At 41.0% G+C, this 144179-nt stretch overlaps 1 protein-coding gene across 3 annotated transcripts; it reads left to right on the top strand.

Moving 5' to 3' along the window:
- The first annotated feature begins 68375 nt into the window (after positions 1-68375).
- On the top strand, positions 68376-140513 carry LOC148021493 (glutaredoxin-like). 3 transcript variants are annotated; one of them, XM_087696903.1, is made up of 6 exons: positions 68376-68838; positions 70207-70280; positions 119476-119547; positions 139440-139466; positions 139566-139639; positions 139773-140513. In XM_087696903.1, the coding sequence occupies exons 1-5, from the start codon at positions 68549-68551 to the stop codon at positions 139634-139636; spliced, it is 534 nt and encodes a 177-aa protein (XP_087553029.1). In that variant the 5' UTR covers positions 68376-68548; the 3' UTR covers positions 139637-139639; positions 139773-140513. The 3 variants fall into 3 exon arrangements, with proteins under 3 accessions (XP_087553029.1, XP_087553028.1, XP_087553027.1); XM_087696902.1 differs by having other exon boundaries at positions 139715-140510; XM_087696901.1 differs by having other exon boundaries at positions 68379-68838; positions 139724-140505.
- Positions 140514-144179: the final 3666 nt, after the last annotated feature.

Below are 144179 nucleotides of genomic sequence, written 5' to 3'. Positions count from 1 at the left end.
TCTGCACAATAGGATGTGCAGTATCATCAGCAGTCTCCACAAATCTTGGTTTTTCCATTTTCCTTGCATCCTCCATCCATTCTGCATGACCTATCATGTGGTTTGATGCACCTGAGTCAACATACCATACATCGTTGCTTTCTTCTGCACTTGTCACAGAATTATTCATGTGCTACACCATAATCAAATGCTCATTTCTATCATCACTCTGTCTACTAGAAGATGCATAATTCCCTTGTTGCAATTTTCCATTCATGATGTCATTCTGCTTTTTATAGCAGTCTTTAGCCATATGACCCATTTTACCACAGTAGTAGCATTCAACATTGCTATTTGCATTTTGGCCTCTTTGCCATCCACCACGACCTCTTTGGCTCCCCCTGCCTCTAGAGTTACCACGTCCTCCTCCATAGGACTGAGCTTGGCTTGCTTTCTTGAGCTCCTTACCACGAACAAGGCTCTGATACTATGTCAAGATTGTGGGAGAGAAGGAAGGAGTCTCACTTGTAGCTTTCTTGCTTGCACAATGGGGGAATACACACAAGGGTGGAGGCTAAAAAACAGTTTTCCTCTTCTTAGTTGTGTAAGCCAAAAAGAAGTCTATAGAGTACATAGAAATAGAAGAACCCTATATATGGGTCTCAAACCAAACTCAACTAACTAAGGTGGCATACTAACTGAGCCATGAACTAGAGTAGATAAGGATAGCTATCATCTAGCTATTATTCATGGGCGGTGTACCAACCGCATCTGCAACTGACAAGTCGGTGACATAAATGCACAACGGTCACCCTAGCATATCACGAGTGGAGCTCGATATCTCAACACCGACCAGTATCGGTGATGGTGCTAGGTAGAGGAAGAAGTAGAGGCTTTGGAGGACCAAGCCAATCTCATGTTGGACTTGCGGTCATCCATGCCATATTTCATCACGCTGCCCAAAAAGGGAACAAGCAAACAAGGACAAAGTTGACCTTCGATGCACCGAGTGTGGAATCACACACCTATTTTTTGACTGTCCTAGACAGAAGTCATCAACTAGTTCTGCCAACGTGCCCTCAGTACCCTTGGGGTTGTTCGGTGTGGAGACCTTTGACAGTGAGGATACGCCCATCCCACTACATGCCATGACGCGAGCACAGACAAAATAGGCAGGCATCCCATTGCCTAGGCCAAGTAACCTAGATGCAGCCTTGTTGAGAAAGAAAAGTTGGAGGAGAAGGAAAAAGAGAACAGACGCAAAGATTACCCTTAAGAATGAGGAAGCTACAATGCTAGTGATAGGAAAGAGGGTCACTGATGCAGAGGCAGAGATCTCAGCTCTTAAGACAGCAGAACTAGGGAGTGCCAAGGTAGGGGAATACCCCCATCCCAAACGGCAACTTGAGGCTATAGCCAAAGTCAAGGAGTGGGTCAAGGATGCCCAGGAACACCTTAAGGACATAGAGCCCATAATAGAAGACCAAATTGAAGACCTCTCTAGTGTGGGTACACTCGTTTCACCATCGCGACCTCAATCGGGGAACGTACCCACACCACATGAGATGCCACAGAGGCAAGACCAGGAAGAAGTATGTCAACAAGCTAACCAAGACATATGGCCAAAGAGTGCTGACCAAGGAGGAAGGCAACCATCCAGCAACCTCCTCACCACTTTAGTAACCATGCCAGTAACCTTGAGCCTAGGAGATCTGCTTTGGCAGTATCCTTCCTTATGGCAAGAATTAAAGCATTGGGTGGAGGGAAAAGAGGAGCACACTGTTGCTGACTTGCAAGAGTAGGAGGCAGTCACGCAGATTCCAAGCCTAATGCTACACTCAGTTCCAAGGTCACTACATGTCAATGCTTTCTGGGAAGGCACTGAGATGCATGCAGTCTTATCTATCTTAGCCTTGGGGGATGTAACACGAAAATGAATCATAGACATAGGTGCCGGTGTCAATGTCTTGAGCCAAGCAATTTAAAGGCCTGGGGAAACCCACCCATGGAAACGGCTAGGTTCAATGCCACATTGGCCAACGGAATGAAGGTCAAACCATTCGGAGTCCTAAAGAACTGGCCAGTGAAGGTCAAGGGGTGTAGTTTTTTGTGAACTTCATTGTCATGAAGGGAGTGGACTATGACATACTGCTAGGCCGACCCATGAGGAACGCACGAGTTATTGAAGATTGGGGTAACAATCTCATCTTCTTAGGGAATAGAACAGAAGTGGTAAGGGTTGAGATGGATACTTGGAAGACTACCCCAGCCAACCTTGATGCTATCTCAACCATGCTAAAAGGTGATGCACATGCAAGCAAATACTATGGGTCATTGACCAAGTACATCCCTTGCCCTGAGGATGAGCGGGATTGGATGCATGTCTTGGCAACCATTGACCTACCATTCTCAGATGAGGAATAGCTATATAGGCAAGCTGCTAACTCCCCAAGCATGCCAGCAAGGGAGCTCATCGTGCCACTTTGCATGGTGGCAGGAAGCTCATGTAACCCAGGGAAACCTGTCTTGTTCCATATCCCCACCAACAAGCTCGAGCTTCAGGAAATTATAGAGTACCTCACTGATAAACTAAAGGGCAATATGGCTGCCAATCTAAAACCCCTAAGCGATCTTTTGACTAGGCCTGAGTGGAAATGGACCAAAATTCACAATCTGAACCTATTATACAATTGGGCTTTAGTCACTGATGAAAAGGAGATTGGAGAGGAAAGCCTGGGGGATGACGAGCAGTTAGAGGGGCAAGACTCTGATGATGAGGAGTACGAGGACTGCCGCTCTATTGGAGATGAGAGTGAAGAAGAGTTAGACACGATAGAATATGACATTGAAGGGAGAACGATCGAACAGATCAAGGCAGACTCTAGGCCTAGAAGGGAAAGGGCAGACTGGAATGAAAGGGGAGTCATGCGGATGGAGTGTGATAGATCCTGGTTGGAGCACATAGGAGCCATGGATTATGAGCAAGCAGGAGTGGCACAACCATTGGTAGTTCCAGTGCTTAAGATGGATACACCTATTGAATTATGACCCCCTGGTGAAACTCCTTCCTCAAGCGAGGGATGTGAGTTTAACTCAAAATTAGAAGTCAGTACGGATAGTGATCCTGAAATACCCCAACCCTCTAAGGTTAGATGCATCAAAGGGGACTTGCCAGTCCACCTAAGGCACAGACGACTAAAGGAGGAGGCCAGGAAGCGAACTAAGGACTCAGAAGCAGAGAGGCAAAAGAAGCTGCAGGATCTCCCTAAACACTTCACAAAGTTTGAGAAGGGTGATAGAGTGGTGATTCTGCTAGGAGCAAAGAGACAAGGGCAAACCAATGAGACAATTGAGGGACCTACCAAGGTCAAGGAAGTCAACTTGGCAAGGGAAGGCGAGAAGCCTCGACCAATGTTCATTTGCTGACGACTTGACCAAGGATGAGGAGGCTAAACTTGTTGCTCTCCTACAAGAGTATGTCGACGTGTTTGCCTGGTCTTTGGATGAACTTAAAGGAGTCGATCCTAGGGTTGTGACCCATAATATCCCAATGGTTCAAGATGCGGTGCCAACAAAGCAACAACCTTACCCTATGAATCCCAAGCACGCCTATGCAGTGAAGGAGGAAATAGATAAGCTCCTGAAGGTGGGATTTATATATGAGATTGAGCACACGGATTGCGTATCGCCTATAGTGATCGTTATGAAAAAGAATGGTAAAATTTGAGTGTGTGTGAATTACAAGAAAGTTAATGCCGCTACGAAGAGGGAAAACTACCCCTTACTGTATACCGAGCACATGCTGGAGAGGGTAGTAGGCAAAGAAGCCTACAGCTTCCTGGATGGCTTCTCTAGCTATAATCAAGTGCAAGTGCACCCTGACGACAAGCACAAGACTGTGCCTTCGCCATGGAGTGGGATCGCCTACATCCTTATGCCCTTTGGGCTAATGAATACGCCTGTGACCTTCCAACGATTAATGTGCACCATCTTGAAGGATATGCTTAGACACGAGCTAGAGGTGTTCGCAGACGACTTATGCGTACACTCTAGTTGGGCCGAACACTTAGAAAAATTGAGAGCTGTCTTTGAACGGTGTCGGTTATACAACCTCTCATTGAACCCCTTAAAGTGCTAGTTCTGGGTGAAGCACGGATGTATCCTAGGGCACGTAGTGTCAAGGCATGTCATTGCCACCGACTTCTCAAAAGTCATGGTCATTGTCAACCTAGCACCACCCATTAACTACAAGGGCGTTCAGTGTTTCTTAGGCCATACGGGATACTATTGACACTTTGTACTAAATTACGCAGTGATTGCTAGACCATTGTACAAGCTGCTAATCGTATTCGAGTGGACTGAGGAATGCCAGCGTGCATATGAAGAGTTGAAGAAGGCTCTCACTACTGCACCAATCTTACAAGCCCCAGACTGGAGCATAATGTTTCATGTACACATAGATGCCTCTAAGTTTACTATTGGAGCTGTTCTATGCCAGCCTGGTGAGTATAACCTAGATTACCCCGTGAGTTTTGCCAGCAAAAAAACAGCTCACTGAAACGGAGATAAACTATTCCATTACAGAAAGGGAAGGGTTAGCCATGTTGTTTGCTGTAAAGAAATTTAGGCATTATCTACTAGCCACCCCCTTTATCTTTTTCGTTGACCATAAAGCCTTGCTTTATCTCATGAACAAGCCGTGCACTACAAGTCACATAGCTAGATGGTTACTTCTCTTATTGGAATTTGATTTCTCTGTGGTTGTACATAAGGGAAAGTAGCACTACATGGCTGATCACATATCCCACATATCCATAGGAGAAGCTGCTAGACAAGGCATACCTGATGACCTACCGAACGCTCATCTCTTTGGCCTGTCTAGCGAAAGAGACTTGTTTAGAGCCAATCTGATGCCATATTGGGCCAATGATGTAGTTCAAGTGCTAGAGAATGGTCTATCTAAGAGAGCTATTGAGAAAGCTAGGCTAAGGAGACTTATCTTAAAGATCCAACCATACCAATTGATCGCCGGCCAACTCTATAGGCTAGGACAGGACAGTTTGTTGTGTAGATGTGTGTGTGAGTACGAGATGCACGATGTATTGAGAGAAGCACATGGTGGAATAGCTGGAGGATACTTTAGTGGGGATACAATAGCCCGTAAGGTGCTACAATCCCAACTATGGTGGCCCACCCTATTCCATGATGCAACTAAATTTGTGAAACACTGCGATGAGTGCCAGAGGACTAAGGTGCCTATACACAAGGATAAGATGGAGTTGACCCCCGTAATAGCATGACAGCACTTCGAAAAATGGGGCATTGACTTCATTGGACCTATCAGTCCTACGGCACAGTACTCCCAAGCACGCTACATCATTGTGGCAACTGATTACCTGATGAAGTGGGCAGAGGTAAGAGCCACTAGGAAGAACGATGCTAGAACCAATGCGAAGTTCTTATGGGAGCAGGTCCTTTCACATTTTGGTTGTCCAATTGAACTAGTAAGTGATCAGGGCATGCACTTCATTAATGAAGTGATATCCCACCTACTCTCAACCTTCCTAATCATTCATAGAAGGTCCTCGCCCTACTACCCTCAAGCAAATGGCCAAGCAGAAACCATGAATAAAATCCTAGTCAACGTGCTTACGAAAATAGTATCCACATCACGAAGTGACTGGGATAACAAATTAATGGCGGCCTTGTGGGCCTATCGTACAGCTTATAAGACGGCTGTAGGGCAGACGCCCTTTAGGATAACTTATGGAACGGAGGCCATTCTACCTTTAGAGTTCTTTGTCCCTAGCTTAAGGATAGCAACCCATGAGCATTGGGAGGGAAGAGAGGCTTCGACCAACCGCTTGGTGGAGTTAGAGCATCTCATGGAGACTCAACTCTTAGCCACCCATGCTCTGATTTGTGAGAAGGCACGAAGAAAGATGTGGTTTGACAACATGTCAAACAACGCAACTTTGATCAGGGGGACCTCGTTCTACTATACTCTGTGAAGGGTCACAAACAGAAAATGAAATTTCGAGGACTAGGACCTTTTCGAGTACGTACAATTAGTAGAACAGGCAATATTGAATTGGAGACGCTCGAAGGTGAAGGAATAGGCTTCTTCAATGGCAGTCGCATGAAAAAGTACTATCCTCCTTCCCATCCGTTGCACGAGCCACCTATGCTTGAAGCCCCTGTCAGCGTCTGTGTGGCCACTATTACCAGAACTGACAGATCAAGATGAAGAAGCAGTGGCACCCACCTACCTACGAATCACGATCACTGCAGAATGGATGTATTCTTTTGATGCCTTGGTCGATGAAGGTGCCGACTATAATATCTTGACACATGACCATTGGACACGCATTGGCCAACCTAAATTACAGCCTACAAACACTGAACTCAACCCATTTGGGAGCAACACTTACTCACTCTTAGGAAAATGCAAAGTGGCTGTCTCTATCAAGTTTGGAAGTATACCAGTCTTCTTTTATGTGTTGCCAAACACTAAAGGGGCTAGTAATAAGTCACTACTAGGTCGCACTTTTAAAAAGCAGACAAACTGCAATGTGGACTATAACCTAGATCGCATCCATCTTGCTATAGGCAATGTGCTCATAGTGACTACTTTTAGCAAGGGTTATCTTGATCCTTCTACAATTGCAAAGCCATCGATAGAGACTCCTACGACCACGTCTATGACCAAGCCTAGGGAGAAGGGCTGCGATATCTCACCCCACACTCAAACTGCTAGAACCAAGCCCACCAAGGCCATTCACAAGGCCAAAGAGTCCATGCTCATATGGGTGCCAAAACGACAAGGGCTACCTCCTTGTAAACCGTAGAAACATGCTTCTAAACGCAAAAACTATTAGTCATAGCCTATGAGGCAGCTCAGACGCTATCGACATAGGCGCACTACCATGCCGTGATGGATCCCCAAAGATCTCTTGCGAGCACAAGGATACTATGAGGGCAACCCCTGGATATGGGTGCCTAAGAGTGGACATTCAAGAGGCTCAACTCTAAGCAACCTCACTCCAGCTAGAGAGGCTTGCACATACGGAGCCCAGGTTGCCAAGCAAGCTGGACCAGCACCGGTTGTGATTAATGAATCCTAAGCCTATAGGCTTCGCTTGAATGATAAAGGTAGAATGTGGCTCATAGGGCTAGATGCTAATGTGAAAACTCGTTTCTCTAACCTCAAGGGGTTGTTTATCATATGGTTCATAGAAGTTAGATATGGGGTATTGTACAGCTCATGAACTTGCAACAAGAAGAAGAAAATATATGCAAGAATATATCTCCAAGGTCCATAGCCTATATAAGCAAATCCATCTTGCAAAGAGGCTTAATGCCAAGGCCATCACAAAAGTCAAAATTTGTGACACTTTGAAGCACCAAATTGAACTAGCTAAAATTAGTAATGCTTTGAAGCAACCATGGTTGTATTCACAAAATGTTCAAAGCATGTACTCTAGTAGTGACAACCTCCCATCCAAGTATTCAAGTCCTTCTCAAGTTTGTACAACTATGGACGTACTATAATGGAGTAGCCTACTATCAAGCTCCTAGACACTTGCCCTACATGAACCCATTTGCAACAATGCACACCTATAAAATAGGGCATGATACTACCCTAGGCCTCCCTACTTAGCCATGTTAGCTCTTGCTAAATAAAAACTAGCTACATAGAGAGTAGAAATCAATACATTAGGCATACCTATTACTAATCTCCTGGCACTTCTTCCAATTATCCTACTTCACTTAGGGCATGGCAAGGGTAGGGCATACCATGGGAGCTCAATTCACCTATGAGCAGATGTGTCTCCCTAGGTCATTTGTACTTCTCATTCACCATAGTGCTATCATCTCGACAATGAAAGAAATGTGAAAAGGCACTTGAGAAAGAAACCAACTTCTCCAACTACTATAAGCAATTGCAATCACTAGAGATCTTATCCTTCGAAAGAACTCAACTTGGATACAATATCTTTGTTGGGGGTAAAGGCGCCTCTGCCTAGCCGCCCATGTATTACTACACTGACAGTCACCGCTCACTGCACACTACAGGTGGTGGGTGCCCGTCACTGTCACTTTATTCTTTATTCTTTTAGCGATAGTTTGAATAAAGGAAGGCCCGGTCACACATTGTGACTATTGGAGTTCCCATTTCTAGTCTCTCCCTTTCTTGCTCTTGCTCTCCCACCATAGCTCTCGAGTCCAACCTTCGATCCATCACTCCCTTTCAACTGGTATCAAAGCTTTGCTTTTTGACTCTTGAGCTTGGTTCGTGGCATTCTCAGCATCCCATCGACTCCCTACTTGCATTGGGTCTCCTTCCCGGCAACCATATCCGACTCCTTCGAGCTCCCGTCACTCCCCGGCTTCTCGAGCACCTTCCCGGCATTGTTGGGCACCTTCAGGGCATTACATCAGAGGTATTTGATCATTTTCTTCAGGGTTTACTTCAGTTCTCAGGCCTCACAGGTTGTAAACAAGTTGTGGGCAGCCATAGCTCACACCTCTTGGAGCTTCCTTCACCTGGATCTTGCTTTCAGCCTATCAAGGCTTGCTGAGGCTTGGTGTAGGCCTTCTTTGGACCTCATTTGTGCCCCGTTTGGGCCCCATTGTTGACACGTGGGATAGTAGACCCCCCCCAGCCAGTTCACGTTTTTTTTGCGCTTGTTTCAAAATCTAGCCCAAAAATCACTCTTTTTGTCATATCTTGGGCATTCGGAACCCAATTCAGGCAAGGTAAGAGTCTAAGTTGGGGTTTTGGCACACTCCGGACACGATGGTGATGTCAGATTTGCCAAATTCTAATGACAAAATCTTTTGCAACAGATTTCAGGTCTGAGATAGCATGTATTTGTATGCCTATGCTTGTTTGGGCATGACTACATAACCGGTTTGATGCCTATTGCATCCCAATTGATTGGGGGATTGAAGCTACATGTAATGCTATGATTTTGGCCTGATTTTGGGGCTAGAAATACACAGTTTATAAGAGTAAATGCATGCTAAATACTCTTGGACTGAAGCTATCTTTCATGCTTTGATATATGCCTATTGGTTCCGGATGTATGTCTTGGGTTATGCTATGATGTATTGATCATCGAGGGATGACTTTGAGCTTGTCACTGAATCTAGATGCTTTTTGGAAGCTTGAGCTTATTTTAGCCTGCACTTATTGATATTGGTATATGCTTTGACAGTGATACTTCTTGGGTTTATGCATACCTATTGCCTATGGCTTGATGCTCATGACACAATTGATTACCCTATGCATACGTTGAGCTTGAGTGCTCATTGAAGCTCCACTTTGGATGCATTTTGGATTATCTGGAGTAGTCTTAGATGTTACTTGGCTTGTCAGAGTTTGGATTAGGATGTATTTGATGTCTTATATACTTACAGATGCTACATACGGATGCTCTACTGCCTACATATTCGAGATGTACTATTGATGTATTGTCTTGGACTTATGTCATTGGCACTATGTCTTGCCTTGGCTTGAGCTCTTGAGCTCATACATATGACTTTTGTGCCAGTGGGAGCATTCTTGAATGCTTATCAGACATTAAGCATATGATACTTTTATGCATTGAGCAGTTATAGATACTTGAGACTTTGTGACTTCTTACCTTTTGGGATGATACATCATATGTCTTGGTTCACTATATGCTTATGAGGCAAGTCTCATTTTTGGATCCGTATCTTTGTGAACTGACACCTACTTGTGTCAAGTTTTGGTAGTGGCAGGAACACTTTGCCCCATTGCCTCGGGGGTGTGCCTACTCACTGGCAAATGTTTGTATGACATAATTGGGTGTTGGATTCATGCTTATCGACCATCATATGCTTATTTTATGCCCACATGATGCTGGCTTTGGTCTTGGCAATATCTGATTGCCTTGGGATCCGATTTTGGCACTATTAGCTCTCTTTTACTGAAATCTAAAATTTATTACAGCAAGCATATATGTATGGACTGACATGGATTTTTCATGCTGAAACACTCTGGAATGATGTACTTTCACTAGTACTTGGTGGGCAGCAGCTTTGGTTCCACTTTCCTTGCCATTTTCCCTCGATTTTGGTGAATTTTTTGTCATTTTATGCAGTAAACAGCAAGCAGTTCGTCCACTGATCATGCTATTTTCAACATCACTAAGCTTGATGGTATGAATTACTCTTATTGGAAGAGCCAGATTTGGCAAGTATTGGTGCAGAAATCGCAGATCAAACCTTTGAGGTTAAGCGGGCATCGGCCTACAACTATGCCAGATGAGGAATGGCTTGAGCTTGAAGAGTTATGCAAGTCCACCATTCTTTTGTCTCTCATAGAACAGGTTCACTATAATGTCTTTGAGGAAGAACAGAGTGCATGGCAGTTGTGGGAAAACATCAAAAATCTCTATGAAAAGAAAAGTCTAGCAAGTCAGATGTATTGACTGAAGCAGCTTATGGATCTGCGCCGCATGAAGGAGAATGTGACTATGTCTGCTCACTTGAGCCAATTCCATGCTATAGTCAAGAACTTGACTTCACAGGACATCACTTTTGCAGAGGATATCACTCCTCTTTTCTTGCTTGGTACTCTTAATGAGTCATGGGATGTATTCCACGCCGCATTATGTGTCTCTACTGCTACCTTGAAATTATCTGATGTTGAGAGTGCTCTTCTGCAGGAAGGGGTTAACCATAAGAATTTGGATGCCTCTTGTGTGTCTCATGCTAGACAGTTAGAGACAGGAATGATGGATATGGAAAGCATGGCAGTGGTAGTGGCCGTGGATGGGATTCTTAGAAATCTCAGTCCAAGTCTCGTGGGCAGTCACGTAGCAAATCCCGTGGCAAGAATGCAGATGTTACTTGTCACCATTGTGGGAAAAAGGGCCATATTAGGCCACAATGCCATGAATTGCACAATGAAAGGTGCAAAGATAAGGGGAAAGACAAAGTGCAGGATAAGTCTTCTGATTGCAGCATAGTACCTGCAAAGTCCAGTGTTAAAATTGAAGAGATCAATGTTATGTAGCCTGAGAATGTTGATGATGATGATTATATCCTAGCAGCTTCTTCTAGTGCTTTGTAGATGACAAAGATACACTCTATGTATGCACAGTGTTGGCTCTTGGACTCAGGTGGTGCGTCCTTTCATGTGACACCTTGTTGAGAGTGGTTTCATTCATACTGTACTGTTTCGGGTTCTGTGCGCTTGGGTGATGACAACTCTCTTGATATTGTGGGCATTGGTGATGTTAGGCTGCAGTTTCCTTCTGGTAGCAGTTTTGTTATGCAGGATGTACGTCATGTACCTGCTTTGGCATGCAGTCTCATGTCAGCTGGACAACTTGATGACACAGGTTATCATGTATCTTTTGGAGATTCTACATGGAAGATCACTCGTGGCAGACTTGTGATTGCGACAGGTGCCAAGGCCGGCAACCTCTACCCCTTGATTGTATCAGCTTCTTCCCTTGATCATGTTTTGTCTGTGGGTTCTATCCCACATGTATCTCTTTGGCATTCCCATTTGGGCCATATGTCTTTGAAGGGAATGAAAATGCTTTCTGGTTTGTAGTACTTACCGCCCCTTGATTATGCATGTTTTGATTCATGTGAGCATTGTCTTTATGGTAGGCAGACTAGGTCTACGCATAAAAAGTTTGGTAGGCCACGCATGAGTGAGCCCTTGGCATTGGTACATAGATGATTTTTGTTACGTTCATAGATGATTTTTCACAGAAAGTTTGGGCTTATCCCATTAAGCTGAAATCCAATGTCTTGGCTGTGTTTCAGAGATGGCTTGCATTGGTTGAGAACCAGTCTGGGTATAGGCTAAAATGCCTAAGGATAGATAATGGGGGTGAGTATATCTCACGTGCTTTTGAGCAGTTATGTGATTAGAGGGGTATTAAGCATCAGTTGACCGCCCCCTACACCCCCCAAGAATGGTTTGGCTAAGTGGATTAATAGAACCATCCAGGAGCGTATACGCAGTATGCTTAGCCATGCAGGCCTACCACAGAGCTTTTGGGTTGAGGCAATTAGTACAGTTGTGCATGTCATAAACAGATCACCCTCTAGTGGTTTGGATTTCCAGGTTGTAGAGGAGGTATGGACTGGAAAACCCCCCTCTTATGCGCATCTTCGTGTCTTTGGATATGAGGCATTTTGCCATGTGCCCCGGGACAAGAGAAATAAGCTAGATCCCAAGAGTGTCAAATGCATTTTCCTTGGTTATGGGGATGCAAAAGAGATGGGTTACCATCTCTGGGATCCACATGCACGGAAAGTCATCCGTAGTCATGATGTAGTCTTCCATAAAGACAAGATGCATAGGCAGCTTGAGAGAGTTGTTGAGATCCGCAAGGTCATATTTCAGGAGGAGCCAAGAGCTCCTGCACAACCAGTTGGACATCCTATAGCTGCAGTAGATGCTCATGGTCAGGGCATTGGACAGGCAGTTGGGTAGGCAGTAGAGCCTGCCATACGGTCTACTAGAGACAGACATTCACCAGATAGATTTCAACCCTCGATGCATTATGTCTTGGTTACAGATGGAGGAGAGCCTTTCACTTATGATGATGCTATGCGCAGAGGTGACAGTCACTCCTGGGAGAGGGCTATGCAGTCTGAGATAGACTCCCTGCATAAGAATGACACTTGGGATTTGGTTTCCTTGCCTATGAGCAAGAAGGCTTTGCTATGCAAGTGGGTGTACAAGCTAAAAAGTACCCCTGGATTCCCCAAGCCGGCATACAAGGCTAGATTGGTAGCAAAGGATTTTAAGCAGGAGCATGGTGTGGACTTTGACGATGTCTTTTCTCATGTGGTTAAGATGACCACCCTGCGCTTAGTCTTGGCTTTGGTTGCTCAGCTTGACTTGGATTTATACCAGATGGATGTCAAGACAGCTTTCCTACATGGGGACTTGCATGATGAGATTTATATGGAGCAGCCTAAGGGCTTTGCAGAACCTAGCAGGGAGCACCTAGTGTGCAAATTGAAGAAAAGTCTTTATGGCTTGAACCAAGCACCTAGGGAGTGGTATCATAAGTTTGATGCCTTTATGCAGTCATAGGGCTACAGTCGGAGTGCTATGGATCCGTGTCTTTACACTAAGAGAGCTCGTGATGGTTCTTTATTGATTTTGGTACTCTATGTGGATGATATGTTGATAGCAGGGAAAGCTCATGATGAGCTAGATGCTCTTAAGGCTCATCTTAAGAAGAGCTTTGAGATGAAAGATCTGGGATAGGCCACTCACATACTTGGTATGCGCATTACACGCGACAGGCATCAAAGACTCCTCTACTTGTCACAGAGAGAGTACATTCATAATGTCCTTGAGTGCTTCTGCATGCAGGAAGTAAAGCCTATTGGTTGTCCATTGCCTTCTTATGTGAAGGTATCACAGGCTAATTGTCCGCAGATAGAAGAGTAGAAGGCCGAGATGGCCAAGATTCCCTATGCATCCGTAGTGGGCAGTCTTATGTATGCCATGATAGCCACTCGTCCAGATATTGCCTTTGCAGTTAGTGTTGTGGCACGCTATATGGCTACACATGGCAAGAAGCATTCGGATGCTATGAAGGGTATCATGAGGTATCTGAGGGGCACTGCAGATATGCGTATATGCTATGGCAACTAGGATACAAGAGTCGTGGGGTACACTGACTCTGATTATGCAGGACATGCAGATAGTACGAAGTCCACTTCTGGCTATGTATTCACCTATGCTGGAGGTGCTGTTTCTTGGATGTCCAAGGTGCAGAAATGCATGGCCCTCTCTACTACAGAGGCCAAGTATGTTACAGCCCACTGAGGCTTGTAAGAAGGCCATTTGGTTGGGTCGTTTAGTTACTGACTGTGGTATTGATGCTATCCCTACATTGCATTCGGATTCTATGAGTGCTATTCAATTAGCCAAGAATATGGTCTTCCATGCGAAGATGAAACACATTGAGGTGAGGTATCACTTCATACGTGGGGTTGTTGAGGACAAGTTTGTTGATCTTGTCAAGATCTCGACTGACCAGAATCCTGTAGATCTGCTCATGAAAAGCCTCTCTATAAAGCGCTTTGCCTTCCTCAGGAGGTTGATGGGCGTGGGATGAGATGACGTCTTTCCTCATCCTGTTGTACATGTGTACATGTTGTACTGTCTTTTTTCTTTTTCTTTTCACTCCTCACTGGGGTAGATTCGCCTTTAAGTGGAAGATTGTTGGGGGTAAAGGTGCCTCTGCCTAGCCACCCGTGTATTACTACACTGACAGTCACCGCCACTACACACTGCAGGTGGCGGGCACCCATCACCCTCACTTTATTCTTTATTTTTTTAGTGATAGTTTGAATAAAGGAAGGCCCGGTCACACATTGTGACCGTTGGAGTTCCCATTTCTAGTCTCTCCCTTTCTTGCTCTTGCTCTTCCGCCATAGCCCTCGAGTCCAACCTTTGATCCATCGCTCCCTTTTAATCTTGACCCTAAGCAATCCCTTTAATCTTCTCCAAGTAACCTTTTCCTCCATATTTACAATGCTTTCCATCATCCACCATCGAGACCCCTTGCTTCATCGACTATTTTACCACAAAGAGCTAATGGATTTGTCTTATAACTAAGTAGTACCTAAGTACACACATGCACTCACATAATATTTTCAGAACAACCTATACATGGTTTGGGTCCTCAAGTTTAGTACAACACTTTAGGTTTTTGATTCATCTCCCAAAATACCAATCATACATGTCTTACATACAAAGGAAGAAGTCTAGCACATTCCCCTTGAAAGGGAATATATGTGAGGTTTTACTTTGCATGTGCTATAGTTCATGGAGACCCATGTACTATCACAGTCCCATCATCTATAACCTTGGCTCATCTTCCATGGCTATTCAAGTTTTATCCACTAGAAGAACCAACTATCAAGAGTCATTGCATCAATATTACCATCTTGTATATATTTTGCTGCTTAAAACAACATCAGCCACCATCTACCAAAGATCCCATAGTCAAGCTCATGATCTTCTTCATCATCAATAATAACTTCATCAATAGTAGTAATGTCCCCATTACTTAGTATATTTTAATAAACAATGTGTGTATACATTCCAAAGAAAATTGATTTATGTTGCACATCCGCGCATGGAAAAAACTGCAAAATCTCTACATGATTTATAGGAAGCATGATTAGTTTACTAGAATAGTCTAAAATCTCTAGTATCATGTTTAGATGACTTAATTTCCACTTTAGATGGATCCAAATATATACTGTGACTTATTTTGGTACTGGATGTTTTTGTAATCCCCAAGAGCCGCCACATTATGTTGTTTGCCATGTACATGAGAATCCCCCAAGATATGAGAATATAGACCCTAATACTTTTCATGAGGAAAGGATCCATGAGATGATGTATTGGTAGATCATAGTATGATCAAATACATCTTTGTAAGTACTTTTCATAAATATAAAGTCTCATTATTGTTTTTGAAGAGCATGATTTATGAGCTTATGAGCTTATGATGATAATTGAGCTATTTTGACAAGTTAATGATGAAGTATGCCTTATGCGAGTATTTTTGAGATCATGTACTCCACTGCTTGTGTGCCAGTCAAACATGTTGGAATTAAGAGAAATCGTAATGGCTATCTTAGAGAAGACTCGTCTATGGAATTGCTTAAGCTTATGAAAGGGCTAAAATTGGAGCTCAAATCTGGGGAAGGGACGACCCTTACCTATACTCTATGGGAAGACGTGAAAGTCCATCTCAAGTTGTTGAAATGACTTGAAAAACTAAAACTAGTCCAATGTTTCTTATTTGAAAAACATAGGGTTAATGATACTGTGACAATTAATGGGGAGCCAATAACCCTACATCGTTGGGTGTATGACCAATATATAAAGGTTATTTCTCCCGATAGGATAACCCTTATCCAAGAGTGTAAAGTCAAAAATTTATGAGCTTCTAGAGTATCCCAATCTCCCAAAGTCTTATTGATTCCTAAAGACACCTCGTTTTGTAACAAAGAAGTTATGGAGATAATCAGAATCATCAAACTAGTGTGAATTGATGAAACATACAAGGAAATCTAAGAGAAGAAGTTTCTTCTCAAGAAAACACCAACACCTAGGTTTAGTGATGAAGGACCCAAGGTGGAGTAAGATGCAGAAGCATGGATTGAGGCTTTGGACGACTATTTCCTAGCCGCTGAAACTACTATTGCAAATCAATCCATGACTGCTCGTCTTCGTCTTACTGGCAAAGCTAAGCTTTGGTGGAAACAGTTTTGCCGAGATAAAGAAGTAACAGAAGCTTCCCAAACATTGGAGGAGATCAAAGAAGCCGTGAAAGGACATTATCTTCCCCCATCTTTTGAATCAATCAAGATGAATGAATTCTATAACTTATGACAATTAAGACTAACCTTGGAAGGATACTATTCCAAGTTTGTGAGTCTGCGCAAATATGCACCCCCAATGACAACATCTCAACAGATTGCAAGGTTCTGCCAAGGACTAAATCCACCTTTGGACAATCGCCTTGAATCAATGAGACAAGCGACTCTCTTGAAGATGCTCAACATGACCAATGCCAAAGAAAATGGTAGAGCTAATGCAATCACCCAAGGACCAAATGGGATAGGAATCAAGCAATGCTACCAGTGCGAAAGGACTGGACGCCTAAGGGCTAATTGTCCTAACCATCCTCAAAATCATAGCCCAAACCAAGTTAGTGGAAGAGGCCAAGGGAATGGCAACAACAACCCAGGCCATGGACATGGAAGAACAATTGATGCCTGGGTAAATACCATGATTGGACAGCCCGAGGAATGCACATGATGTAAAGAATTTGAAAGAGGATCCATTCATACTGTTGTAGAAAAGAAAGGAGCGGACCACCAATGTTCAGTAATTCAATCTACAGCTATTTACAAGCGTACATCGTTTATGATCTTAATTGATTGTGGTAGCACGCATTCCTTTCTTGCACCCAAGTTAGTTAAAATATTGCATCTAGAATCCAAGGGGACAAGGAAAATGATAGTAGAATTGGCTAGTGGGAAGGAAATTGCCTCAACCGAAACCGTAGGAAAACTTCAATTTGAGCTAGACAGCCATATAATTGAAACAGAATTTTGAATCCTACCACTAAGATGCTACAATTGCATTATGGGAATGGATTGGCTCAAGAATAACAAAGCCCAGATTCTATATGCTGAAGAGGAAATAATATTTCAAGACTTGGAAGGGGAAACCGTAAAGGCATATGGGAAAGTTAGAAGAACTAGAGTCCAACTAGCCAAGGCAAGTCGAATCAGCAACAAGGGAGTGAAGAAAGGTCAACCAATCTACATGATCTGGTTGAATAAGGTCTAAAAGGCTAATGAAGGTACTCTACCTTGGTGAATCAATGACTTCGAGGATGTCTTCCCAAAAGAATTGACTCAACTGCCTCCAAAGCGTGAGGTTGATCATGAAATAAAGTTGATTCCTGGAGCTGAGCCAGTGTCAAAATGACCATACAAAATGTCTATTCCTGAAGCTATTGAGCTTAAGGAACAATTGAGAAAACTGATAGAGCAAGGATTTATCCGCCCTAGTAATTCACCTTGGGGAGCACATGTCCTCTTCCAAAAAAAGAAGGATGGAACACTTGACTCTACATTGACTTCAGAGGACTAAACCAGGTTACGATAAAAAACAAGTACCCCATACCCAGGATAGACAAACTTTTAGACCACCTACATGGAGCCAATGTTTTTTCCAAGATTGATCTAAGGTCCAGATGCTACCAAATTCGAATCAAGGAACAAGATATCCCAAAGATTGCCTTCAGCACTTGGTATGGTAATTATGAATTTTTAGTCATGCCATTCGGATTGACTAATGCCCTAGCTACATTCAATCATCTAATGCAAGTCATCTTTTGACCATATCTAGATGATTTTGTGCTAGTATTTTTTGATGATATACTAGTATACTCTAAATCAATAGAGGAACATGAAGGTCACTTAAAGATTTCCCTAGTAACACTTCGTGAAAATCAACTCTATGCCAAGATGAGTAAATGCGTATTTCTCGCTGACAGGATTGAATATCTTGGATACATTGTTTCTGTTAATGGAATCTTTGTAGACCCTACCAAAGTAAAAGATATCCTAGAATGGCCAATACCTAAGACAGTAAAAGAAATCCAAGGATTTTTGGGACTGACAAGATGGTACTGAATCTTCATCAAGGAGTATTCCCTCATTGTTGCACCCTTGACAAATCTTTTGAAGAAAAATACAGAAATCCTTTGGACTATTTAGCATCAAGGAAGCTTTGATAAGCTTAAAGAAGCTGTAACCACTGCACCTGTATTAAAACTCCCTGACTTCAATCAACCATTTGAAGTGATCACTGATGCAAGTGGACTCGCAATCGGTGGGGTGCTAGTACAAGAAGGAAGACCAGTGGCCTATACTTCCAAAAATTGAAACCCTACGAATCCAACTATGCTACTCATGACCTTGAGTTACTCGCAGTAATCCATACCTTGAAACTGTGGAGGCACTATCTATTTGGAAGGGAATTCACTTTAGTGACAGATCATAAAAGTCTTAAGTGGATCTTCACCCAAGCTAAACTAAACATGAGACAAAGAAGACGGATGGAGATACTTCAAGAATTCAATTTTAAAATCAAATATCATCCAGGGAAGGACAATGTTGTTGCAGATGCATTAAGCCGAAAAGCCTTTCTTAATAGTGTTGTAGAAGTTCGAAGCTTAAGAACCGTATGCATACCTAATAACCCTGTACTTGAGCTTGTACGCCAAGCTATTTCTCAGGATAAAGAATATGAAGGACTCATGGCTAAGGTACTTCAAGGGGGAAGCTCTGACAAAGAAAGGTCTAAGATTAAGGATTATCATGCTAGTAAGGGTTGTCTATATTACCATGACCGCCTTTGTATCCCAAAAAGACCAAAAGTGAAGGCCAAGATCTTATGGGAAGCCCATGACAGCCCCATTGCAAGACATCTAGGGTATGCCAACACACTCAACGTAGTTCGTAAGAGCTATCACTGGCCAGGATTAAAAAGGGATGTATTAAAGTATATAGCTCAGTGCTTGACTTGTTAAAGAGTCAAGGTAGAAAGGATAAAGATGCCTGGAGAGCTACAACCCTTGGACATTCCACAAATGAAATGGGAGTCATTAAGTATGGACTTTCTTGTGGGATTACCTACTACTACTGGTGGATATGATTCCATCATGGTAGTGGTTGATAGATTGAAAAAAGTTGCACACTTGATCCCAGTCAAAACAACCTATAAGTCATCTGACATTGCTCAAGTCTTTATCAAAGAAGTATTTAGGTTACATGGATTGTCAAAGAGCATAGTCAGTGATCGAGACTCCAGGTTCACCTCTAAGTTTTGGACTTGCCTATTTCAAGCAATTGGAACGTAGCTATGCTTCAATACTGCTTATCATCCTCAAACTAATGGCCAAACTGAGAGGGTGAACCAAACCATTGAAGATATTCTAAGGTCTTATTGTGGTAAAGAACCGAAACGGTGGATTAAACATTTACCTTTGGTGGAGTTTGCTTATAACATTGCCTTTCAACAAACAATCAAGATGTCACCATTCCAAGCCTTGTATGGGCAAGAATGTCATACACCTCTAAACTTCTCAAATCCCACTCTCAAAGTAGAGGCTTTTAAGGCTATGCTTGAAGAGATGGATGAACTAATCAAATTGATCCAACACGACATCCAAGTTGCTCAAGATCGACAAAGATCCTATGCAAATCTTGAAAGATCCATAAGAACATTCAAGGAAGGTGACATGGTGTTTCTAAGGGTAAGACTTGAAAAGAGCTCATCATCCTTGGGGAAATACAAAAAGCTTAGTCCAAGGTACTGTGGACCATATGAAGTAATCAAAGTAATGGGAAGGCAAGCCTACAAGCTTCACAATGTATTTTATGTAAGCCTACTAAAACCTTATGTATCAAACCCCAATCATGTGCTTAATGACAAACAAATAGTCATGCCTGCCCAAGGGATTCTAGAAATGCAACCCGAGAAGATTCTAGATACAAGGGAAAAACCTCTAAGAAGTCAAATTCTAAGAGAATACCTAGTACAATGAAAGGATTATCCTGAAGAAGATGCCACGTAGGTCAATGAGGCAACCCTTATGAAAGAATATCCCCAGTTTCTCTCGAGATGAGGACATATCGATTTTTCTAAGGAGGGGAGAATGTAATGTCCCCATTACTTAGTTTATTTTAATAAACAATGTGCGTATACATTCCAAAGAAAATTGATTTATGTTACACATCCACACATGGAAAAAACTGCACAATCTCTACAGGATTTATAGGAAGCGGGATTGGTTTACTAGAATAGTCTGAAATCTCTAGTATCATGTTTAGATGACTTAATTTCCACTTTAGATAGATATCCAAATATATACTATGACTTATTTTAAAGGGGAAAATTCGTCCAAGACAAAATATCGATAAAAATAATGGGATTTACAAAAACCATTATTTTTACCTATTTTTGATGGATTTTTGAAATTTTGCTTGTCGACTAGATGCATTCCAATCGTTTTAAGTACCCGAACGTCTATATTTGGAATTCATACAATGAAGTTATGATCCAAACAAGTTGCAAGGCAGAAATAAACGAAAATCTTTGTCATCAATGATGTCATCAAAAACGCCAAAAAGCAGGCGCCCTCTCTTTACCCCCCCCTCTCACTACTATATAAACAGGGGTAAAGCATTATGTAAAGGACACACAACGACCCATGCAGAAGTCTCTTTGTTGCTATTGATGCGACAAAGCTCTATTGCAATCAGCCGAGTCTCTCTTCTCTCTCTCTCTCCAACCCTACGCGGAAGCACTGCCCGAAACCATCAACTTCTTCCATGGCTCCCAAGAGACGTCGAGATGCTAAGCAGGATCACGCTCAGAGAACTCCCCAACACGAGAAAATGGCCGCTGCTATACTGAAGAAATTCAACATGATGCTAGAGCGCAAGTGGAGGTTAACCCCGAACCCATCCAAACCGAAGAACCAGCCATCCCACAACAAATTGAGGTTGGGGCCATAAATCATAATCACAATGGATGGCTGAACGGAGATAATCAAGTTTAGTACATTAAAAAAACATTGCTTTTTTAAGTTATTAATTCTATAATTTCCTAATAAAATATAATTTCCTATGTTACATAGATTATGATCAGTTAGAAGGTACTTAAACTTACAAAAGAAACATGGTGGTATTATCAAATGATTCTTAGGAATGAACAAGGAAATTGATGGAGGGGATAGATTCTATGCATCGCATTGAGAACCATGTTAAAATGTATCATGGTTATGACTACTTTTGGATTTGTGAATGATGAATTATGGCTCTTATGATTCCGAGCTTGCACAGTCTGAACGAATTGTGGATTGTGGTGATTTGGGACATCGGGGTCCCCAACCCAATGCTCCCTTACACTCTGCGAAGTGTGAAAAAACTCACCTGCGGGTGGGGGTCCTATGCTCCCAAGGGAGGTAGGTGTTTTTGATTTTGATCACTCGAGCACCTGAGAGGGCAAGGGGCGGAGTGGTAAGTGCCCATGTTATGTAGGACGACTCCTGAGGCTCAGCGAAGCTTAGAGGGGCTCTAAGCCAATAAATTTCCCTGTTGACCACGAATGGAGTGCGATCATATACAACCCAATCTCGAGGGATTGGAAGGTCCTATCCTAGGCTAGATGGTGTCTTTCTGCGGAAAGACAGTTTTGTAACACTCTGCGGAGTGATGGCTCTGGATGTTATCATGAAATAATGTATCTTATTTTCTGAATTTTTTGTTATGTACTAAAGGTTGAGTTTAATGAACTAGTCTAACGGAGTAATAAAAGGAAGCTGATTTTGTATGTCTAAACAATGTGGTAATATGCTTTGCTAATTAGAAAACTAAGCAAACCCATCAAGGAAAGTGGGAGGCTTCAATCCTGACAATTGGATGCCTATGGGCTGGGTGGACCCGATAATTCGGGTAACTTTCCAACATTAGATAGAGCTGATTAAATCGTGACCCTCCCAATATCGGTAGGATTAGTTATCACGTTTAACACCGTTTTAGGGGACCAAAGCTGATATTTTACCTTATGGGTAGGGGGATCGAGTTACACTCTTCCCCATCTCTCACTCTCTTTGAACCAAGTGTGGTGTTAACCTCACTCCTACCTTTGATTGATTACAAAGTGGTCTTTCTTAGGTGGGCATTAGATTGATGTTAAGGGTGACTTGTCCACGCTTCCCCTATGAAGTAAAACTAAGATTCCCATGTTCAACTAAGTTCAAGGTTTCCCATGGGGACACAGGATGGTGATGTGCATGGATATGAATTTCAGTCGACTACTAGAGGACTCCTCCGGGTTTGTTGGAGGAGGAACCTCACAATAGCCTACATTACTCCTTTGTCAAAACTTCTTCTATGACTATCCCAACATTCTACATCCTCGATGCAAGCTAAAGTATCCCACCTATGATGGTGAGTGCCATGGGACTAGTACTCATCTATAGGAGACAGGGGTAATGTTTATGATCTAGGCTCATGGAAAATTAAAAATATTTTTTACAATAATAGCATACAATTAAAATGAATGGGAAGCCAAAATACTTGGATTTTTGCTAATGTAAACCATATATTATGTATTTTTTTGTTGATGTAGGCCATCAAGTAGGTAGAAGATAGGAGACCAAACAAAAAGAAATTGACAAGCATATGAGGTTAGTGTTGTGGAAGGGGAGTGCAGATCATATGCATGGGTTGCCTTTATTTCATGTGCCAAGATTCTAGCAAAGAGTTAATAGAGCAAATTGTCTACAAAAAATGCAACAAAAGAAGCTCCATGCCATTGATGCATGCACCACATGATAGTTGTATATCTCCGCAAAGTCCTTTTCATAACACTTCTCTCCTCCTTGTGACCACTTCTCTTACCTAAGCTATGTATCACAAAGGCCTAGCTTCTAATCCTCCCCCTTTTTTTCGGAGCATGTGTTGCACTAGCCTATTATCACAACATATGAAACACTAATCACACTTATCTATATATCTACATATGCGTCTAACAAAATCACCCCATTTTGCCACCATGGCTATTAGCTCTACAATGCTAGATCCTCTTTAATGGCAATGTATCTTTCTACCTTTTTATGGCAATACATATGTGTAATTGCTAGTGTCTATAGTGTTTGAACCAGAGTATTCAATTGAACATGCAAGCAACATATCAAGGTTGCTTTCTGAGTGAGATATGTTCACTTGAAATTTTCTTCATTTTCTCTTCAAATACTCTATTGGTTTGAATTAACTACACTTGCTTGCTTTTGAGTACTTTCGCCTTGCCACTTTGACTGCCTACAACTTACCATCTTCAATGCTTTGATCTACATTTGAATAGGATCCTAAAAAAGTAGAACATGCTGCTAAAACATTGCAGTTACCTTATAGAGTTTAATGTTGCAACATGCTTTACTTGCAATGATTTGGAATACAAGTTTATCAAAATCCCTTATATATTCATGTGGAATAGAGATTTGAAAAGGCTTTCCAATAGATTGTGAATTTACTATGCAATGTTTACTACTATATGTGCTTAGATCTGGATCTCAAAGATGAAGTAAATATCATCATACATGCATCAAGCATCTCAAAGATTCGAGCATACCTCATACAATAGGATGAAAGTAAGATTATTATGCAATCTGACTCTGTTCACATTAGACCACCTCAATCAAGACCTATCCAAAAGAACATCACACTTCTTTATACTTCCACTCCACTTCTTAGCTTCTCACACCAACACTTCTAGAATTTTCCACTTTTAACTTTGGTAAGAGCAATGAAAAACACCCTATCAAAAGAGCACAAGTATACCCACAATCTTTGTGAAGAAGGCAATGCAAACCACCACCATAAAGCACTTTGCCCACCTATGCATGGAAAAGACCATGGATTATTGACCTATAAAAGATTATGCATTAAAGCACACCCTCATTGAAAATTTGACTTGAAGAGCTCCACCCGATAAATCTATGTTTTGGAAGGGAAAATTAAGGTTGCTTTTATTACAAAAAACAAAAAATAATAATTACTTGTTGTGTAGATGAGGAAAGGAAACTTTGCAAAGTAGAAGGGAAATTCGAATATAAGAATATGCACATAATCAATATTCTAAGCAAAATTTTTCTTTTTAGGTTTAATCCCTAGGAGTATCCCGTTTTTTGTTTGGTTACACTTGATTCCTTTGTCAAGTTTATGTGGAAACAAGGAATGGAGTCATTATGCCACTACCACATGTAGATGAAATGGGTTGACTTAATGTGGATGAAGTGGATAGGTATGGATAATTGGAGCACTGCCCTAACGTAGTGACAGAATGTGGAGGAAATTGGCCCTGCTAACTACATGGTTTAAAAAGATGTAGAAGATGGATGTGTCTTTAGAGGAAGCGATGAAATGGAGAGGTGGCGTATAGGCTGATTTGTGTTTAGTGGGGCAAGGGGAGGAGTGAAAGAGGAGGTGCTAAGGTGAGAAGAAGGAAAGCTAGTGGTGGACAAGGCATGGAGATGAGGGGAGGGATGTAGGTTAAAGGGGTTGTATAAGGGATGGGGGGTGTTAGAAGAAGCATGGAGATGACAAAGGTTGAGGTGGGTGGGAGGAACAATAGAGGTTGAGGGGTCACATGTCAAAGAGGGCCATGTTTTTGTTGCCTTGACTATGATCTCCATGCGTATTACACTCGATCACAAAATATGTATTTGTCTTGCAAGCCAACATCGTGAAAAGCTAGATAGCAATTCAAAGCTTCACCAATTTCATGGTTGAGATCTCCCTCTTAATCTATTCCATCAACTTGTCTTGAATATTTGCTCCTTGTCAATGGGCTCCATCTATAGAGGTGGGGGAGGCAAGGTCTCCTTGGATACCTCTATCAATGAAATTTTTCTCTCCACTATCATTTTCTTCTTTACCACTTACCAATTTGCAACCTTTTGAAAATGGATCCCTTTCTTTTCATTGGACCCATGAATGTGTGACTTGCCTTAACAATTATTCTAGCAAGGCTCAAGAGAATCCATGAATCACCTTTTGGTAGATTCACCAAAATGATCCTTCCAATGATAGAACCCAATCTACAAGGAAAGCACGCCTCATGATGGCATTGATAATGCCACCATGCAACCAAAAACCTGCAAGAAGAAGCTCTCTCTCACCAATACATATTTTCTCATACCACACAAAATATAGCACACAAGAGATATTGTCATCATCCATCCTCAATCTCTCCCTCTTTCCATGGATGAAATAAGAAAGCACAAAAGAGCAAAGAGAGCAAGATTAGACCAATGTAAAAGAGAGAATAAGATACATGCACAAGAGATATGTTCATCATCCATCCTCACTTTCTCCCTCTTCCATGGATGAAATAAGATATCACAAGAGAGGAAAGAGAGCAAGATTACACCAATGCAAAAGAGAGAAGAAGATACATGCAAAAGGTAGATAAAGGAGAAAAAATGAAGTTGCAACTCCCTCTACCATCTTTTCCACCAAATTACACAAGTCCTCATTCCCACCTAAAGAGTTTGTTTTCTATGAGTCTTTTTAGATCTTACAAGAGAGGTCTTTAAAAAATTAAAATTGGAACCTTCTACAATGTTTTAACATTTGAAAAAAAAAACACACACACACACACAAAGATTTTTAATGCTCATGTCTTTATAGTGCACACCCAATAAATAGCCAAGGCAAACTACAAAGAATTTTTACAATGATAGCATAAAATTAAAATAATTGAAAAGCTAAGATTTGTGCTAAGCTCATCCTCTCCCTTTTCTTCTTCTATTTTCTCTAGCTTCCTATTGCTCGAAAGGGCAGCTCGAGACAAGGAAGAATTCAATGCATTGTTCAAAAACATTTTGGAAATGGTTGCGGCCAGAGACTACACCATTTAGGTCGTGGCCGACATCTTCCCTGCCCAACCTCATAGGAGCCCCTCACCAACAGAGCCTCAGTCGCCTTGTGTGTTGAGGGGGGGGGGGGGGGGGGGGGAGGGGTGGTGTGGTGTGGTGTGGTGTGTGTTGAGGGGGGGGGGGTGGGGTGGTGTGTGTTGAGGGGGGGGGGGGGAAGGGTGGGGAGGTGTGTATTGAGGGGGGGGGGGGGGGGGGGGGGGGGCGAATTTTTGGGGGGGGTTTTAGGGTTATCACAACTATCTAGGTTCAATATTTCATGTTCATTGTACACACCTCAATGCATTAATCATCTAGTGATCCAAGGTTTGCTATTTTCAATTAGCGTTTTGAACCCTTATATTTTTCATACAAACTTTATGAGTCTAGAAGCCAATTTATGGCAATATCTAAATGAAAAAGAGAGAAAATAAACAAAAAATGAGAGAGGGAAAACTGTAGAAAAAAGATACACTCACAAACATGTCACTTAGGTGTCCTCAAGTTAGGTGCATTTGGTGATCCTACTCATGAGAGCAAGTGTGGAAACTTTAACAGTTACAAGATGTGACATGTCTTCTCTTTGTTATTCTATCATAGTAAAGAATAAGAAATAACAATGACAGTGATGGGCGATCACAACCTGCAATGTATAAATATGTGGGCATTGAGTACAATGTAAATAAAAGTGGCTAGGAATATGCAACCTTTAACCCCCAACAACTTCCTAGTTAAAGAAGAATGTGTCTAGCAACCTCCCACTTGAAGAAGAATGTGCCTGTAGTGAGGAGAAAAGTACAGTATGTACATATGAGAAAAGACATCATCTCATCCTACACCCATTAACTTCCTCTAAGGAAGGCATAATGTTACACTAGGAGACTTTTAGTGAGCAGATCAATAGGATTCTTGCCTATAAGGTCTTGACAAGCTCTATGTGCTTGTCCTCAATCACCTCTTTGATGAAGTGATAGCACACCTCTATAGGCTTGGCCTTTGCATGAAAGACTGGATTACATGCCAATTGGATGGCACTCATAGAATTTGAATGCAAGGGTAGGAGTCATAGAAGTAATACAAAGGTTTGCAACAATTAAATGGCCTAACTATAGGACCTCCTTGTAAGCTTCGATAGCTACAATATACTTGGCTTTGCTCTAGTAGACAAGAAATGCATTTCTCTACCCTAAATATCCAAGAAATAACACCTCTAGCAAAGGTAAAGACATAGGCAGAGGTGGACTTGCTACTATCTGCATGTCCTACATAATCTAGGTCAATGTAATCCATGACTTAAGTATCCTAGCCACAATAGCAAAGGCATAAGTCTATAATGCCCTTGAGGTATCACATGATATCCTTTGCAGTACCCCAATGTCTCTGACCAAGTGTCGCCATTGAGCCACAACTCTCACTACGAATGTTATATGAAGTCTAGTGACTATCGTGGCATAAATCAAGCTACCACTATGGATGCATACAAAATCTTGGCTATCTCAACCTTCTCAGCAAATGACAAGGGATAATCTACTTGACTGATCTTCACATGAGAAGGTAAAGGGGTGCTAATAGATTTTCCGCTTTGCATATGGAACCACTCAAGTATCTTGTGAATGTACTCCTTTTGCGACAAGTAGGAGTCCCTTAAAGTGATTGTGCATAATACAAATACCAAGTATATGAGAAGCACATCCCATCTCCTTCATCTAAAAGATCCTCTTGAGTTGTCTTCAAAGCATCCAACTCATCATAAGCATTCCCAACAATCAACATATCAACAATATAGAGTTTTAGAATAATAAGGCTCTACCATCACCAACCTTCTTCATGTAGAGACACAAATCCATAGCACAATGAGAATAAGACTGAATGCATGAAGGTATCAAACTTATGATACTATTCCCTAGGTTCTTGCTTAAGTCCATAGAGACTCTTCCTCAATGTGCACACTAAGTGTTCCCTACCATTTTCCACAAAGCCCTTAGGTTGTTACACATAAATGACCTCACACAAGTTCCCATGTGGAAAATCTATCTTATCATCCATTTGATATAAGTCCATATGATCTAAATGTGCAACCAAGGCCAAAACTAGGTGAAGGGTATTCATTTTGACCATAGGAGAGAAGACCTCATTAAAGTCAACTCTTAGGGTGACCAAGGACGCTCTTCAGCTTATACATATTTGGAGTAAAGACACGTGTGCCTACATTGCTCGTGTATTCACTACACTAATAGTACTCACACACTTGTACACTACAAGTGACAGGTGCCTATCACTATCACTTCATTATTTATTCTTTTAGCAATGACTAATAGAATAAGGGAGATCGGTCACACATTGTGGCTATTGGAGCTCCCATATCTTGAGTCTCTCTCTTTCTTGATGTCTTGCTCCATCCACCATAGGTCACACTTCCATTGCTCCTGCTTGTGTATGCTCTTACTCAGGCTTCTTCCTTCAACCGTGTGATGTATGTTATGTAGACACATTGCTTGGCTATATATTGAGCTTTGTTACCCTTGCTCAATCAGTCATGCATTTGGTAGTTCTCTTTTATTCTTCCTAAGACCTACTACATGCATGATGTCTATTCCTATTAGATGTATGGTTCACTGACACATTGAGATGCAACAAATCTTGGTACCAATTGTATGCATCTTCATTGCTATTTGGTTCTATATATCTCAATTGTTTCCCTAAATATTCTTGGCAGTGAAGCTTGGTCTTTTGCTTGGTTTGCACTGTTATGATTGCAAATTTTCAGCATTATTTATGAGAGCAAACACTTTTTCTTGATAGTTCATTGGTTACAGTTAGTGAATAGCTCACTATTTTGGCAATTTTTCTTGCTTCCCCTTGTGTTGGCTATAATTTTAGGGCTAATCTAGAGTAAATTCACAGCAGCCCATCTTCGTATATTGTGCTTCCATTTGCTAGCATGATGGTTGATGGATCAAATGGCAGTGCTAACATTGAAAATTTGGATGGCGCAAATTACAGCTATTGAAAGGCATAGATATGGCAAGTTTTGTGTAAAATTTGCAAAGACACGAGCTTTGATGTAGAGGTTTGGACTGAATTGGATGAGTTATGTAAATCTATAATCATTTTGTCATTCTCTAAGCAAGCATTCTATAATACAGTATAGGTAGCCCCAAATAGTGTTGCATTAGCAATTGATGTGTATGCTTGCTTGGTAGTAGCTATTGATGCCATTTGGTACTTGAATCATACCCGGATGTTATGGAAAGCTATGAATATGATATGCCATTGATCTGGTGCTGATTTTGGCATTGTTTATGCTCAATTTGATAGTGAATTTTATGTTGTAATAGAGCAGGGCTGAAGCTATTTAACTTAGGTTATGTTATGCCTATTGGTCTCGAGTGCTTCTCAGATGCTCGTTATGACTATTTGGATGCAAAATAGCAGTTGGCAAATGTCTTGGATGGTTTCGGAATGTATTTTGAGCCTTGTTTGAGCTCCGTATTGGTTGGCACTTACTTGACATTGGTCTACACTGGCATGCTTTGTGACAGAGGCTATACCTATGGTCTAAGCGACCCATTGGTACATGCTTTGAAGCATATATCAATGATGCATGCTACCTACATTGTTTGAGCTTCTTTGCCAGTTGGAGCTTCAGTTGGACTTGTACTTGGATACTTTGGAACCTCTTTTGGATGTTTCTTGGCTTGTCAAAGATTGACTTGGGTTTGTACATTGGATGCTTATGAGCCGATTTGATCCGTCTTCATTGAGCATACACTAACCTTTGTCAAGTCTTGCCAGTGGTGTGTACATCTTGCTTATTACTCAGGGGATGTATCAGTTGTACTCTCTTGACACATTTGGGTGTTTGGCTCATGTTCATTGGTTGTCATAGTGCCTCTGTTATGCCCGCTTGATGTAGGATTGGACTTGGCAGTCACTATTGTCACTTATTATAGCAAGCTATTTTATGCAGACTCAAATGTATTTACTATGCTCAGTCATGTCCTTTTGATGTACTTTTGGTACTATTTGGTGGACAGTTGGTCATTCTAGCAGTCTCTCTTATTTTCAACTTGTTTTGGCAATGGTTTTGGCATGTTTATTGCTAATTATAGCAGGCTGTTTTCTGCATAGTTTGCCTCTGTTTGACTTATTATGGCTGGTCATCTCAAAGACACGGCTTTGTTTAACATTGCCAAGTTGGATGGCACTAACTATGGCTACTAGAAATCTCAAATATGGTAGGTTTTGGTATAGAAATTGCAGATTAAGCCACTAAGAAACAAAGATATTAAACCCAAGAATATGGATGATGATGACTGGACTGATTTTGATGCACTTTGCAAGTCCAGTATCATATATCACTCTTTGAAGAGGTCCATAATAATGTTGTCAAAGATGAAGATCAGAGTGTATAGAATCTATGGGAAAAGATTCGAGAACTTTATGCAAAGCAGAGCCCTGCTTCACAGATGTATTAGCTTAAATAGTTAATGGACCTCTCCATGAAGGAGGGGACCCAATTGTCTACTTACTTTAGCCAGTTTCATTCTATCATGAAGAATCAACTTCAACAGGGTATTGAAATTTAGGATAGTCTGCATACTTTGTTTTTGCTTGGCACTTTACCTAAGTCTTGGGATGTATTTCGCACTATGATTTGTACCAAAAAACTTGATGGGCTGAAATTGTAAGATGTAGAGAGTGCTCTTTTGACTGAAGAAATTAACATGAAAAACATTGACACTTCCTATAGTTCACATGCTTTATCCGTTAAAGGTGGCAGAAGTGGCAAGAAAGATAATGATCATCATGTGAAGGACTCTCAAAAGTCATTGTCTAAGTCACTAGATGTGGCAAGTCCCGTGGACACAAGTCTAATCTTACATGCCATTATTGTGGGAAAGCAAGACACATATGGCCACAGTGCCATAATATGCACGATGACAAGTGCAAAGAAAAGGGAAAAGAAAAGTGAAAGAGAAATCCAATGCTCGTAGCATTATACCTGTAAAGTCCAGCATAAAGATTGAGGAGATAAATATCATGCTGCTTGAGGAGTCCAATGGTGACTACATCTTAGCATCCTCTTCATGTGATGCCTCTCAGCAAAGCTCATTGAGACTCAGTTTATTCATGCACAGTGTTGGCTCTTGGATTCGGGTGCATCTTTTCATATGACCCCCTACCGTGAGTGGTTTCATACCTATTGTTGGCATTGGTTATGTCACTCTATAGTTTCCCTCTAGTAGCACTTTTATTCTACATAATATACGTCATGTACCCGCGCTGACTAAAAGCCTTATAGTCTGATGGGCAGCTTGATGATGTAGGTTATCGTATATGCTTTGGTGATTCTGTATGGAAGATAACTCGTGGCAAGCTTGTCCTTGCAAGAGGTGCCAAGTTTGGCAACTGTTGGGGTAAAAGGCCTTTGGACCTACCCATGTACACTGTGATCACCCATTCTTTATTCATATATAATATGAAAGTGCAATAAGGCTATCATAACATTATTGACAGCACCTACATTGTGTGTGCTCTTCTCTCCCGCGTCTCCTGCATCCCTTTCAATTGGTATCAAAGCCACTCCTTTGCGAGCTCTTTTCCCAGCATCTACACAAGGTATGAGATCTTGTTCTCTCTCATTCATTTCAGTCCACATAGGTACAACATGGTTTACAGGTTGGGGCAGCCATTGATGAGCTTCCCCCTTGAAGCTTGAAGCTTCTCGCCTTGCATTGATTTGTGGGCTGATTTGCTTTAGTCCAGGACTGTTCACAGACAATTTATAGTAGTGCTACATTAGCACTTTATGTTTGGGTCACATTGGCATTGACATTGGTCGCCCGGTTGGTCCCGAATGCTCCTCGAATGATGTGGAAATGTATGCCTATCATGTGAGATGGTTTTGCAGCTGATCTTGCTCAACCATTGATTATTTTACATAGTCCATAGGCAGCCCAAAACATGGCAGCCCCCTGTCATTGCATTTTATGCACATGCTACATGGTCATTTGATGCCCGATTGGTGCCTACATGTCTGGGAATGTATGCCTGTGAGTTGGCACTTGATTTGAGCTTGGTTTGAGCATTATTTTACTCAGTTTTGGACTGTTATTTGTTGCTGGAAACTTCAGGGCTGAAGCTATTTATGCTATAGTTGGGCTATGCCTATTGGTCACGGGGTGCTTTCGGCTACTCGGTATGATGTCATGATGTATTTGGACTATGCCACGTCTTGTTTATGCTCCAGAATGCTTTTGAGCTGAGATTAGAGCTCGATTTGGGTTTGACTATCACTTCTTTGCAGCTAGCATTTCATCTATGACATGGTTTATGCCTAGGCTACCCAGTACGGGTTATGATGTCTTGGTGAATGCTTTATGCTTTGGTTGTGGATGGCAATTGTTTGAGCTCGTCTTGACATTCATTTGAGTATTCCCTTGAGCAGTTGGACATTGACTTGGATTTTTCCGTTACGACCTTGGATGCTATATGGGATTTGATGCTCTGACTATGGATCTTGGCTATTACTTGGATGCACTTACAGGTATTGAGCAGTGAATTGCTCCCTTGTTTTGGCAGTTGCCAATTGAGCTGTGATTGCTCATTTGCATTTGATATGCGGGATACTTACTAATCAGTGGACTTGGATAGTGCTTGGGATTTACAGTTATGGCTGTCTTGCTTCTCTATTGTATGGCATTTATGCTATTTGGGCTGCTATTGCCCGTGTATGTCAAGAATCAGTTGATCTTTATGGCCACCTATGCATACACATGGTCTGCTGCTATGTATTTTACAGAGCCTCTTACCTGGATGCTTTTACACAGATATTTGGGCTTTTATTGGAGCTTGATTCTTGCAAGTTTATTTGCCACCTATCGTTCTTGGCTGGACATGTATGTCAGTACATGGTATGAGACACTGCAAAGTTATGTATACTCCTATGTTTCGGGGATGCTTATGCATTTATGGCTCCGAGGCATGCTTATGCTTTTATGGCTACGGGCTACAGTGGTTGGATATGTCATGCTTTTGTTTGTTAGGTTTGTCCGTGTGGGAGCTTTTGCATCCGTGGTTGATGCCTTTGTGTTCTCCCCTTCTAGTTTGGATGAGTCCCCTTTGTAGTATGCTATGATGACTTCCAGCTCTTCTAGTCATGCAGACAATCCTCTTGATGAGCCTATTCTCTCTTGTGAGAGTTCCCCTGATTCTTTAAGCTCCTTGGATGTATTGGGGAGCCCTACTCATGCTATTACAGAGCAATTGTCCTCTTCTACAGGTTTTATAGGTTCTGCTTGCTTTCATTGTGGAAAGACAGGGCATGTGAAGCGTAAATGCTTCAAGTGGATTAGAGAGCAGAAAAGATTGCGACGCACTAGACATGAGAATAGAGTTAGCGATATTGTAGGTGAGACCACTGTTGATAGTGGTATGGTGCATGTAGTTACCCATGATGATGCAGCTGAGCCTAGACTCCTGGCATTGTGTTACCCTATAGATTACTTGCTCAATGATACGGCCTATACCTTTGATTGGCTTTTAGACAGTATGGCATCTTGTCATGTTACTCTACATAGAGCTTGGTTCTCTTCTTACAGGGAGGTTGACGGATGTATTTCTTTGGGCCTTGAGCAGGATTGTCATGTTATTGGTATAGGGGATATATACTTGGCTTTGCCAAATGGGTCTTCTCTTATGCTCCGTGATGTCTTGCATATACCTACGTTCAATAAGAGCCTGATCTCTGTCAGTTAGTTGTATGGTGCAAGATATTATGTCTCTCTTGGGGATACTTCATGGAAAATCCATTGTGGTTGCTTGGTATTGGCCAGAGGTGCTAGATATGGCAGTGATTATGTAGTGCATGTCTCTCATGTGGGAGATTCTATGGTTGCAGTTGCACAGATACCACATGAGTTGTTATAGCATTATCGCCTAGGCCATGTACGACACACTGAGATAGATGCTTTATGTGATTTGGGCTTATTGCCTGCTCTTCCCCATGCTACTTACCCTCATTGTACTCATGGTCCGTGTAGAGCCTCTTTGGCTTATGGCGATCGTGTAAGGCATGCTCCTCTAGATCTAGTCCATGTTGCAATATATGGACCTATGCCTTCCCAGTCACTTGGTGGAGCGTCGTATTTTGTGACCTTCATGGATCATGCTACCCACCATGTTTGGGCTTACCCTTTGGTACGGATTGAGAATGCTGTTACTATGCTTGACAGGTTTATGGATTCTACTTAGTAGCAAGCCTAGATGCTTGCAGATGGATTATAAGAGTCATGCTATCTCTCCTAGCTTACGGATCTCTTGTCATATAGCATTGATTTCTTATGCCCACGGTATTATGGGATTGCTCATGGCATGTGCCTGACTTTACAGGCAAAGACTACTTATATGCTTACCACAACTAGGTTGTCTTATGGCTTTTGGACTAAGGCCCTTATGACGGCAGTCTACTTGGTTAATTGGACATCGTGTTTCTCTTTGGATGTTATAACTCTACATGAGGCATGGAGTGGCATGAGACCCTCCTATGATCACTTGAGGATGTTTGGCTGCTAGGCATCTGTCAATATGCCACATGAGCCTATGTCATGCAAATGCATACTCTTTGGTTATGGAGATGGTGACTTTACGGCTTACAAGTTTTGGAATTTAGATGCCAAGTAGATTCTACACAGCCATCATGCTGTCTTTTATGAGACACAGACACCTCTTAGGCCTCTTAATGCGCGTTCGGTGCGCTTTATGGCTTATTCTACAACCGTATGTCAATCTTCCACTTTGTTGAGGCCACATACTGTCTTGAGACCCCGTTTGACTTGTGTCCAGGATGTTGGCCCTCTTTCGATGATTGACCTTGGAGAGCCTGTATGCTCTCCGCTGTCTTTTATGCACTGCGCTGATGCTATGCGCCACTCTGATGATTTACAACCATGCACTTATGAGTTGTGTTGCTTGCTTCATGGGAAGTAGTCATGGATTGCTCTATTGTCTACAGCTATGGAATCGCTTATCTCCTAGATGTCATGGACTCAGGGATGCTTGACTCTTCTTGTGAGGAGGTTCCCACCACTTATTGTATAGCTCCCTTTTCGATTGGGCGTTGGGTGAGATATCATGATTCCTCACCCTATCTCTTTTCTTTTCTTTTCTTTGTTTTCACTCCCCAGCCACATTGGCCTTTTAGTGGGAGGGTGTTAGGGTAAAAGGCCTCTGGGCCTGCCCATGTACACTGTGACCGCCCATTATTTATTTATATATAATGTGAAAGTGCAATAAGGCTATCATAACATTGTTGATAGCACCTACATTATGTGTGCTCTTCTCTCCCTACATCCCTTTCAGCAGCCTCTGCCCCTTGGTTGTATATGGTACTATTTACCATGTTTTGTCAGTGGGTTATATCCCACATGTATCTCTCTAGCATGCTTGTCTCGAGTATATGTCACTTACGAGAATGAAAATGCTTAGTGCTTTGCAATATCTTCTGCCTTTTGACTACTCGCATTTTGAGTCATATGATCATTGTTTATATGGCATGCAGACTAGAAATTCGCATAAAAAGTCCGGTATTCCACACATGGGTTAGCCTTTGGCTCTTGTGCATTTAGATGTATGCAAACCCATGACCTGTTAGTCATTAGGGGGTGCAGAGTACTTTACCCCACATTTATTCACAATTATTCACGTAAGGTTTGGGCATATCCCATAAAGCAGAAATTTGATGTCTTGGCCGTCTTTCAGCATTGGCTTGCTTTAGTAGAGAATCAGTCTAGGCATAGGCTAGAATGCCTAAGGACCAATAATGGGGGTGAGTACATCTTGCATGCCTTTGAGCAGTTTTGTGACGAGCGGGGTATTAAGCATCAGTTGACCGCCCCTTACACCCCTCCCTAGAATGGTATGGCTAAGCATATGAATAGGACTATCCAGGAGAGGGTCCATAATATGCTTAGCCAAGTAGGCTTAGCACATCATTTTTGGGCTAAGGCAATCTCTACTACTGTGCATCTCATTAATAGGTCACCTTGCATTGGTATTGACTTCCAAGTTGCAAAGGAGGTATGGATAGGAAAGCCTCCCCATATGCTCATTTGTGTGTCTTTGGATGTGAGGCCTCTTGCCATGTACCCAAGGATAAACGCAGTAAGCTGGATCCTAAAAGTGTGAAATGCATTTTCCTTGGCTATGGAGACGCAAGTGAGATGGGATATCATCTTTGGGAATCTGCAGGCGCAGAAAGTGATCTACATCCATGATGTTGTGTTCCATGAGGACAAAATGCATATGCAGTGTGAGAAAGTTGTTAATATACGCAATGTTATCTTTCAAGAAGATCCCCATGCTCTCGCATAGCTAGCTAGATTGCCTGCACCAGCTGATCCTCATGGCCAGGATGTTACACAAGATGTTAGACAGGATATTGGACACGCAGCATAGCGTGCATTGAGGCGTTGTACTAGAGATAGACGACCACTTGACCGCTATGAGCCTTCCATAAATTATGTCTTGGTTACAAATGCAAGGGAGCCTCTCACCTATGATGAGGCTATGTGTAGGGATGAAAATTACTCTTCAGAAAGGGCTATGTAGTCTAAGATTGACTCATTGCATAAGAGTCATATGTGGAATTGGGTTTCCTTGCCTAATGGCAAGGGGGCTTTGCTTTGCGAGTAGGTGTATGAGTTTAAAAAGTACCCCTGGACACCCAAGCTGGCATACAAGGCCAGTTTGGTAGCAAAGGGTTTTAAGCAAGAGCATGGTATTGACTTTAATGAGGTCTTCTCTCCTGTGGTTAAGATGACCACCCTATGCTTAATCTTGGCTTTGGCTATACAGCTTGACTTGGACTTGTATCAGTTGGATATCAAGACGGCTTTCTTACATGGGGACTTGCGTGATGAGATTTACATGGAGAGAGCAACCTATGGGCTTTGTAGAGCCTGGCAGGGAACACCTAATGTGCAGATTGAGGAAAAGTCTTTATGGCTTGAAGTAGGCACCTAGAGAATGGTATCATAATTTCGATGCATTTATGCAGTCATAGGGCTACAGCCGTAGTGCTATGGATCCGTGCTTGTACACGAAGAAAGCCCATGCTAGATCTTTATTGATTTTGGTACTCTATGTGGATGGCATGCTTTCGGCAAGAAAAGCTCAAGCTAGATGTTCTTAAGGCTCAACTCAAGAAGAGCTTTGAGATGAAAGATCTAGGACATGTCTCTCATTTTCTTGGTATGCACATCACGTGTGATAGGCATCAAGGAATTCTCTATCTATCACAGAGAGAGTACATTCATAAAGTCCTTAAGAACTTTCGTATGCAGGATGTAAAGCCTAATGGCTGTCCATTGCCTTCTCATGTAAAGGTAACACTGGCTGATTGTCTACAAACAGATGAGTAGAGGGCCGAGATAGCCAAGATTCTCTATGCATCCGTAGTGGGTAGTCTTATGTATGCCATGATAGCCACCCGTCCAGATATTGCCTTTTCAATTAGTGTTGTGGCATGTTATATGGCTACACCTGGCAAGAGGCATTGGGATGCCGTGAAGGGTATCATGAGATACCTGAAGGGCACTACTGATATGTACATATGTTATGGCAGCTAGAATACAAGAATCGTGGGATACAGTGACTCTAACTATGCAGGACATGCAAATAGTAGAAAGTCTACCTCTAGCTATGTGTTCACTTGTGTTGGAGGTGATGTTTCATGGATGTCCAAGGTACAGAAATGCACAGCCCTTTCTACTACAGAGGCCAAGTATGTTGTAGCCACTGAGGCTTGCAAGGAAGCCATTTGGTTGGGTCGTTTGGTTGTTGACCTTGGTATTGCAGATGTTATCCCTACACTACATTCGGATTCTATGAGTGCTATCCTGTTAGCTAAGAATCCGGCCTTCCATGCGAAGACAAAATAGATTGAGGTGAGGTATAACTTCATTCGTGGGGTCGTTGAGGACAAGCTTGTTGACCTTGTTAAGATCTCAACTGACCAAAATCCTGCAGACTTGCTCACAAAAAGCCTCTCTACAAAGCACTTTGCCTTCCTTAGGAAATTGATGGGCTTTGGATGAGAGGACGTATTTCCTCATCCTCTTGTATTTAAGTACATGTTGTACTATCTTTTTTCTTTTTTCTTCTCACTCCTCACTACTACTGATTCACCTTTAAGTGGGAGGTTGTTGGGGGTAAAGGCACCTCTATCTAGTCGCCCGTGTATTACTACACTGATAGTTGGGGGTAAAGGAGCCTCTGCCTAGCCGCCTGTGTATTACTACACTTACAGTATCCACACCTGCACATTGCATGCGGTGGACACCCATCACTGTCACTTTATGGGGGATTTAAGGCAAGTCCCCAATTTGAAGTTTTTTCACAAAATTTTCCAAAACTTGGAGTTTTTCAATGTATTTGCCAAAACTTGGAGTTTTTTCACAAAATTTGTAACTTTATGAGGGATAATCTTGTTACCCATATTGAAAATTTGTATTAAACAAGCTATTCAAGGGACCATTTTTTTCAAACTCTCAAAATATACCGAAGAGAGAAAAATGAACAAAATTGGGTTTCTACCACACATCTCAAAAAGTACCCTTATCAATCAGACTAATCTCTAAAATTATGAGTCAATCTAAACAAAGCACAAAAAGAACTCAATATAGGAAAATTAGGCAAATTATGAAAGACACTTATATATAACTATTATATAGTATCGATATGTGGACTTGATAGCAACAAATGTCAATATCTTCCTCATCTTTTTTACTAATCACTCCAAAGCTTCTCATATATGCAATGGTTGTAGGGAGCTTTAACTCTAACATATCTACAAGGGATATATCATTTTCATCCCCTTGTTGAAAATTTTGGCCAAGTATTTGTTCAACCTTTCCAATGGCAAAGGTTGCATCATTTATTGACCACTTCTCATCATAGTTTGTAGATTTTGACAACGAATCTGGTTTACCATTTGCGGTTCTGAAGGTCTTTCTCATGTCTAGCTCCTCCTGTGTAGGTTTAGGCATGATTTGACTCATGTAGAATTTAAAGAAAACCTTGTGCTAAAAATAAAAATTAGTAGAATTGACTATGGAAAGTGGAAGGAAGAGCAATATGCAAAAGAGAAGCAAAAAGTAGAGTTGTTGCATAAGGATGGGAAGCAACCATATCATGGTTTGGTTCAACATCAAACTTGCCCATGGTTTATATCAATAGTAGACTTGCCAAAGATGAAACATGGTTTAGATAAAAAATACCCAATTAACAAATGAAAATTAGAAATTAGAACATGGTTTAGATAAAAAACACCTTGATAACGTGATAAGGGGAAGCAAACAATTGAGAAGGTGTAACATGGGAAGGAGAAGCAACCATAATATATATTAGAAATGTGACTAGAGAAGATGATACTTGATTAGATTCTATGTAACCATGCTTTCCATAATAGGAGTAAATGACAAAGATCAAGATTACCTTAAGAAAAAAGTATCACAATCAACAAAAACGAACTTGGAACATCAATACCAAGAAAAATGAAAATGCTTTGCACACAAAACAAGAATGATTTATAAAGAGATATTTCACATATAAATAGACAATCCTATGAGGGGAATTAAAACGAAGTGGTCGAAAAGCTTTATGAAACAAAATCGAGATTACCTTGAGAAAAAAATTGTCACAACTAGCAAAAATAAACTTGGAGCATTAAAATTAAGAAAAATGAAATTTCTTTGCACACAAAATAAGCATGATTTATTATGAGATCCATCACCTACAAATAGGTATCACCCTCAATGAATACCAAGCTTTATGGATATATTCATCATAGCAAAAGGCAAACAATAAACTTGCATACTTTTCATAATAGGAGAAGAGGAGCAAGATCTAGATTACCTTGAAAAAAATTGGAGCATCAAATCAGGAAAAATGAAATTACTTTACATACTAAATAAGCATAATTTATAAAGAGATCCCTAACCTATACATAGATGGCCCCCTCAATGAATCAAAAAATCATGATCAATAATTCCACTTTTAGATCCTCGTCCAATCATGTCCACAAATGGATAACTGGTCCATGATTAATAATGTCTATTTTTACTAGAGTTTTCATTATGCTCAAAAAAGAAAAATACCAAATATGTGGTCCCTTCACATCATGTATCCAAAATGAACGTCCACCTCCACTTCTTCATATGCCCTTTAAATCTTTCATTCAGTACTGCATGGTCCCCATCTCATTGAACAATAGCCAACATAAAACTCTCAAGTCTTTGATTTGCATTTTATGCGTCGCGGAAGGGCAAGCATAAAATTTAAATCAGTTTGCTCAAGGGAAGGTTGATGCATCATCATATGTTGATTTTTGTCCATCCCAAGCACACGAATGTAGACATAATACATGTGCTTGCAGGCCAGGAAGGGTTTACTTTCCAACTCTCTCTTTTGAAAGTTAGGACACGTGCAGAAGGGCTCAGGATTGACATGCACCTCATACAAATGCTCTGACATAACATAAAATATGACTTTCTCATTTGGCACCACTACTTTCTCTTCCATGAAAACTACATCCAATGCCTCATCCAATGCAATTTTTCTTTCTGCATCCTTAGAAATACCATGTCTCCATTTTTTTCTTCACTTGTCACTTGAAGAGGTAAGTGGTTCTGTCCCATGGGTCATAGTATTTTTGGGGGTAGGTGGAATGCCATCATGCTTGAATACAAAACCTCATTTTATAAGAATTGAAATCTCCTCTGCAGAAGCATTGGTGCCCTTGTCAATAGACCAAATCCTTGGTTGCAAGGGCACATGCTTAACTTGTTTATCAACATCCCATGTATGCTCCACATCATGACTGCAAAACCAGAACCATTGTGCAATAGGCTTACCTTGAAATTCCCTCTCTGACCAAAACGAAGGGCATAGTAACCCAGGTGATCTACTTTCTATCACGTTACAGTACTTCTTTCTATTTATAATACCAAAACATTTTCGTTTGCAATGAACAAGCATTCTCCGGATGGCCCACAAACTTCTATGCATTTCCTCCTCTGAGACAATATTAGTTGGGAGATCCATTTCAATCAGCACTGCATGCACCTCATGGTCCAAGCCCACTTCTGTAGGTTGGTCATTTCTATTTTGAAAATTTATCTTGTGTGGTTGTCCTTTTTGTTTTCTATCCCTTGACTCCATTACATAGCCAGGTTTATGAGAGCTACAACCATCTAGAGTTCTTCTTTTCCTTTGAACTGTTTCTTTGTTTCCAGAAATGAAAGGCTCTCCGTACATGGGGGTGCCAAGAACTGCTCCTTGAACTATTTGAGCTATGAATGCAGGTGAAGGGGTATTTCTTGCAACCACCCTATTAATAAGAGCATCCATGTCAGGACCACTTCCAGAGTATCTTCCAATTGTGAAGGCCAGTTGCCTTGAACATTGAATATATGAGTTGATCAAGTCAGTGACGCATGCATCATACAAACTAATTTTCTTCTTTCCATCCTCCCATGCCAACCAGCTTGCATGCATGCTCTCAGAAAGATTTGTGTTGGGAATACAAGCCCTCTCCCAAGGACTCAAGGAAGCCTGCAACCCAATAAAAAACTCAGCAATTCCTCTTACATGTCTATTTTGTTCTCATACTTGGGTATTCCCACCCCAATGATATTAGTACATGTGTATGTAACAAATAGAAATAAAAAAAAACATTTACACGTGTAGGACTACCCCAATGGTCTATCCTATTCTCCCACCATTTGATCCATCTCTTCAATGGTGCAATACTATCTCGAGGTAGTCCTACTTGCTGCCACCAATTTTGTATAGCTGTGGCATTCCTCTTGCCCTCTTCAATGGATTTTGAAAGGCGCCACCTCTCACATAAATTCAAGTGATGCTTCCGAAGGTTTGACACGTATTTTGTTGTGTGCTTTTGTAAGCTTTGTTCCTAGTGAAACAAACATGATCGCTCTCTTCCTTCCAAAACATTGTCAAGTCCCGCATTGAAAACAGTGTGGATCACCATCCAATTTGCACCGGCTTCATCCGCCATAAAACCTGCAAAGTCTGCAGGAGGGTGTCCACACTCGAGCATCACATTATTAAGGCATCTCCAAAAAAGAATTTGTGCTTCTGTATCCTCTTCCTTTGTATCACAAATAGCAATCACCATGATCCCCTTCAAGCTGCAATAAGAAATACAGTGATTAGTAACTAGAATATGTCAACGAAAATTGATAACAAGTAAGGTTCCCGAACAAACCATGGATCGTACACAGAACAAGACATTGTTGCCCAATCATCTATTCTGTGTGTAAAGTCAAAGTGAACCCAAGACATGCAAAGGTCTCCATTTCCTAAGTGTCGCATTCGATTAACCAATTCCACTCCAGAGCCGAGTCCTTTAGTAGACATCTTGAAAATGTAACTTTTTTCACCCACCCCTCCTTGCCCTGGAAATCTACTGCCATGAAAAAAAGGAAACATACATCTTTTTTTCAACTCCAAAATGTTATCAAAGCCATCTCCAACAACACATGTTTCTTTTTTTTTCTGACATGTCACGATACTATTGAACCTGCAACCTCAACAAACGAAAGTTTGTTAAACTAATAACAATGCTACAAACCATAATTTGCAAACTTGAATAACCGAAACTAACCTCTGATTTTGAACCAATGGCATCAACTCCTCCAAAAAGTTTGTAAGCTCTTGTTCTCCCTCCACCATTAAACCATTAGTTGTCAAAGATTCAGTGATAATTTGTTTTGCTACAATCATTTGAATCTTCCTAGCACCACAGTGTCGATTCACTTGCAAAACTGGTGCGCAGATCGGACGCTGTATGCTCGCGTAGTGAATGCCGAAAGGTCCCCAAGAACAATGAACTCTACTTTTTGCACAAGTTACAAGGTAAAAAGCATGAATGACAAGAGCAAGAGACCAATTGGGTGCAATCTCCCCCCATGCCTTGTGTGAGCACTTCACAAAGCATGTATTTTTTGTATATTTCATCTTCATGCTCAATAATAGCCCAATTTACAAAAATATATCAAGCTTTTAGCTTTTGAGTTTGCTTTTACAAAAAATAGGAATAAAGCTAATGGACGGTGCCCATAGAGTCTGGCACGCCCAATACAATGTCCAAATAGAAATAACATAACCGTGCGCATGGGCACATACAAAATAATAATAAATAATCAATGCCTCAATAAATAAGCATGACAAAATATAGGCATGGCGCCTATCAAAATATAATCCATAGATCAAATGCTCGCTATCCTTCAATGCTTTCCTCCGCCCACTGCTGCTATCTCTACACATCAACTGAAGCATTCACAATCGTTAGTAAAATAATACAATTAAACCGATAAAAGTGAATACCTAGCAGTCTTCAGCTACATAAATAAATCAACTGGTTAGAAATAAATCATAACCTTAATTTATCACGAGTGCGCACTCAAAACTCATAAACGTTTATTAATTTAATATGCATTTTGCGAAATCACCCGCTATGGAATCACCCATGTACACACTAAATTAATGAAACACCCGAAAAGCACAGGCGTCCCCATCAACTTCTCGCACAAAGAATCCACTTTGTGTATGAGCCTCGGTCATCAAAGTTTACGGAATCCACTGTAAAACCTCACGGAATCCACCGTGGCACGGAATCCACCGTGAAATATGCCTCCTGGCATCATACCCCCGGGGTGGGATAGCAATTGACCTCAATTGCTATTAGCTCAATGTAGAGCTAACAGAGTGGGGAAAGCATTTAAGTCCCTAGCATGCATCCATTGTGCTTTCTCTACATGATGGTTCTTAAATTTAACTAGATATCTAGAATACCTTTGGCCAGTTCTAGTGGTCATAAAGTCAGTGTCTATGATAGCTTCTGGTTCAAGTATTTTAGTGTCTTCCTCTAATAAAGGTGGGCTTTCATAAACAAGGTGTATAGATAATTGGCCTCTAAATGGTCTCAATAAACTAATGTGAAATGTGTTGTGTATTTTCCAATGAGGGGGTAATTCTAACTTGAATGCATTATCATTAATTTTATGAATGATCCTAAATGGTCCATAGAATTTAGGGGCTAATTTGACAACTGGATGTCTATCTACACTTTGCAGTCTACGTTTTTCTATTCTCAGCCAAACATAATCATCAACTTTGAAATTCATTGCTTGTCTTTCCTTGTTGGCTTGTTTGGTATATGATTGCTGGGCTTTAGCAATCATATCTTTAACCTCATTAAAAATACTATTATGCATACTAGCAATATCATCAGCACTCTGAATTCTATTAGACAAAGATGCAACAGGTGTAGATAATCTATATCCATAAATGACTTCAAACGGTGCTTTCTTTGTAGATGTGTGTGGTGTATTGTTATATGCAAACTGTAATAAATGCAAATGTGTGTCCCATGTCTGAGGTTTAGAGATAGTATATGCATGTAAAAGATCTAGAATTGTGTTGTTAGTGGCTTCTGTTTGTCCATTAGTTTCTGGATGAAATGCAGATGAGAAATCAATCTTTGTGCCTAGGTTAGCAAATAGAGTAATCCAAAAATTGTTACAAAATCGAGAATCACGATCTGAAATAATAACTTTTGGCAATCCATGGTTAGTAAAAATAGTTTTCAAAAATAACTGTGATGCTGTTAAAGTTTTCTTACATGGAATGAAATATGCTTGTTTACTAAATCTATCTACGACTGTCCAAATCATATCATGGTTAGATTTAGTATCAGGTAAACCAGTAATGAAATCCATAGAAATTTGTTCCCAAGGTTTAGATAGAATAGACAAAGGCATAAGTAATCCATACTGTTTACCATGATGTCTCTTAACTCTTTGACAAATCAAACATTCAGAAACAAAGTTGGATACATCAGCATCCATATGCGGCCAATAAAAATCTTCAGTTAACATACGTAAGGTAGATATGATACCTCTATGACCTTGATATGGAGGACAATGAATTTCATTCAAAACAAAAGATTGGAATGGAATTGTAACACAATCTCTTTTCATAAAACATAAATCCATCATTGTATGACAATGAATCAATAGGAATAAAATTATTTTGAACTAATTTATTCCAATCAGCATGAAAAGTAATATCCTGATGATATGTATCTTTCATAGCAATCAAAGAATCAAAAGATATAACATAAATATTATGAATGGCAGGTCTTCTACTCAATGCATCAGCCACTACATTTTCTTTTTCGGGTTGGTATTGAATGATAGGATGAAAACTTTGAATAAAGGAGGACCCATTTGATATGTCAGTCAGAGATTTGAGGTTGGCTAAGTAAATGTCTAATACTTTGCTGATCGGTCTTAATTATAAATTCTGAACCCATTAAGTAGTGTTTCCACTCTCTTAATGCTTGTACAACTGCTAATAGTTCTTTGTCATATGTAGAATATTTCAACTCATAGGGTTTCAACTTACAACTAGAATAGGCTATAGGATGATTGTCTTGCATAAGTACAGCTCCTATTCCTGGTCCACTAGCATTGGTCACACTACTAGAAAGAATGGTCTATTAAAGTCAGGCAACTGTAGAACAGGGGCATGGGTTAATGCATGTTTCAGTAAGTTAAAGGATTTCTGTTGATTTTCGGTCCAATGATAAACAATTCCTTTCTTCAGAAGTTTGGTTAATGGTAAAGCAAGTAATGAAAAATTACGTACAAACTTCCTATAGAAACTAGCAAGACCAAGGAATGAGCGTAACTCGTGCACGTTTTTAGGTACAGGCCAATTCAATATTGCATCAATTTTCTTAGAAACAACTTTAATTCCATCAGATGATACAATATGACCTAAATACTCAATTTCTGTTTTAAAGAATTCACTCTTTTCAGGATTTGCATACAGTTGATTTTCTTTCAATAACTGAAAAACCAATGACAAATGCTCATAATGTTCTTTCTCATTTTGACTAAACACCAAAATATCATCAAAGAAGACAATTACACAATACTGATATTTTAGAAATATACGGTTCATCATTCTACTAAACGTAGCAAGTGCATTAGTCAATCCAAATGGCATGACTAAAAATTCATAATGACCAAACTGTGTTCTAAATGCAGTCTTGAATATGTCAGACTTATCTAGTCTCACCTAATGATAACCAGACTTAAGGTCGATTTTACTAAATATAGCAGATCCTTGCAGTTTGTCCATAAGGTCATCAACTCTAGGAATAGGATACCTATTCTTTACAGTGATTTTATTTAAAGCTCGATAGCCAATGCACATACGATAGGTATTATTCTTTTTCTTGACTAACAGAACAGGTGCACTGAATGGAGAACTACTAGGTCGAATCAATCCTCTATTTAGTAATTCCTCAACTTGACTCTAGATTTCTTTTTGCTTTATCTGGTTATGCCTATATGGTGCTTTGCAAGGTGGTTGTGTGCCAGGGATCAAATCTATCTTATGGTCTTCTAGACGTGAAGGAGGTAAACCAAGTGGTAGGTCTTCTACAAAACAGTCCTTAAAATATGCAAGAAATTCTTTATGCCTAGGGTGCATATGACTTTCTTTGACTTGCAGTTCATTCACCCAAATGAGATAAGATTTACTACTCTTGCATAATGCACGTTTAGCTTGAGTATGCGAAAGCAGTGGAAAAACATTAGATGCATGCATACCATATAATATAATAGATTTTCCTTGAAAATTAATATTCATTGTGTATGTGGAATAATCTATATCTGGGTTATGCTGGTGATGCCAAGGCATACCTAAAATAATGTCACTCGACTGTAATGGAACAACTAAGAAATTTCTTCTTTCAGTGTATGGACCAATTTGAATCTCTAAGTCTTGCACTTCATGTGTACCATTATACCTAGTGCCTAAGAATGCAGCTTTTATGCGATAATGCATAGGTACAGTGTGTAATTTCAGTTCTTTTACCAATTTTGCTAAAATAAAATCATGACTACTACCGTTGTCATGCAAAATAGTCTTTTCCTTTCCATGTACCAAACATTTTGTAGTCAATAATGAATGTGGAGTAGGCATACCTGGTAAAGTATCGAAAGTAGTAGTAATGTCGTCCTCATCTTCAGTGAAGTCAGGCATATCTTCATGTTCGTCTTCGTCCATTGCTCCAAGGTAGTTGATATGAGCTGGTGGCTTCTTTGAATGACAATTTGCTGCTAGATATCCAGGCTGGTGGCATTTATAGCATACTATTGGCTTGGCTTTGGTTACATTGTTTGCAATGGCGGGAAGTCTAGGTACATTTGGATTTGGCTGTGGAATAGGCTTAGGGTTTTGATTGACATTGGATGGTAATGCAGGTGGTTTTGCCCAATTTTTGCGGAAAGATGATGAAGAGAAACGACCTTGATTAAATCTTCTAAAATTGGAATTGAATTGTTTAGATCCATAGTTACCATTGGCTTGGAATTGCTGTGGTCATCTGTCTCTACCTCGTAGCTTATCTTCAGTGTCGTGAGCTAGTGAAATGGCGTCTTCAAGAGTAGCAGGCTTGAACATGTTAACTTCAGCGTAGTAATGCCCAAGAAGTCCAGACATATACTTGCGCTTGTGTGTCGCTTCTGGTACGTCTTCAAGCATGCGTAGCTGGAGTAGTGCATTCCAAAAACGCTCTGTATATTGAGGTATAGGCTCACGATCCCGTTGTTGAAGAAGATCCCATTGCTTAATAGCTTTCTCATGAAATTGTGGTGGAAGGAAATTCTGCATGAACTTCTTCTTGAAATCTTCCCAAGTAGCAGGACAATCTATGCTCTTGGGTACTACAGTCCACCAAAGAGATGCTCTGTCTACTAAATGATTAGTAACACACTTGATTTTATCTTTTTCTGCATAGGTTTCCTCATGGAAATAGTCGTCAAACTGACTAATGAATGCTAGAACAGTTTTTCCTTCTCGTATGCCATTGAAAGTACGAAATTTGAAACTTCTTTTACTTATCTTTGATTTCTTGCGAATGGTTTGAGCTTCAAGAGTTGCGTCGATGGTACGTCGAATAAGATCTTCAGCTTGAGGTTCTTCTTTGTTGGTAGACGCTCTTTGTAAATTTGCCAGTTGCGCTTGCAATGCTTGCCTAGCCCTTCATTCTTCTTCCAATTGCATCATGATTAAGTCTAGCTTTTGCTCCATCGTAGGCTCAGGTAGGTCGCCTTCAGCCATAAGATCATCCATATGTGGTTCCGTCATCCTGCAAAACTAAAAAGACATTTCTCACTCAAAATCAGGTTAGCGGAATGAGCGTAGCTCAAGTTCGGGGTTACAAGACTTATGTGTTTTTGGGTATAGCTTTCTCAATCTTCTGAAAATCTGCGATTTATCCTTCTTCGTATGCTGAAAATGCTTCAGCAAACCTGCATAGGGGTAGAGTACCTTCCAACGAACAACTTTGCAGTTTGGAGTTTCTGCGCAGGAAAAGTCCTTCTAGGAGTTTTGAGCACAAGTCAGTTGTGACTCCGGTTGACTAGTCTGACTTGCAGAGTTGCAGACTTATGTGACTTGCAGAGTTGCAGACTTGTAGAACTTATTCAATTTACGGAACTTGCAGAACTTGATCAGAAAATACTTGCAGAACTTGACTTTGTTGGTGTGACCTGGAGTTTATGACTTGCAGGGTTGATAACTTAGGTAAGCTTAATGGATTAAGCTTAAGGCTTAATAAGAATGAAAACGACGCAGATCGTGGTTGGGGGGGGGGGGGGGGGGGGGGGGCGGTTTTTAGCCGTCGCGCAAATCTCGGAGGTCTTCCGATACCTTGTGATTAAATTCTGAAGCTTAAAGCTTCTTCTAAAGTCTCTAAGCTTTAAAGCTTAAAACTTGAAAGATGGGAAATTGATGACTTATCTCTGGTTGTCCACGACTTGATGAAGAAGATGAAGGAGTGGTCCTCCGCCTCTGTAGCCCGGTCCTTCGCGATCTAATGACAGAAACAAGGGTTCTTGATTGCCAAAAGTCTGCCTGTATCGACGGTTCACAACGAGATTGACCGTAGAGCCCGATCGTTCCAGGAGCTCCGCCTTCGCACGAGATGGGTAGCGATTGGAAGCTCTTGATCTCAGCTCCGCTCTGATACCACTGCTACGCAGATCAGACTTTGTATGCTCGCGTAGTGAATGCCGGAAGGTCCCCAAGAACAATGAACTCTACTTTTTGCACAAGTTACAAGGTAAAAAGCATGAACGACAAGAGCAAGAGACCAATTGGGTGCAATCTCCCCCCCCATGCCTTGTGTGAGCGCTTCACAAAGCATGTATTTTTTGTATATTTCATCTTCATGCTCAATAATAGCCCAATTTACAAAAATATATCAAGCTTTTAGCTTTTGAGTTTGCTTTTACAAAAAATAGGAATAAAGCTAATGGACGGTGCCCATAGAGTCTGGCACGCCCAATACAATGTCTAAATAGAAATAACATAACCGTGCGCATGGGCACATACAAAATAATAATAAATAATCGATGCCTCAATAAATAAGCATGACAAAATATAGGCGTGGCGCCTATCAAAATATAATCCATAGATCAAATACTCGCTATCCTTCAATGCTTTCCTCCGCCCACTGCTGCTATCTCTACACATCAACTGAAGCATTCACAATCGTTAGTAAAATAATACAATTAAACAGACAAAAGTGAATACCTAGCAGTCTTCAGCTACATAAATAAATCAACTGGTTAGAAATAAATCCTAACCTTAATTTATTACGAGTGCGTACTCAAAACTCATAAACGTTTATTAATTTAATATGCATTTTGCGGAATCACCCGCTATGGAATCACCCATGTACACACTAAATTAATGAAACGCCCGAAAAGGACAGGCGTCCCCATCAACTTCTCGCACAAAGAATCCACTTTGTGTATGAGCCCCGGTCATCAAAGTTTATGGAATCCACCGTAAAACCTCACGGAATCCATTGTGAAATATGCCTCCTGGCATCAAAAACTGAGTGAACTAGAGATCTAATTTTTTTAATTGCAGCCATTGAAGTCCCTGGTTGCACATTGTGTGTGTGAGTGCCTACATGAAGCATCAATCTCTCCATGCTTGTGTCCTTTGGTAAAATGTAATAAACTTTGCAATCACAAGTTACATAACAAGTGACAACTTTACTACAATAGTGACACGTGATTGAATGTTTTTCTTCACTTGTAAGTAGCCCCTTGCTCACTGTGCTATTGAGGTAACCATGAAAATACATTTTATTATGTTGATTATTGCTCTCATAGTAAGGACAATTGACTCGATGACATTGTATGTCTCCAAGGAAATGGCTAATTCTCGAAGTAGCATCAGGGAAGATATTAGTTGGATGGGGTCTTATCCAGACATGACCATCATATTGTTGCTACATCCCATCCATGTTTGAAGTTGTGCCATATGTCGGCAGAAGAACGAAAGCGACACAACCATTGTACTCTCTAGGAATCTCACTAACAAAAAAAGGGCCTTCACTCATCTGCAATAAAGCCTTCAACTTCTTTCCTCTGGGGCTATTAGCAATCCAAGGTAAAATCTCTTTCTTTATTTGTGGAAATGAATGAGGACTATCAAGTTCATCATCCGACTCTAAGTCAATAGTCGGAGTTGAGATGGGTGCACAAAAAGCATTTGTTATAAGTGGCGAAGAAGTTTGAGATGACGTCTCTACAAAGGAATCGAATGTAATGTCTACAACAGGTCCTAAAAGTGAATGAGCTTGTTTGCTATTTTCTACAGTGTGTAGTCCTTCATCTTGGTCCATGGTGAAAGTGGTATCACAATGTACTATTATATTGACATGAAAGAGAAGAATTGAGCAAAAATTGCTCCGCACCATTGATATCCGGTTGGCCATGAACCGCGATCTCTTCACTGTAAGCATCAAGTTGGAAAATAGCATACAAATCTACCAGCTTCTGGTCAGGGGGTAGAAGTGATTGAAGAAAATAAGAGCTCAGAAGAATCTTTCCATTCCTCAGGAGCACAATACGTTCCAGTGATTCGGAGCCGATTGACCATTGAAGAGTAACTTCTGCCATCGTCTCTCACAAAAGCCGGTTTGAAACTCAGCAAACAATGGAGCTATGAAGGCGAAATATTATATCTAATAGCATGCCTATTGTTTATCAATTTCTTTGAACGTAGAAATAATAGTCCGTTACCCCCACCAAATATGGATTAAATGAGCTCTTACTCCATGGGCAAGTTCGTAGTGACGGTTGAAGTTGCGAATCAGTCCATTAATGAACCAAATCATTAAAAATAGTCTACATGTTGAAAAATCACAAGATTTAGTTAAATAATTTTTTTTTAAAAAACATGTCTTTTTGAAAAAAAATCATGTCTTTTCGAAAATCATGTCGTATTGTAGAACATATTTTTATAAGCACGTTTTATTTTGTTAGATGTCAGGCGCCGTTAGCATTTACATTTTTTAGTAAATAATTTTTCGGTGTTCGAGAGAAACATTCTCTCATGATGGATGTTCAATATGCACGTACCATTTGCCATTGAAAGTTGTGTATAATGGTTTAAACATATCTTCTTATTTGTCCTTCTTCTTCTTCTTCTTCTCTTTTGTTTCCCTCTTCTTCTCTCCCATTGCAATTTGGAAGGCATAAAGAAGAAGCAAGAAGGAGAGCAGCCCTTGGAACAAGCTCAAACAAGATCAACATTCTCCATCAAACTCACCGGGTAAGCTCCACACTCCATCCTTATGGCTGAAAATCTATATTTCAAGTTTCATTTTTCCTCCACGGCTGAAAGAAATGGAAGAGCAGGTAGACAATGAGAGGACAACAATGGGAGGGGAGAGAAGGAAAGGGGAGGTAGAGAAGGAGACGGTAAATTGAAAAAATGGGAGAGGAGGAGACCTTTGGGACACCTGGGGCTGTTTGCGTCAACGCAGACAACTCTCGGGGGTTGGGCGTAGCCCCCTTTGAAGGGAGGAGGAGGAGAAGGAGAAGGCAAGGAGGGGGAACCCTCAGTACTACATGCCCGCTGTCTGCGTCACGCAGACGACTTGGTGGGGGAGCGGGGTACCTTATGAAATGGGGCAGGTAGTGCACAGCCGCCCCCCTCTTAGCCCCTCCTCCTTAAACCACTCCCCTCTCAGTCCCTACTCCCTAAACCACTCCCCTCTCAGCCCCTCATCCTTAAACCACTGCTCCTCCCTAAACCACCCCTTAAACCTCTTCTATAGCCAAGTTACCTACAATTTTTGGCTTTGGGGGCGCTGCCCCCAAACCCCCGCTAAGAGGGGCCTCATGGCTATCACTGGGCCCCCTTGGAACCCCCTCGCGATAGTAGTAGGGGGGGCTGATACCCCCCTACACCCCCCCTCCATATAGAGTGGGTGTAAACCGCGCAAGTTTAATGCATGAAAAATTAAACCATTTTTAAATCGTACGCAAATCATCCTAAAGAAATAAGTGTGACATGATTTGATTTTTTTGGATTGGAAATTGACAAACACTCAGCATTGTCTACGTCAACGCAGACAAGAACCAGGGGTTGGGAGTATCCCCCCTTTGGGGGTGCAGGGGTGAAAATGTGGTCAGGAGGTTCAAATGATTAAGAAAATTTAATACATTTATTAAAACCAAATAACAAATGATATTAAAGTGTGTTGTCTACATCAAATGGTCATATTTTGGTGGAGATTAATTGATAGAACATGTGATTTAGTTGAGTTGTCTTCATTTTTAAAATGACTTGTGGTTTGTTTTAGTGCTTCTGAGCATGGCTAGAGGTCGGCGTGGTGGTGGTAGGAGAGGTCAAAGCAAAAGGAGCCGTCCAACTAAGTCATTCAATCACTCTTTTAAATTTACATATTCTATTCTTAATGGTTAAGAAACTCTTTTAAAGTTCCATATAAATGTTATATTCTATTTTCAAATTATTTTTGTAGATACTCCAATTACAAGGTTAAGATCCGGTCTATGCAATAGACTAGTAAGTATCGATCAAGAAGCATCCTCCCGTGCATTCTCTGAATCTCCAAATAACAAGGGTGGAAAACCAAGGAAAAAATGTCCTTTCATTGATGATGAAGCGCTTGAGGATAGCATGGATGAAGCAAGCAATGACATTCATGCTGATCCTATGAGCACCCACACTACCACCACGGAGTGTGGTGAAACAACATAGGGGAGGTCTTTAGATTTGCAAACTGTACATGAGGAAAATGAAGAGGTGAATGAGGATGTTGCTAATGAAGAAAAGAAAGAGGTCAATGAGCATGATAGACACATTGGAGAGAATGTCAAGTTTGGGCTTATGTCAGATGTGTTGGCCTCATTTTTTGTAACGAGGTCTACTTCTCCTCCTCTTATCCCTTTGTGTAGACTTGTGCCCTACGAGGCTATAAGGCTTGCATCTAGTTCTGCTACATGGTTGATTTCATATTTCGATAATGCTTCGTATATGGAAACAATGGGAAATTTTTGGTTTCTTTGAGAAGGCCCACTAGTGAGCTAATGGATGTATCTCCTCGAAATTTGGAAGAGTGGGGCCCTCTTTGGAGAGAAGTTAACCAAAGGTTTGAAGATGAATTGACTGATGAGTGGGCTGATTTAAGAGGGCGCAAGTTTTTGGTATGGGATGGTAATCATAGGTTGAAGACATGGATGAAGAGAATAAAGGAAGGTAACTATGCATTGTCTTGCTTTCTCTTGTTTATTGTGATGATACTTCCTTCTTTGACTAATTATTTATTTTATTATTTGATGTATGTAGTTTATAATGAAGATATTTTGTGACATGTTGGAGCTCTATGTCAATTCATTCAAGTGGAGAATAAGAAAGAAGGAGAACTATTGTTAGCATTGGATACATCAAATGCGTAAGTATACTTATCACTATTAACTTTTTCAAATGGGTTAATAGATCATCAATTGTGTGTGAATATTGCCAATAGTTTTTATTTATGTGTGAATCTCAAAATATAAAGATAATTTATGTGTGAATGTCAATATATTTTATTTATACCAATAGGTTTCATTTACGTGTGAATGCCCATAGGTTTCATTTATTAGTTATGTGAATGTGAATAGGTTTTATTTATGTGTGAATCTTAAAATTTAAAGACAATTTTCAATGTTGTAGTGTAACAAGAGCACATGTCAAACCCAACCTAGACCATGAAATTTTCATGTTCCAAAAGTTTGGCATCGCTGATAAACAAAGCATTTTGGAAAGGATGAGCCCTTCTCAAAGACGGTGGGCTGAAATAGAGTATGAAATTGAGGGAAAAAGTAACCATGGCAATGATCCATGGTACAAGAACCCATTTTTGCTAATATCGCTTTTGGTGTGGAAGGTAAAAAGTTTGGTATAGTATTTTAGTTTTCAGCATAACAAATTGTGGTATCTTGAATTTAACCATAACTAAGAATAGTGTATTGGTTTTTCTATTTAGGATGACTACAACTCTGCCATACTTAAAGAGGAGGCCCGCCTCAAGGAGCTTGCATTGCCAGAGGCAAATTATGAGGCAAAAAGAAAACAATTCATAAACAAAGAGCAAGATAAATTGAGGGACAAAGGATACAAGTACCTTGGAATAGCTAATCCTGCACATGGAGAGGATTTCTTTTCTGTTTTGTTTGCATTGAATTGGGATGAAAAGAACATGATGGCTATTACCAAGGACAAATTGTATGCCATTTGTAGTGCTAATATTGTTGCGGAGAGGTATGTTTTCCTCATGGACTAATGTTCTCTTATTTTTTGGAATTGAACATAATTTGGTTCAACAATATTGAAGTTATGTTTTGTTCAATAACCAATATATTAGAAAAAGGGAGATTTTACTTCTCATGACTGTCACAAAGGAAAAGGACTCCACTATGTCACACTTTGCGGATGTAAGGAGATTTCATAGCTACATGAAGCAAGAGGTGTATTGGTTTCATATGATTGGAGAATGCTCCTTATTAATCAGGAGCTTACAAGTTGATGGCACTGAGATTCCAGGAGGCTTTGATGTTTTTTTTAAAGGCCAAAGACGTTTACATATTTTAAAGGCATTTGCAAATATTTTTGGTGAAATGAAGAATGTTGGAGACTCTGAGAAGGTTCCAGAGCTCACACAATCAAGCAAGAGGGTGGTATACAGGTATTTCTAGTATAAAGAAACCATATTTTCTAAATACCATATGTACAAATGTATTCTAACTTAAGAGTGCTTTTGTTGTTTGTTCTTATGTTTTTGGAAAATATGGTTGCGTAGTCTACAGGAAAGTGGAGTGCTAGAAAGCCTCCCTCCCCTAGTGGAGGAGTGGATGGACTTGGGGTGTGAAAATTGTATGTTCTCAAAAGCACTGCTTGAGAGGGGTCTGTCGGAATGGGAAATGCGTATTTGTCCATGGTGGATAGACTATCCATTGGATGACATTCCACGGCAAGAGATTGAATTAAGAGAGAGTAAGTACTTTGAGAGCCAAACATAGTAAATATGTGGTAACTCTTGCTCTTAGTTATTTATTTTAGTAATACTTGCCTTATATGCAGGATTTCTGGAACAAAATAGAGTAATTTCTATGCACAAAGAAGAGGATGAAGGAAATGGTACTTTCTAAAAATGTATTTGTTTAACATGAAACTTATCATAACTTTTTAGACTTTTGTGTTTTCTTAACTTTGTTGTTTTTGCAAATTAGAAATGTCCAATACAATAGACATGGTCCCTCATGTTGTGGGGATAAAGGCGACTTGTGGTTGTAGCATGGCAAAGGGTATATTGGATGGAATGCAAATTTTTAGTTTGATCCAAGTAGCCTTGTTTCTAATTTGCATGAATATGATATTATATTGTGTTGACTTCACACTACTTAGGTGCCATTAGTGATGCAACTATTGATACTACAATGAAAAAAAAGTCCATGGGAAAACGAAAGAATATCCCCACGATAGATGATGCATTGAAGCATAGCAAGGGTGAGCCAATTTGCATGAATGATAGAGTTTAGGATTTTCATTTGACGAGTCAATTTATTAAAGTATTATTTTGTTGTCTTTATATTGCCTAGGTAATATAAGTGAATCAAATGAGGTTGGTACAACAAAGCGAAGGTCTAAACACAAAGAGAAAGTTGTTTCATTGGATGAAGAATTAGAAGGTGAATCAAGTATCATTTTTTGGATTATTGGAGTCATGTTAAAAGTATATTTTTATATTTTTTTGAAGATAATATAAATTCTAAACATTAAACACTAAATAATTTGCTTTCCTTCCTATTTTTCTTTACAACTTTAGGCAAAAAAGATGGTTTTGACATGCATAGCATTTGGAAAGAAAAGGAAAAAAGTAAGGGTCACTTTGAGGGATCTTTGCAACATACTACACCTTCTCGGGCTGTGTCGTTCATGACTCAGTCAATTAGAGCCTATACAAGAGTCTTGTAGATGTCCCGCTATATGCAAGACAGGTATGTAGATTTCTAGCTTTACATTCTGAGTCTTAAAATTTAGCCAACATCAACATTTGTAAGTAAACTTTATTTTGATGATAGGATTTCAATACCAAACTATCATAGATGCTCTATTGGTAGACGTGACATCGATCAACAATTTTGCATTGGATGGGTATATTTTATCACCATTCTCTATATACACATCTATTGTAATGGTTACTTATGCTTTGTTATTGTGTTTTCAATTTTAGCATTAAGTGCTTCATGGAGGGAAATACCATCAACTCTTACCAGTGTAATGGTGTCCCATCATATGAGGTTGCTAAGTTGTTGTTTGCAGATTTTCCTACATCTTTGCTTGTTGTTGGCCTTAAGGCAGAAGGTATATGTGCTTGCATTAGTTTAGTTTATAAACTCATGTGATATTGCATGGTCTTATACATCTTTACATTTGAAAGGGATTCCCGAATGGAATACACTTTCTAGTGCACTTGTCAAAGGTGTCATGGACCTAGCCCATAGATTCTTGGCAGATGAGGGGTTCTTGGTGACTTTGGGACTTGCACAACACTTTGGAAAAGTGATTAGAGGATCTCATGCCATTGGATTGAAGCTCCATCGCACATGGACTCTTGTGTGTGAGGGTGGATATAGACACCCTGATACTCGAGAGGAGGTAAGTGTGTTGAAGACAAACTTGTAACTTTTTAAAATAAAAGTTTAAGTAGCTAACAAGATGATTCTGCATTGCTAGGTCATCAACCTTACTATTGGCTTGTTTTATCGAGGGATGCATGTCCCTTCATATGATAGAGAGGCTGGCGAGAGGGTTAGCCCATACAGGTTTCCTACCTCTCGTAGCTTCCTCTTCGAGATATAACTCCAGGGCACATCATTTGAGCACACTTATGTGGATGGTATAGAGGTTCGAGGGGGTGCAGAAAGATCACTGGTTTTTTATAGGTGTGTTATACACTCTTAGACTAGTTTATACTTTGCATTGAGATATGTCATGCTTTTGTTATGGATGTTACTAAATGGTTTCTTTTGTAGGTGGCTTCTTGCTACGTTCACAGAGGATCTCGACTATGTGCTGGATATTTTTTCAGGTTGTGGTGGCCTTGGTAGAGCATGCACAGAGATGCATCATTTTTGCATGTGCCTTGAGGGTGATTTTAGCCTCTACAACCAGTGCTTGGTTGATGTGGCATGCGGACCGCCATCTGTTCATCCTAGTGACGATGATGATTTCACATGATTTGTAGTTGCATTACTTTTAATATGTATGACTCTATGGATTTTGGATCTCACTTAAATTGGGATTACTTCATAAAATTATAAAATTATGCTAAAACTTCATGCTTTAGAAGTAGTTGCATACCTATTTTTTGTTAGAGATCAAAGCATTCAATAGTTTGCGATTAGTTTGCAATTCAACATCTTGATATAATTGATCTAATTAGTTTGCAATTGCAAAATAATTAAATTCAAAGCGATAACATAATCAAACAAAAAGGTCCATAAAATAACCAAAAAAATCCAAGTGATGACCATAAAGCTTCAAGAAGCACTTAAAAAGCTCCAAATGAAGAGCTTGCTAAATAATAGCACTCTCACTTTATTCTTTATTCTTTTAGTGACATTTGGATAAAGGAAAGGCCGATCACACATTGTGACTATTGGAGTTTCCACATTTGGAGTCTCTCTCTTTCTTACTCTTGCTCCATCCGCCATAGCTCTCAACTCCATGCTCTCTTGCTCGATCCTTCTCACCTTTCACTTTATCCATTAGTTGTATCTAGGTCTATCAATCATGTTTTGGTAGTGGCTATGCACGTGTACTATTATGGCATCATCACCTTGGATACATGTCATTAAAGGGAATGAAAATGCTGACCCATTTGCAGTATCTTTTACCCCTTCATTATAAATATTCTAATTCTTGTGATCATTATCTTTATGGTAGGTTAGGCACATGGGTGAGCCTCTAACTCTTGTTCACTATGATGTTTGTGGACCTATGCCTTGTAAGTCATTAGATGGCATAAAGTATTGTGTTATTATCATTAATAATTACTCACATAAGGTTTGGGCATACTGCAAAAATCAAAAATCAAAAGCATTGGCTATATTTCAGCCTTGGCTTACTATTGTTAAGAATCAGTTAGGTTGAAATACCTATGATGTAATAATGGAAGTGAGTTTGTATCTAAAGCCTTTGAGTAGTTTTGTGATAAGAGAGATATTACGTGTCAGTTGATCACCCTATATATCCCATCCCAAAATGGTATGGTGGGTTGAGCACATGAACATGAAAATTTAGGAGAGAGTCTATAGTATGCTTAGCCAAGTAGGCTTAGTATAGCCCTTTTGGGCTCAGGTAGTTGCTACTGCCATACATTTGATTAATCAATCCCCATACACTACTCTTGACTATTAGGTTGCAAAGGAGGTAGGGTCTATGAAACTTTCATCATATGCTCATTTTCATGTCTTTGGTTGTGAGGCTTTCTGCCATGTTCCCAAGGACAAGCACAATAAGCTACATCCTAAGTTAGAAAAATGCATCTTTCTTGGTTATGGGGATGTAACTGAGATGGGCTATTGCTTATGGAATCTGTAGGCTTGAAACGTCATCCATAGCTATGATGTTATGTTCCATGAAGATTAATTACATAAGCAACTTGAGTAGGTTGTTAAGGTGCATAGGGTGATATTTCAAGAGGAGACACCTGCTACTCTATACATAGCTAAACAGCCTACACCAACAACCAACTGATGCTCCAATGGCCCATGATCATAATGTTAGACAGGATGTACAAGTCCCACAATCTATTTTGAGGTTGTCTACTAGAGATACACATTAGCTTGATCGATTTGTATCATCCATGGAATATGTTACGGTGATAGATACTAATGAACCTCTTCTTTATGATGAGGCTATATGCAAAGGTAATAGTCACTCGTGGGAGAGAGCCATGTAGTCAGAGTATGACTCACTATATAAAAATCATATATGAGATTTTTTTCCTTTGCCTAGTGAAAAGTGTGCTTTGCCATGCAAGTGGATGTACAAGTTGAAGAATATCCTTGGATGCCCCAAGCCAATGTATAAGGCCAAATTGGTTGCTAAGGGGTTTAAGTAGGAGCATGGTGTTGACTTGGATGAAGTCTTCTCTTTTGTAGTCAAGATGACTACCCTGTGCTTGATATTGGCTTTGGTTATACAACTAGTTCTCAACCTCTATCAGATGGATGTTAATACGGCTTTCTTACATGGGGACTTGAATGATGAGTTTTATACATAGTAGCCTAAGGGCTTTAAGGAACAAGGCAGGGAACACCTAGCGTGCAAGTTGAAAAAGTGTCTTTATGGCTTTAAACAGGCACTTAGGGAGGAATGGTACCATAGTTTTGATATTTTTATGCATTCACAAGGATATACCCATAGTGATATGGATCCATTTTTATATACGAAGAGGGCATGTTATTGAAACCTTATGATTTTGGTACTCTATGTGGATGATATGTTGATTATTGGGAGTGCTCATAATGAGCTAGATGCCTTGAAAAGTCAATTTAAGAAGAGCTTTGGGATGAAAGACATGGGAAAGGCCTCACATATTCTTGGGATCTACATCTTACACAATCACTCTAAGAGGCTTCTTTACATGTCACAAAAGAAGTACATCCAAAAGGTCCTTGAGTGGTTTCATATGTAGGATATCAAGCCTATTATTTGTCCATTGTCTTCTCGTGTGAAGATCAGTCAAGTCAATTGTCTATAGTTTGATGAGAAGAAGGTTGAGATGGCCAAGATTCCTTATGCATCCGTAGTGGGTAGTTTGATGCATGCCATGATAGCCAACCATCTTGTGTGGTTTTGCCAACAAGCAAAAGGCGATCTTAAACCCTCATTGTTTGCTCCAACATTTGAAATCTCTATATAATCTATATGAATCATTTCCTCCACACTATCTAAATATGTCATGTTTGGCTTAGATTCTATGAACTTGGGTGTAGACCTCGCATCTCTTGGTAGTGGATATGGCATTGGAGTCTCTAAGTAGATGGTATAAGGCTATTTCTATGTGACACACAAGTGATGAGGTTCTCCACCATCTTAGCTCTAAATGACAAAAGGTTGTCATTTATATAGTTTGCCAAGTGATCCCATTGTATAAAATCATATAAAATGAGGTTGACTATCAAGTTTGTTCTTTCAATGGACTAATAGAATAAGAGAGGCCAATCCCACATTGTGAATATTAGCATTCCCATATCTTGAGTCTCTCTCTCTCCATCCACCATATCTCACACCTATGTTGCTCCCACTTGCTTGTGCTCTCACTCGTCCCTTTAATACACTAGGTAAGGAAATCGAATCCCAAGTATGATTTTTCTATAATGAGTTAAACTCAAATTGCATAGCCCTCTCCCCTGAAGAACTATCATATTTGATCATAGCCTCCTCATAAGTAAGGGGCTCATCACAATCTGTCACCATGACCTACATGCATGCCTAGATGCAATCAAGTGGATGCTAAAATGTTCTAGGTGCACCTATGGTGGGCCTATGCCTATGTGTATAATGATGCACATATGCACTAGGATCACTAGTGCACCAAGGTGTTGTGACATCGCAACATAGATATTGTGTTATGGTTGAGTACACTAGGTTTATGAATGCAAGAGTGCAACCAGGTGTAAGGCTATGACTAAATGTGGTTATGTTAGGCTATGTAAAAGGTGTGTGCACTATGGAGTAGATAGGTGCAAACTAATGGTGCCATGTGGCTGGTGCACTATTATGGGCATACGCTAATTGTGTAAAGGATCGTAAGGATCGGTGGAATTTGTGTGGAGTGAGAGCATTACTGCACATGTATACACTAGCATAGGATGTAGGTGGTGAAGTATCCTACTGTGAAGGGGTCCATAGTCGTTGAGTGCATGCATCCCCCTTGGTGCTAGCTCACCCTCTAGGTAAGTACACATAAGTATATAGGTTCCTCCTCGAATGCCTACTAGGCCTTTAGCTCATGCAATGACAAACAAAGTGTAATACAACAGTTTAGAAAATAGTTTAATTACATTGTTTAGAGGGTGATGATTCTTGTATATAGTTAGCTTTTTAATTCTGAGTCCTTCTCAATGTATCCAAATTTGTTGTAATTCTTGCACTTAGGTTTCCTTTTGTTGTAGGAGTCTTACTCTTTATGTCCAACTTTCCTACATGTCCTACTAACAATCTTTGAAGATCACTTGCTATAGAGTGCAAAAACTATGGGGTTCAATGAAGTTTCTCAGAACTTGGCCTTGATCTTGCTCTCTTGCTCATACAAAGTGGCTTCCACTACCTTGAGCTTTCTGTCAAGTAATTTCTTAATGTAGCCACAACTTGTTCATATCCTTTGTTAGGTTTATTCACCCTATTTAGTAGCATAGCAATCGCTTCATCTTTAACATTTTTATTAATAGAAGCCAGTTGCACCTTCAAGCTTTTAAATTTATTTATCTATAAAGTCAGGGAGTCATAATTCTTTAGATCCAACTTGAAAATTTCCATTATAAGATCTATCTTTGAGTTCTTTGCTTGGGATCCTAAGGTTTTATCCAATTCATCCCAAGCTTCTTTTCTTTGGTAATCCTCAAATGATGAAGAACATCATCTAACAAGCCCCATGTTACTATCACAAGTGCTTTATTATTTTTTATTTTCCAAGTTTGGGATCCAAAGGTTTTATCCAATTCATCCCAAGCTTCTTTTGCTTTGGTAATCCTCAAATGACGAAGAACATCATCTAACAAGCCCCATGTTACTATCACAAGTGCTTTATTATTTTTTCTTTTCCAAGTTGGATCATCACGATCCTCGTGTTCCTCAAATATTTTCCAATTTTCCAAATGCCTTTTCTCATTATGTGATACATGGTTTTCATTTTCCAAGTGTGAAAACCTTTGCCATTGAAATTTTCCATTGCTTCAATTTCTAAGATTTTATGAACAAATAGGTCTTACCAATGATTCACATCGTAGTGTCTAACTCTAGTTTACAAGGGTAAGATTTTTAGGATTTTACAATGAGAGCATTGCTTGAGGATCACCCTATTTGAAATTTTTATTAGAATTAGGTTTAATAATAGGTGTCCCACATACAAGCAATCCTTTAAGCTTTTCAACACTATCTTCGAATGTATGGACAACTCTCCTTTTCAATATTGACATTGAATGTGACTTGCAAATTATCTAGACTAGCTTGAAGCATTAATTCGTGTAAACATAGATTTGGGACTTACAATGTGAACATGCCTTAATGTAAATTGGTTACTTTGAGAGCAATGTGAAAGGAGGATTTTAACCTTAATGCTTAATCCAAAGGTTGAAGATAAAAAGGATAAAGAAGAAGAAAACGTTAGGGGGCACCATTTTACAATGCATAGAGTTTGAGAGGACAAGAGGATGTTGTCATCGTGCTTGATCTGGGCTAGAGAAAGTCAATGCAACAATGATGAAGTTTGTGAGCTTCAAGTTTAGATACCATTCTCCCTTTATTTTTATCTTCTCCTTCTTTGCCTCTAGTAATAGAGCAAGTAGGGCCCCTACTTGTTAAAGTAAGTTTCCATCTGTTTCTCCAAGTAACCCCCTTAGGCTAGGGGCTTAAGCATAGCCCTAAAGCAGGGAGCTTAAGCTATCCCTTTGCTTAATGGTAATGACCATAATGTACTGACCAAATGAACTTGAAGAAACCTTCTAATGATTATAATCTTCAATGGTAGCCACTAAGAACTCCTCAATATGTGATGGCCAATAAAAAAAGGGGGTTATTAACTTATACCTTGCTTGTAGAGGGCCTCTTACACACCTCCAATATACTCGATACTTTTAAGAGCCTTCAAAATCAAGCCTTGAGCTTTTTCACCTTGTACCTACTAGCACAATGTATGCCTCTCTACCTCACAGCCTTGAGGAAAGAGGCTTTGATACCATGTTACAAAACATGGTTTGAGCTAGAAGATGGAGATGGTCTATAGAGAAACAAAGAAGAACAGGTAGAGAATCATAATGCCATGAAGGAGACTTGCTTGATTGATAGTTGTGCCAAGTACATTATTTTGTAGTTTTTTCCGCTAGGATACATTCTTCTCTCTTTGCTTATGGGCTATGGTACCTTACATGTGCTTGTAGCACTACCTCTAGCACCACACACTTTATCACTCTGTAACTCTACCAGCAAGAGCAATGCACAAGGAATGGTCCTATTCATCCGCTTGGCAATACCATTCTAGAGTGGGTTACAAGGAGCAATCAACTATCATTTAATGCATCAATCATCACAAAACTACTAAAAATCACATGATACCTGCTCACCCCTAATATGTAAGTATAGGCATTTTAGCCTATGCCCAAATTGGTTCCTAACCAAAGTAATAAAGCACTAAAAAGTAGCTAGTACATTTGATTTTTACTTTATGGGATAGGCCCAAATGTCATGTGAAAAATCATCAATAAATGTGATAAAATACTTATCACCACCCAAAGGTTAACAAGGCATGGGACCACAAACATTAGAATAAACAAGAACCAAAGGCTCACCCATGCACATATAGTCAAACTTCTTATGAGCATTACAAGTTTTCTTGCTATATAAGCAATGGTCACAAGAATTAAAAAAAGAATAGTCCAGGGGTGAGAGATATTGTAAACGAGTCAAAACTTTAATTCCTTTAAGTGACATGTACCCAAGGTGACGATGCCATGAATATATATGAGGAAGATTAGTGACACCAACCAATATGTGATCAATAGATGATTAGTAGACCCAAAAACAAGCAAAGGATAAAGTTTTCCAACTTTGCTACCTCTAGCAAACGTGAGATTGCCATGAGTAATCTCCCAAGCAAAATCACCAAAAGAGGCACGACAATCAACATCATCCAAGTGTCCAACAAAGATAAGGCTTTTCCTCAAAGCCAAGGCATGATGTACATCATACAAAACAAAAAAAGTACCTATAGAAACTACAAGCAAACATCATCGACATGAATAATGTCACGTATATTATCATCTCCTAGGTGTATAGAACCTAAAATGGTATGGTAGGTATAAAACCAACTACAATATGGGGTCACATGAAAGAAAGCCCTTGAAATCGATTAACAAATACTAAAAGAATGATGATTGACTATTAGCCGGTTGTGTGGTGCTATGCAAAGAAGGAGCTAATAAGTAGTCATTTGAATTGTACTCTAAGGCATTAATCTCTTCAATCTTGATAGTGGATTTAGTGATGCATTGATCATCCAACGATTTAGCATTATCTTGCATTTTCCCTTTGCCTTTATCATACCTATCTTGGCAAATCTTATGGCACTATGGTCATATGTGTCCCTATTGCCCAAAATAATAACATGTAGGTGAAGACTCATGACCATGGGATTTATTGCAATTTTATCAATGAGATCTAGACTTAGACCTATTTTGCCATGGGTCTCTACCACAATGGTCATAATTGCATCTAGCATCATTCATGTTTTGAAGTGTGAGAGCATGAGAGGTGGGGGTAGCATCAACTTTCTCCCTCTTAACTTCTTTAGTGAGTAAAGCTCCCTCTATATCTAAGCATGTAAAACCACCCTCAAGAGCATTAGTGCTAATGGCAATACAAAATACAATCGATGACTCAGGGAAAGTGACAAGCAAGAACATAAACTTAATATTGTCATCAAAGACAATCTTTTGCAATGTAAGCTAGCTATAAATAGAATGGAACTCATTCAAATGAGTAGACATAAGAGTTCCTTCCTTCATACCAAGGTCCATAAGCTTCTTGAGCCAATATGATAGTGAAGCCAAGCTTTGCTTATTATAAAGATTACATATATTTTCCCATAACTACCATGCACTATGAGTAGTCTCAATGATATTAAAATAGTCTTGATTTGACAAAGACAAAATAATTGTGGACTTGCACAGCTCATTAAGTTTGCCCCAAGTGTTAATCTTAAGTTATTTTGGATTTATACCATTGTATTTCCATGGATCAACCTACTTCTTTTGGACCAAGACTTACAAAATCTATATCTTTCAGTAGTTAAATTTATTGCCATCCAACTTGTCAATGCTAAAGATAGCACTATCCCAGAAGCACCTACCATAAATGACTACAAAATAAAGAAATATGGATTGCTATAATATTAGTAAAACATCTCCCAAAACTCAGCTAAAAGTGTATGCAAAAGAAGGAGTACAAAGCAATGTACTGTTGTCCAAAAAATAGAAGTACTAAAGTTCCCAAAACAAGTGTTTGCCCTCAATAAAATAGCTCAAAGATAAAATAGAATAGTTCTCTCTATAAAACTGTAGTAAATGAGGACTCAATTGTAGGCAAATGTCCAAGATAAAATGCTCCTAGTGTCAAGGAAGTCTGATAATGCAACTAGCAGTGACCAATGAAGAGCATACAACTTCAAGCACCAAATATTGTCAAAGAACTAAAGAGTGTTAGATACACTCATGCATGCCAAACCCAAGGGTAACCAAGTACATAAGCTCTTGCTACTCCTAAACCTTAGGGGTCACTTGGCACTGATGAAAGGTTGTTTTGAAGCTACGGAATGAGCTATAAAAGATGGGGAGAAGATATTTATCGCAGATGAGTGAATACATGACTATCATTGAAGTTGGGGTTGAAGCTCTCTTTGCTGTGCTGAAGTAGAATGGCTAAATCTCCTCGAATAATGTCTGCTTTAATGCTAGTTGAAAGGGTGAGCAAGAGTGAGAGAGAAGAGCACGAATAGAAGCAAAAGCTATGGGAGTTTCAACTCAAGAGAGCAAGATCAATGCATGGAAACTCCAACAATCACCATGAATGACATGCCTTTCCATTATTATTATATTATAGTAAAAAAGAAGTAATAAATATAATAGTGATGTGTGACTGCCACTTGCAGTGTGTAAGTATGTGGGCACTGAGTACAAGGTAAATACAAGTGGCTAGGCACATGCACCCTTTAATCCCCAACATCCGTTACCCATTTCCATCCACATCAAGGTCATTACATACCCAAGGAGCACTTGCCTTTGGTTGACATGTTTCCCTAAGCCACACTTTTCTCTTTCCACTTCATTCATTCTACTGCCTACACATCAACTTTGAAGCCGAATGGAAAAGACACTTCAATCAAATGATAGTAATCACATCATTTGCTAATTGCATTGATCTAAGAGAGGACCATGTGCTTCAAGAGTTATTGGATTAGATTCCAACCTTTGTCCATTCTATCTTTCAAGTTTTTCTATGATCTTCTTCGACCACTCCCTTTTCCCTCAACAACAAAAAATCCTTCCCATCTTTATCAGTTTAAGATTCCTTACTTTGATCACTATCAGAAGAACCCATGGAGCAATCTTCTAATTATTGGCCTATGTAAACACATGTGCTCACATAACATTTACATCATAATCTATACATGTTTTTGGGTCCTCAAGTGTGGGACAACACTTTTGACTTGTGACCTATCTCCTAAAGCACCAACATTGTCTATCATGTGCATGAGATAGAAATCTAACATATTTTCCTAGGAAGTGATGTATTTGATTGAGGTTTTTCTTTGCAATTACAAAAGTTTGTGAAGTATCTTGAGCAGTCACTTCTACTTCAACACCAAATCTTCCATTTTCAACAACCTCCAACTCATTTTTAATGACACTCAAGCTCTATCTAGTAGAAGGGTCAAAAGCCAAGTGTACTTCTTTCGACATTAACACCAACTATATTACCACCAATAGCAATATTAATCACCATCTACCGATGTTCTAGAAACCTTTAGCTTTAGTAGGAATATCATTTATTTATCATTAGTAGCAACCATTACTCCTCCACATGGATTACTACTTTATCGACTATCCCAACATTCCATGTCTAACTGTGATGAGAGTGCCATGAAACTATAGCCTATCACTTATCTTAGAGGGGGGGTAATGTTAACAATACATGTGGAAAGCAAAGTCAAAGTCAAAGTACCAAAATTATTTTTTGGAGGGATTAGTATCATTTGGAGCTTCGATGTATTATTTTGAGGCACTTGTATTACTTCATGTTGTATCTAATGCACCCATAACTATTGTGTGAGTTATGCACATGAAAATGCACAACAACCTTCAAAGAGGTATTGATTGTCTAAAGCAAATACTAACCTTTGGATAAAATGACCATTGAAGAAGATTTCCTTGTACTATCCTTCTAAAAGACAGATTATGAATATTAGAAGTACTAATGTGAGTTTTTAAAGGTGCAGTAAATGTTTGATTACATCGTTAAGCTATATGTCAATCTATGGCAAACAAAGACAAAGAAGCAACCACGGTTTGAGACCTTGCAAAAAATACATTGGGGACATGCCATCTCCTAAGGCAGGTTCCTGCAGCAGAAAAAGATTGATGTGGCAACAAGTCCCACCTTCTTCCTTTTATTAGATTCCTAACCAAAACACCTTTTAGAACCCGACTAATGTCATTGTCATGTTCCGTCAGAGAAGAATTAGGCAAGGTTTGATAGGGCTTGGCAACCAATTTGCCTTCTCAACATCAGACTCTAGCAGACTTCAAACAATCACAAAAATTTATCCAATCATGTGTGCCCATAACCCTAGTTCAATTATAACAAGGGTGCATTATCGTGTAAGAGTATTGCCCTATATATATATATATAGAGAGAGAGAGAGAGAGAGAGAGAGAGAGAGAGAGAGAGTTAACGGTAGGTAATATTTCTAAGACTTGCATCACCTTATCACTACACCATTGTATAAACATATGCTCTAAATGGCAATGCTAACAAAGTCAAATACATTTGTATGTATGTGATTCAGAGTCTCTCCCATGGAGCAAGATTACCATTAGAAGCGCGAGGGAGCTTCTCACGTGCCCGGCTGTTCCTGGGGCAATGCCACTAAATTAGCCCATCCCCCTTGGAAGTACAAATCGAGGGTCGAGGCTACATGTCGTACTCCATACGGTTTCGACACAAGAAGGGCTCCCGATCGCCATACTCCATTCTAATTTCTTCGTAAAGACATGGCTATGGCCACCCCGTTGCTCGGGACCCCTGCCCCGTTATTCTGCTCGTCGTCGTCTGCTGCTGCCTCCCTGTTGCCTCGCTCCCTGCCTCTGCAGCTCTGCCATGCTCGCTTCTCCTCGTTCGCCCTCTCCCTTCGCGGTACCTTCAGGTCGCAGCATTCCCCTTTCCTTTCTTCTCCGGTTCGCTGCACGTCCAGCGGCTCCTCCTCTGCCGGCCAAATTGAGGATCTCGTCAGGAATAAGAACGCGCAGAATCCTGTCGTCGTCTACTCCAAGACTTGGTGCCCGTAAGTGCAGAGAGAGAGAGGGGGGGGGGGGGGTCATATTAACGTCTACTTGAGGCGAAACGGACCTGTTACACCGAAATGATGAGTACAGCGGGTCTATGTTATGCCACTTCATGGATAAGCAGAGAAAGTAAAATCAAGGATAATGGCATCAATAGATACAAGATATCTGGGCTCTCCTATCATCTACAATATCTTTCATACATTTTGGCAGCTCAGCTCCCCTACGATAGAGTCTAATGAAGTGAATCTCCTCAAAATGTATTATCGCTTCCTTCAAAAAGCACAAAAAATATTTTCTCTGTCTGATCACGATAATATGGATTTGTAACACACAGGTAGAACTTGGCAGTTGCTATTATCAACAATGGCAATGGTTGCCTATCAGCACTGCCCGTACTTATAGCCAAGGAGCTTAGAATGGGTGGGGATATTGATACAGGCCATGATGGTTCTGACAAAGGAGGCTCTCCAAATCGTGGCCTCTTTTGAGCGTGCATTCCGGCTGTGTGTGGGTGATGGTGAGAGACTCATGGATGCTGCTTGGTCGGGGGACACAGCCTCTTAGCTCTGGATTGCTCTATAGCTCTGTTTATAGTCACCTCAGATAGTCATCTTTGTCATCTACTGGTGGAGCCGATGTTGGTGGGTGAGCCTTTATATGTCTATGGGTATTGATGAGCCTTTGCATGTAGCCGAATGAGTGAACCTCAGCGCTTGCAAATTTGAGTGAGCTAGAGTGCTAGTCTTGTCCTTCTGCACATCTTCAGAGTATTTGCCTGTCCCAGTTTGGAGTCAGTGTTCAGGAGGTCTTGATGTATGGCCTATGATGCATCTAATCTTATATCCACGCATCCAACTTGATGACTTCAGAAAGCTGGAGAAGGTGGATCTTGTCAAAGGTGCCAAGTGGTGCTGCTGATGAGATCCATGTCATCTCAAAGTCTCCCTTGGTGATGCCTAGCCTGATGACTCGGTTTAGTGCAACATGGCTGAGCCACATTACAAACATCTTGCATCTCCTCTTTCAGCAATCTACTATAGGGAGTGTAGTGGGGTACCTATCTAGAGTTGGCTCCCTTGTAGGCGACCACATGAAGAGGGGCTCAACCGTGATGGTGCAGCAGCTAGCTCTGCTTGCATGAACTGCGTGTGATACTATCTCATCCACTCTAAAGATCAAGGAACCTGAGAGAGAGAGAGAGAGAGAGAGAGAGAGAGCAATTTGTATGTGTGTGGATGTCTCAAATATGATACATGTGGTAATAGAACGTTTGCTGATACATTGTGCATCTGATGCATTGAGCGTGTAGATACACAACCTAATGTGTACATGCAAGACCTAAGTAGATGTTCTTATGTTTGCAGATATTGTTCCCGAGTGAAGGGACTGTTTAGTGAGCTGGGAGTCCAACCTCTCATAGTTGAACTCGATGAACTAGGTAGGTATGGTGATCGCTTTTACAAGCTATGCAATTGTTCTTAGTTAATGCTTGCTCTTCTAGAAGCACCAAGCAATAGAAAGGTTAAATTGTATGATTGGGTTGTCTTGATGGTGTGTGATGGGATGCCTTTTTGCCATCAATATAAAAATTTGTCCTTCATGACCTTTGAAAATGCATTTTTTGTCAAACTAGGAGAAACACTCATAAAGAGTAAGAATAGGATAGATTATTTGTCTAAAACAGGAGATGGTTGTGCTTATACAGGAAAGTCGGGCAGCAATATTGCTAGTAACGAGTCCTTGATGAAACGGGTGATTGGCAAATCACTATTGATAGCTGCTTATTTATTGGGGATGTGATTCAGGCTGATGATTACATTCTAAGAAGTGAACTGACTTGAAGAGCTTTCATTTTCATAAATGCTCAAACTCACTTGACTACAATGTTACTCTGATGTCCCTAGTTTTTAGTGTTCTCAATGGATATGCAGACTTCACCAATGTCTCAATTGGGAGATGTACAGAATGAATAGAAACACTGATTCTATGGAGGTGCTGAAAAGCAAACATCAGATTTGGACTACTTTATTGTTGTTGGTCCAATTCAAAGATCAATTCCAAATAAGATCTCCAGAACGTCCATCTAGAGATTAAGAGTTGTTCCCATCTAGTAGGGCAGGGATGCCTCCCCTTGCTTTCACACACCTCAGCAAAGAGGGCTGTGAGAAGACACCTAGATGTTGCACCTTAAGGAGGGTAGTATGAATAATAGCCTTGGTACTTGCCGTGTGGAGGTTCTTGTGCTTCACTGCGATTTATTCTTCATATGCTTGCCTTGCTCCTTTGTGGACTTCTTACAATCACATATACACATCCCCCCCTCCCCTTTCCTGTAATGCACGTGTACTTGTTCACTCACTCAACACGGCACAGAAAGGTAACGTGATATGTGAGAGCAAGGTATACTCTTGTATTATTCAATCAAAGAAACGGTACAAAGTAGGCATATCCTAGGACTACACCCTCGTGATGCCGCACATAAGAGGGTTCACCACTGGGTATAGGGAATCACACGTAGAGTAGAAACCAAGCAGGGCTTAGAGTCATTACTACTCCCTATTTAGGTGTTTCTGGTAGCAATGCCATGGTATAGCTACAAAGCCCCTACGCCCCCCCACCCCCCCAACGAGATAGGTGGGATTCGACCCGTGATGCCCCCGGTGTGACGTGGTTCAAGATGGTTGATTGTGAATCCTTGTGAGCTCGGAACTCTTTCGTGGCACGATCTGGTGACTCCAAGTGCCAAGTTACCCCTGTGCGAGTTAGACAAACACGTTACGCATGTTGTGAGTGAGCCGTGACGTGGAAGGGATATCAAGGGCATAACAGCTCGTGACGCGACGTGATGGGGTCATGCTGTGATTGATGGTGTTGACTTGACATGGCTTGTGAGTTGGCTTCTGCTACGTGTTCAAGACACAACGCGGTGCTGCATGCCTGCAAACCATGTTGCTTGTGCAGGTTTCCGTGCGCGGACCCATGGGACCAGGAGAGTAGCATCTTTTAGTTTTGATTTTTCTAGAGAACTATACATTCTTTTAGTGAATAATGTAGAGTAGACTTTGAAGGTTGACAGCATAGACAACATTCTCGCTCTCAAATTGTGTAGAGATAGGATGTAAAGAAGTGCTAGGGCAAACAAAGAGAAACACAAAATGTTTGAAAACATGAGGAACACAGTTTGCAGAATGCTCAATGAGAATGGATGAATATGAAGATGTATGATACAACATGGGGCCTCATACCTTCATGTCTTTAGGAGTGGGGATGAGGTGAGCTGAGAGTCTTGTTGGAGAGTTGATGAACCATGTCGTACTTGTGACAGATCCTGAAACATAGCAATATTAGTCCATTGGTAATGACAATGTTGTGGGCAGTAGTTGAGGGAGTGAAAGGCAGTCCTTTGCGCAGCAAGATGTTGTAGGAGGTTCTGGGCAGCTGAAATGCAGGTATGGTGGCTGAGATGGCGCTCCTCAAACAATCTGAGATGGAGGAATGATGACGACAGAAGGCTGGCGATGAACAATAGTAAGATGCAAGCTATGGCAGCAGCAACGAAACACAGTCCACAACATTCCAAGAAGGGGAAGCAGCTGACGAACCTCCAGAAGGGCTGGCACAGATGGTAGAAGGCAGGGCTGGACCATTAGAATGGCTGGTGGAGCAGGCCGAGGCTGGGTGACAGCACGGGGGACCTCTAGAATGTCTGACAGAGCAGGCTACAGCTGGTTGACAGTAGTGTAGACCTTCTTCAAGCTAGCAATGAGCTCTAGATGGGTGTGGGCAGCAAGGGGATGAAGGCTGGCTGGTAGGAACGATCATGAATGCAAGTGGAATGTGCACAATACGCTCTTTTTCAGAGGATTTTTTGGGCCTTTGCCCTATTGTTTAGATGGGTGTGGGCAGCAAGAGGATGAAGGCTGGCTGGTAGGAATGATCAAGGATGGAAGTGGAATGCCCACAATACGCTCTTTTATAGAGGATTTTTGGGCATTTGTCCTATTGTAAAAAAACAAAGCCTTTTATTTTTGATAATTGTTTTTAATTGCTTTTTGGGGCTATTTTAAAGAGAATAAATTAAGCATTAATGCATGTAAATTTTAGATTAATATTTATCTTAGGAAGCTCAGCCCCAAATAGCATGGAGTATGCCATATTCATCACTATTTAGCTCCTACAATCAACCACTCCATTTTCAGAAGGGGAGTAGGTGGAGGTGAAACCAACCTTCCTTCTTGGATAGGGTGATACTAACCTGATTTAACACTAATTATATCAAGTAATTAATTGACATAAATTGAAATGCACACTTTACCACTTTAATCTTGGACAATGGATACTTGTTGGCCCCCAAATTTGTCCCCTTATCGTATTTCTTTTTCTTATATTGCAAATGGAAGGAGTACAACTAAGATCCTTTGATCTTCTCCGCTAATCCAAGTGCCTCTTGCTATCAAAATTGACAAGCAAGCCTGGAAACCAATAAGCGTGGGGATTGCCTTCACTTTGCTACTTGAAAAACAATTTAGTCCCAAATTTGATATTGCTTGGTTGGCCTTTTGAATGCTCCGAAAATTCCTCAATTTCAGTACTAGATTTCAAGTCCTAGGCTCTCAATTTTAAGCATGTATCTTGAGGTGGTTGTTAAATCCTAATTTTTGTTGTAAATTAGGGTTTACAATAGAGATTTCTATATCTCCATCTCTAATGACTCAAACAATTGGATTCTATTGAGATAACTTGAGAGATGGTTGGGGGATGAGAGAGAATGTTGTAGAGAGAGAAATTTCTTAGTTTCATCATACGAGAAAGATTGAAAAATTGTTGTTGCCTTACTCAAACAACCATTCAAGTTGTCACCTATAGCTTAGGACTACCAAAAAGGTTGTTGCTCCCTCTTGTATGTTGTCACATGCACTAGAAGGATCTTGGGTTACTATCACTTGCTCCAAGAGGGCTCCAAACTATTGTCACCTGCTATAGGAATGGTCCTTGGTCGTTGCAAATCACATCATGAGTATCTCCTTGCTCTCTAAGAGCCTTCTCCTCTCTCACAATGGTTGGACTAGACTTCCACTAGTTCCCAAAAACGTTTTTCATATTTGCATGGGTAAGTTTTGCCAAGTGGTAGCCTTCGAATCTCACTTTTCAATATTATTCAGATTATTAAATTATTTTTAAAAGGTTAAATTTTAAAAAATAATCTAATAATTATTCGAGTGTCCAAAAAATTAATTTCACCGCTAATAATCAAATTGCCTAGGCTAATTTATCTTCCAAGTATCCTTGAGTAGTTATTGATCCTTAATTTGACAATAATTAATTAATTAATGCATGGTCTCTGATGTCACCATTGACATTAGTGGCCAATAAATTGGTCTAGGTCCAAATGTGACATCGGGTACCACATGATACTTGTTATATATAACTTATTACAACTTTTGCCTTTGGCACCTATTGCTATCTCAGGGTCTTGGGTTCCACAATGTGAATAATTAACTTGCACCTCACATGTGCAAGTCAGATTAGTAACTTTTAATCGAATGCTAAGCAAAGCAATAAACTTTTATGTCCTCGTGATAGACCACCCTTTTGAAACCTTGTAATCGTCCTTGATTGCACTGCAATGTGCCAAAGCATCTGTTGACACTATTGTAATGTGCTGAATGCTAGGGTTTTGTAAGAACTCGGAGAACTTGTAGAGCAGACGAATCACCATTGTTGTTAGCCCTTGTTATCCCTATGCGAACACCATCTTATTTGTTATTAATGACACCCAAGCAACGAAGCAAGTGAAAGCATTAGATTTTTCTTTAAGAAAGTGAGCTCCCATATGTGACAACAAAGAAGTTTTTTGTTTCATATAAATTAAAGGGATTATATGAACTTGACACCAAGCGTGGCCATGATGAAGACCAGAGGTTGTTGGTCATCTCGAATGTTAGTATATCCTCCTCGAATGGAGAAGTGACTATCCTCACCATTAAACTTCAATTGATACTCATCTCCTTTTGGAGGATGGTTTAAAGATGGAAGAGTATAGCTAGGGTATTGGATACGTATGACTTCTCTTGAACTCCTCGTCCATCATCTATGCTATATCCAATAAAGAAGGTGAAGATGACGATGATTGTCTTTCTCGTTGAGGCCATAGTATCTCTTCAAGGCCTCCAGTGATAGACAAGGTTGAAAGGACACCATAACTTCCCAAGAGAAAGGTGTCTTAGCCATTGTGAATTGGTTATATGTTGGTCGTGTATCTCCCACAAACCAAGCTTCCAGGAAAGTTGTAGGATACACTTTAGAAGAGTACCAACTTTGGTACTATGTGAGATATACTAGGGTTTGCAAAAGACATAGAATATATGGACACAACTAGAATATAATAACTCAAATTGAAAGACAAAAACACCTTGAAGAAACTAAATACGTCCACCAGAGATGAATCTCGAGTGCTATAACCGCCAATCGAAGCTATAGGAATGGATAGGTACTTGTGGGTTTGGGTTTAGGCTGTTACTTGGGCCATTAAATGTCTAGTGGTGACATTAGAGGGACTTGGTATTAATTAATAAATTAATGTTATGTCCAACGCCATTTAGTGTTGGGACATTAAATCGGCCAGCAATAAATGCCAAAAGGATCACCAAAATGACCACTATAAAATGCCTAAATTACCCAGTAATATCAGGTATTGCCCAAACTCACACATGAGCTGACTAGACTACTAACAATTTAGCCCCTAAATACATTGTGTCACAAGGATGTGAAATTTTGATGCTTTGCTTAGCATTTAATTGAGGTGCACATGTGATTTGCAAGTTAGTTATTTCACAATGATGAGCCAAGGGCCCTGAGAAATTAGTGGGGGTGTCGAAAGCAAAAGTTGTAATAAGTTATCCTTGACACATACTAGGTTGTATCTGGTGTTAGATTTTGTCCTAGAAGATTTTCTTAGCCATTAGTGTCAATGGTGACATTAGCAACTAGGCATTAATTAATTAATCAATACCAATTCAAGGACTAATAAATGCTCAAGATTTCTTGGATGACAAATTGGCCTAACCCTTTCAATTGTTGATTGGTATAGTCAATTTTCTAACCAAAAAGTAATCATTGATTAATCAAGCTAAGAAATAGATTTAAAAGGCTACCACTTGGCAAAATTTGCCCATGCAAGTGAGGGAAAGGCTATTAAAGGTTATTGGAGCCTCATTCCAACATTATGGAGGTTCGAAGAGGAAGAGAGAGTTGTTACTGTAATTTTCTAGCCATTGGTGATCGGCCCGAACATTGTAGGTTGTCAAAGAGCTGCCCCCAACTGATTAGGAGGCCATCGGAGGCAAGTGGCAGCCCATGTAGGTTGTTTATAGGCAAGTGAGAATAGATGGGTCCACAAAGGCAAGCAATTGCATGTCGAGCTATTGTTGATGGTGGGCTGCAGTAAACCAACCATTGACAGCAAGGCAGCATCAAATTGGTTTGGAGGCTTGACAGTTGCTATGGATAAAAAGATGTATTGAAGATTGAAGTAGATCAAGCTAGATCTTAGTGTACTATCCTAGGTGGTGGTAGCATTTGCATTTTCACTTTATGTGAATTTTCTGCTTGTTGTAATTAGTGCCTAAGCAAGTCATTACCACCCTACCTAGGAAGGAAGGTTGGTTTCACATTGGCAATTATAAAATGACCAACACTGCTTGGGCACAAATTGCCCCCTTATTGTACAACAATCTAGGCTCAAATTGGGTCTTTAATCTCTTGCATACGGGCCACAATAATTGGTGAATGAGCTACCCCTTGGTTCAACTGAAAATCTCTTTGCCTTGAGCTGCAACACGCTGTTGGGTCTTCAATAATCAGGCAAGGATCCTAAGGTGGCTATGGAAACCCTAATTTCTACTGCAAATTAGGGTTTCAACAACAATTTCTAGAATTGCTCTTCATCCCAAGCTAGAATTGGTTGAGAATTGTTGAGGGCTAATTGATGAACGAGAAAAAATTGGGTGAAAAGAGTATCTTTCGATCAATTGCTCTTATGGCAATTGTGATGACGCCAAAAACCAACAGTTTCAAAAGGGACGTAAAAACCCAATGCAGCTGCGAAGCTCTCCTCTTCTACCATCGCCTCTCACTAAGGCAAAGAAAGAAACCTGTTGCCCCTGTCCTATCGCGCTACACGATCAATTATCACCTCTCTTCGAGCTCATCTAGCAGTTCCTTCTTCCTACCTCAGCCTCCAAATGTTGGAATGACACTCAACTAATCCCCAAACAGCCCTCCTTCAATTTGCATGGGAAGTTTCGATAAGTGGTATCTAGTTTTGCCACTTTGCGCCTTTCTAGAAGTTATTTCCAGCTTTAATTTATTAATTTTCAGAATTTAATTTCTGAAAATTAATAAATTATTCTTTTGACCCTGCCAAGAACTAGCCAGTGCCCATCCACAATAAATATGCTAAACCCTACGACCATATTTGGCATACTTTGGGCCTATTTATTTAGTGGCTCCTCCTCCTCTCATTCAGTCATCATCATTCTTCGGGTTGTCTTCTTGTTGGAGAGAGAAGCCAATGCCAGTCCCTACGTAACCTGTGACTCACAGTTGTATGCATCATTCTCGTGTTTGGTATATGGATTCCATTTCTTGAGCACATCTCTGAGTTCTCTTTTTTTGCAGTGTTCTTTGTCCTTTTGTTCTTCTGTCTTGTGTTCAACAGTTTATTTTAGCACTTGTCTATGCTTCCATTGCTGCACTACTTTTGACATGGTATCCGATTGCAGGATCTAGGTTCATGCTGTGATTTTTTTGCTGATTATAGGTCTTTCTTTCCCCTTTTGATCAAGCTTGTGTTTTTCAGGCCAACAACTTACGTTTTCAGCCTGCAATCGTCAGTTTGCTGCATTAAATGCTCCACCAGCCTGCGTTTTTGGTTTTTTGCCCCTAACCATGGCTGGGTGATTGTTTGTATAGGCTATTTTTGTAGTTTTTGACTTTTTTTTTCTTCATTTTGCAGCAGTTGGCTTTTGTTTTTGATCAGATTTTTGGTTACACTGCATGTGAACTCTCATTTTGTGAAGTCTTTGCTGTTGGTTTGGCTGTATTTCCTCTCCCAATATCCTCTATCCTCTATCTTCTCTTCTTTTCCTCTCCAGATGGCTCCTCCATGCACTTCTACAAATGATAAGTTACATGGACTTGACTATCTTGCATGGAGTGCTCTGATGAAAGCTTGGTTTGTGGAGAAGTAGATTCGATACATGGTATACGAAGCTATTCCTCGGCCTTTGCGTCCTTTTTCTCTTCTTGAAGATTTTGATGAGGACAACCATGAGAAAGCTGTGCTGACATGGGATTCGTACGATGTACGTGCGTATTTTATACTAGTTCAGTGTATTTCCAAAGAAGTTCTAGTGGTGGTTATCTCTTGTAGGACATCACTAGAAATATGGTCGAAGCTTCAGATGTTGAATGAGGCATCTTCCCCTATGCATGCTATGACCCCTTATGGACAGCTTCAGCAGATGAAGTTTGAGTCCAAGGATACCATTCAGTTATTTTTGCTCTGTGTTACATAGGTACAGGACTAGCTTCGACACATGCAGTTTGTGTCAGAAGATGACGTACCGACAAGACAGTAGGGTTTGCGGGGAGGAACATGAAGTGAACTCGACAAACATGGAGAAGAGAAGAGAAGAGAGAAGAAACTTTGATGAATGGAATGATGTTCTGAATCATGGAGTGAATGTGATACAAGGGAACAAGGGTGCTGTAGCACAATGAAGATGATGAAGACAACCATGAATCACGAACCGCAGTGTCCTCCTGAAGGGGTGTGAGGGTAGTGGAGAGGTTGGAGAGGAGGTGACGGATTAAATGAATCAGCCATAAGGAATGAATGAGAGAGTGGCCTATAAATAAACACAGTCAGTCTAGGGTGGCGCCCCTTTTTGGGGCTGCAAACCCTAAACACAAAATACAGAAACGCAAAACATAAAGTGCGGGTGAAGGGTTTCTCAAAGCGACGTACCAGAGAGACAGTAGGGTTTGCGGGGTGAAACACAGAGTGTGTACGGCAAACATTGAGAAAGAAAAGAAACTCAGAAGAACACGATGATGATACACTGAATCATGCTATAATGAGAAAAGCTGATACAGTGGAGCTGAAGCTCAGAAGATAATTGCATTGTCGTGTTTGAATCAGGCGGCAGTACGTGTAGGGAATTTGCATAGTGAAGGGAGCGAAACGTAGTTCTTTGGTAGTAGGGATATCAAAGATGGATGCTAAAGGTGAAGGATAGCTGTCGAGGAAGCTAAGTGCAGTTCTCTCATGCCATTTGAGTGGAGGAGAGTGATCACCAGATGTCGAGTGAGCAGAACGCAGTCCTCTAATGCCAGGAGGAGAGTCTGGGATGCAAAACGCAGATGTCAGATGATGGAAGTGGGGAACCAGGATGCCAAACGCAGACTCCTGCAGCCTCAAATGATGACGCCAGTTGTGGAGGAGGTCTCGAGTGTGAGCAGAAGCCACCAAGAAGATCAAACGCAATGTGCCGAGCGTGGGGACGATGATGGCAGATGGCTGGTGGCCCAAAACGCAAGATGTAGGGCCTGTTGGGGAATTTGCCTTCTGTGGAGAAGTGACACGTGGCTTGGAGAAGGCCTCCAGAAGCTGAAACACAAGCAAGGAGTGCCCAGATGATGGAGAAAAACTGACGCCAACAGATAGGGATGGTCGCTAGGGTGTGTGAGCTATCGCTAGGATGTGTAGATGATGCCAGCAGATGATGAGGAAGAAGCCATCAACCACGAACCACGATATCCTTTGTAAGGGGTGTGGGGGTAGTGGAGAGGCTAGAGAGAGAGAGTGGAGGGGTGGCTAATGACAGAAGGAGAGAGTTGAAGAATGAACAGTGAGTGTGTGAATGTGTGAAGAGATGGTCTATAAATAGGTATGCACAGTCTAGAGTGGTGCACCAATGATATGGGCACCCACTGATAAAGTGCCCAGAATAATGGTGCCAACCCTTTTTGGGGCTGTCAGTGCGAAAACCTAACTGAAGGAGATGAATTGAAGAAATGGTTTTCTCAACACCCCCTCTCAGGCTCAAAAAGGGATGGAGAAAGAGGAGCGAAGAGATGCAAGACTACATGTTGAAAAATGCTCATGCAGTGGGTGGCATTGGGACAGTGTCCCTCATGGGGAAATTGTTCACTTGCCCAAGCACCCTAGTATAAAGATGATGATAATCATGCAATGCATAGGAGGAAGAAGATGTAGAATATCCTTAAGATCCAAGATTTCCACTTGAAAGGTAACCTACAGTAAAGAACAGTAGACAGAGTGAACTGGAGAACCCGAAACTCAACCTCGGGAGAGAAGCCACTAGCTCCGTGCATCCATGTGGGAAGGAATGCAAAGGCCTCATCACCAAGTCATGGCTGAACCATCAAGGCCTCGAGCTAGGTAGATCCTCGTGATCCTGGGTATGAGTAGAAGAGATGACTGCTCGAAGACAGCCACCCCAAGAAAATAGATGATGGGTAAAGAACTTCATGTAGAGTAGGTGCCCCCTCTTAAGGTTGGAGGTAAGCCCCTTCTAAAGTTGGAGAAGTAGGAGTAGGAGCCCTCTCGAAGAGCGAAAAGAGAATCCCCCTCTGAGATAGATAGGGAATCCAAAAACTCATGGATCACAGACTCTGTATCATGTGATGTTGAAGAAAGTGCCGTTGGGCATGCCGAAGAAGGTACTTGGGGTGGTGAAGAACTCCCAAAGGTGGCCTCTCGAACCTGAGTAGATGAGGGTGAAGGGTGGGGCCAAAGAAGAGGAAGGAGTCCAGTAGCCACTGTCTCTCGAAGGAGTAGACTGACAAGGAGACGGTATCAAACAATCATTGTCTCACGATGGAGCGTACTGCAAACCATGGGCCATGGGAGCCATTGTACCTAAAAATAGGTGGGAGAAGGCTGTTGTTGGCATTGCGATGATCTCAAGGAGATCGTAGAGCCAATCGATCCTTCATGTGCTAAGGACTTAGTGCACATCGATGCGACTTATTGCCTTGAGCAAAGTACTTTGATAGCCGATGCAGAATAATCTCTGTGGCCCAGAAAGGAGATGTGGCACAAGGAGTGCCGGGGGAAAGACGCATATACTTCAGTGGGGTAGGGAGCAAAGGTTGTAGACAGCAAGCAGCGGTGGTGTGTCCGGTGATGCCACAATAGGAGCACCTAGTGGTATGTCCATTTGCTTGTGGAGAAGTCATAGCATCAGAGTGCCAACTTGTAAAAGGGAGGGAGGGTGGGAGAAGAAGAGAAGGATATCTCCCAATGATGTAGCGGAAGAAGAAGAGAAGTGGATGGAAAATCCACCATTGGTCTTTGCCGTCATTGGAGTGGAGGATCTTTGCCATTGTTTGAGCAGATCCAACTTTGATACCATGTTAGAAGATGACGTACTAGCGAGATAATAGGGTTTGCGGGGAGGAACATGGACTGAACTCGGCAAACATGGAGAAGAGAAGAGAAGAGAGAATAAACTTTGATGAATGGAATGATGAAGTTCTGAATCATGGAGTGAATGTGATACAAGGGAGCAAGGGTGCTGTAGCACAAGGAAGATGATGAAGATAGCCACAAACCACGAACCACAATGTCCTCTGAAGGGGTGTGAGGGTAGTGGAGAGGCTGGAGAGAAGAGGTGATGGATTGAATGAATCAGCCGTAAGGATAAATGAGAGAGTGGCCTATAAATAGGCACAGTCAGTCTAGGGTGGCGCACCTTTTTGGGGCTGCAAACCCTAAACTCAAAATGTAGAAACGTAAACTGCGGGTGAAGGGTTTCTCAACAGTTTGCCCTTCTAGAGGCACATCTAGTGGGCACGGTACTCTACAAGCTTCCCTCGGAGTTTGATGGAGTGGTGAATGATTTGAGGGCGCCGACATCCTCTACAACTGTGAGCTTTACACATGTCATCGATGCTGCTTGAACATGAGACATCTTTGCATTTACAAGGAAGGCTCTCATCTCATTATGGCGGTTCCAGTGAAGCCTTTATAACTTCAGAGAGAGGGGTGACAAGAAGAAGAAGTTGAAGGCCTAGTGTTATCACTATGGTATGAAGGGTCACTTGCGGAAGGATTGTAAGAAGCTAGTAGCCTCACGGAAGAAGAAAAAGAAGTGGAATGCCGACTCCTCCGATGTGTCATCCTTTTTCTTGGACTTTGACTCCAATCCTCTAACCAAGGAGAACGTAGCGCAGAAGGGATCCATTGCTTCAGAACGCAGGAAGGGCTTAATTGCTGCTTTCTAGTCTAGGTGATGCGGTTATCCCTCAATTCTCCAGTGTCAGAGAGGGAGTGTGAGAGGGTGGTGAGATGGGGCAGCCGCGCCTCATCTATAGAGGTATACAAGTGCACAGGTTCCGGAGCGATGTTTCTAATGCATCGTCGAAGTCTGGTAGGTTCAAATCTTGGAGTTGGGATTGACATCTAGGTTCACGAGCTGTTTTCTTTGACAGAGTGCGGGCTTGGCTCCTAGCCTTGAGCTCACATGAGGGGACACTTTGGCGGTCTTGGCCAAAGGCGGGGAATCCATGGTCACATATGTTTAGAGGCATTTTTGACAAGATGGTCTTGTATGCTACTGCGAGACATTGTTGACAGACATTGAGATCTGTTTTGCTCTTCTCTATTTTTCAGGAGCTAGTACAATTAACATTGGCCTCAGGTTCTCTCGGAGGCACCTTGGTGGTGGCTTGATTACCCACTACTTGGGTATCCATGGTTCTACTCTAGTGGTTCTTTGTTGTATATGATTATCATTGTCCAATTGTATTGTATCAGATTACCCATGATTTGAGAGAGGGTGTTAGCAGTCTAGTGAGCTCATTTGTGAGTCTAGGCTAGGCCTAATATTACTGGGTAATTTAGGCATTTTATAGTGGTCATTTTAGTGATTATTAGGCATTTATATCTGGCCGACCATCTGCCACATTTGGCAATATTTTGGGTCTATTTATTTAGTGGCTCCTCCTCCTCTCATTCTATCATCATCTTTCTTTAGGTGGTCTTCTTATTGGAGATTTGGAGAGGGAACATAGCCAAACCACAAGCATAGATTGCGAAGAGAGTTCACATGTAATATTCACCAAAATCTGACAAAACAAGAAGAAATCTGCTGCAAACAGTCAAAAAATCAGCTACAAACTGCTTGAAACAGCAAAAACGGCCTGATGATGCAGTCGCCCAGCCAGGAGGAGATGTAGAAACACAAAAACTCAGGCTGAACATTGCCGCCAACAGGAAAAAACTGTTGCTCTATATCCTTTTGAAAGTCACACAAAGGCTTATCCCTAATGGCAATGAGATACAAAACTTTCAAAAGGACTTTCACACACGAGAAACCTTTTTATCTATTGCAGTAGAGTCCATTTTCTCAAGATGCAAATTCATAGGCATCATAGACTTCCTTTCTTTTTCAACCCATAAAAATGTGGCCTTCTTGTGCACTTTGGATTTCTCGTGAGTTTGTAATGATAGCCTTTGAAGTATTGTACTCCCAACTGTGGAAAAAGTGTTTCTCATCTGAAATTGTATATAATAACTACAAAATATCCTTTCCTTACCATTAGCATCATGCAATGCATAACTCCGTGGGTGATATGTTTTCCAATGCTCTTTGTAAGAGCATTGTCCTTTGACCTTTTGAGGTACACTACCCTCATCTAGAGTAGCATTTGCATGAGCAACATACTACACGAGGGGCTTCTTATAGCATCATCAAAAGAATCCATAGTTTGACTTGCATCTTCTATAGGCATGTTAAGATCCAAACTCACATTTGCATGAATAGATGCACTGGGTGTATCGTATGTGGATAGAGGTGCACTCGAGGAGTTACCTACAAGAGTGGAATCCCGTCGAGTCACATGCTTCTTTTTCACAAGTGCTAGAGATAAGAGTCAATCGACTCAAATCTCTCTTAGGATGGCCCATACCTATAATATGTTGCAAAAAGTCAAAGTATGCTACATTGGATACTCTAAATGGTAGGGATAAGTACGCAAAATGTTCAAAACTTGAGCATTTAAAATAGTAGGATGTTGAGCTCATACCTACTCTTAAGTTTTGATGAAAAGGACTTAATTTGAATTTGGATGGTAGACTCTATGAGAAATCTACTCCTCCTGCAATACACAAAAATTGAATCTGCATTCATGCTATGCAACTACATATTCTCTTTTGATAAGTAATAATTACACTACTTTTTATTGCTTTTGATTGAAAGAGAGAGAAATATTCATGGTAGTGCGGCACTCAAAGCATCAATGCTCTCTTCTCTAAAAGAGCCTCCACTATCCACCCTACTTGACCTCATTACATTACAAGTAATTGGGCTATGTAAAATCATACATTTTTATGTGAAGGATCAATGAAATGATCTAGCAAACAAATGGGTTATTGTCCTATGCATTCTAAAAGCTCATAACTACATAATAAAATGGGTTATTGTCCATTTTCTGATCAGAGAACAACAATTTGCTGCAGAAGACAACCATCTAGGGGCCCTCAGTAGGCAAGGGATAGCAAAGGAATCACTTTCCAGGGGATGGCAACAGCATTGCTAATCGGGTGACAGCATTTTGGAGGTGTCTGGTAGTAGGTGATTGCATCAAATGTAGGCAAGAGCAGGCAGCAAGCAGAATTTAGGGTTTTCTTGTGAAGAAAATCAGATTTCTCTCTCATCTTGGCTTTTTGTCACCTTCTCCAACCCATTCCTAGGAGATCTCAGCGTTTCTCAGCCAAATTTGGTGGATAGCAGAGAGATCTCTGCTGTAAATCCTGAATTTCTGCAGAAATCAGGGTTTGATAGCCACCTTGAGACCCATGCCAATTGGTGAAGGCATTGTATACTGAATTCAGCACCTGAAATTTGTGTAATTTTGCTAGCCCGTTCATTGTAATTTGTGGCAACATCTGGCCAGTTGGAGTTTCCATTCGTGCAAGTCCTAGGTGAAAAATCAAGGGGCAATTGGTCCGAATTGATTGTCGATTGTTGCTACAGCAAAGAGGCTTTTGGAACAGCTAAGGAGATTGTAAATCTTAGCTTGTACTCATTCCAACAGGGTGTCCAATGTCCAAGATTATTAAGGTAATTTGTGCATTTTAAGTTATGTTCATTTGCTGATTGCTGTAATTAAGTGTTTAATTAGGGAATTACCACCCTTTTCAAGAAGGAAGGCTGGTTTCACGGTGGTCATTGGTGCTTTAGCCTTCAGATTTCATTGCTTTCGAATCTGGATTCGTGATGATGGTGATTGCCACTGACGTGTCTGGCTGTATAGCCGCTCAGGAGTTAACACTAAGTTATTGACATATTTGATTGCATTGGAGCCTGGGTTGGTAGGGGCCGTTGGTGCTGGCACTGAGCAGTGCTACATGGGGCTAGGGCAATGCTGATAGTGGCCCCTAGTATTGACAATGCTACGTGGCTCTAGGGCGGCGCTAGCAGTGGCCGCTAGCACTAGATCTTGCAGTGTGATGTGTCTTATGTTTGGCCGCGTAGGAGCCTAGAGACCACTGGACCGGTAGTACTGGCCAATGCCACAAGTGACAGGTTGCAGTGTCGCACTGTTACCTCACACGCATTCTTAAGGCTCAATATTGACTGTTGTGGACATTGATTCTTAGCTCTACATATACGAATGAGGTAGACATTACATCCGTAGCTGAAACTTGAGAGGGGTGAGGCGAGACACATGAAAGCTATAGGAGCCTCGAGGAGGATGCGTAAAGAAAATGGAGAGGAGACACAACTTGAGGAATGTACCTGCAGTGGTGGTTGATGATGACTCCCAACTTCCAAGAGAGCTTGAGCCTTAGGCAATGGTGGTACCTTGCAGTTTCAAGACGAACGTTGCTTTCGAAAGGATGAGGGGAGGGTGTTCAACTTTCTTACCAGTTCAAATTTCGAGGACAAGGTATATGGTGTACCCAAGTTTCAACTTGAGACTTGAGAGACTAGACATGACTTATTGTCAATGGGTCGTGTGTGTGACAAGACTCTGAAAGTGTTGAGAGTGACTTGGAAGTTGGAACTCCTCTAAAGAATAAGATAAATAATTTTATTTATAATAATATATATTAAAATTTTTTAGAAAACCTACCCTTCGAATGCAATGTTGGAAAAATTTTGCCTTTCTGCAAGAAGAGCTAATTTTATCCTTTGTACTTCAATAGAAAGGATCCAAAAATTTTTTGTAGCAAGGCAATAATGGGCCAGAAAGCCTTTGCAACCTTCAAAAATGAACCTTGGCTGATAGTCGAACTTCCCTTGGAGGAATGAGTCTAACTTCTCGTTCCAAGCACAGGGAACATTTGGCCAACCACGATTCAATGTTCATTTCATCACATCCTTTTTCTCTACTTTAATAAAGGGATTATGTTGGAATTGAAGAGGCAATGTCCTCATGGTTGCAGGCACAAATGGAAAGTGGGAAATGTGCAGCTTGGCCAATTGCTGGTGCATGCCTTTCAATTGAGCTTGAAGAGTGGCCGCAAGGGATGAGTTTGTATTTGACATTGTGGAAGATCCTTTGGATGGCACCTGTGTGTGTGTTGGGAAGAAGTTGGTTGAGGATCCTTCGTGTGTTGAGGATCACTCATGATTGGTACGTTGAATGGATGTACGTTGTGAGAAAAGCCATAATAATGAGAGAGAATTCGGTATGTCGAGAGAATAATGGAATAGATGAAAATGTTTTATTATATGTGAGTATGAGTATATGAGAGTTGAGAGAGTAAGTTTGATATGTTGTAGAAGTATAACTTGGTTGGAGATACACTACATTTAATGCATGCCTTTTTTGTGAGAGAGAGAAAAAGGATAGCTTAGGGGTTTAGGTTGATAAGCAAACTAGTAGCCCTTTGAGTTTTGGGGCAACAATATTTTCAAAATTGGTTTTGTTGTGCCCAAAGGGGCTAAAATTATTTGCCACCTTTGTAAGCCAATGTGGCTTATATGCTAGGCTTCATGCATGCCTCCGTGTGGGCTGCCCATATGCTAATGCCACATGGAGCACCAAGGCTATGATATGGCGACCTAGCCGGCTGTCCTCCCATTGCCCTTATTGGACATTACTCCCATGGGGCTTGGATTTAGCGTTGCCTCAAGACAGAGCTGACGACAATGGGAATCTCCTCTTCTCTGTACACATCATCATTACTAGAAGCATATCATGCAGTGAAACCGGTCTATGACTCACATAAAGCGGTAGTTCCTTCAATTAATACTTGGTCTTCTCTCACGCACACAGAAGCAGAGACATCACTCCATAGTAACAAGGGAAGCCCGTCTCGGGACGTTCGAATGCCGTTCTGAGACACGATGCCTGTGCAGGACGTGGAGCTGGAACGGGGGACGTCTCTGTTTAGAAGCGTCACAAGGGGATGGCTGTCCTCCCGTCTCGGGGATGTGTTGCCTGTCGAGGACGGACTGTTGGGAGACAGACAATCACTGTCCCCCGCTTTTGGGCTGTCTTGCCTCCCGCGCAACTCCCGCCAGGCCGCCTTGCGTATCTCTCGCATGACTCGCGGCTCCTTTAACACCTGCTCCAGCTACCAACTCGCACCCCCCCTGCAGCGTGCCTTACTGCCCGCCCTGTAGCTCACCTTGGAGCCCGCCTTACTGCCCACCTTACTGCCCGCCTTGCAACCCGGCCCACAACCCTTTTTCTTCTTCTCCTCCTCCTCCTCGTCTTCTTCATTATCATCATCATCATCTTCTCTTCCTTCTTGCTCCTTGCAGCTTGGGCTCCTAGCCTCCCTATATCAGGCACCCGGGTTCCGCAGTGAGTAATTGAGCAACCAGCATGGCTTCTTCATGACTGGCTCGTCGGGTCGGAGGGAGAGGCAGACGTACCGACACATGGTTGTGGTGGGATGAGGTAAATATTGAATGCCCATCAAGTGGAGACGGATCACGCCCTTGGTCATGCAAGCTGTGTCCATATTGGCGTATGAGTGATGCAAATAAAGTAAGGGCCCATTTATTGCATGAGCCAAGATTGGAAGTGCAATTTTGTCACAATGTCACACTGGAGAAGAGAAGGGAGCTTCTAGATCGTGTGGTTGGACAAGAGGCTCTATTTGCATCGAGGCGTGTACGAGTGGCAGTCGATCCAGCTACACTTGTGGTAGTGGTAGCAGCAACAGCTGATAGGCCTAGAGCTTTATCTACAATAGCGAGTGTGGCATCCACACCACATGGAGTCGCTGGATTGAGTCCATATTCACCATTAGTGCCTTCGTCCTCGACCATTAGACGCCAGACTACTCTCAAGGGAAATTGGGACCCAATCAGAAAAGAGGAGACAGATTCAGCAGTTGCTCGTTTCTTCTACCATGAGCATATTGCATTTCATATAGCTAGGTTTTGAGTCGTGACAAATTGATATGCTCGAATCTTTACTATTTACATTTTTTTTCCTTAAATAATATAATTTTTAAATTTATAACTTGGTTATAACTTATATAATATAAACTTATAACTTATTCTAAAATCATGTCGTCATGATAATTATTGTGTTTATTATTTTATGTCCCTAGGTCGGAGTACTTTAGAGCCATGTTCAACAAGGTTGGAGAGTATGGACCTACCTATGTGCCTCCCTTTTCTGAGACTTTACGCACTACCTTGCTCGATAAGGAAAAGCGTGTTGTGGAGCAAGCTGCAGCAAACATAAAGAGAGATTGGGAGAAAAATAGTGTCACACTTATTGCTGATGGGTGGAGTGACATGAGGAAGAGGTCTATCCATGGCATTGTAGCTTATTCTCGAGGGGAGATGTATTTTATGTCATCCCATGATGCTTCAGGGACTGGGAAGTACACAGATCAGCTTGCAGTAGAGTGGATCTCTGCCATTGAGATTGTTGGGCCACATTTGGTGGTTGGTTTTGTGGTTGATGGTGAGCCCACAAATAGGGTAGTAGGTGCCATTGTTCAAGGAGTGTATAAACATATCACATTTTCTTATTGTATGGCGCATTGCTTGAATAACCTTTTGAAGGATATTGGTGAGTTATCATGGGTCCATCCTGTGATACATGATGCAAATCAAATGGTTACTTTTATTTTAAATCACCAATACCTTCGCTATGAGTTTACAAAAAGTTCAAAAAAGATGTTGTTGAAAGTATTCAGACACATGGTTTGCCTATAACTTTTGATGTTGGGACGCCTCAGAGAATGCATGGGTGTAGTGAGACAATTGTTTGTCAATGATGAGTTTAGTACTTCTTCATTGGTAGTCACTCTTGTGGGCATGCCATGCAAAGAAAATGCAGAGAGCAATGAATTTTGGGATAATGTAAAAAACATTGATGCGATGGTTGTGCCTATTGTACAGTTGTTGAGACTCGTTGATGGTATGTAGCCATGTATTGGCAAAGTGTACGAGGCAATGGATAGGATGATTGAAAAGTTAAAAGACTTAGTGCCTGATGCTGAGCAATATGAGGAGATACATGATTTGTGTATTGAGAGGTGAAGCCTATAGCTCACCTTTGCATTCAGCTGCATTTGTTTTGGACCCTGAGTTTCAGGGTAAGGATCAAGAAAATGATGCTGAGGTTAATCTCCATTGGAGGCAAATTCTTGAGCGCATGGTGCTTGATGTTGACACTAGGTGCAAAATTAGAGATCAGCTTGCTCTCTATAGGAGAGCAAAAAACTCTTATGGCTGTGCAGATGCTCTACATGACCGATGCAGGGTTGGGGCACCTTTGTGGTGGGAGGATTTTGGATAAGATGGGCCAGAGTTGCAGAAGTTGGTTGTTCGTATCTTAAGTCAAGCAGTGAGCTCCTCTTGCTTGGAGCAATTATGGAGCACCTACAGTCACATTGCTTCAAAGAAGAGGAATCGCCTTGGAGTAGAAAAAACAAATGATTTGATCTTTGTTAGTGCCAACTTGAGAATGCTTTGTAGAAGTGTTACATCACAGGCCAATCCATTAACCCAGTGGGAGATGGAGCATGAGGAGGAGCATACTCGTTTTATGGAGACTATGCATGGCACCCATGATCATGAGGCTAGCACTTCAAGAGTTGTAGATGCGCATTTTGTTGGAGATGATGATGATTTCCTCTAGATTTGGCCTTATTTCTCGCTAAGTTCATTTTGTATGTTGGTTCCAGGTTTATGGCTGGTTATAGCTTGGTATCCAGTTGCTAGCTGCCTGTATGATGTCATGACCTATTGCCACATGGCATAGCTTGTAGATGCTCATTTTGTTGCAGATGATGATAATTATTAATTTCCTTTAGATTTGGACTAATTCAATGCTAAAGTTCATTTTGTATATTGCTTTATGGCTGATTACAGCCTAGCAGCCAGCCCTAGGGTCTACATGATGTCATGAATGATAAAGCTACTTTAGTCTTTCGTCTTTTACTACTCAATGTTGACTCTTTTTCTCCTTGAACATTTATTTTTAGTTCCTATCTTTGAAGTTTGAAGTTTGAACTCTTAAGCTTTCGTGCCACATTAACAATGATAGGTCGCAGTGGAGTTTGGATGCATGCTCTTTTGTAATACATTGATCGTTAAAGTTTATCCATACGGTTTATATTTGTCATTTGCTCATCTCATGTTCGTTATGCGATATGCTAATAAAATTCAATAAAAAATGATGTTTTTGAAGCTCAAACTATGCTTGTTTATATATTTCATTGCAGTAGAGTCCGATGTGATGAGCTGAAAACTGTTTTATATGTGAAAATACATTTTTTTAATATGCCGTTTCCCCTCCCTCCCCCAGTTCCTAGTCCCCGATCCTTGGTTTTGGCCGACCCCCGTCCTCGTCCTTGTTCTTGTCCCCCGTCCCTTGTTTCTATGCCTCACTCCCTCGCTCAACACCAGATTGGCCCCAAAGATTGGTGCCCCTCTCGGTATTTCTTTATCAATTAAAAGATGGAAAGTTACAAAAATGAAATGTTCCAAAATACATAACCTGTGAAGAGTTGGTTTTCATTTTTTTTGAGTAAATCCCAGCTGCATAAGGATAGTACAACATGACCAAAATAACATCCCTTTTAGGAAAGCATTTTCTGTGACCATAACTCAATAATTCATGTGCAGAATTGCAGTCTGCAAAACTTTTTATTCACTGTTCTTACTGTCCAGCATATCCAGAACAACATTCCTTTCAGGAAAGCATTTTCTGTGATCATAACTCAATAATTCATGTGCAGAATTGCAATTTGCAGAATTCTATATTCATTGTTCTTACTATCCAGCATATCTAGAACAACATCCCTTTTACCTTGGCATCGTTCTAGCAGTAAAACAGTCCCATAAACAACACTAAATTAAGCTGAAAAACCTTGTTCCTATGTGGCATGGTCATCACTTTCTTTAGTTCATGCATTGGAGAAGCCAACAGCTGTTCTTGAACCTGGATAGTGAGACTCTTGCCTTAGCAGAAGTGCAAAGAAAACACAGAACTGTACCTCCGATAGAATTAGCCCATCATGTAGAGCATTTCCTCTGAGAATAGAGAGAGAGAGTTGACCAGAGGGAGCAAGCTCTACCTCCGTACATGAGTCGGAGAAGAAGAAATACTCTCCATAGCTGATAAATTTGCAGCAATCTGCCCTTAGCTCCTCCAAACTTTTTTCTCAGATCTGCCCCTTATGCCTTTAATCCTCTCTCTCTTTTGGAAATTTGTGCCACATGGCATACATGTAACAATTTTCCTATTTAAACCTTCTGGTCTAAAATTCTTCATGATCGGTGCAAAATTTGACCTTTGCACAGACCAGAGAATTAATCCTTGTGCAAAAACAAAGATAATGATGCGAACAGATTCTAGGGTCCAAAAATAACTCCTTAAATTTTAGGGATGGTGACCCTTGCATTCTTCAAGTTGTTCTGAGCTACTTTTATCATTGCAACCACATCAAAAAGTGTAATGTGGTTCAATTACGGTGACTCTTATTCCGTGGGTATTCTCACATGTGCATCTTCTGTCTTGGCCAGGCTCATTGTCCTGCACCATCTCCAGTGGCTAAGCACATAGTCCCAAACCATTGGCATTCCATTCTTCAGTGCCCATTCAATATGGAACTGGTCCTAAGGCTTAGACAAACCATTAGTCCAATTTGTTCCAATGACTGCCTCTTCTGGCTGTGCAAAGATCTCGGCTTAATCCAAGAGAACTCTGGGGGTAAAAAGCAACAACTAAATAAAAGAAAAATAAAATATTTATATAAGTAAATAAGGAAAGCAATTGCAAAAAGTATCACCACCTGGTGATATACCCCCCTCTTGAAAAAAGCAAGCGACCTCGATTGCATTCCACACATGCTAACGGATGACACAGGACGATAACAAGATTCTCCATGTTATTAGTGTCATCGCATGTATCACTTGCTAATAGATGACACGGGGCGATGGTAGGAGTTTCACCACTTACATTTGTGTCATTGCAAGTTCAAGTCTCACATAGGTGGAGGATCACATTCTGTATCTAACTATGATAACTAGGAGCCTTTCTAATATACATGTTTTCGGATGCAACATAGGGCGATAGCACGCATCCCCGAACTATTAGTGTCACAACATGTATAATCATTCAATTAAAGTGTAACAAATACAACTTCAAAGCATTGAGATTTTATTCAATGATACACATGTTAATGCTAAGTATAAACCATACATCGTGCATTATTCAATGAGATGCAGTATTCAACTGTACAATAGAGAATGTACATTGCTTCAAAAAGCATTCTAAGTCACTGTAGATTCCAGTAAGAAAGCTTCTCGGTAAAGTTGCAATAACTGAGGCAAATCTGCCAATTCAGCCTCTTCCATCCATTTGGCATCCATTGGTGAATAGTTCTTGAACTTCACCAAAAATCTTCTTATAACTCTTACCTTTCACTTTCCTATCCTTACATGCCAGGATCTGCTCGGGAACTAGAATCTCATCTAATTCCTCTACTTCGGGCTGTTCCTCTTGAACCATATCTTTTGGCACTTCACCAATAAAAGGCCTCAATAGACTCACATGGAATGCATTATGAATTTTCCAATTCTCTGGCAATTTCAGCCTATATGCCATGTCATTGATCTTCTATGAGACTTGAAAAGGGCCATAGTAACGCATACTCGGCTTTGAAACAAACGTTCCTTACCCTCGTGTTTTCTCAAACGTGCCTTTTCAAAACGCAATAAGACCCAATCATCCTTGTTGAACAAGAGTTCCCGATAATGACTATCAACAGCTCTTTTTTGTTTAGCTTGTGACTTTTCTAAGGCATACTTGACCTTTTTATATGCTTCTTTCCAATCGTTTACATAATGATCTGCTTCAAAAATGTTATCTTTTGTATGCAAAATGGGAGGCGATTTCTTTCCACCTTCCACAATCTCAAAAGGTGCTTTGCCAGCAGACGAGTGCATTGTATTATTGTATGCATACTCAACCAATGGCAAGTAGTGTTTCCAAGAAGTCTTATGATCTGAAACATAACACTTCAATAGATCTAAAACAGTCGAATTTGCTTCTTCAAACTATCCATCAGTTTGTGGATAGAAAGAAGATGAAAATTTCAGCATAGTGCTCATGTTTTCAAACAATGCTTTCCAAAACAAGCTAGTCATTCTTGGGTCTCTATCACTCACAATTGACCGTGGCATTCCATGGTATTTGAAGATATTATGCATAAATATCTTTACCATGTTTTCTGACTTAACCTTTTTCCTTATAGGAATGAAATGTGGCTGTTTGCTGAATTTGCAAATGATAGTCGAGATTCCATCAATCCTTGAAAAAGTTCTTGGAAGATAAAAAATGAAATCCATGGCAATACTTTCCCACAGCCTTTTTGGAGTAGGCAGTGGTTGCAATAACCTTGGTGCTTTTTGTCTATCAAATTTGACCTTTTGGTATACAAGGCAAGATCTGACATATACATTAACATTAGATCTCAAGGTTGGCCAATAGAAGAAAGTCTCTACCGCTTTGACTGTAGCATCAATACCACGATGTCCTGTATACGGTGGAGCATGACTTTCTAATAAAACTTTTGGCCTTAGCTATTTTGTAACGCAGTCTTCCATGCATCATGATAAAGCTTTATTTGAACACATAATGATCATGATGTTGGCCATTGATCAACTGTTCATAGATTTCAGAGAAATCTTCATCATCAGCATATTGCTTTTTCATATCATCCAATTCATGGTGATAAGAAATTGAAACAGTTGACACTCGTGGTTTGCGAGATAAAACATTTGCAACTACATTCTTCTTGCCTTCCACATGCACTATCTGAAAATGAAACATAGGTAGGACATTTGCCCAACGCATGTGTTTCTTTGACAATTTAGCCTGTGTGAGAAAGTATTTAAGTGTTTGATGATCCGTTTGCACTACAAAATCAGCACCAAGCAAATAGTGCTTCCAATTAGGAAGTGCATGGATCACAGCCAATAACTCTTTTTCATAAATTTGGTAAGTCCTTTCAATGATAGAGAGTACTCTACTCTCGTATGCCACAACTTGGCCATTCTGCATTAATATGGCACCAATGCTGTTTCCACATGCATCACACTGCACTATGAATGGCTTAGACAGATGTGGCAAAATAAGTATTGGATCTGTAATCATTTTTCCCTTCAAACATCTAAATGCTGATTTCTCTTTGTCAATCCATTGCCATTTGACATCCTTCTTATCAAGCGCATGTAAAGGAGAAGTAATCTCTACAAAGTGTCTTACAAATCTTTTGTAGTAAGAGCATAGCCCAAGGAAATTGTGGACATCATAAACGGTTTTCAAGTCTGGTCAAGAGACAATTGCTTCTATCTTTGGAGGATCCATCTTCACACCATCTTTAGAAACTATATGCCCAAGGAAGTGGATCTCTTCCAAAAAAAATTCACTCTTTTTGCCATTAATGAGCAATCTGTTATGCTTAAGCTCATTAAAGACTGTAACTAAGTGTTTTCTATGCTCCTCTTCATTCTTTGAAAAGATAATCATATCATCAAAGAATGTGCCAACAACGAAACTTCGATAAGGGTGGAAAATTCTAGCCATCATCCTGTTAAATGTAGCAGAAGCATTGGTCAATCCAAACGGCATGACTAAAAATTCATAGAGACCAAATGTCGTTCTAAAAGCAGTCTTATGGATATTCTCTAGCCTGATTCTGATCTGATGGTACCCATGTCACAACTCTATAGAAACAGAATTTGTATCCTTTTTCATTAATTTGTCTATATAATGATTTATTAAATTTATTTCCTTTGCACTAATTAGATATAAAGAAAAGTGCATTGGAGCTGGCCACTGATGAGTGGTCACAGGTTATGGTGGACCCACGCGGTGGGTTAGAGAAAAGATAGTTCACACTTCCACCTATATGACCCGATTGGGCGCCTGTGACTAGAACTCACGTATATCAGGGTTAGACTCGCACACAGAAAGGATTGATGCCTTGAAGTGTGGGCTAGATCCACTAGAACAAACAGTTACAATCAACAAGATAGCATGATCATGAAATGCTTGTATAATGTGCATGTGTGGGTTGAAAACTTGAAATGCACATTTCTTTGCATAGGAAAGTCACATGAAGATTCGGATACAATTTTTGCGATGTACACGGAAAAAAATTTCATATGACACCCATATTGGGGGGGTCCCTAAATTTTAGGAGGTCCCTAAAATTTAGGAGCCTCAAATTAGCCTAAAAATGCTAGTCCTAAAAAATAGGGATGTCATTCTAAAAATAGTAAGTTCTGTGCTCTGACTCTGCTTACTAAATTTGGTTGTTTCTATTCTTGATAGTATTCAACCCAAAAAGGAAGGCCATAGAGAAGAGACAAGTGTCAAGACACTTGTCACACAAGTTTCCAAGTGTCCCACCACTTGTCACATCTCATGACATGTGGCTGGACACTTGTCTTGTGCTACTCCCCTTTCCCCTTTTGTACTAGCTCTCCCCTCTTCTATAAATAAGAGCTCGTTTTTCTTCATTCAACATCATTATTCTTTGCTGTAAACTCATGTACAGCACCCACAGATAGCCAGAAATTGGCCCCATCCATCCCCATCATCATCCCCCACTTCTCCATTATCAAATTCCTCCATATTCCCTCTTCTATCATTGCTGTTTTACAGGACAGCAAGCTTGTAAATTCATTACAGCACCTCCTTCTCGAGCTCTTTCTTCCATTTTAGCTACAAGAAGAAAACCCTATCCATGTATTGCTGATCAACGATGGAGAAAGGCTGAATTTCCCTTTTTCTTCTCTCATACTGTAAAGAAATCAGTTCTTATCATTGCATAATAGATAATGCATGTGTGTTTGTACATCTTTGCATGATCTTGTGAGAGTGAGAATTACTTCTTCTCACTCTCAGGTTGATTGTAACTGAGCTCTTCCCTAAGGGACTTGGGTTGAGCAAGAATACATTCCTTCGGGGGGGGGGGTTGCCCATCTTCAACCCTCAATCTTGTCTCCATTACTTTTACATTTTCATGGCTGTAATTTTGTGAGTAATTTTCATTTTTAGCTTTAAGTGTTCATTCTCTTTTATATTAAATCTCGAAAACAAGCGAATATCATAATTGTTAAGCATACTACGTTGTTCGGGGCGTTTACAGTGGTATCAGAGCTTTGGCTCGATTCTCACCCCCAACACTGGTAGTGCTTACAACTATAAGTTTGTTTGTTTCCAGCCCTTGCATTGAGTGATTGAGCATATTTTTTTTTCTTTAGTCTCAATGGATCAATCGAGTGCTATCCTTCAAGCCATTCAAAGTCTTAGAGAGAAGAATCAGCAAATTCGTGAGCAACTTCTCAAACTAGAAAAAGTTGAGAATCCCAAAGAATTCAAGGAAAGAAGCTCATCTACTTCAAGGAGACAAAGCCATACCAATGAAAGGAGCCGATCAAGAAGTCCAACTACTTCTAAGAGGCAGTCCCATTCTACTTCAAGACAAAGAAAGAGATCGCATCGAAGCTCATCCTCTTCTTCAAAGTCATCTGGCGCCTATTCTGATGGATCCTCTTCTAGTAACGAAGAGTCACACCCTTCTCGTGGAAGACCTCATCATCGTCAAAGGCGTCGACATTCTTCACCCTCGTCTCCATCTTCATCCCCATCAAGCACTTCATCATCTTCAACCTCAAGATCCGAGCATGGACGAAGGCATAAGAAGAAGAAGAAGACTAAGTCACTATCTCAACTTGAAAAGAAGATCAAGTTCAGTATGTATGATGGTTCCCGAAATCCTGATCTTCTTCTGAAGTTTATTCGTCAATTTCAAATTTTGTATGGTCGTGACAAGTATAAAGAAAAAGAAAAGATTAAGTTTGCAGCTTTACATTTAACCGACTTAGCCCATACTTGGTGGACGGGGTTGGAATATGATCATGCTGCCCCAAAATCATGGCGGTCCTTTGTTCACCTGATACAAAGCCAATTTCTTCCTGTTCATTTCAAAAGAGATGTAAAAATGGAATGGGATCGGCTTTGGCAAAGGAAAAATGAGTCACTTGGTGACTATACCAAGAGATTTTGGGAGCTACTTTTGAAGGTCCAACATTTCAAGAAGATCAGCAGTTCGGAAAAGCTTAGGAAGTTTCAAGGAGGTTTGCATTTTAAACTTCGTACTGCTCTTAATCATTATCATTGTTCTAGTCTCAGGGAACTCATTGACCATGCTGAGAAATGGGAAATGGAGCACAATGGCAACAAATCATTCCAAAAGAATGATAAGAAGAGAGTAGCTGATGATGAGGAGTATTCAGCCCTGTTGGGTATCTCACACGCCTTACTTACGCCTACGCTCATATGGGAGTGTGCGGGTGATCACTAGGACACTGGGGCACTTTTTACTCTCGGTAGGAGAGGTTTTTTCCCCCAGATTATGTGTACTATTTTGTATGTGCTTGTGGTGCACACTTACGGGCACTTACTGTGTTCGGGTGTGAACAGCCCCTTATAACTCTAAGGTATAAGGGTTATCATTTGTACTTTCAGCTTACACTCTATTCAGTACTATTGCATTGGGTGTCGTGCTCAACTCTGTCTCTCACTCTCACACTGTCTACTGCACTTCAGCTGCACCTCGATCCTCTCCCATCTGACATTTGGTATCAGAGCTGGTCAGCAGCTCTGTTCGGTTCCCGAGGACTTGCGTCAGCACTGACAGCTCGTCAGTACCTGTCTGGTACAGCACGTGCAGCCTGTACCTTCGTCAGCAGCCACGTCACTTGCAGCTCCACCTGCCAGGTTAGCTCCAGCCGCCAGCGCAGCTCCACCCGCCAGCGTCAGCTCCAGCCGCCAGTGCACAGCTCCACCCGCCAGTTGCAGCGCGCCATCTGCAGACGTCTTCAGTCCAGGCGCAGCCTTCTCTGCCCAGCGCGCTGATTGCAGACGCCCCCAGCGCCACCTGTCCCAGCGTGCCACCTGGCAGGCGCCGTCAACATTTGTACCTGCGCGTGCCACCTGTCTGCAGACGCCGCCTCCTGTACCTACAGAAGCCCGCCACCAGCTACCGACTGCGCAGATCCGTCCCTGTTTCTGCAACCAGCTGACGCCTGGGCCTCTGTTCGCCAGCCTGTTCCTGTGCACAGACATTGCCTCGGGATTCGTGCCTGTCGTCAATCATTCTGCAGAGGTAACATTTTGCATTTTTTATTTCAACACAGGAGTTCGTGCAGCAGCAGGGTCAATTTTCTGCATTGGGAAACGTGCTGAACAGCAGGTTCAGTTTTCAGCATTGGGAAACGTGCTGTGTCTGTCTGTGACACATTGAATGCACATTTTGGGGCTTTTGTAACAGACATTTGTGACAGAAATTTTGGGCAGAAAATTTTGGGGCTTTTGATGTTTTAGTGCTGCTGAGCACTAATTGCACCTTGGGAAGCGTGCATCAGTGACAGTTTTTTTTTGACAGAGTACCCTTTGCACATTAATTGCAGACTTGTGTTTGCTGCAATTTCTGGAAATTTGCAGATTTCCAGCCCGTACTGCATTGACATTGCTCTATTACCTTTTGGGAAATAATGGCAAATCAGGGAGGAGATGTATTCACCTATGTGTCCAAAGAAGACCGATTGGATGGGAACAATTATTCCCTTTGGTCTTTCATGATGAAGAATGTATTAGTGGCCAAAAATTTGTGGGATTATGTCAGTGGAGAGGAAGCACGACCGGGAGTTGTGGCTCCCGCTACTCCTCCTCCAGGAGGACGTGCAAGAGGGCAACCTCAGCCCCCTCCACCTCACCCCGCTCAGCCACTTCCCCCAAGAACTGCAGCTCAGAAAACTTGGGATACACGGGATGCACAGGCTATGTCGCTGATTGCATTGGCAGTTCAGCGTTCTATCATTCCTCATATTCGTTCAGCAGCTTCTTCACAAGAAGCTTGGTTGATATTGGAGCAGATGTTTGCAGGAAAGAATGAGACTTGCATCTCTTTCTTGAAGAAAGAGCTAGAGACTCTAAAGATGAATGAGGGTGATTCTATGCAGGATCATCTCAACAAAATTCAGGACTTGCGGGAGCAACTCATGAATGTGGATGAGTACTACTCAGATGCGCAGCTGATTTCTACGACATTGAATTCACTGCCTCCCTCTTACTTGGCTTTTCATACTACCTTGAACCTCACTATGAGGATTTCGAAAGAGCCCATCACTTTCATTCAGCTTGTCAGTTTGCTTCTAGAGGAGGAGCAAACTAGACGGAACAGTGGTGTGGATGGTATAGCCTCTGAGCAGGCTTTTATGTCAAGGCAGAAGGGTAAAAACAGCCAAGGGAAAAATGCTTCGCAGAGTTCTGGTAGTAGTAACACTTCACAGACAAGTTAGAAACAGGGGGGCACGCAAGCCAAGAAAGGAAAATGCCATTACTGCAAGAAGCCTGGCCACTACATCACTGAGTGCAGGAAGCGCATCGCCAAAGAGAAGAAGAAGGAGTCAGGGATGTCTGTTTCTGCAGCTCCTTCCACTGCTAGTGAGTCCGCGTCCTTTGTTGCAGACAGGGACTATTGTTTTTACACTTGCAGTTATGATGTCTCTTGGGCCGATAGAGCATTTAGCTCTACAGAAGATGCTGACACTTGGTTCTTTGACAGTGGTGCTTCACGGCATATCACATCTCGTAGAGATTTGTTTGCTTCTCTTGGTGCACCTCCCGTTGGGAAGTCTGTTCAGTGTGCTAATAATGCATCATACCCTGTTCGTGGTATTGGGGAGATTCAGCTTACAGCCATTGATGGCTCTATTCTCCGACTACAGGATGCTTTGTATGTGCCTGGCATTAAGAAGAATCTGCTTTCCATTTCTTCTATGGCACGTTGTGGTTTGCAGGTCACCTTTGATGATGACCGTTGCATGGTCCGTGACAAGGAACACATGACATTGGTCTTGACAGGTTCTTTGTGTCATGGGTTATATGAGTTGGATGCTCTTTCGGTAGATCAGTGTGCATATTTGACATCCACTCTTACTCCTGCTATGTTAGAGGCAGAGTTATGGCATGCTCGTTTGGGGCATGTAAACTATGGCAGCTTGATGCTATTACAGCGTACTCAAATGTTGGATGGATTACCTCTCTTGGAGAGACCTCCTGAGCATTTATGCGAGGGTTGCATTTTGGGGAAAATGCATCGTTTCTCTTTTCCCCGTGATGTTGCTTTTAGAGCAATAGCCAGATTGCAGCTTGTGCATTCGGATGTTTGTGGGCCCATGCAGACACAGTCATTGGGTGGTTGTTACTATTTTGTAACATTTATTGATGACTTTACACGTTTGTGCTGGGTCTACTGCTTGAAAAAGAAGTCAGAAGTGTATGATGCATTTTTGGCTTTCAGTGCACTTGTGGAAACTCAGTCTGGTTGCAAGATTAAGACTCTCCGTTCGGACCGAGGGGGGGAATACATGTCCTCTATGCTGAATTCTTATTTGCAGCAGAAGGGCATTATCCATCAGTACACTACTGCATATACTCCACAGCAGAATGGGGTAGCAGAGAGGAAAAATCGGTCACTCATGGAGATGGCCAGATGTATGCTGAAGGCAAAGAGTTTGCCTCATAGTTTTTGGATGGAAGCCGTCATGTGCGCTTGCCACATTTTGAACAGATGCCCTACCAAGGCCTTGAAAACCGTCACACCTTTTGAGGCTTGGCACAGCCGCAAACCTTCTGTTGGCCACTTCCGTACTTTTGGGTGTCTTGCATATGCCCATATTCCACAGGTACTTCGAAAGAAGTTGGACAACAAGGCTGTAAAATGCATCTTTATGGGATATAGCAGCGAAAGCAAAGGCTACAGACTCTATGATCCCGTGACCAAGAAGGTTTTTGTCAGCAGGGATGTTGTATTTGATGAAAAATCAGAATTATCCTTGGCTGGTTTTGATACATATCAGGCTGCCCGTGATGTCTTTGAAGGGCTGCTGCCCATCACATTTGGTGATTCAGCTGGTACTTCAGCAAATGAACCTAATGTTCAGCCAGCTGCTCCTATGGAACATGCAGTAAATCAGCACATTGCTGAAACTGAAATTCAGCAGGAACTTGTACACAGTCAGGAAGCAAGACAGGTGCCTAGATGGTACACGCAGACTATGAGAGATAGTCATTTGGAAACACCCTTGGCTGGTCGTACTCGAAGGCAAACTCGACTGCATGATTCAGTACATTCCATGGAGTTTGTTATGGCAGCATGTACTCATGATAATGAGGAGCCTGAATGTTTTGAGGATGCACGACATAGTGTGCATTGGATGGCAGCCATGCAAGCTGAATTGGATTCTATTCATAAGAATCATACTTGGGATTTGGTGTCTTTGCCAGTTGGCAAGTGTGCCATTGGTACGAAATGGGTCTACAAATTGAAAAGGAATGCAGATGGATCCATAGATAAGTACAAGGCACGGCTGGTAGCTAAAGGCTACGCACAGAAAAAGGGCATTGACTATGAGGAGACCTTTGCTCCTACCTCCCGTATGACGACCATTCGGTCTATGATTGCCTTGGCTGCACATTTTGGTTGGAAAGTGCATCAGCTGGATATAAAGACTGCATTCTTACATGGGGAACTTCAGGAAGAAGTGTATGTACAGCAGCCCATTGGTTTTGCAGTTGAAGGCTCAGAAAATTTAGTATGCAAGCTGAAAAAAGCTCTATATGGTTTGAAACAAGCTCCACGAGCTTGGTACGCAAAGATAGATGCTTTCTTGCTTAGTCAGGGGTTTGTAAACAGCCCATCTGAGTCTACTCTTTATGTACATAAAGAGGGGGGATCCATGCTGATTTTGTGTCTATATGTAGACGACCTTTTGCTCACTGGAACACGTGCTGATCAGATTTCAGCATTCAAAAATAATTTACAGCAAACTTTTGACATGTCTGACTTGGGTATTTTGCACTATTACTTGGGCATCCAGTTTGTACATGATGCTAGAGGCATTGGATTATGTCAGTCAAGGTACATTGGGCAACTTCTTGAGAAGTTTGGCTTACAGGATTGCAAGCCAGTTTGTACACCCATGGAACCTGGGCTCAAACTGTCATTACATGATGACAGTGATTTGTTTGATATCCATACTTATGCTCCAGCAGTGGGATGTCTCATCTATCTATGCCACACTCGGCCAGACATACAGTTTGCCGTTTCAGTTTTGAGCAGGTACATGCATCAGCCTCGTATGTCGCATTGGCAAGCTGTGAAGCGTGTGTTTCGTTACTTGCAGGGTACTAGAACTCTTGGATTGCTTTATGCCAAGGGGGGACCACTGCAGTTACATGCTTACAGTGACTCTGATTGGGCTGGTGATTTTGATACTCGTCACTCCACTAGTGGCAATTGTTTCTTTCTTGGCTCGTCATGCATTTCTTGGCTTAGCAAGAAACAATCCACTGTTGCCACGTCGTCATGTGAAGCTGAGTACAAGGCAGCCTTCACTACTGCAGTTGAGTGCGTATGGCTTAGACGCTTACTTGCTGATTTGGATGTATCTGTTACGGAGCCTACTCCTTTATATACTGACAGTCAGAGTGCCATTGCAGTGGCACGGAACCCTGTGTTTCATGCTCGCACGAAACACATAGAGATTCACTACCACTTTGTCAGAGAGAGGCTACATGCAGGTGATATCAGCCTTGTCTACTGTCCTACCACCAGCAATGTGGCAGACATCTTCACCAAAGCTCTTCCACGAGACAAATTTGAAGCATTTCGCGATGCTTTGAATTTGACGCCCTTTGGTGGCGGATGATCCTTGTACACTTGATCACTCTTCACTCCAGGGGGGTTTGTTGGGTATCTCACACGCCTTACTTACGCCTACGCTCATATGGGAGTGTGCGGGTGATCACTAGGACACTGGGGCACTTTTCACTCTCGGTAGGAGAGGTTTTTTCCCCCAGATTATGTGTACTATTTTGTATGTGCTTGTGGTGCACACTTACGGGCACTTACTGTGTTCGGGTGTGAACAGCCCCTTATAACTCTAAGGTATAAGGGTTATCATTTGTACTTTCAGCTTACACTCTATTCAGTACTATTGCATTGGGTGTCGTGCTCAACTCTGTCTCTCACTCTCACACTGTCTACTGCACTTCAGCTGCACCTCGATCCTCTCCCATCTGACAAGCCCCGAATGAAGGACAAAAACAGTGGCAAAAGCAGCCATCAAATCAGAAGAAGATGAAGCCCTATGCACCTCCTAATACTCCTCAATTTCGCTCCAATCTATACCCACAAGCAAAGCAATTTTCCGAAGAAGAAAAGCAACGCTTCATGAAAGAAGGGAAGTGCTTTAAATGTGGACAAACAGGCCACATAGCGAAGCAATGTCCAAACAAAGGACAAAGCAAGGTTTCTGACAACAAGCCTAAGTCGCCAGTGAAAATCAATGCTATCAGTGATGTAGTTGCAAACACAACTCACACTCCAGAGACGCGCAAATTATTAAAAGCTTGGGGACAGTTGCAAGGTAAGCAAGCACTATTCTTGATAGATCTTGGGGCGAATGAAAATATCATTTCCTTGCAATTAGCTAAAGAGCTTGGATTAAAGAATGAAGAGATGGACACTCCGGCAGAAGTTCGCCAAGCTTTAAATGCTGATGAAGGTGACACAGTGAAGACTGTGATACCCTATATTGGCAAGCTCAAGTTTCAAATTCAAGGCTACAGTGACGAAGATACCTTCTGTATCGGAGACCTTGATGGTTGCGATGTGATTCTTGGCATGCCCTGGAATCATAGAGTAGATTCAACCATCTTCTCTCAGAAAAAGAAGGTAGAACTCACCAACAAAGGCAAGAAGTACGAGATTCAAGCTGGAGTTTCTGGAGACACCATACCTATGGTAAGCCATATGCAAGTCTCTAGAGTAATTAAGGATTGTGTTCAATGTTGTCTGCTTTATGTCACTGATGTAAAAGATAATATGAATGCTGAAAACCAAGAGCAACATCAGCTCTTGGAAAAGTATAAAGATTGTTTTTCGGAAGATCTTCCTTATCAGCTTCCCCCAGAAAGGCCAGAAGACCATCATATTGATATTATCCCGGGCAGTTCTCCTCCTAATATAGCACCATACCGTGTGAGCCGTCCTCAACAAGAAGAAATCAGAAAGCAAGTCGAAGACCTACTCAACCGTGGGCTAATTAGGCCAAGTAGCTCACCATTTTGTTCACCGGTTCTTCTTGTTCAAAAGAAAGATGGCACATTCAGGATGTGCATTGATTATCGAGCCCTAAACAAAATCACTGTGAAGAATCGGTTTCCTATTCCGAGAATTGATGACATTTTGGATTGTCTAGGAGGCTCAAAGGTTTTCAGCCGCATTGATCTAAAGAGTGGTTATCATCAAATTAGGGTAATACCACAAGATGTACACAAAACTGCTTTCCGCACTTCATACGGTCTTTATGAATTCTTGGTGGTTCCTTTCGGATTAACCAATGCACCAGCCACCTTTAATCGAATGATGGAGCGCATCTTTAGAGAGCATCGACAATATGTCGGAACTTTCTTTGATGATATTCTTGTCTTTAGCAAGAATGAAGAGGAGCATCATCAACACTTGGAAATTGTTCTACAATTACTACAACAAAATCAACTCTTGGTAAATGGTAACAAGAGTGAATTTTTCATGTATAAAATAAATTACCTTGGGCATGTCATCTCTTCTGAAGGGATTCAGATGGATCTTGAAAAGATCAGGATAATCCAAGAATGGCCTCATCTTCGTGATGTACATGAGGTGCGATCGTTTCTTGGCTTATGTTCTTATTATCGCCGCTTCATCAAGCATTTTGCACATATGGCTTCTCCACTTCATGACCTTACAAAGAAGAAGATCTCTTTCCAATGGAAGGAAAAAGAGAAGGCAGCCTTCACAAGGCTGAAAACAGCTCTTACTTCTGGACCTGTTCTTATCATTCCAGATCTGGTAAAACCATTTGTGGTGGAAGCAGATGCTTGCGGTGATTGTATTGGTGCAGTGGTAAATCAAAAAGGCCATGCCGTAGCCTTTGAAAGCCGCCGTCTAAATGATGTGGAGAAAAGGTATGACATTTATGAAAAGGAGCTCTTAGCAGTGGTTCATGCTTTAAAGATATGGAAACATTATCTTTTAGGCAATGAATTCCTTATTAAAACTGATCATCAAAGCTTGAAGTATTTCAAGACTCAAAAGCATTTGCAGGAGAAACATGCAAGATGGGAAAATTTCTTGTCTATGTTTCATTTTCAAATTATGTACACTCCAGGGAAACAAAATGTAGTTGCTGATGCACTTTCTAGAGTGCCTCGCATTGCAACTATTACAGTGGCTCATCATGAAGATTTTCAAACGATGAAAAATACTTATGATGAAGATACTGATTTTGCAGCAATTTGGTCAAATTTACAGCAAGGAGGTTCTCATCCAGATTATTCCATCAAAGACGCTTACCTTCTCATGAACAATCGCCTTTGTGTCACTCTTCCTGTTCGACAAAAGGTGCTTAAAGAAAGTCATGAACCCCCTTATGCAGGACATAGAGGGAGGGCAGCCACTCTAAGTGCAATTGAGTGCTACTTTTATTGGCCAACAGTACGAAAAGATACACATAACTTCATCGAGGCTTGTCTGGTATGCCAAAAATCCAAATATGATAGGCAGAAGATTCCAGGATTGTTGCAACCTCTTCCAGTGCCCAAAGATCCATGGGAATCTATCACAATGGATTTCATCTCAGGTATTCCAAGAACACCTCAAGGTCATGATATGATTTGGGTCATAATTGATAGATTCAGCAAACAATCACATTTTATTCCATGTCATAAAACATTGAAATCCGCACAAGCTGCAAGACTTTTCATTCAACATATCTTCAGATTACATGGTATGCCTTGTGAGATCATTTCAGATAGAGACTTCAAATTCACAAGTAACTTTTGGCATGCTTTATTTGAGAATTTGGGAACCACTTTAAAGTTCTCCTTAGCTTTTCATCCTCAAACTGACGGCCAAACAGAGGTGATGAATCTCACTCTTTTGGATATGTTGAAAGCTTATGTTAGTGAACATAAGTCACAATGGGAGAAATATCTTGCATTATTGGAGTTTGCTTACAACAATACAGTGCACTCATCCACAGGGAAAGCTCCAAATGAAGTAGTACAGGGTAAAGTGATTCCTCCTTCAATTATTCGCACTAAAGATAAGATTTTTGCTGTTGATGAGTTTGCTTCAGATTTAAAAACCGCAATGGATCAAGTTCGAGCCACTATCAAAGTTGCCCAAGAGCGACAAAAGAAGCAAGCAGATAAACGAAGAAGACCTTTGGCTTTTGAAAAAGGTCAATATGTCTTGCTAAAGTTTGATAAAAGCAGGCTCAAACAAGGTTCTGGTCAAAATTCATCTTTTCCAAAGCTCTCCAGTAGATACTTTGGACCCTTCAAAGTGATTGAGAAAATAAATGAAGTTTCTTATCGACTTGAGCTTCCTACTCATTGGAAAATACACAATGCTTTTCATGTAAGTTTGCTAAAACCTTACATAGGACCAGAACCAAAGGAACCCATTACTGAAGATCCCCCAGAAGTTGAAGAAACAGAGCAACTCTTGGAACCTAAAAAGATTTTGTTCCTCAAGGATCGAACCACGAGAAGTGGCCTTGTGACACGAAAATTCTTACTAAAATTCAGGAATCTACCTTGTGTTACTCCCCTTTTCCCTTTTGTACTAGCTCTCCCCTCTCCTATAAATAAGAGCTCGTTTTTCTTCGTTCAACATCATTTTTCTTTGCTGTAAACTCATGTACAGCACCCACAGATAGCCAGAAACTGGCCCCATCCATCCCCATTATCATCCCCCACTTCTCCATTATCAAATTCCTCCATATTCCCTCTTCTATCATTGCTGTTTTATAGGACAGCAAGCTTGTAAATTCATTACAGCACCTCCTTCTCGAGCTCTTTCTTCCATTTTAGCTACAAGAAGAAAACCCTATCCATGTACTGTTGATCAACGATGGAGAAAGGCTGAATTTCCCTTTTTCTTCTCTCATACTGTAAAGAAATCAGTTCTTATCATTGCATAATAGATAATGCATGTGTGTTTGTACATCTTTGCATGATCTTGTGAGAGTGAGAATTACTTCTTCTCACTCTCAGGTTGATTGTAACTGAGCTCTTCCCTAAGGGACTTGGGTTGAGCAAGAATACATTCCTTCGGGGGGGGGTTGCCCATCTTCAACCCTCAATCTTGTCTCCATTACTTTTACATTTTCATGGCTGTAATTTTGTGAGTAATTTTCATTTTTAGCTTTAAGTGTTCATTCTCTTTTATATTAAATCTCGAAAACAAGCGAATATCATAATTGTTAAGCATACTACGTTGTTCGGGGCGTTTACAACCCACTTTTCAAATCTATCCTGCTAAACATTCATGTTCCCTGTAATCGATCAATAATGTCATCTATCCTCGGAATCGAAAATCTATTCTTGATCATGTTGTCATTCAAGGCTCTGTAGTCAATACACATTTGCCAAGAGCCGTCCTTTTTCTGAACTAGCAACACAAGTGAACAAAACGGAGAACTACTGGGCTGAATTAGTCCCTTCTCTAAAAGCTCATTAACTTGTGTCATAATCTCTTTTTGTTGTGCTGGACTGACCCTGTAATATGGCCTATTGGGTGGACTAGTCCCTGGAATAAGATCTAAGGTATGATCTTCAGGCCTCTCAAGGGGTAACTCTCCTAGTAATGAATCTGAGAAACAATCACTGAATTTATGCAAGAAAACCCTTCTACTTTCATCTAGTACAGACACATTACTGTCAACTTCATTAACTTGCTTTGCAAAAACCAAGTACGCAGAAATACGATTTTTCATTATAGAAGTAATTGCAGAAGCAAAAACAACTGGGATAGACTCTTCTTTAAGCTTCTCATCTAACATATGAGTCTTGTCCCTATGTACAAGAGTAATTGTTCTATTGTAAGTATCCAAGATAGCATGCTTCTTGTGGCACCATGGAATACCCAACAGAACATCACAGCCCTCTAAATGCATAATATGGAACTCCTTTGTGTCCACATAGCTCTAAATGTGCATACGGAGTTCGCCAAGAATGGGGGTGATAGGTTCAGTATGTCTTGGGCATGCCAAATCAGCTTGTCCAACTGGTCCCATTTCCTCGGGACGTATACCGAGCTTAGCTGCCAATGCCAGTGAGATAAAGTTTGCACGAGCTCCAGGATCAAAGAAAATAAGCACTGTGGAATCTCTGATCTTTCCCCAAGCTCTGCACAATTCTGTAGCATCATCAGCTGATTGATCTCCCACTATATCAGGCACTAAGTCAATGCTGGGCTTCTTTTTACTTGGCACATCTTTATTCTCCGCATCTTTAGAAGATTGCTGTGGGCACTTAGAAGCAATATGGCCTTTTTGTTCACATATAAAGTATTTCCCAACCATCATTAAAGCCTTTTTTTCTTCAAATGATTTGCCAAAAAGTGGCCTCTTCTGTCCTTTGCCCTGTTTAAAAGAAGTCCGAGGTTGTTGCTGAAATCTTTTCTTCCAAAAAGACTTCTTTGTAAAGCTGGTCTTTGCTGGAAATTGCTTGTTCTTCTTGCTAGGATTCTGCTTAAACTGAGAATCCTTCTTTTTAGTGCCTTTAAAGCTGTCAGCTTTTCCTTTCAACAATGCATTTGCCATACCAGCATTTTCAATTAACTGTACTATATTTGTAACCCTAGTCTTGGTACAATAATCCTTGATGGCTTTGGGCAAACCACAATAGTACTTTTCAATTTGTTCTGACTGGGGCACTGTCCTGTAAGAACTCACGGGCAAAAGTGCTTCCCAAAATTTCTTATTGTACTCTTCTAAATCCGTACAATTTGTTGCGTCCAATTTATTCCATGCAGTCATGACATCTACTTCAAACGTGTTAGTTAACCATGAGGCTGCAAAAAACTATTTGAAATGGACCCAAGTGGCAGGTGCATATCCTTGCATCAACAATATGTTCCACCACTACAAAGCATTACCTTTCAAATACGTTGCAGCCTTCCGCACCTTAGAAGTCTTAGTAAAATTCCCTCCAGTGTAAGCTGCATCAAACTGCTGTATAAATGTCAAAGCTTTCAGCTTATCTTGCATACCATTGAAGGTTTCAAACTTTAATGCCTGGCCACCCTCTTTATAGTCTTTAGGCTTTGCACTTTTTGGTGTTAGGTTATCATAGACAGGTGGCTGTAAAAAGGGTAGTCCCTAAGGCGCATTGTCAGCATTCATTTCACTTGTCTTAGCTGCCATATGCCCACTAGGCTGAAAAAACCAGCCGCTGCATTTTGTACTCCACGCATCAAATAAGGACTCTACAAAGTCTGATAACGGGGTTGTAGGCCAATATTAGCATAAAGTGGGTTCACTGCCTCAATAGGCATCATCCTGGTGGCCCTCTAGGCAAGTATCCTTGATAACCGTGGGTAATCTAGCCATTGCTTGAAAAAATGACCCACCACCAAAGTAACCAGGATAAGTAGCAAACTGAGGAGGAATAGTCTGCTGTGCCACTTGTGCATTACTGCCTTGACCATTCACTCCTTGGTCTTGTACTCGTGCTTCTTGTTGCATTGGACCTGTCTCCATGTTTGGTGTCTTTTCCACATGCTCACGCATATTAGAGGTTTGCGTTTTTGAGCGCTCCATGGTATGATGCGATGACTCAGCTTGAGAATCCTCATTATGTGACTTAAATTTTTTTTGCATCTGAGGATTCTTTATAAGCTGTTGGAAAGAGCCAACCATATTGAGGAGTTGTGCCATAAATAAGTCCTCTTGTTCTTGCTCCTCATCCTGTGGTTCTTCTCTCTTCTCTATACATTTCTTTGCTTCTCTTACCCCAACATCAATTGGGATCACAATTTCCAACATAAATGCAAAGACTAATGTTATTAATATTAAAGTAGGAGTAACATTAAAATCAATTGTGACATTGATATTAACATTAAATGCTAATGCTATGACAACATTAAATGTCACATAAACATCAAATGCTAATATTAAACAAATTGTTGTTGCCTATTTGGGTCACAAGGTTTTGATTATTGGTGATGGTGTGCCATGGCCTTGGAGTGGCAGCTCCTTGGGCTCCAATCAAGTACCATCGAAGACCTTTGTGCACAAGCGTCACCTCAATAGAAACCTTGAGTCCTGTAAATAGGAATCAGTGCCCTAATTCTAAAGTGCTCTAAGTGCTAAGTCACTTTATGACCGCTGTGACCAATACCACTATCACCCATCTGGATGTCCAAGGATGTAACAAAGATGGCATCCATAGTAACAATGAACGGCCGTCTCGGACCCCCGAAATTTCAAAATGCTGTCCTGGACAGATCTGCTGAAGGGGATACCAAAATGGGATGGCGGACGTCCTTTGTCCTATCCCCAACAGCTGCCCCCCCATCTTGGCCGTCAATTATCAGGGACAGTTGATAGGGGATGTTTTTGAGAAGGGACCTTTTTTGGGGGTATTTTATGTGTGCTGTCTCCTCCTCCATCCCCTACTTTTGGCTGCCGCCCCATCCATGACCCCGTCCCGGTTGTTCCCATTACACACTAGTGTCTATTCAAACATATGCGAGCCGCTTACTTAATACTAGATAAACAATCCATTAATGAGTGGTTTCACATGCCTACAAGATTTGTTTTACAATAATTCTCCCAAGAGAATTGTAATAGTTTTGATATTTATTTTCGATGACGGTAAGAGTTCCCACTACTATCATCCCCATTCTATAAAAAGTGGTCATCATTAGATTCACATACATTGGAGGATTTCCAAACATAGCTCTCCAAACCAACTTCAACTTGCACAAGTTTTGGTCATGCCATTCATCTTGATTGATCTCCCACCTTCAATTGCATGATGGCCAAATCATCCAACAATGTAGAAAATTTTGTGGATGTAAACGCCCCGAATAACGTAGTATGCTTAACAATTATGATATTCGCTTGTTTTCGAGATTTAATATAAGAGAGAATGAACACTTAAAGCTGAAAATAAAAATTACTCACAAAATTACAGCCATGAAAATGTAAAAGTAATGGAGACAAGATTGAGGGTTGAAGATGGACAACCCCCCCCCCCCCCCCCCCGAAGGAATGTATTTCTGCTCAACCCAAGTCCCTTAAGGAAGAGCTCAGTTACAATCAACCTGAGAGTGAGAAGAAGTAATTCTCACTCTCACAAGATCATGCAAAGATGTACAAACACACATGCATTATCTATTATGCAATGACAAGAATTGATTTCTTTACAGTATGAGAGAAGAAAAAGGGAAATTCAGCCTTTCTCCATCGTTGATCAGCAGTACATGGATAGGGCTTGCTTCTTGTTACTAAAATGGAAGATAGAGCTCGAGAAGGAGGTGCTGTAATGAATTTATAGGCTTGCTGTCTTGTAAAACAGGAGTAATAGAAGAGGGAATATGGAGGAATTTGATAATGGAGAAGTGGGGGATGATGATGGGGATGGATGGGGCCAATTTCTGGCTATCTGTGGATGCTGTACATGAGTTTACAGCAAAGAAAAATGATATTGAATGAAGAAAAACGAGCTCTTATTTATAGGAGAGGGAAGAACTAGTACAAAAGGGGAAAGTGGAGTAGCACAAGACAAGTGTCCAGCCACATGTCATGAGATGTGACAAGTGGTGGGACACTTGGAAACTTGTGTGACAAGTGTCTTGACACTTGTCTCTTCTCTATGGCCTTCCTTTTTGGGTTGAATACTGTCAAGAATAGAAACAACCAAATTTAGTAAGCACAGTCAGAGTACAGAACTTACTATTTTTAGAATGACATCCTTACTTTTTAGGACTAGCATTTTTAGGCTAATTCGAGGCTCCTAAATTTTAGGGATCTTCTAAAATTTAGGGACCCCCCCAATATGGGTGTCATATGAAAGCTTTTTCCGTGTACATTGCAAAAATGGTATCCGAATCTTCATGTGACTTTCCTATGCAAAGAAATGTGCATTTCAAGCTTTCAGCCCACACATGCACATTATAGCCATCTTGTTGATTATAACTGTTTGTTCTGGTGGATCTAGCCCACACTTCAAGGCATCAATCCTTTCTGTGTGCGAGTCTAACCCTGATATGCGTGAGTTCTAGTCACAGGCGCCCAATCGGGTCATATAGGTGGAAGTGTGAACTATCTTTTCTTTAACCCACCGCGTGGGTCCACCATAACTTGTGACCACTCATCAGTGGCTAGCTCCAATGCACTTTTCTTTATATCTAATTAGTGCAAAGGAAATAAATTTAATAAATCATTATATAGACAAATTAATGAAAAAAAATACAAATTCTGTTTCTATAGAGTCGTGACAGCCGTCTGGCTTTTATTCAGCTGTTCTGAGCTGAAAAGCTTCTTGATATTGCTGTAGAATATTTGGGTAATCCTTCATGAATTTTTCATCTATCCACTGTGCATCTGTTGTGGGTAGATTTTTGAATTTTAGTAAGAATTTTCGTGTCACAAGGCCACTTCTCGTGGTTCGATCCTTGAGAAACAAAATCTTTTCAGGTTCCAAGAGTTGCTCTGTTTCTTCAACTTCTGGGGGATCTTCAGTAATGGGTTCCTTTGGTTCTGGTCCTATGTAAGGTTTTAGCAAACTTATATGAAAAGCGTTGTGTATTTTCCAATGAGCAGGAAGCTCAAGTTGATAAGAAACTTCATTTATTTTCTCAATTACTTTGAAGGGTCCAAAGTATCTACTGGAGAGCTTTGGAAAAGATGAATTTTGACCAGAACCTTGTTTGAGCCTGCTTTTATCAAACTTTAGCAAGACATATTGACCTTTTTCAAAAGCCGAAGGTCTTCTTCGTTTATTTGCTTGCTTCTTTTGTCGCTCTTGGGCAACTTTGATAGTGGCTCGAACTTGATCCATTGTGGTTTTTAAATCTGAAGCAAACTCATCAGCAGCAAAAATCTTATCTTTAGTGCGAATAATTGGAGGAGGAATCACTTTACCCTGTACTATTTCATTTGGAGCTTTCCCTGTGGATGAGTGCACTGTATTGTTGTAAGCAAACTCCAATAATGCAAGATATTTCTCCCATTGTGACTTATGTTCACTAACATAAGCTTTCAACATATCCAAAAGAGTGAGATTCATCACCTCTGTTTGGCCGTCAGTTTGAGGATGAAAAGCTGATGAGAACTTTAAAGTGGTTCCCAAATTCTCAAATAAAGCATGCCAAAAGTTACTTGTGAATTTGGAGTCTCTATCTGAAATGATCTCACAAGGCATACCATGTAATCTGAAGATATGTTGAATGAAAAGTCTTGCAGCTTGTGCGGATTTCAATGTTTTATGACATGGAATAAAATGTGATTGTTTGCTGAATCTATCAATTATGACCCAAATCATATCATGACCTTTAGGTGTTCTTGGAATACCTGAGATGAAATCCATTGTGATAGATTCCCATGGATCTTTGGGCACTGGAAGAGGTTGCAACAATCCTGGAATCTTCTGCCTATCATATTTGGATTTTTGGCATACCAGACAAGCCTCAATGAAGCTATGTGTATCTCTTCGTAATGTTGGCCAATAAAAGTAGCGCTCAATTGCACTTAGAGTGGCTGCCCTACCTCTATGCCCTGCATAAGGGGGTTCATGACTTTCTTTAAGCACCTTATGTCGAACAGGAAGAGTGACACAAAGGCGATTGTTCATGAGAAGGTAAGCGTCTTTGATGGAATAATCTGGATGAGAACCTCCTTGCTGTAAATTTGACCAAATTGCTGCAAAATCAGTATCTTCATCATAAGTATTTTTCATCGGTTGAAAATCTTCATGATGAGCCACTGTAATAGTTGCAATGCGAGGCACTCTAGAAAGTGTATCAGCAACTACATTTTGTTTCCCTGGAGTGTACATAATTTGAAAATGAAACATAGACAAGAAATTTTCCCATTTTGCATGTTTCTCCTGCAAATGCTTTTGAGTCTTGAAATACTTCAAGCTTTGATGATCAGTTTTAATAAGGAATTCATTGCCTAAAAGATAATGTTTCCATATCTTTAAAGCATGAACCACTGCTAAGAGCTCCTTTTCATAAATGTCATACCTTTTCTCCACATCATTTAGACGGCGGCTTTCAAAGGCTACGGCATGGCCTTCTTGATTTACCACTGCACCAATACAATCACCGCAAGCATCTGCTTCCACCACAAATGGTTTTACCAGATCTGGAATGATAAGAACAGGTCCAGAAGTAAGAGCTGTTTTCAGCCTTGTGAAGGCTGCCTTCTCTTTTTCCTTCCATTGGAAAGAGATCTTCTTCTTTGTAAGGTCATGAAGTGGAGAAGCCATATGTGCAAAATGCTTGATGAAGCGACGGTAATAAGAACATAAGCCAAGAAACGATCGCACCTCATGTACATCATGAAGATGAGGCCATTCTTGGATTATCCTGATCTTTTCAGGATCCATCTGAATCCCTTCAGAAGAGATGACATGCCCAAGGTAATTTATTTTATGCATGAAAAATTCACTCTTGTTACCATTTACCAAGAGTTGATTTTGTTGTAGTAATTGTAGAACAATTTCCAAGTGTTGATGATGCTCCTCTTTATTCTTGCTAAAGACAAGAATATCATCAAAGAAAGTACCGACATATTGTCGATGCTCTCTAAAGATGCGCTCCATCATTCGATTAAAGGTGGCTGGTGCATTGGTTAATCCGAAAGGAACCACCAAGAATTCATAAAGACCGTATGAAGTGCGGAAAGCAGTTTTGTGTACATCTTGTGGTATTACCCTAATTTGATGATAACTACTCTTTAGATCAATGTGGCTGAAAACCTTTGAGCCTCCTAGACGATCCAAAATGTCTTTAATTTTGGGAATAGGAAACCGATTCTTCACAGTGATTTTGTTGAGGGCTCGATAATCAATGCACATCCTGAATATGCCATCTTTCTTTTGAACAAGAAGAACCGGTGAACAAAATGGTGAGCTACTTGGCCTAATTAGCCCACGGTTGAGTAGGTCTTCGACTTGCTTTCTGATTTCTTCTTGTTGAGGACGGCTCACACGGTATGGTGCTATATTAGGAGGAGAACTGCCCGGGATAATATCAATATGATGGTCTTCTGGCCTTTCTGGGGGAAGCTGATAAGGAAGATCTTCCAAAAAACAATCTTTATACTTTTCCAAGAGCTGATGTTGCTCTTGGTTTTCAGCATTCATATTATCTTTTACATCAGTGACATAAAGCAGACAACATTGAACACAATCCTTAATTGCTCTAGAGACTTGCATATGGCTTACCATAGGTATGGTGTCTCCAGAAACTCCAGCTTGGATCTCGTACTTCTTGCCTTTGTTGGTGAGTTCTACCTTCTTTTTCTGAGAGAAGATGGTTGAATCTACTCTATGATTCCAGGGCATGCCAAGAATCACATCGCAACCATCAAGGTCTCTAATATAGAAGGTATCTTCGTCACTGTAGCCTTGAATTTGAAACTTGAGCTTGCCAATGTAGGGTATCACAGTCTTCACTGTGTCACCTTCATCAGCATTTAAAGCTTGGCGAACTTCTGCCGGAGTGTCCATTTCTTCATTCTTTAATCCAAGCTCTTTAGCTAATTGCAAGGAAATGATATTTTCATTCGCCCCAAGATCTATCAAGAATAGTGCTTGCTTACCTTGCAACTGTCCCCAAGCTTTTAATAATTTGCGCGTCTCTGGAGTGTGAGTTGTGTTTGCAATTATATCACTGATAGCATTGATTTTCACTGGCGGCTTAGGCTTGTTGTCAGAAACCTTGCTTTGTCCCTTGTTTGGACATTGCTTTGCTATGTGGCGTGTTTGTCTACGTTTAAAGCACTTCCCTTCTTTCATGAAGCGTTGCTTTTCTTCTTCGGAAAGTTGCTTTGCTTGTGGGTATAGATTGGAGCGAAATTGAGGAGCATTAGGAGGTGCATAGGGCTTCATCTTCTTTTGATTTGATGGCTGCTTTTGCCGCTGTTTTTGTCCTTCATTTGGGGCTGAATACTCCTCATCGTCAGCTACTCTCTTGTTATCATTCTTTTGGAATGATTTGTTGCCATTGTGCTCCATTTCCCATTTCTCAGCATGGTCAATGAGTTCCCTGAGACTAGAACAATGATAATGATTAAGAGCAGTACGAAGTTTAAAATGCAAACCTCCTTGAAACTTCCTAAGCTTTTCCGAACTGCTGATCTTCTTGAAATGTTGGACCTTCAAAAGTAGCTCCCAAAATCTCTTGGTATAGTCACCAAGTGACTCATTTTTCCTTTGCCAAAGCCGATCCCATTCCATTTTTACATCTCTTTTGAAATGAACAGGAAGAAATTGGCTTTGTATCAGGCGAACAAAGGACCGCCATGATTTTGGGGCAGCATGATCAAATTCCCACCCCGTCCACCAAGTATGGGCTAAGTCGGTTAAATGTAAAGCTGCAAACTTAATCTTTTCTTTTTCTTTATACTTGTCACGACCATACAAAATTTGAAATTGACGAATAAACTTCAGAAGAAGATCAGGATTTCGGGAACCATCATACATACTGAACTTGATCTTCTTTTCAAGTTGAGATAGTGACTTAGTCTTCTTCTTCTTCTTATGCTTTCGTCCATGCTCGGATCTTGAGGTTGAAAATGATGAAGTGCTTGATGGGGATGAAGATGGAGACGAGGGTGAAGAATGTCGACGCCTTTGACGATGATGAGGTCTTCCACGAGAAGGGTGTGAGTCTTCGTTACTAGAAGAGGATCCATCAGAATAGGCGCCAGATGACTTTGAAGAAGAGGATGAGCTTCGACGCGATCTCTTTCTTTGTCTTGAAGTAGAATGGCACTGCCTCTTAGAAGTAGTTGGACTTCTTGATCGGCTCCTTTCATTGGTATGGCTTTGTCTCCTTGAAGTAGATGGGCTTATTTCCTTGAATTCTTTGGGATTCTTAACTTTTTCTAGTTTGAGAAGTTGCTCACGAATTTGCTGATTCTCCTCTCTAAGACTTTGAATGGCTTGAAGGATAGCACTCGATTGATCCATTGAGACTCTTAAGAAAAAAAAATGCTCAAGCACTCAATGCAAGGGTTGAAAACAAACAAACTTATAGTTGTAAGCACTACCAGTGTTGGGGGTGAGGACCGAGCCAAAGCTCTGATACCACTGTAAATGCCCCGAACAACGTAGTATGCTTAACAATTATGATATTCGCTTGTTTTCGAGATTTAATATAAAAGAGAATGAACACTTAAAGCTGAAAATAAAAATTACTCACAAAATTACAGCCATTGAAAATGTAAAAGTAATGGAGACAAGATTGAGGGTTGAAGATGGGCAACCCCTCCCCCCGAAGGAATGTATTTCTGCTCAACCCAAGTCCCTTAAGGAAGAGCTCAGTTACAATCAACCTGAGAGTGAGAAGAAGTAATTCTCACTCTCACAAGATCATGCAAAGATGTACAAACACACATGCATTATCTATTATGCAATGACAAGAACTGATTTCTTTACAGTATGAGAGAAGAAAAAGGGAAATTCAGCCTTTCTCCATCGTTGATCAGCAGTACATGGATAGGGCTTGCTTCTTGTTGCTAAAATGGAAGATAGAGCTCGAGAAGGAGGTGCTGTAATGAATTTACAAGCTTGCTGTCTTGTAAAACAGCAGTGATAGAAGAGGGAATATGGAGGAATTTGATAATGGAGAAGTGGGGGATGATGATGGGGATGGATGGGGCCAATTTCTGGCTATCTGTGGGTGCTGTACATGAGTTTACAGCAAAGAAAAATGATATTGAATGAAGAAAAACGAGCTCTTATTTATAGGAGAGGGAAGAGCTAGTACAAAAGGGGAAAGTGGAGTAGCACAAGACAAGTGTCCAGCCACATGTCATGAGATGTGACAAGTGGTGGGACACTTGGAAACTTGTGTGACAAGTGTCTTGACACTTGTCTCTTCTCTATGGCCTTCCTTTTTGGGTTGAATACTGTCAAGAATAGAAACAACCAAATTTAGTAAGCACAGTCAGAGTACAGAACTTACTATTTTTAGAATGACATCCTTACTTTTTAGGACTAGCATTTTTAGACTAATTCGAGGCTCCTAAATTTTAGGGACCTCCTAAAATTTAGGGATCTCCTAAAATTTAGGGACCCCCCCAATATGGGTGTCATATGAAAGCTTTTTCCGTGTACATCGCAAAAATGGTATCCGAATCTTCATGTGACTTTCCTATGCAAAGAAATGTGCATTTCAAGCTTTCAGCCCACACATGCACATTATAGCCATCTTGTTGATTGTAACTGTTTGTTCTGGTGGATCTAGCCCACACTTCAAGGCATCAATCCTTTCTTTGTGCGAGTCTAACCCTGATATGCGTGAGTTCTAGTCACAGGCGCCCAATCGGGTCATATAGGTGGAAGTGTGAACTATCTTTTCTTTAACCCACCGCGTGGGTCCACCATAACCTGTGACCACTCATCAGTGGCTAGCTCCAATGCACTTTTCTTTATATCTAATTAGTGCAAAGGAAATAAATTTAATAAATCATTATATAGACAAATTAATGAAAAAGGATACAAATTCTGTTTTTATAGAGTTGTGACAGTGGAGCATTCTTTGATGACATAATTGCATCTTTCATGAAATTAAAGTCACGTGATTGGAGTACACCTGAAGCATCTAGTGGCAGCCTTTTTCTGTTAAGAACTTTGAATCTCTTGACTCTCTCTCTCCCCCCATAAAGACTAGTTGTATTAATTACAGCAAATGTACAAGAGAATCTCTCTCTCTCTCTCTCTCTCTCTCTCTCTCTCCACAAGTGGTTTGGTTTGCCATAAGTACTTTTAGGCCTTGTTTGCTATAATTATTCATAAGCCTAAGTTGATCGTGTAGTGCTCCTTTTGGAGTTTCAAGTAGTCCTTTCATTCTTGTTTATAAATTTTATGTGAATAACATTGGAAATCAAGGGGTTGGTTCGAGATTTGGAGCATATCAATTTTTATAAGCATCTTTTGTTAACATGTTGATGATGCAGCTGATGAGGCCCAAGTACAAGGAGCTTTACAAAACCTTACAGGACAATCCACTGTTCCAAATGTGTTTATAGGTAACCAAGTCCCCTATTCCTCCTTTGTAATCAATTTGTTTGTGCGACCTTGGGTATGCTTGCTGAACTAGTGCATACAATGAATATCAGTAAGACGTGTAAATCTTGTGCTGCCTTGCTCATGAAAGATTAGTCATGATTGAATTATGCTCCTGAAATTTTATTCTAAATGGATTCAGCTGCTTCAAATTAGTTGGACATACATATCATGTTGTTGGGCATTGTGGAAAGAAGGGAAGAAGGTCATCTCTTATCAGCTTCACAATGAAAAGCAACTGAATGACATCTAGAAAAGGGGTATGCAGGAGAGCACAGCCGATGAGTCTCAACCTGTCCTTATAATTCATCCAATAATGGCGTGTCTTGCCTTTCGAGACTCTGCTTTGAAGATTGAGGGTTAGAGGGTCTTATGTGACTGCTTATGAGGATAGATCTTTTTCAATGCCCATCTCATTGATTGCATGAGAAGTCTCGTGTATATTTTGCAAATAAACAACCCACCTTCACATGAGGTGATGTGCTTAGAAGCATTGTTGTCAATGTATCATGTGTGGACAATCAGCCATTGAGATACAAGAATGTAAACTTGAATGATAATAAGTTCTTCATTTATGAATGCCCACTCTAACATAGTGTCCGCATGAGCGACGTTTTTTACTTCATCCTTTATAGCAAGATGGGAAAGTTGGTGCTAGACAAATGCTATGCCACGATGGTGAAAGTTGTCAACATCTCCAAGGTATACTATATCAACACTCAGTATTTAGTTACCACTAGGAGGTAGAGTTACTGGTACTCTAGTGCCTCACAATGGAGTCACTTTTCCAGCCAATGAGACATTGATGATCAAGGAGCATGATGAGCTCTTGAAGCTGCAGATATTTCTAACTTTTCCAGGAGGCTATGATGGTATATTGGTGCACATTTGGGTGCACGAGATGAACTTTCTTTTGCCAAAAAAAAAGGCGATTCACCTTTTTTACAGGTCTGACTTGCATAGTTCTATCCACGTGTTGCACAATCATTGCCAATTGGATGATCAGCTTTTGGATATTAGTCAAATGTCTTTCTTGCAATAGTTTACACTCCAAACCACATGATGAGTCTCGTCTTTTGTCCCAAGATAAGCTTGAGGCTCAAAAGAAGGTGTGATGTATTTCACACATGGGCAAGATGGGTCACATGGAGGAGGCTAATAAGAAAGAAGAGAAGGCTATTGTGCATGTAAGTGGTTTTGGGACTCTAGATCCAACTACTTTGCTTGTTTCAGAGGTTCCTGTGCCTTGGCCAGCTTTGAGCACTACTATAGATATGGTTAGATTGGGCAAAGTGGAAGCAAGAAATTCAAAATCCTTCTTAGTGAGGATACGTCCCGGTGGTATTATCCTGGCTTCAGTAACAACTTCAAATTCGTGGGGGAAATCTGGGAGCTTCAAAACATGAGCAGTGGTGAGACATTCATTTAGTTTGTCAAAGCCATCATGCTCCTTGGCTATCCACACTATTCCAGTTTGTTTCTTGAGTAACTTAGTGAGTGGCACTGTAATTAAAGCATAATCTCTAGTAAAGATTCGGTACCATCCTATGAGTCCTAAAAATCCTTTGATTACTTGGACGTTTTGGAGAGGTAGCCACTCTTGTAGGTAGATATCGTATTTTGGTTGGGTCAATTGATATTACTTCCTTCTCAGTTGACACCTCTAGCTAATATAGATTGTGTTGTGAAGAAACTGCAATGAAACCCTATGACTGCTCTAATACCACGCGAAGAAATGTTAGGGTTTGCACTAGAAACAATAGAAAGTGCAACATACATTAGCAATGAATGAACTCCAAAACTCAAAATGGAAGAATGATAATACAATGGCCTCAGGCCTCCGTGCTTCTAGGACTGAGCTTTAGGGGTGAGTGAAGGAGTGTGGCCATACACGTGTGTGTGAACCATGTCCAACTACGGGGTCTAGAGCTTATTGGTAGAACATGCCATATTCAAACTCAGTTGGAAATATCTTCCTTCTTTGTATATCTCCTATTAGAATCTTTTATATGGGATTAGACATTGCCTCTTTCGAGATAAGACCTTCCACATCATGTTGGTAAGGCTTGATGACATCGTGGTTTGAGTTGCATGGTCTTAGCATGGATAGGTTGCCTCCCTTGGTATACAATCTCTCACTTTGAGCCACTCAAAGATTGGTAGGATCATCAGATGGGATCTCATTTAGGTCAAGGCTAGGAGGACATGGCTGACAAAATGGCTTTCTACCAAGACCATTTTCTCCACACCACTGAGGATGGCTTTATTATACTCCTGAGGTATGTGGATACTCACCTATCACATGGGATTAGATGTGTTATTGGCTAGATACCCACCTCCTTACACCAACTAGAGATTGAGATTGGTAGATACACTTCCAAACCCCTAGGGGGAATGCATATGTTGGATTTGTCAGTGAGAGCTAAAGATAGAGGAGCACCCATGTGCCGATGCTTGATGAACTATGAGATCCTAAGCCACTTCCATTGTTTGTTCAGGGATGGATTTGGGCCATTGTTGATTGTCATGGACTACACTGACTAGAGATGGCTTGGTCTTTATCTTTTGGAGATACAAAGACTGAGAGAGGCCATCCTCAGAGGCAGAACACCTGTTTATCAAGGGCCTAACCAGAGACATCTCATTTCGTTATGAGGAGTACTCAAAACACTCTTAGAATCAGTCTATACTTGAGAGGAGTACCAAGGAGCCCCCTACACAGCCTCGGCTTACATTCATCCAAGGGACACTGATTGATCGTGCAGTCCAGCTTGGCCAATCTAGGTGTCCTAGAGCTTGGCACATATATCAGCGACAAATGCATGAGAGGATACAATAGATTATTGTTCACACCACCTAGGGTCTTCTCTTGATGGGAGGAGTTTGAGGCTATGCTACATTGATTGATGGGGGAAATTTCTTAGATGATGTGTACCTTCATACTATTGGCTAGTTTCTTGTGTTACCAACATTTAGATATAGATTTCTTTTATTGCATCGTTTATTTCCAAACACTTGTATCATTCTATAGATGATTGTAAGTTATGGTCTAGATCATTTTGACCTATTGTAGATGCCCAACCCCAATGGAGCTACATCCACCATAGTTGTTCATCCAACACATGCTTGAATGGCTGTACTACCCAACAAAGGCATAGTTGCTATCACCCAATTTCTTCTTCTTGGGAAGATGTGGTAAAGACAAGCACCTATATAGATGGTGCCATAATAGTGATGAGAATCCTCGGCCCCATCGAAGGTAGAGGGGAGAATGGAAACTCCAAGGAATGGTGGGTGGAAAGGAGGCTGGTCATTGTTTGCACCTCGGTCTGTGTCAGGAGCTTGTAAGTCTTCACGATGATCCTCTCAATTTGCACAATCATGTCAATCTTTGCATCAATCCTTAAGCATTTGTAATATTCATCTTCACAATCACGGCCATCACGGTCTCTATCATATTGACATTCCAAGCCAATCCTACCCATCATACCATTGTCATGGAATGTCCTTCACAAAACCTACAAAGCACAAGGAAAAGTTGTGTTTTGATGTCGTGGGGCTCCTGCAAGGAAGGCAACCAACATCTCCAGCCGAGTTTGAGTCTATCTAGCCCTGTAGAACAAAAGTTGAATCTCATGTACTTGCTAGATAATAAATATTGAGGTTGGGGCTTCCCCTTAGGAACTGCAAAATTCTCACAGCAGCTTGCCAATGAACTAGCTTGGGTTCACTCATGTGCTTGTTAGAATTGCCAATTCTGGGCAGTGCCCAACGTAACTTGTGTGGTGCATTGACACTTGTTAAGTGTCAAAATGTGGTGTGGACATCTTATGTCTTAGGACTTTAATGTGGTGACACTAGGCCCTAGAGTTAGTTAAATTAACTCTAGTGAGTGTGTGGAAGGTTGGTTATGTCAACCTTAGACATTAGTTGTACTTTCATTCAATCATTTTCAATGGTACTAATACACTCTTCTTAGCTCTCACTGTCATGGTCTACTATCTTTCGTTTCTCTCTCTTGTATAGCCAGTTCCAACATTTGGTATCAGAGTAGCTCGGTCATGACCATTGGCACCACTGGCCGTGCAAGATCACGTCATGGCCTCAAGCCATCGTGCCACCACCGTTAAGCTGCCAATGAAGAGGAGAGGAAGGAGCTTGTTGCGCCTTGTGCCCTGCTACACCACTTGTGCTTTGCTTTGCCCTATGGTTCTTGCACTTTGCTCTACACATTGCGCCACCTGTGCTTTGCCCTATGCCACCTGCACTACCCTATGCTCAGCCCCGTGCCATGTTTAGTCCCCTTGCATTGCCTATGCCTTTTGCCCTATACTCACTTGCCTCTACCACTAGGCGCGAGCCACCGCCCAAGGTTTGACCATCACCAACACATTTGTGGTCTTTGCACGTAACTTGAGGACTTGAAAATTTGGGGCTTTTTCCCAATTCGAGGTCTTGCGTGCATCATTGCCAAACTTGGTGACATTGTGCAATTTCATTGACGTTTTCACAAGACAATTGGAGCTTTTGTGATTTTTGGGTTTGGCATGCATCCAAAGGTGCATGAAGTTGCTGTTTGCTATCAATTTGCATCTCGAGGCAATAGTTCGTCGAATTTTAAGGCTGTAAGTACAAAATTTCTTCAATTTCTCAAAATTTATTTGAGAAAATTTGAGTCTTTTGCATTTCATGCATCCTAAGGCAGAAAACAAGTGCATGTATAATATTTATTTGCTGGTTGGTACAGTTTGGGCTTGTAAATTTATGCAAATTTGGGGATTTACAGCATTAAATTATTGAAATTCAATTTTTGGGCACGCATGCCAAGGTATAGCAGTGCATTGTTGTGCAAATTTGGCACATTTTGTGAGGCATTTTTGGCAACATTTGTTTTGTGACAGTTTTGAGATTGCATTCTCTATCCCGTGTTGGGATTTTGGTACACACATGGATGAGGGTGATAGCATGACAAATCACCTTATCTATATATAGGATTTAAGAGAGTAGTTGTTGAGTATTGATGTGGTGATATTTGATGAAGAGATGGTCAACATCACACTCAACTCTTCTCTAGAGTCTTATCACGGTTTCCATACTTCATTTAATTTGTCTTTGAGGGGGGCACAATAGCCCCTCATATTCGTAGAGTTGACCTGTTTAGAAGCATGGTAGAACATAGAGAAGATAGGGGATTAAGGAGAGGAGAAGAATAAAAATGAGACCATAATGAAATGGAGAAGAACTTGATTATTCATGGTTGAAGTACATCTATTTGTAGCCTTGTAGCTTGGGCACACACCTTACACTTTGCTTATGGGATTTAGTTACATGTGCCTCTAGCACTATACATACATTTTAACACCCCCCCCTTTGGTCCTAGCTCATCTTATAGACAGGTGTACCTAAGAGTGTAGTTTTTTCCGTGAATGTCTGCAAGGCCTCTAGCCTATGTAGTGTCAAACAAAAGTGTAGACAAATTTCCACTTAAGAGTTTTAGTACAATTTTTAGAGTTTGTTTCTTTAAAAAAATTTACTTTTTGGCTCAAATGTTCTTTCTCGGTGTGTTCAAATTTGTTGCAATTCTTGCACTTGGACTTTCCTTTGTTCTAGTAGTCTTCCTCCTTGTGTCTAACTTTCTTGCATGTTCTACAAACGGTCTTTGAAGATCCCTTGCTATAGAGTGTAGAAACTATAGGGTTCGGTGAAGTTTCTTGGATCTTTGTCTTGCTCTCTTGCATGTACAAAGTGGCTTTCATTGCATTGAATTTTCTATTAGGTATATTTCTTAGTGTAGCCGCAACTTGTTTATAGCCTTTGTCTAGTTTGTCAACACTATTTAGGAGCACAACTATTATTTCATCTTCTTCAATATCTTTTCCGATGGATGAGAGTCGTACTTTTAGGCTTTTAATTTGTTGATAAGTGATGTTAGGGAATCAAAATTATTTAGGTCAAATTTGAAGAAGTTCATCAAGAGATTAATTTTTGAATTTTTACTTGTGAATAAATTTTTTAATCAAGCTCTTCCCATGTATCTTTTACCCCTTTTATGGCTGAGATGTGGTGGAGTATATTATGTGAAAGGCCTCATGCAATGATTCGGAGTGCCTTATTATTTTTTCTTCTTCATTGTGGGTCATTATAATCTTTTGCTTCTTCAAACAACTCCCATAAGTTATTGCGCATGAGATGGTACATAGTTTTTATCCTCCATGTATGAGAACCATCACCATTAGATTTTGCCATTGCTTCTCTTTCCAATATTTTGAATGGAGAGGTCTTACTTGTGACTCACACGGCAGTGTCTAACTTTGGTTTATAAAAAAATGATGATATTTTTAGAAATTTCAAGAGATTTGATCAATGAGAAAACACGTATACAAACAACCCCTTTTATGTTTTTACAAATTGTGATTCCGGTTTTTTTAAAAGTGCGAATACAACCTTTTCTGTAGAGGTGGTTCCAGATTTAATATAAATTATATTCGTGTGCACATAAGGAGTTAGAAAAAGGTGTAAAAATGACTTTAGCCAAACTGGTTTGGGGAGAGAGAGTGTGACAGAGTTGAAAAGGAATGGGATTTTAAAAAAACCTTAATACTAAGATTTGAGAAGGAATAAGATAAGGATTAAAACGTGGAGCAAAGGGCGGCGAAGAAACAACATCAACATGGAAGATGAGAGGATGGATTTGACAAAGCATTCGATTCTGCCTGTTATTATAAAATAAAGTATTTGATTTTTGAATTGTTTGTTATGTGCTAAAGATTGAGTTTAACAAACCCAATTTAACAGAGTAATAAAAGGAAGCCGTTTTTATATATCCAAACAGCGTAGTCGTATGTCTTACTTATTAAAAAACTAAAGCAAACCCAATCAAGGAAGTACCAAAAAACAGGCTATTTTTGGCCTTTGAAGACTAGACCATACAATATCTTCCAACTCCTAAGCCTTATGTTTATTATCATAATTCCAAGTTTCTCTCTCTCTCTCTCTCTCACACACACACACACACACACACACACTCTCTCTCTCTCTCTCTCTCTCTCTCTCTCCCCCAACTTCCAAGATGAGTAAGTAATTCCAAGAGTATCCCTCCCACCCCCTGTCAAAAAATGACGTGCCAGCGAGACAGTAGGGTTGGCGGGGAGGAACACGGAGTGAACTCGGTAAACATGGAGAAGAAAAGAGAAGAGAGAAGAGACTTTGATGAATGGAATGATGAAGTTCCGAATCATGGAGTGAATGTGATACAAGGGAACAAGAGTGCCGTAGCACAAGGAAGATGATGAAGATAGTCACGAACCACGAACCACAATGTCCTCCTGAAGGGGTGTGAGGGTAGTGGAGAGACTGGAGAGAAGAGGTGACGGATTGAATGAATCAGCTGTAAGGAATGAATGAGAGAGTGGTCTATAAATAGGCACAGTTAGTCTAGGAGGGTGCCCCTTTTTGGGGCTGCAAACCCTAAATGCAAAATGCAGAAATGCAAAAACACAAACTGCGGGTGAAGGGTTTCTCAACATCCCCTCTCAGGCCCAAAAAGGGAAACAAGAGAAGAGTGAGGTGGAGATGCAATGCTACATGCTGAAGAATGCTCATGCAGCAGGTGCCACTTGGACAGTGTTCCGCGTGGGAAAATTGTTCACTTGCCCAAGCCCCCTAGTACAAAGATGATGGAAACATGCAATGCATAGGAGGAATGTCGGACTTTATGTGGTGCCGAGAACCATAAGGATATGCCCATACTCGATCTCGAGAGGTGGCTCCATGCTGACCAAGCGAGCAAGGCAAGAAGAGAAGAGGACGAAGAAGATGTAGAGGATTCCTAAGATCCAAGATTTCCACCAGAAAGGGAACTTGCAGTAAAGAGCAATAGATAGAGTGAATTGGAGAACCTGAAATACAACCTCGGGAGAGAAGCCACTAGCTCCGTGCATCTATGCTAGAAGGAGTATGAAGGCCTCGTCACCAAGTCGTGGTTGAACCTCCGAGGTCCTGATCTAGGTGGTACCTGAAGATCTTGGGTATCAGTAGAAGAGATGACTAGTCGAAGACAGCCACCCCAATAAAGTAGAGGATAACGAACCTGCCATCAGTCTTTGCCTTCACTGGAGTGGAGAATCTTTGCTGATGTTTGAGCAGATCCAGCTCTGATACCATGTCAAAAGATGAGGTACTAGCGAGACAGTAGGGTTGGCGGGGAGAAACACGGCGGCAAACATGGGGAAGAGAAGAGAAGAGAGAAGAAACTCTGATGAATGGAATGATGAAGTTCCGAATCATGGAGTGAATGTGATACAAGTGAACAAGGGTGCCGTAGCTCAAGGAAGATGATGAAGATAGCCACGAACCACGAACCGCAATGTCCTCTTGAAGGGGTGTGAGGCTAGTGGAGAGGCTGGAGAGAAGAGGTGACAGAGTGAATGAATCAGCCATAAGGAATGAATGAGTGAGTGGTCTATAAATAGGCACAGTTAGTCTAGGATGGCACCCCTTTTTGGGGCTGCAAACCCTAAAAGCAGAAACGCGAAAACGCAAACTGCGGGTGAAGGGTTTCTAAAAAAACCCCCCCCCCTCTCTCTCTCTCTCTCTCTCTCTCTCTCTCGTCTCACACACACACACAAAAGAATGAAGAGCCTGTTTGTCCATCCACCCTAAAATTTACTTTGTTTTTTGATGTATTACATATACACTCCCATCTGTCTTCTAGTAGCGCATTGCACATGTTGTGTACGAGGTTTTTCCTTGTTATCCTCATGTATTCATCCTATTAACTCAAGTGACATTGTTATTTTAGCTCTAAACATATATTCTATTATCTATAATCTAAAATAACTAAGTTTTTGGTTTTTTTTTCCATACTAATATTGTACTGTACCTTATAAAATCATAAGGTACCAATTAGTACCGTATTTTATTGTACCGTACCTTTCATACCTGACAAACTTGCAACCAATCAATCAACTTCAAGAGCTTTGAGCTCTATTTCCACAATATGCAACCTTTCTTCTCTTCTTTTCACTTCACTTCATTGTATTTTGGATAGTCGTGTGCTTATCCTCGAGTTGCCTCCTAGCTTATCTTCAAAAGCAGGGCCCTTCTCAAGCTAAACCTTAGCTTAAGCAGCCCCTTAGCTCAAGCCCTTTAAGCACAAGGCTTAAGCAGCCCCCTTGACCAAACAATGGCAATCTAGTTGCAAGAGAAACAAACTTGGAAGAATATGGCTTTGAGATCAAGTGATGTAGCTATGCTTTCTAGCTATAAAGGCAAAGGCAAAGGCAACCAACAGGGGAAAAATTAGTTCAAGGCTGATGTGGAACAGCCATTTGGCAAGGTTGCTCAAGAGTTGCAAGAGAAACAAACTTGGAAGAATATGGCTTTGAGATCAAGTGATGTAGCTATGCTTTCTAGCTATAAAGGCAAAGGCAAAGGCAAGCAACAAGGGAAAAATTAGTTCAAGGCTGATGTGGAACAGCCATTTGGCAAGGTTGCTCAAGACACAAGGATAAATGCCACTATTGCAAGAAGCTCGACCACTACATAGATGGATGTATAGTTGTTTTCAGATGCGCTTGAAAAAAATTTCAAACGTCTACAAATGTCTGAAAAACAGACGATTGAAAACTGCATTTTAGATGTGATGTTAAAAAGAATAAAAATTCGGGCAGACTTTAAAAAATGACCGATTGTCGGCCGCTTTTTCCTGTTCACTTGTCCATCAATGTGCGCAGCTTGGAAATCACCTTCCTTGACTGAAAATGGTTGAGAATCCCTGCACAAAGTCACTGTGGGAAATACAGCTGCCTACCTAGAAACACTGCTGCCCCAAACTTTCTGACCATTGGGTAAGATCTCTCTCTCTCTCTCTCTCTCTCTCTCTCTCTCTCTCAGCGTTTGAGCAGTGCAGTGTATTCAGACTGCATTGTCACTGTTCACAGCCTAAGATCCGAAAGCTAAAATCTGAACCATGAAGTTTGAATATTGAAGAGAAGACCTTTTTCTCTGTTTCTCTCTCTTTCAGCCTTCAAAGACTGCAGTGTACCGCTGTGCAGTGTAATCAGCCTGCACTGTTTAGTGTAAAGCCTGAAGCTTCTCTCTCTAAGCTGAAGCTTGAAGGCTGAAATTTTTAATTTGGAAATTGGGGCTTTGCTGTAATCAAAAGGTAGCAAGCTTTTACAGCCCAATGTGTTCATTTGACACTAACGATGTCACATCTACATTCAATTTATGTCGGTTTCAGAGATTGGAAGAAAGTGGAAAGCTGAATGGGACAATGTGACTATTGTGAAAACAATTGGAAGAGGGTAGAATACATGTAGCTGCAAGTATTGTGGACATACTTGGGATGGTGGCCCACTACGTATAAGGGCACACATTTTGGGTTTGATAGGACTTGGTATGAAAAAGTGTAATGCAGCTGCAGAAAGTGCAAAGGATGCATGTCATTGATTGCATGTGGGGGTTGGGGTGCAAGACTCCATGGTAAACATTGATGCATTTGTGTCATATTTGGGAGATGCTTCTTGTATCAATGGCAATAGCAATGCAAATGCGAGTGTTGGATAGCTTGGGTAATCTAGCTCTCACGAGCATGTGTGCAAAAAGAAGAAAGTATCCAAATCACAGGGTGATTTGCCAAAAGCATGGGATATGCAAGCACGAAAGGAGGTAGACATTGTTGTTCGTTGCTTCTTTTATGTAGAATATATTCCATTTTGGAAAGCAAAGAGTCCATATTTTCTTAGCATATTGGAGGCAATTGGGCAAGTGGATTAAAGCTGTAAACCACCTTCATATCACAGCCTATGCCCAAAGGACCTTGTGGATGAGGTTAAATGCATTAACCATGACTCGCTTGACATCATGGACAAGTGGAAGAGATATGGATGTAGCATTGTTTGTGATGAATGGTTAGATGTAAGGCACATGCCTATTATAAGTGTCATGGCTATATCCATTTATGGTTTAGTTTTTTTAAAAGCTGAAAATGTTGTCTATTGCATTAGGTAGTGGTGCTGGTGCATCAGGTGCTGTTGCTATTGTACTGACAATTCAAACACTGAGAATTCATCCACTAACTTTCAGTGAAGCCAAGTTAGATGGTGCAAACTATACTTCGTGTAAGTTTAAAGTCACAACTATCCTTGATTCTTATGAGCTTCTAGAGACGATGCTGGGGACTGACCCAAAACCACAACCCATCCTTGACCCATCAAATTTGAGTGTTGTAATTCCTCCAAATGCAAATGCATTGTGTGTCTTAGTTACAAGTTGTTCTGACAATGTTTTGACCTAGATTCATCATACAACCAAGGCATTAGAAGCCTGGAACGTACTGAGGAGTCAGTAGGAAATACGAAATCAAACAAGGATTCAGAACTTGGAGAATCAATTGGTAGCAGAGAAGTTTGTTGAAGGAGAGACAATTGAAGTGTTCATCACTCGAATGGAAGTGAATGAAATTGTTTTGAGAGCAAGCTTTTGGAATGATGCTAAGATGATTGTAAGATTTGTGCACCCATTCCTAAATTCCTTCGTCTTGCTAATAGAGAAGGAGTCACTATGGGGCTTCTATACGATACAAACCTTTGTCTCATCAACAAGATCAAGGTGTTGGGTTTGACTCATGCCTATGCTCACAGAGGACTGTCAATGATCCTCGGTAAGACACTAGGGTACTTTTTACTTTCCTTACAAGAGGTTTTTTTCCCTAGTTTTATTCTCCTTTATTTTATGTGCCTATGTTATACAGTTTGGGTACTTATCGTATTTTACACCTTTCAAGTGTGAACACACGTTAACAACCCTAAGGTTTAAGGGGGGTTGGTATTTGCGCATCGCACTCTTTTCAAGATTGCATTGGGAGTTGTGTCTTCACTCACACACTCTTCATTGTCAACTGTACTCTCAACTGAGCTTCGATCTTTGTGCTTCCTCTCACATTTGGTATCAGAGTTGACCTTTAGCTCAGCTGAGCTCTTGGCCATCATCAGTAAGTCCACCGCCACAAGCAGTCCCACCAGCAGCCTGTCCGCGTGCAACTGCAGAGCTCGCCAGCTGAGCCACCTGCTCTAGTTGGACGCCGCTAGTTTGCCGACGTCACCACCTGTAGGTCCACTACTTCAGGCTGCACCTGTGACCTGTTTTAGCGCCCTGTTTCTATGCCTGTGCCTTGTTCTTGCACTGCCAGGTCCGCCAGTTTTGCCCGTCTCTGGTCTAGCTCTGCTCAATCAGAATCAGAGGTAAAAAGAAAAAAAAATCAATTCTTTATTCAGATTTGATCTTCAGAAAGGGGCTTGTGCCCGGGCAGCCTATCTCTGTTTCTGCATATGTTTGGGGCACATTTATTGCAGAGATTTCTTGATTTTTGGGCCAGAAACTTGGGCTATTGAATTCAACTCAGACATTGGCAAATGTACATCAGCGTTAGTCTGCAATAGACTGAATTAGCACATTTTGGACAACAAAATTTTGGGGCTTTTGCATTTTGTGTGCTGCTGAGCACTGTTTGTGCATTGGACAGCTTGTACATTGGATAGTTTTGACAAAGTGTGATCAGATTTGCTAATTACAGCAGGGTCCTTGTTGTAATTTTTGGAATTTCTCAGATTTCCAGGTTGGTCCAGCTTAAGTCTTGGTCTTGTGCTTTTGAACAGTGACCTTTATCATGGCCAATTAGGGACAAGGTGATGTATTTACATATGTATCCAAGGAGGATATGTTGGATGGCAACAACTATTCTGTGAAGAATCATTGGGATTATGTCAGTGGTGAAGAAGTTCGGCTTGGAGTTGTGGCGTCTGTAACATCTCCTCCAGGAGGGCGTGGACAAAGGCCCTCTCAGCCCGCTCCACCTCTACCACTTTCCTAGAGATCAGCAGCACAAAAGGCTTGGGATACATAGGATGCTCAAGCATCGTCATTGATTGCATTGGCAGTTCAGCAATCTATCATTCTGCACATATGGTCTGGAGCTTCTTCATGAGAAGCATGGATAATACTTGAGCAGATGTTTGCTCGTAAAAATGAGATATGCATCTTTCTTGAAGAAAGAGCTTGAGAATGTGAAGATGGATGAAGGTGATTCTATACAGGATAATCTCAACAAAATTTAGGACTTGCGTAAGCAGCTTATGAACGCAGATGAGTATTATTTGGATGCGCAATTGATCTCTACTACTTTGAATTCATTTTCCGCCCTCTTATTTGGCCTTTCATACAGCCTTAAATCTCACTACGAGGGTTTCCCCGCAACCACTTACTTTTCTTTAGTTGGAGAGCAAATAAGCAAGAACATTGGGTGGATGTAATAGCGTTTGAACAGGCTTTTATGGCAAGGAAAAAGGGCAAGAGTAGCTAGTCTAAAAATGCTCCGCAGAGTTCTGGGAGTTCAGGTACTTCACAAAGCAGCAAGAAACAGGGGGGCATGCAAGTCAAGAAGGGCAAGTGCCACTATTGCAAGAAGCCAGGTCATTACATCATAGAATGTAAGAAGCGCATAGCCAAGGAGAAGGAGTTAGGGATGTCTGTTTTTCTGATGCACCTTCTATTCTATTGAGTCCACCTCTTTTATTGTAGACCGTGACTATTGTTTCTAAACTTGCAGTTATGACTCTTCTTGGGTTGATAGAGTATTTAGCTCTACTGAGGATGCTAGCACTTGATTTTTTTACAGTGGTGCTTCTAGGTATATTACATCTCGCAGGGATTTGTTTTCCTCTGTTATTGTAGCTCCTTTTGGTAAGTCTGTGCAGTGTGCCAACAATGCATCTTACCTCTATTAGAGATATTAGGGAGATTATGTTGACAGCCATTGATGGCTCTATTCTCCGTTTGCAGGATGTATTATTTGTGCTAGGAATAAAGAAAAATTTGTTGTTCATTTCTACTTTGGCAAAGTGTGATATATGCAAGTTACATTTGATGATGACAAATGTATGGTCAAAGATAAAGAACTCATGACTTTGGTTTTGACTGGCACATTATGTCATGGACTATATGAGTAAGATGCTTATTTAGTTGATCAGTCGGTCTATTTAGCATTTACTCTTACTCTTGCTATGTCATAGGCAGAGTTATGGCATGCTCTCATGGGACATGTCAACTATAGCAGCTTGATGCTTATGGAACATATACAGACGCTAGATGGCTTACCTCTCTTGAAGAGACCTCTTTAGCATATATATAAGGGATGCATATTGGAAAAAATGCATTGTTTTTTGCTTTCTCGTGATGTTGCTTTTAATGCAACTACTAAATTACAAATTGTGTGTTTGGATGTATGTGGCCCTATGCAAAAAAAGTCATTGGGTGGCTGTTATTATTTTGTCACTTCCATTGATGGCTTTACTCGTTTTTGTTGAGTCTACTCATAGGTGAAAAAGTAAGAGCTGTATGATGCATTTTTGGCTTTGGTAGCACTGGCTGAAAATAAATCTGACAGCAGGATTAAGGCTCTCCATTCAAACCGAGGGGGGGAATACATGTCTTCCATGCTGAATAATTGTTGAGGCAAAAAGGCATTGTCCATTAGTACACTATTGCGTATACTCCACAGCAGAATGGGGTTGCAAAGAGAAAGAATCAGTCATTCATGGAGATGATCAGATGTATGCTGAAAGCAAAGAGTTTGCTACATAGTTTTTGGATGGAAGCAGTTATGTGTGCTTGCCATGTTTTGAATAGGTGCCCTACCAAGGTATTTAAGAATGTTATGCCTTTTGAGGCTTGGAATAGTTGGAAACCTTTTGTTGGACATTTTCGTACTTTTGGATGTCTTGTGTATGCTCACATTTGTAGGGCAAGGATAGGCATGGAGATCGAGGTAGGCAGACCTTACGTGCAGTGAGGGAGACAGAGAGAGTGCGAGTGAGCAGAGTAGAGAGTGAACACGTTTTTCGGTACAATGACAAGAGTACCACTTTAGGTTTTAGATAGATATATGTATAAAAGTACAATGTGCTAAGAGTGTGTTCACACCAGTGCACATATAAAAGGCACGATGGCCCTCTATTCCCAACAACATTCCCAAGGTACTAAGAAAGAAGTTGGACAACAAGGCTGTTAAATGCATTTTTGTAGGGTACAACAGTGAGAGCAAAGGATATAGATTGTATGATTTTGTCTCTAAGAAAGTGTTTGTCAGTAGGGACGTGGTTTTTGATGAAAAATCAGAATTATCCCTTGCTGATTTTGATACATATCAGGCTGCCAATGATGTATTTGAAGGGTTTCTGCCCATTTCTTTTGGCGATACAGTTGGAGCCTCAATAAGTGAACATAATGTTCAGCCAATTGCTCCATTGAGCAATGTGGAAATTCAGCCTATGGGTGATCTGAATATTCAACAAGATGCTGAACTGGAGTAGAGGTAGAAGGCTCGGATGTTGTATCTCCATCCTTTGCTCCCGGGTGAAGGTGAGGGTACTTCTCTCAACATTTCTCCTCTAGATGTGTCCCCATCCCATAGTATAGGCATTTAGGCTTCTTTGTGTCGGAGTTAGAACATGAAGAACTCTCGTGTCTTTTAGCCTTTGACTTTCCTTTCTTCTTCTTCCCTTTTCCAAAATGTGCAACAAAAGCTTTGGTGGAGGTGGAGCCGCTTGTTTCGGCGCGCTCGTTATGCTCCAAAACAAGTGGGTCAAGCTCCTCCCATAGAAGCTTCTCACGAGTCCTTGATATAAGAAGGCTGGTGTAGAAGACATCAAACCGGGGAGATGGCAACCGAGTCAAAAGAATCATAGCCATATCCTTTGAAGAGATCATCTTGCCAAGGAACGCAAGCTCATCCCTCATGTCCTCCAACCTATCGATATGATCCTTCATGGAAGAAGAATAATCAATAGCGAGCATCCGTAATTTAGAGTAATCGGGTGGGCAAATGTCTACTAATGGTACAAAGAAGCAAGCTTTGACCACACATCTACTGCTTTCCGCAACTTGCACACATGTACTAGAAAAGAATCTTGTAAGCTCATAAAGAGGAAAGATCGGGCTCTAGAGTTGAGCCGATCCCATAAGGCCACAGGATCCATTGATGATCCAACTGTGGGATCTTCCATTGGATGGGGAATAGGGTGGGTAACAAACTCCCAAAGATCGAAGGTATCAAGGATACACTCCACCTTACATGACCAAAGTGAGTAGTTGGAACCATCAAGCTAGTCTTCATTGGGCAAAGAAAGGAGTACGGACACTTGTAAAGAGGATGCCATGAAAGGCATATGATAAGATATCTTTGATATCCTACAAGACACCCACAAAAATCTGCTTTTTGGCAGTAGATAGCTCCGAAATAGGAGGAAATGGCTAAAGGATCACAAGGAAGTCGATGTAGAGGGTTCACTTAGGGGAGATAGAGTGTTGTCTACACAAGGACTATGTGCATTTGTTGAGGAGAGTTGTTACCTGACCAAGAAACACTGTGTTTGGAGCAGAAGGCTGTTACCTGATTGGGGAAGCCTGTCGTCTCCAGCACGAGAGGAACTGGGCAGCAAAACGGGTACTTGGCACAAGGAAAGCGGACGCCTCCAGGCAGAAAGCTGCGTTTTCAGCAAAATGCTGATGTGGCAAGCCTGCCTGGTAGTCTAGGGTGGTCTCCTCCGTGGGAAGTCAGCTTTGTGTCTCACTTAGACAATGATACCATGCTCTGATGCACATCCCTCCCACTCACCCTTGAACATTGAAAATTCAGCCTTTTGTCGCACTGAAATCTCCTCTTTAGGTCTTTGCCTATGATCAATCAGTCCTTCTACATTGCTTTGATACCATGTCAAAGTGTAGTGAATGCGGAAGCATATTATAGGACTGAAAGAAAACAAACACACAAAGAGAGAGAGAAGAAAGAGACAGTGGAACGCAGTAATCTAGTGAATAAGCGCTGCATAAAGGGAGCAGATTTGTAACAGGCTGTCAAATGTATCTGCCTGAGCTCTCTCACCTCCAAACACCAGAATCAAATGATGTGTGAGTCCAGGCAGCCAGCCTATAAATAGGCCAAAGAAAAAAAAAAAGCAGGTTTTTTACTGGCCAACTGCAGCAAAACAGTCCACCTGCAATAAAATAAAATAAAATGATAATAATAGGCCAGAGAAAAAAAAAAGCAGGTTTTTTATTGGCCAACTGCAGCAAAACAGTCCAGCTGCAATAAAATAAAATAAAATGATAATATAATACTGCAGTGAAAATGCTACCTGCCACGTGGCACACTGGCTGCACTGCTTGGACTACCCCAGAACTGCTGTGATCAGCTGGTGACTACATGAATCTGTCCAACCTGATCCAGAAATGTGTAAATTTGCCCAAGAATGACTGTACTTTTACTTGTGACCATCCAGGGGATGCCTAAATCTCTAAAACTAGGCCCTATGCCCAGTGCCCCAAGACCCATATTTATTATTTAACATCTATGCTTTGCCACTTTCCTACTTTGTTTGTTCTCCCTAGTTGGTTTTTGGGGCTTACATTGTCCCTCTTTTGAGATTACACGTGTAAGCCGTAGTTACTAGAGCTTTCGTGATTACCACTCTATAATGGTTATGCAGTCTATTGTGACTGGTGGTTCAAGCAACTCTTAGCTCTTATAAAATTGTCAATTATAATTTGTTTCATATGTTTTATGAATGGATTTGGGTTTCTGCATATTTGAAGTGTTCTATTTGGTATATCCCCTTGAACTTTAAGATCACGATGTATGGAACTGTACTTAATTCATGTATGCCATATGATTAATGCATGAAAAAACCATAACTCAAATAGAGATAACTGGATAAAGAGTCATTTCCGTTCATAGGTTTTTTGACATGTACTTCAGGTTGCTGGTACAAGTTAATTAGCATGCGATTATTGCGCAAGAGTGTACAATTTAGTCATGCATGTTGACTCTAAGTCAAAATATGGTCGTAAGGACAACTTGACCTATTCGCGATTAGAATCCTAGTTGAGTCGAATTAAATGTTAGTCTCACTTATCATGTAGGATTTCATTTACCAAACTAGCCCTTGCAATTAAGCTTAGCATTTCACATGCGCATCTTAAATCTACCTTTTTAGAGGCATTCCTATTATGTGGTGCAACTGATGCTATCCATGATGCCAAGCATAGTTGCATTCATACTCCTATACTTGCATATGAAAAACACATGGAATTAAGGAGTATGAAAAACTCTTTTTTTGGTGCAAAAATAACTTGTTCTGCTTTTTGAATTTCAAAAATCGTTTGGAGTTGCTGGTTTAAATAGTGGAGTCTTGAACCTTGAAAAGTTGGGTGGTTGATGTGTTAAGGACGATCAATCTTCTGTTTTCTGAAATTAATGATGCAGTGGCCATCAAATTTTGTTTTGGGACAGACATACTAGGCTATCTAGTAAATATAGTTGAATTAATTGTTTTTTCTCAGCTTGCTTATCAAAGTACTAAGTCTGATATACATGACTAGAGTTAATCACATATTCCTTAATTGTTTGAATAAAATCCTAGGGCAATGTATGGTTCAGTTGCATGGTCTAAATCATACTCCAATCATGCTTTCATACCCATCTGGTGTCTGCATATGCGGTATAGAAATGGATGGAAAAACTAGGTTCCGAGTATGCACCAGAACCAGTCTGAGCTTTTGACAATTGTATGTGTGCTATGGAACTGAGGTGCTCCATCTATCCCAAATAGTTGCAGGATTAGGGTTTGTAGAAAGACCTTAAAAATAATTTGGGACGAAGCAATCTTGTAAGCCAGTATGTTATTTAAGTCCCAAATAATTATTTTTGGGTTAGCGTTCGTAAGCCAGTATACTCTTGACGAAGCAATCTTGATTTTTTTGGCTTGAGCATTCCTCGAAACACTAATCTTTCACGTGCTCGTTAGGTTAGGTGATGTCTATATTTTGAAAGGTACACGAAAAAAACCTCCCTGCAGTCAAGGCATCTTGATGTAACCATTGTGAATCTTCCCTTTTCAATATCTTGTACTTTCTAAGCTCTAGTCTTTGAAATGGTCAAGGCATCTTGATGTAACCATTGTGAATCTTCCCTTTTCAATATCTTGTACTTTCTTAGCTTTAGTCTTTGAAATGGTCATTTACTGTGATCAACGTTACTCTGGATGGCTTACGAAGAAGAGATCTAGTGCCCATGGGACTAACGAAGAGAAGGTTCTGTGAGGGGATTATTGATCATGTGAAGAATTCTGTTGTGAATTTTTTTCTCAATTGTTCATGCATACTGAAGGACCAGTAATCCTCTGCAATTTCAGTTATAGATGATAAAGCCTGCATTCCTTCGTAGTATAGACAGGCTGGCAGATTCTATAAGAGGATCTGGATCTCTTCCTTGGGAAATTACTTGGTAAGGCGATACTTCTTGCTGCTTAAGGAAATCATGCATCAAGGCCCTTTTCTCCTGCTTTCTTGGAAGATCAATTCCAGAATACATCTGTTCGCATAAATTCAGATCAAAGATCAATTAGTATCTGTTCATAATCATGGTTTTGTGATACTAATTTGCAACTACCTTAAGAGTTTTGCATAATCAAGGACTGAAGGATTAACAACGTCTTGATAGTTGTACACTTTTTATCAAATGCGTAGGGGTCAGAACAAAAGAGATGGTGTCACACAATATGTTGTTTTAGTACCTAACATGATACATGAATGATGATATTACAGATAGTCTGAACGAGAGGATTATAGGCTCTTTGATCATCAAATTCTGAAACATATTTTATTTGCAATTTGAAACATGATCTAGCAGAACTCAGAACTATTTATATATGTGTGTGTATAGTTTTTGTTGGTTTCTTTTCGCTCTGGTTACTTTGGGTGCCTTTGTTGATCAATTTTCCTTGTGGGATTTGCTCAGGAGGCAAACACATCGGAGGATGTGATGGTGTGTTCACACTCTGGACTTCAATAGATATTCTTATTTCTTGTAAATGAATCACTTTGTTCACCTCGAACGACGTTCTGAATCTCTCAGCACTTGCAGATACTGTGGCCTTATATCAAAGTGGAAGGTTAATTCCTTTGCTGAAAGAAGCTGGAGCCAAGCTTTCTTAGGAGGTAATACTTTGAGAGATTCAATCATTCGTGATATGTATGATTCAGAGTAGGATGATTCAGTGTGAGTGGCTCAAGATTGTGCAGGGTGCAGATGCCTTGTATAAACGTGCTGAAAGAAAGGTAGAAATTGCAGGCAGGACCCTTGCACATGGGATAGAGACATTGTTTAAGAAGACGGAAGCTTTTGCACATGAGAAGACATTGTTTCTTGTTGAAGCAAATGTTTGTAATCGAAGTCACTGGCCCTCCTATGCTGTGAACTGCAGCCAGTTGATTCCTTTGATGATGTTCACAGCTGATCATGAAGCCTCATCAGATTTTTTGCTTATGCAAAACCTCAGAAGGTCTATACTATTTGGACTGCGAGCTTTCAGCAGAGACTGTCGCCATGTTTCTGATAGTGCTTGAAGCCAGCTGATATCTAGCTTGACTGTCAGTTGATACTGTCTTTCGGTGTTTGTCATCAAAGTGTCATCCTTGATTTCATCTTAACACAGCACACCAGCAAACAATAAGGTAGAGTTTCACCAATCACAGAATTTCATAGATTTGTTGCTTGTAATTTTGCACAAAGCAAGAAATCCCGCATGTATGCAACTTTTAAGAAAGAAAGTATTGCAAAGAGGCCATTAGCTTAGCTTGTAGGATAAAAAGGGCTAGAAGTACCTATATGCTTCAACATCATGTGTAGTGCAAGCGCTTTCCTAAAGTCTTGTAATTTGTCATGAAAATCACAATTTAAACACAACTTTTAATGTATTACTTCCACAAAAAAACAAAAGAAGAAGAAGTTTAAACTAGGTGTGAGAAATGTGAGCAACATGTATAGATGTCCGTCATCTCCTCCTCTGGAGTTGTGTTAATCCAAGGACACTAATACAAATTTCGCCAAATAGTTTCGATGGTTTGGTGCTCTTTGTTAGTGTGATTTTTCATACTTATTTGCATGGATTTTGCCTAACCTTGTGGATTCTTATGTTTTATTGATGTAATTTGTTACTTTCATTTGCGTTGAGATCCTTGTTAGTGTTATCATCCTTGTAAATGAGCATAAGACATCAGTTTTGGGCCACAGAGAGAGAGAGAGAGAGAGAGAGAGAGGAGAGCGATGGCGGGTCTGCTGCCATCTGACACACGGACACGTTTTCCTGCACGGCGCCCTGTCTGACGTCGTCTCGTCGCTTCCATTCTGCCCACGTCTCGCTGCACCCCGCTTCTGCCTACCCGTCGCCCTCTGCTGCGTGCTGGACGGGACCCGCCATCCACTGGCGTCCCATTTCCTGCGCGAGACATCCGCCTGGAGAGAGAGCCGTCGCCTGTTCGCTGTACCTGTGCCCCGTTGACGCCTGAACCTGCGCGGTCGCCTGCTGCACACCAGGTCGTCTGGACCTGCACCACCTATCCCGAAACCCGGTACGCTCTCGCTGTTGTCCCGTCTGCCCTACGTAAGGTCTGCTGCCGGTGGGTGCCTGCAAAGAACATCTTGTGGTGATGCGCAAGAGAGAGAGACACATAATCGGGGAGCACATGACGGAGACTCGATACAGAGTACAGAACTGACCTGTCCTTGTACAGCGAGCGAGAGAGAGAGTGAGCGAGAGTGAGAGAGCAAGAGAGTGAGAAACAGAGAGAGAGGACAGAAGCATGGCTGGGCTGGATATGGCTTTTATCAACCAAACGGTGGCAGCCCTTGGTCCGGATTCTGATACAGAGGAACCCGAGGATATGGTTCCTTGCACAGAGGAGATGCCTCCTGGTTCTGACTTTCCGCCTGCGGGCAAACGCTCCAAGCATACTTTCGAAGAGACAATGGGTCATCAGGAACATTCTTATGCTCAGATTGCCTCTGATTCTGTGGATTCGCAAGAGATTGATTGGGAGCATTTGCTGGAGTTTGCCAATACCCTGCTGGGCGATTATGTCCAGCATAATCATGAAGCTTTTTCTGACTTGGGAACTGAAGAAGTTCTGGAAGCCACGGTGGACCCGAAAACTGTCTTGCACTCTTTTTCAGTGTTTTATGACCGTGCGGTTATACTCTTCTTCACTGGCAGGATTCCAGTGCTTTCTCATATTCGCCAGTGGTTGCACCATTTACTACAAGGGGAGTGTGTTGAGGAGATCTTTGTTGGGTCCCGAGGCTTCTATGAGGTGCTGCTGAAATCAGAGAAGCATCGGGCTGATCTCCTGTCCAAACTGCCATTGTTCTTTGATCGCCTTTTAGTCCATGTTGTGCCATGGCGCCCTATGGCAGACTTTCAGCGCCTGCTTCAACGTGAATGCCCGGTGTGGGTTGAAGTGAAAATTTGTTAGGCTGTCTATTGGCCATTGTTAAAGGATGCCATGGCCGTTGTGGAAATGGTGCTGGTCCCCCCAAGCCTAAGGGCAATGAATCGAAACCGTTTGTGTATGTTATGGGACACTGCTAGGAAAAGGCTTGCGTGGCTTCGCCTTAATTGCTCTAGCATGCATCCTTTGCACTTTTGCTTGAAATGGGGCAACTTTGCAGGACACTGCTTTTCATGTGGGAAATTGGGGCATTTTATGGCCGAATGCCCAGAGAGGCAACGATCTTCAGATGATACGCATACTGTGATGCCTATGGATGACATGGTGCTTGATGCTCCATTACAAGAGGCCACCCAGCCACCTAATGTTTTGGATAAAGGTAACAACAGGTCGGATTTGGATTCTCGTAGCAATGATTAGCTGAAGGCATGTCCCAAAAAAGGTAAAAAGTTGGATGTTGGCCTGGTGGACTCTGGGCCTAATGTTTCACACGATTTCGTACGCACGTATATGTGCAGGAAAGAAATGTTCTCTTCACAGTATGTTGCACGTACTATGGTTCCTTCTGCCCCTCGTAATCAGTCTACGAGGAAAGCATATACCAACGGTCCAAAGGGCCCACCTGCTAAGTTGGCGTTTGATACTAAAGGTAATGTGATTATACCCTGGGATCGTCGTTATCCTTGTTCCACCCCCAAGGCAGTGGATATTCCATCTACCTTTAAAGCTGGCCGTTAGAATTCCTTTGCAGTGTTAGCTGATTTTTTGGATGAAGGTGTCCTTGACATTCTAGCAAAAAAGGTTAAATTGAGGCAAACGGTGCCTCGTTCCTGATTTTCTTTTTGCAGATATATGAAGATAGCCACGTGGAATGTGAGGCATTTGTTCTCGCCATAAGCAACATGCCATGTGGACTGTCTTGCATGAGAATCAATGGGATGTCTTGTGTGCGGTTGAGCACAAGAGTCACAGTGAAGCAAGAAAAGTTGTGGATTGCCATGGGTTTCGCTTGTTTTATGTAGGGACACATGCTATGCATTATTCTGGTGTGCTTATGATTGTCCATGAGAAATATCAGCCTGTTCTTACTAAAAATGATGTACAGGGCCGCTTTGTGGTAATTGAAGTTTTATTTGAAGGAGAGATCTTATGGTTGCTGGGCCTCTATGCTCCAAATGACCCTTTATCCTGACGCGATCTTTGGAAGACTTTGCATAGCTCCATGTTACTTTTGCAGAAGGGGTTTCTTGATGGGGGATTTCAATATGTGTGTTGACTCTTCACAGTCCACTTCAGGGCATTCGGTGATGGATGCTCCGAAAAGTTGGGTATGGAATGCCTTTGCACTAGCGGTACTTAAGTAAGATCTATGGTCTTGGCTCCACCCTTCTTCTACAGGGTTTACTTTTCATTCCGCACAGAATGCAACTACATGGTCGTGGTTGGATCAAATGTACATCATGCAGGATGATGATTTTCTTCCTTAGATGCTGGAAATGCAAGTCTTGCAGCAATATGCCTTATCGGACCATTTCCCTCTCCAGCTTGAGATACTTGCACAACCCATTGCACCTTTTATGTAGTTGCTGGATAGACTCCCTCTACGTTTCAACTCGTCTTATTTGAAGCATCCAATCTTTCAGGGCTATATGCAGCAGTTGATTGAGCGATTTTTATTGGACTTCGCCTTTGAGGGCACAGCTTTCTTTGAACGTCTGCTCTCTAATGTGCAGCGGGTTGCTTGGCAGTATGGGATCCATCATGCCTCTCTTTGTCGGCGGCGTCAACATGCAGCGGAGGACTTACTGGCTTTGGTTCGTTCGCTGCTGGTGGACACCCCAAATGATGAATTTGTGCTATCACTGGCAATGCGTCTGGCTAGTCTTATTAAAGAATTTCAGTTGAAATCTTATCAGCAGGTCAAACTGCAAAATTTGACTGACAATTTGCAAGATAGTACTTGTCAGACTCATAAAGTTATTTCGCGCGCTACATGTTTCTCTTGCTTGAGAAAATATGACTAGACTCCAGGATTCAGAAGGTCGAATGGTCACTAACCCGCAGACCATTGTTAATATGTGCAGAAATTATTTTCTAGATCTTCTTGGTGCTTCCCGGTCGCCTTTTGACCAGGTTACGCATGCACGCTTAGTCTTCTATGATCTGGTCCGCCATCAGGTTCCACTTCATATGCAAACTACTTTGGAGACAGATATTTGTGAGGAGGAGGTTATGGATGTTTTGTTACACC

This window comes from Lygodium microphyllum, chromosome 17 (assembly GCF_053477565.2).
Source record: "Lygodium microphyllum isolate KBCC chromosome 17, Lygodium_microphyllum_v1.1.10, whole genome shotgun sequence".
Classification (NCBI taxonomy): Eukaryota; Viridiplantae; Streptophyta; class Polypodiopsida; order Schizaeales; family Lygodiaceae; genus Lygodium; species Lygodium microphyllum.
The sequence above is the reverse complement of the archived record's forward strand: the minus strand, read 5'-3'. Positions and strand labels throughout refer to the sequence as shown.

What these genes read in the sequence shown, in the direction of transcription:
- LOC148021493 (XM_087696903.1), top strand. Translation starts at nt 68,549, where the DNA reads ATGGCTATGGCCACCCCGTTGCTCGGGACCCCTGCCCCGTTATTCTGC. An exon ending in TACTCCAAGACTTGGTGCCC is followed by an intron (nt 68,839 to 70,206) that starts GTAAGTGCAGAG and finishes TTATGTTTGCAG; the next exon opens with ATATTGTTCCCGAGTGAAGG. An exon ending in AGTTGAACTCGATGAACTAG is followed by an intron (nt 70,281 to 119,475) that starts GTAGGTATGGTG and finishes TTGATGATGCAG; the next exon opens with CTGATGAGGCCCAAGTACAA.